At 45.6% G+C, this 141,528-nt stretch overlaps 15 protein-coding genes and 7 pseudogenes across 16 annotated transcripts in view; 17 read left to right on the forward strand and 5 right to left on the reverse strand.

Annotated features, from left to right (window-relative positions):
• The first annotated feature begins 2,622 nt into the window (after positions 1-2,622).
• LOC136653626 (olfactory receptor 6E1-like) lies at positions 2,623-3,567 on the forward strand. Its single transcript, XM_066630518.1, has one exon. The coding sequence runs from the start codon at positions 2,623-2,625 to the stop codon at positions 3,565-3,567; it is 945 nt and encodes a 314-aa protein (XP_066486615.1).
• Positions 3,568-7,301: 3,734 nt separating this feature from the next.
• Positions 7,302-8,252, forward strand: LOC136653627 (olfactory receptor 6E1-like). Its single transcript, XM_066630519.1, has one exon. The coding sequence runs from the start codon at positions 7,302-7,304 to the stop codon at positions 8,250-8,252; it is 951 nt and encodes a 316-aa protein (XP_066486616.1).
• Positions 8,253-9,121: 869 nt separating this feature from the next.
• On the reverse strand, positions 9,122-9,241 carry LOC136655066 (5S ribosomal RNA; annotated as a pseudogene).
• A 4,516-nt stretch (positions 9,242-13,757) lies between these two features.
• Positions 13,758-13,877, forward strand: LOC136654786 (5S ribosomal RNA; annotated as a pseudogene).
• A 2,081-nt stretch (positions 13,878-15,958) lies between these two features.
• On the forward strand, positions 15,959-16,897 carry LOC136653629 (olfactory receptor 6E1-like). Its single transcript, XM_066630520.1, has one exon. The coding sequence runs from the start codon at positions 15,959-15,961 to the stop codon at positions 16,895-16,897; it is 939 nt and encodes a 312-aa protein (XP_066486617.1).
• Positions 16,898-22,615: 5,718 nt separating this feature from the next.
• LOC136653630 (olfactory receptor 6E1-like) lies at positions 22,616-31,168 on the forward strand. The gene is made up of 2 exons (XM_066630521.1): positions 22,616-22,983; positions 30,583-31,168. The coding sequence occupies exons 1-2, from the start codon at positions 22,616-22,618 to the stop codon at positions 31,166-31,168; spliced, it is 954 nt and encodes a 317-aa protein (XP_066486618.1).
• A 7,036-nt stretch (positions 31,169-38,204) lies between these two features.
• Positions 38,205-39,146, forward strand: LOC136653631 (olfactory receptor 6E1-like). Its single transcript, XM_066630522.1, has one exon. It carries the CDS (start codon positions 38,205-38,207, stop codon positions 39,144-39,146), a length of 942 nt encoding a protein of 313 aa, XP_066486619.1.
• A 6,717-nt stretch (positions 39,147-45,863) lies between these two features.
• Positions 45,864-46,808, forward strand: LOC136653632 (olfactory receptor 6E1-like). The gene has a single exon (XM_066630524.1). The coding sequence runs from the start codon at positions 45,864-45,866 to the stop codon at positions 46,806-46,808; it is 945 nt and encodes a 314-aa protein (XP_066486621.1).
• A 10,842-nt stretch (positions 46,809-57,650) lies between these two features.
• Positions 57,651-58,595, forward strand: LOC136653633 (olfactory receptor 6E1-like). The gene has a single exon (XM_066630525.1). The coding sequence runs from the start codon at positions 57,651-57,653 to the stop codon at positions 58,593-58,595; it is 945 nt and encodes a 314-aa protein (XP_066486622.1).
• A 3,737-nt stretch (positions 58,596-62,332) lies between these two features.
• On the forward strand, positions 62,333-63,283 carry LOC136653634 (olfactory receptor 6E1-like). The gene has a single exon (XM_066630526.1). It carries the CDS (start codon positions 62,333-62,335, stop codon positions 63,281-63,283), a length of 951 nt encoding a protein of 316 aa, XP_066486623.1.
• Positions 63,284-64,159: 876 nt separating this feature from the next.
• On the reverse strand, positions 64,160-64,279 carry LOC136655078 (5S ribosomal RNA; annotated as a pseudogene).
• A 3,922-nt stretch (positions 64,280-68,201) lies between these two features.
• On the forward strand, positions 68,202-68,321 carry LOC136654930 (5S ribosomal RNA; annotated as a pseudogene).
• Positions 68,322-70,400: 2,079 nt separating this feature from the next.
• On the forward strand, positions 70,401-71,339 carry LOC136653635 (olfactory receptor 6E1-like). The gene has a single exon (XM_066630527.1). The coding sequence runs from the start codon at positions 70,401-70,403 to the stop codon at positions 71,337-71,339; it is 939 nt and encodes a 312-aa protein (XP_066486624.1).
• Positions 71,340-78,126: 6,787 nt separating this feature from the next.
• LOC136653636 (olfactory receptor 6E1-like) lies at positions 78,127-79,071 on the forward strand. The gene has a single exon (XM_066630528.1). The coding sequence runs from the start codon at positions 78,127-78,129 to the stop codon at positions 79,069-79,071; it is 945 nt and encodes a 314-aa protein (XP_066486625.1).
• A 3,635-nt stretch (positions 79,072-82,706) lies between these two features.
• LOC136653637 (olfactory receptor 6E1-like) lies at positions 82,707-83,651 on the forward strand. Its single transcript, XM_066630529.1, has one exon. The coding sequence runs from the start codon at positions 82,707-82,709 to the stop codon at positions 83,649-83,651; it is 945 nt and encodes a 314-aa protein (XP_066486626.1).
• Positions 83,652-86,906: 3,255 nt separating this feature from the next.
• Positions 86,907-87,853, forward strand: LOC136653638 (olfactory receptor 6E1-like; annotated as a pseudogene).
• A 6,162-nt stretch (positions 87,854-94,015) lies between these two features.
• LOC136653640 (olfactory receptor 6J1-like) lies at positions 94,016-94,984 on the reverse strand. The gene has a single exon (XM_066630530.1). The coding sequence runs from the start codon at positions 94,982-94,984 to the stop codon at positions 94,016-94,018; it is 969 nt and encodes a 322-aa protein (XP_066486627.1).
• An 8,786-nt stretch (positions 94,985-103,770) lies between these two features.
• On the reverse strand, positions 103,771-104,748 carry LOC136653641 (olfactory receptor 6M1-like). Its single transcript, XM_066630531.1, has one exon. It carries the CDS (start codon positions 104,746-104,748, stop codon positions 103,771-103,773), a length of 978 nt encoding a protein of 325 aa, XP_066486628.1.
• A 5,804-nt stretch (positions 104,749-110,552) lies between these two features.
• LOC136654561 (5S ribosomal RNA) lies at positions 110,553-110,671 on the forward strand (annotated as a pseudogene).
• An 8,075-nt stretch (positions 110,672-118,746) lies between these two features.
• Positions 118,747-118,859, forward strand: LOC136654794 (5S ribosomal RNA; annotated as a pseudogene).
• A 7,259-nt stretch (positions 118,860-126,118) lies between these two features.
• Positions 126,119-136,673, reverse strand: ABHD4 (abhydrolase domain containing 4, N-acyl phospholipase B). Of its 2 annotated transcripts, none has more exons than XM_066627478.1 (7): positions 136,507-136,673; positions 133,023-133,111; positions 131,474-131,849; positions 130,721-130,875; positions 129,078-129,189; positions 127,923-128,109; positions 126,119-127,334 (listed from the first exon to the last, which is right to left on the reverse strand). In XM_066627478.1, the coding sequence occupies exons 2-7, from the start codon at positions 133,060-133,062 to the stop codon at positions 127,245-127,247; spliced, it is 960 nt and encodes a 319-aa protein (XP_066483575.1). In that variant the 5' UTR covers positions 133,063-133,111; positions 136,507-136,673; the 3' UTR covers positions 126,119-127,244. The 2 variants fall into 2 exon arrangements, with proteins under 2 accessions (XP_066483575.1, XP_066483573.1); XM_066627476.1 differs by lacking the exon at positions 136,507-136,673 and adding an exon at positions 135,442-135,645.
• Positions 136,674-136,966: 293 nt separating this feature from the next.
• DAD1 (defender against cell death 1) overlaps positions 136,967-141,528 on the forward strand; it is a 4,582-nt gene continuing 20 nt past the window's right edge. Inside the window, exons 1-3 of the mRNA XM_066628827.1 lie at positions 136,967-137,266; positions 139,154-139,289; positions 141,376-141,528. The exon at positions 141,376-141,528 is cut by the window's right edge and continues 20 nt beyond it. Coding sequence (XP_066484924.1) covers positions 137,023-137,266; positions 139,154-139,284 — 375 coding nt within the window. The 5' untranslated portion in view covers positions 136,967-137,022 and the 3' untranslated portion in view covers positions 139,285-139,289; positions 141,376-141,528. The remainder of the gene's footprint in view (positions 137,267-139,153; positions 139,290-141,375) is intronic.

Here is a 141,528-nt window from a genome sequence, read left to right on the forward strand (position 1 = left end):
CCATTTCCATAACCTTTACTGGCATTAAAACAGTAAATAACAATAACAGTAGCCAGCACAATAGCTATGTTGCCGATAGAAAAAGCGCAACAGAGAGCTGGTAAGGGAAAAAGGGGGGGAAGCAATGGAAGGAGTAAAATCAGGGTGGGGGTTTTAGCTTGGCAACAGCGGCAAGAAATTCTGCTACTGCGTTGGTAGTGGCTACAGAATTATCACTCAGGAAGACAAGTAAAGGATCGGTAGAAGTGCCCAAGAAAAGAGACAGCAGGGGTTTCAAATGAATGTCTCAAAGAGATTGGTGAGCCGGGCAACAGAGTAAAATGTGGTCCACTGTGTCCGGTTCTAGGGAGCAAAAAGGACATAATCTGCGGTTGTGCAGAATATTGGAAAATCTGCCAGAATGAACAGCTGAAGGGAAGATGTTGAATCTCGCGAGCATAAAGGCTCTCCTCTTGGTAGGATTAATCAGCTTACTGAAGTAGTTACCAGGGCGACCAAGTGAAGGGAGAAGGCCAAAAAACTGGGGAGAACAGGTGGGGTTGAGATTGGAGGAGAGTTGGTTGAATTCAGCTTCCCAAAGTTTAGATTTAATAATAATTGAGTGGGCCCTGTGGAGGTCAATGTCAACAAGGGATTCAGGAGATAGGTCTAATGAAAGAAGCTTGGAATCAATAAATTGGAACCACTTGGGAGGATAAGAATCCAGACAGTTACCCTAGAAACAGAGTCACAAAAGTTTTCTGGATGAGTTTTCCAGAAGCAAGAAGTGACATCACTAAAGGAGAAGACAGTGCAGAAGACCATAGAGGGCAGTGTGCCATGAGAAGAGCTGAAAATCGCTGAGCTGACCTCAGAGTGCATACCAATACCTGCTCTTAAACTCCTATCTGCACAGTGCCTTCCAGCTGCAACCCACCTAGGAAGAGCCCCCAAGCCCCCAACAATTCCAATGGAGCAGTAAAACTTGCAGTGGACAACTGAAGGATCCAGTTACAACTCTGTTTGGAATCCAGAATGATAGCCTCACAGGATCCAGATCGACAATCTATGGCACTTTGAGACAGTTTGCTTGTGGCATAGACCTATTTCATCACATGCACCTAAGTTCTCCGCTCCTCCGGGAAGCAGAGTTAATGTCTCTTGTGTACTATGATAACGATAGCTGCCTAGTACTATACGCTCAGGGTCAAAACATGCCTATGCACAATATATCAGAGGTTGCTTCTGTGTTCTCTTCTGCAGCTAAGAAACGTATGCAAGGAAGTTTGCGGCTGTGTGTGTGTCAAGATACTCCAGAATCTTCCAGAAAGCATGGACAGTGTTACAGACTTGCAAAATGAGCTCAGAGAATGAAGCATTTACAGTCTTTCTCTTTGCTTGGACAGCAGGAGAGGACCAGCCTCCATCACAGCTGATTCTTTAGCCTCAATACGTTATTCACTATGGGTTGGATGTTCTAAGTGCTTGTTTTTATTTACAGAGAAGACTGTGAACCCAACATTATCCAAGACCAGGAAAGCACTACAAGGGCCCAATCCTGTTCAACTTTCCAGCACCGGTACAGCTGCAATGCATCCCCAAGGTAAGGGAACAAATGTTTCCATATTTTGAGGAGGCCTCTGTGACTGCCTCCCCAAGACAGTGCATACACCATTGCCACAGCAGCACCAGCACTGGAAAATTGGATAGGATTGGGCCCTGAATGTCCCCCTGTCTTCATGAATTGTAAGGATAAGCATTTTGCTAAGAGTTCATTTTTTTTTTTTGGGGGGGGGGGTGACAAATAGGATAACATGCAGCATAATCTTATGTATGCTCACTTCCTAGGTTCTGAGAAGCATACACTGATAAACTACATTAGACTTTGAAACTGGAAAAAAAATGTGTAAATGTATATTTATTAATTTATTTGATTGTCATCATAATATAATATATAGTAAAATATTTTAAAGCATATGTTTAAAATGTTTAAATAACATTTTAAAATACCCGGTCCTGGATTTATTTTTAGCACTGATGTGGTGTGAAGATACTGCTCAGCGTCGGTTGAATTGGGCCACTGGTCCTGCCGAAAAGGAACCGGCCAGGATAGCCACATGGAAGGGAGCTTTGAGTGTGGCCTTCAGGGTCCACTCACAAGGCTTCTGGGAGCACTGGTGCATACGTGAAGTGGTGCACTGCTGAGTCCAACATGGGACACTGGCAAAGAGCCAAAACAGGAGGGGAATAAGGAAGGAAAGCCACAAACAGGGAAGGTGGGAGGATAGATTAGCAAACTGGATAGGAGGCAGAGGGTGGCAATTGATGCTGTGCCATCAATTGGGTCTCAGAGAGCCCCAGGACTTCAAGGAGCACACCTTGTGTGTAATAGTACTATGTATTTAATGCTTGGATACTGAACACTCCAAAATGTTGGACAATATGGCTATTGGCCGCAAGCTAGCTGGATATTTAAGATCACCCACAGTTTCCCTCAAAATTGCATCACACATATATGGCTGGTCATGTCTCAAGTGCTCAAAATCATGGATCACTTCTCTGAAATGTGTTCATGTTTTGCTTTGTTTCCTCTTCCAATGTCGTCGCTGCAATCCCAACAAATTGTTTTGGAAGGTGCAAAAAATGAGGAATAGAACGACGGTGAAGGAGTTCATTCTCTTAGGCTTTGCCGGCTCCCGCGCCTTTCAAATCTCACTTTGTCTCCTGCTCTTCAGCTCTTACCTTCTGACCATAATAGGGAATGTAGTCATTATTGCAATCACACTTCTGAATCGCCAGCTCTATACTCCTATGTATTTCTTCCTCCGGCATGTTGCAGTCGTGGAGATTGGATACACCAGCGTGGTGATTCCCAAAACGTTGGCCAATATGGCAACGGGTTATAAGACAATATCATTCTCTGGTTGCTTCACACAGTCCTTTCTGTACTTTGTGCTGGGAACCACTGAGTTTTTTCTGCTGGCAGTAATGTCTATTGACAGATATGTGGCCATCTGCAACCCTCTGCACTACTCAACCATAATGAACAGTCAAATATGCTCTTTGCTGGTGCTCTGTTCTTGGGTGGGGGGCTTCCTGCTAATTATGGGTCCTGCAATTCAGTTATTTCAGATGCCGTTTTGCGGACTAAACATCATTGACCATTTTTTCTGTGACAGTGGACCACTGCTCAAACTTGCCTGTGCTGACACAAGTCTGCTGGAACTCGCTGACTTCCTCATTGCTACACTTTCTCTCCTTGGGACTTTGGCCGTTAACCTTGTGTCTTATGTCAAAATTACTACCACGGTCATGCGCGTCCCATCAGCCGCAGGGAGAAAGAAGGCCTTCTCCACTTGCGTTTCTCACATCATTGTGGTCTCCATCACTTACGGCAGTTGCATTTTCATGTACCTTAAGCCAAAAGGAATTACTGAATTAGATTTCAGCAAGGTGGTGGCTATCCTGAACACCATTGTGGCTCCTCTTTTGATCCCATTCATATACTGCTTGAGGAACAAACAGGTTCAAGATGCCTTGAGAGCTGTTTTTAGAAAATTTGTTGGGTTCTGTAAGAATTCAAGATGATTGGCAAGAAGACCGACATCCACACAAAATATTAAACACAAACTTTGGTGTTATTCACCTCCTTGGGAAAATAGCAGTTACAAAGACACTGTTTTCTATTTCCTCCTTGATTTCTTATAACAATTGAACACCAATTACTGTCGTAAATTGCCACTGAATTGCCACTTCAGTGCCAAGAATTTTCCTGGGAGGTAAACACCATTTTCTTTAGTGGGATTTAAATCTAAGAAGCAAGTTCATTCTGTGGATGTAAACTTTGCACTGATGTGGTGCTGAGCCCAAAGTTCTCAGGGAAGAAGCTTTGACTCATGCGTTGGGGGGTGAGGTGCGGTGAGTCAGTGCTTGAAAGGGGGCCATTGGTTTACATGTTTCTCCTATCCACCAATTTTACTGAAGATGTTCTCATGTCACCTATCTGCTTGGAGCCTCCATTCCCCCCCCCCCCCAATGCTCTCTGGATATGAGAGAGAATCTATGGTAAGGCCATACCTGGAGTATTGTGTCCAGTTCTGGTCGCCGCATCTCAAAAAAGACATAGTGGAAATGGAAAAGGTGCAAAAGAGAGCGACTAAGATGATTACGGGGTTGGGGCACCTTCCTTATGAGGAAAGGCTACGGCGTTTGGGCCTCTTCAGCCTAGAAAAGAGACGCCTGAGGGGGGACATGATTGAGACATACAAAATTATGCAGGGGATGGACAGAGTGGATAGGGAGATGCTCTTTACACTCTCACATAACACCAGAACTAGGGGACATCCACTAAAATTGAGTGTTGGGAGAGTTAGAACAGACAAAAGAAAATATTTCTTTACTCAGCGTGTGGTTGGTCTGTGGAACTCTTTGCCACAGGATGTGGTGATGGCGACTGGCCTGGATGCCTTTAAAAGGGGATTGGACAAGTTTCTGGAGGAAAAATCCATTACGGGGTACAAGCCATGATGTGTATGTGCAACCTCCTGATTTTAGAAATGGGCTATGTCAGAATGCCAATGCAAGGGAGGGCACCAGGATGAGGTCTCTTGTTGTCTGGTGTGCTCCCTAGGGCATTTGGTGGGCTGCTGTGAGATACAGGAAACTGGACTAGATGGGCCTATGGCCTGATCCAGCGGGGCTGTTCTTATGTTCTTATGCTGCCCTATCATTGTAGTGCCATTCTCAGGGGACATTCTGGGATGACATTTTGGCTGATCATCACTAGTTAGCTCCCCATTGAAACATTTGTTCTGCCAGCCCCAAAATTTACCTGGGGGCAAATATTCAAATGCAAGGAGTTCTATAGCCCTCTTTTATTTGTTGCCATGAGGATTGCAAAAACAGGGAAGTTGTCAAGCAACTGACAGACTTTGATCCATGGCTGGTGGCTTGTGTTTTGTTTAGAGGCACTGGCGTCACTAGAGTTCGTGTCACCCGGTGCGGGATGCCAGCGCGTCACCCCCCATGCAGTGGGCGGGGCAACACCCCAGGTGGTGGGCGTGGTAATGTATCATCACTCCGCCCCCACTGGTTTTTGGGCTGTACCATTTGATAGAACAAAGATAGAACGTATTCTGCATGATATTACGCATTGATTGATATATAACATGATCGTATTATTCTTCCAAATTACGATTTTAGTGATTTTGGTCACTAGTGATGTCACACACACCCCAGGGTGTCAACTTACTAACACCTTATTGCAGCAGTTCTAAAACTTTAAGCACTGGGACCCACTTTTTAGAATGACAATCTGTCCAAGACCCACCAGAAGTCATGTCATGGTGGAAGTGACATCATCAGGCAAATCAAAATAAATAAGTATAAATAATTAAAGTAAAACAAATAATTAAATAAGCAGAAGCCAGCCCTGTTCCACCAAGTGAATTTGCTCTGTAGCCTGCCTGCTACAAAAATCATAAGGTTTTCAGCCCTACCCAGTGCCAAGTTCAATTTAACAACTCTGTTTAAACCAGATCACAGTCAGGATCCACCTGGCTTTGCAAGTCTCAAAAAGGTTCACCTTATCAGTTGAAGCCTCTGTTTTGATCCTTTTTAGTGGAGGGGGGAGGCTGCCTTCTGGAGCACTTGTTTAACTGCAGGTGCATAGGATCAGGACCTTTCTGGTAGCCTTGCACGCTCCTTCACCTGATCTTCCACACCAGCCAAGGCACATTTGCTTACCCACAAGTAAACTCAACCGTGAGGCTTAGTTTCACTCAATACATTCATCTGCTTGAAGGGAGGGACTTACTTCTCTGGTGTTTTTTTCGGCTGCATTCATTGGATCAGGACCATTCTGGTGTCACTGGATTCCACTCAGCCTGCCCGTTCCAACAGACTAATGCAAGTTCGCCTACTCACGAGTAAATGCATGATATGGCTCACTTTCACTTTCCATAGGGATCCATGCATTTTTTGTTCTTCATTTTTTTTGGCCATAACTTGTGATAGAAAGGAGATATTTCACTCTGGTATACTGCATTGCCTTCTGCTCGAAATTCCACATCGAACGGTATATAATATGATGGGGTTACTCCGAACCACTGCGATTTTAGCGCATCACCCCCTGTGTGCATCACCCGATGCGGTTTGCACCCCCTGCACCCCCTAGCGACGCTACTGCTTAGAGGATCTTAAGATGTGAAGATCTACCCTACAGTAAGGTCTTCAGAAACAAAACTGAGATGAAGGTACTGCAAAAACTGCTTGTTAAACAACGTGCTAGATTATTTTAGAAATTAAACCAGTATATCAGGTATTTATTGATTTTTGAATAATTTAATAGCAATTCTTAGTTTAACAGTAAATCTTAGTTTAGTTTTAAAGTTTTATTTTGCTGAAATATAGAGCTAATTTTTTATTTAAGGTGGCCTCTGAGGTTGGTCATGCTATAGTTGTAAGCTTGTATTGCTATGTTATGCTATGTTTGTGAACCTGTATTGTTACTTTTATGTTGGTCTGAGACCCTTAAATAAAATATTACTACTACTACTACTACTACTACTACTACTACTACTACTAAACAACATGTGCATCAAAGCACTACTCATGCTCAACCATCAATGGTTTATTTTTCAAGCAAATAAAACTAGTTGAACAAAGCATTCCAATTTCTGGTAATAGATCAACAAATGCTCTACCACCAGAGCACCCTTATCTTCAGGGAATTTATGGTCTATCAACAAATTACCCACAGTGGGAATGGCTGCAGTAGCAAAGAAGGGAAAGCCTTAAAATGGCATTATTACTGAAAAAAGGTAGGTGAGAGATTTATAAATACTTGACACCCTTTTGAAAGATTCCTCTCTCCCTTTCTTATTTTTTTCCTGTATTATTTCTTTTTCTGTGCTACAGTGCATGGGACCGATCTAAGTGCATTGCATGTTTCCTTTAGAAACATTTAATGTTTCTCTTTTTTATTTTTTATTTTCATTTTTTTTATTTTTGTTAAATTGCTTTATTGTTTGTAGCCCAGATCCCACTACTTCCTACAGAAGTCAACCGACAATGCTTGTTAAATCCTGTTACAAAAGCTGAACCCATCACAGGTTCTTCCCAGTGGGGAAGGGACATCTTCCTAGAAGAGAAGGGATTCTTAAGAACGTAAGAACAACCCCGCTGGAACAGGCCCAAGACCCATCTAGTCCAGCTTCCTGTATATCACAGCAGCGCACCAAATGCCCCAGGGAGCACACCAGAGCACCACCAGGAAAAGCACTACTTCTTCCTGGTAGATGATTCACAAAAGAAGACTTACAATGGAAAACAAGACTGACACAGTAGTTCGGTTTATCCTTGTAGGCTTCACCAATATTCGATGGCTTCAGAGTCTACTCTTCTTTCTGCTTTTCATCACCTATCTCTTCACAGTGGTGGGGAACGTTCTGATCATCTTCATTACCCTGTCTGACCATCGACTCCAGACCCCCGTGTATTTCTTCCTCAGAAACTTCTCTGTCCTGGAAATTGGCTTCATCTCATCTTCAACTCCCAAGGTCTTATACAACCTGGCCTCTGGAACCTATACAATTTCTGTGGCTGGCTGTTTTGCCCAAGCCTTTTTCTATTTCGTAGTAGGAACCACGGAGTTCTTTCTCCTGGCCACCATGTCCTTTGACAGGTACGTTGCCATCTGCAATCCCTTGCGCTACACAACCATCATGAACAGACAGTTCTGCATTCAGTTAGTTCTGGGTTCCTGGATATTCAGTTTCCTGTACCTCATCGTCCCTCTCATCTTGCTGTTTCGTCTCCCTTTCTGTGGTCCAAATGTCATTAATCACTTCTTTTGCGACAATATACCCTTGATAAAGCTTGCCTGCACCGACACTCAAACCCTAGAACTGCTAGATTTTCTCCTCGCCACATTTAGTGTCCTGGGAACCCTCACTGTGACTATAGTATCCTACATTAAAATAATTTCTACCATCATGCGCATGCCCTCTGCAGCTGGCAGGCAAAAAGCCTTCTCCACTTGTGCTTCTCATCTCACTGAGGTCTTCATCACCTATGGAAGCTGTATTTTCATGTATGTCAAGCCTAGTCAGAGTTGGGGGCTGGACCTCAGCAAGACGGTGGGTGTTCTGAACAATGTGATCTCTCCTCTACTCAACCCCTTCATTTACAGCTTGAGGAACAAGCAGGTCAAAGAGGCCCTGAAGGACATTGCTGGTCAGAGAACTCTATTTGCTGTAATCCCCAGATGCTAGTGTCTGAAATAAGAGTGTAGATGGATCTTACCTCTTTGCTATTCCCTGTCAAACCATTCAGTTATATACTTGTGGTATTGTCTACCCCTCCCCAAAAAGGTTGTTTTGCCAAAATTATCACACTGTTGTTCTTCCTAGTAAGCAGTGCATTATTCTTCACTAGTGCATGCCATTATACTCCATTATAATCAGACAGACAGACAGACCTTTATTAAGTTGGTAGAGTTGGTATTGTGGGATTCTCCAGCTGGGATGCAGGAACTCAGTGCAGGAGGATAAGGAATGACTTGCCTAAGTGCAGGGCCTCTGAGAAGAATTTTATCAGGGGGTACAAAGTTTCTTTTGGGCCTCTTCCCAAAGTGGGAGGGGGTGAAACAGACTGGGGATGGTGGCAATGGAGGTGGGCAGAATGGGGGCAAAACAGGCAGGGGGAAAGTGGCAACAGCCAGAATAGTCTTTGGAGCCCAGGTCTACCAGTTTTCCCCATGCAGAGCTCAGATCTACCTACCTGCCTGGCACTGGCAGCTAGATACAGCATCCTGCGTAGGCAGTGAGCCTGGTTGAGACTGGAAAATGGAAAATCCAGGAACTTTCTGTGCCCCCTCCTTTGGCTCCTGGGCCCCCTTTCTGACCCTGGGCCCGGGTACAAATTACCCCCTTTACCCCCCTCTCCTAGGCCCTGCCTAAGTGTAGACATTCCTGAATAATGTCACAGTGCAATGATCTTCTTGCCTGTTTGCTTGATTGGTTGGCAACCTTCAGTCTCGAAAGACTATGGTATAAGCCTACAGCACCCGGTATTCCCAGGCGGTCTCCCATCCAAGTACTAACCAGGCCTGACCCTGCTTAGCTTCCGAGGTCATGGTAGAAGCCTACAGCACCCGGTATTCCCAGGCGGTCTCCCATCCAAGTACTAACCAGGCCTGACCCTGCTTAGCTTCCGAGATCAGATGAGATCAGGCATGTGCAGGGTAACAGTTGCTGCTTGCTTGATTGACTCTCCTCTCAATGTGTAAATCTCTATAGATTCAGGATATGTATTCAATGTCATTAACTATAATATTCTGAATTGGAATGCCGCTAGTCCGCTGAGGCCGGTCCCAACCTCCTCCTGGGCCACGTCCGCCCACCAATCGGTGGGGCAGGTCCAAGTAGACCCATTGAGGCGACTGCCATGTGACACGGGGTAAAGGGAAATCAATGCCACCTCCTACCCTGCTCTGGATACAGTGCAGGTCAGTTGGCCCGCCTGTTCCAGCGCAGGATAGGATTGGGTTGTGTGAGAGAAGAAGGTGAGAAGCTGCTGGAATATCCCTGCAGGGTTAAATTTGGGAGCAGAAAAGCACTCGCACATAGTGGGGCCACACTGGACTGGGGCCACAGCCTGTCTGCCAATGATTGTTACACCCACAGATACTTTTCACTTTCATAATTATTTCTGAGCAGAGGAAGGGGGGGGGAATCCTATTTATCCAGGATAATTATCAAACACTGTCACTTGTAAAGGGGATCATTTGTACCCAGGCCCTTAGTCAAAAAGGTGGCCTGGGAACCAAAGAAGAGGACCTAGAAAATTTATGGGATCTTATGTTTTCTGATCTCACCTGGACTCGCTGCTAGGTGCACAGCTGCTGCTGTATGTGCCATATGTGCTGGGCCAAGGAATGCCTATATGGCACTCCTTACCATAGTGTCAAATCTGGGAGGAAACTGGCCTGCTGCAGTAGCTCTTTGGTGTGTAGATCCACTTGCCATGAAGGAGTGGATAGGAGCTCAGGGACACAGCTGTGGGGCTACAGCAGCTGCAGTTGTATGTTTTGGTGCAAACAGAAAACGTTCCATTCTAGTGTGAGCCTAAATACAACGACGCTCATTTTCCGCAATGATTTTCTATATTTAAAAGATTTTAGAGATACTCAAGAGTGTGTTGGTTTTCCATTTTATTGTGTCTAGCTGCCAATGCTGCATGGGCAGGTAGACCTGGGCTCTGCATTGGGAAAGCCCAGTAAACCTGGGCTCCAAAGATTTTGCTGGCTGTAGCCACCCTTCTCTGCCCTGTTTAGCCCCTCCCCCACCCCTTTTCTGCCCATCCTTGTCACCACCATCCCCCACTCGGTTTCATCCCCTCCCCTCCCCATCTGGGGAGGGGCCCAAAAGAAACTTTGTACCCCCTGATAAAACTCTTCTCAAAGGCCCTGTTTAGATCTGATAACTTGATGTCTAGTACCAGCGGTGTTGCTGGGGGCTGTGGGGGTTGTGAACCATACTGGGTGACACATTTGGGGGTGTGTGTGTGTGACACAACTATTGTCCAAAACTGTGAAAATCTAGGTATTTTTGAATAATACCAACAGTTATATATCATTTGATGTGTAATTTAATGCAGAATGCAATGAAACACATACATACATACATACATACATACATACATACATACATACATACATACATACATACATACATACATGGTTGCTGGCAACCTTCAGTCTCAAAAGACTCTGGTATCGCGCTCTGGATGGTGGTTCTGGCACAGCGTCTAGTGTGGCTGAAAAGGCCGATTCGGGAGTGACAATCCCTTCCACGCCGGGAGCAAGTGCAGTCTGTCCCTGGTCTGTCTCCCTGGCTATGGGCCTTCCTTCTTTGCCTCTTAGCCTCAGACCATTGGCCAAGTGTCTCTTCAAACTGGGAAAGGCCATGCTGCACAGCCTGCCTCCAAGCGGGCCACTCAGATACACACACACACACACACACACACACACACATACATGGTTGTTGGCAACCTTCAGTCTCGGAAGACTATGGTATGTATGGTATACATACATACATACATACATACATACATACATACATACATACATACATACATACATAAGACCTTTATTAGCATAGATAAAGGAGAACAAATAGAAAATAAAATAAAATAACCATAATCCTCCATTACCCCATCCCCATTCACTATTGAAACAAACCATGTTGAAATTTCTGTATTCTATCAAAAGTTATGTCCAAATAACCAGAAAAGGAGAACCCAACTGCCTTATGTAACAAAAATTAATTTCTTTAAATCAAAACTGACCAATGAGACCATTTGTTCCAAGAGCCAATGAGGTGTTGTTATGACACAGCGGGGAACCAATAAAATGTTAGCATGAGTCACTTCTCATTTCCATGCATCAGAGCTGATACTCTGATTCACCCCTATGGGCGTGAAAAGGGGTAAATGTGTTTTCATGGATTCGTCAATATGGGGCAGGGGTGGGGGGTGGGATGAATTCTGTGTCAGGCCTGATGGCAAAAGAGCCAGCACAGACTTGAGAAATTGTTTGTTTGCTTGCTTGCTTGCTTGCTTGCTTGCTTTAAATTCTTTGTTAAGAGGCATCAAAAATGTAGGACTTGATAAAATAAAAGCTAAAAACACTCGTTTATTGATTTCATGTGGTTAATTGAAACATTAAATTATCATTAAATTTTAAGCTATATTGCATATAATTTATTTATTACAAGAAGGTTACATTGAGACATACAAAATTATGCAGGGGATGGACAGAGTGGATAGGGAGATGCTCTTTACACTCTCACATAATACCAGAACCAGGGGACATCCACTAAAATTGAGTGTTGGGCGGGTTAAGACAGACAAAAGAAAATATTTCTTTACTCAGCATGTGGTCGGTCTTTGGAACTCCTTGCCACAGGATGTGGTGCTGGTGTCTAGCCTAGATGCCTTTCAAAGGGGATTGGACAAGTTTCTGGAGAAAAAACCATTATGGGGTACAAGCCATGATGTGTATGCGCAACCTCCTGATTTTAGAAATGGGTTATGTCAGAAGGCCAGATGCAAGGGAGGGCACCAGGATGAGGTCTCTTGTTATCTGGTGTGCTCCTTGGGGCATTTGGTGGGCCGCTGTGAGATACAGGAAGCTGGACTAGATGGGCCTATGGCCTGATCCAGTGGGGCTGTTCTTATGTTCTTATGTTCTTATGCTGCCTACAGGGGCCTGATCAAAGAGAAAATGCGGATGCTTAAGTTTTTTTCCAGGACATGAGGCTATAAAAGAGGACATGTCCTGGAAAAAGAGGATGTCTTGTCACCCTATGCAGGAGATCAGCTCCTTGCAAACTCCAGGAGGTGTGTTCTTTACAGGGTAATTGGCAGGTATTTGATTTTTGAATAGCCTCAGGGCTCAAGGCAATTAGAGCCCAATCCTAGGCATGTCTACTCAGAAGTAAGTCCCATTATAGGCAATGGGGCTTGCTCCTAAATAAGTGTGGATAGGATTGGACCCTTGCTTATCTGATCTTGCCATTACCTGCATTTACCTACGGAGGTTCTGCCCAGCCCTTCAGGACCCACCAAAAATCAGGTTCTGAACCACTGATGTAAGTAAAGTTCCATGAATTCCTGATGTGCTGAACAATGTCAAGATAGCACATTGTTTGTATGTCATATGCCACTGTATTAGGGGCTGGCAAGGGTACTGTGATTGCCTCCATCAGCGGAGCAGATAAACATAAGAACATAAGAAGAGCCCCACTGGATCAGGCCAAAGGCCCATCTAGTCCAGCTTCCTGTATCTCACAGCAGCCCACCAAATGCCCCAGGGAGCACACCAGACAACAAGAGACCTGCAAGGCTTCCTGGGAATTGTAGTTTAAGAACATAAGAACAGCCCCACTGGATCAGGCCAGAGGCCCATCTAGTCCAGCTTCCTGTTTCTCACAGCGGCCCACCAAATGCCCCAGGGAGCACACCAGACAACAAGAGACCTGCAAGGCTTCCTGGGAATTGTAGTTTAAGAACATAAGAACAGCCCCACTGGATCAGGCCAGAGGCCCATCTAGTCCAGCTTCCTGTTTCTCACAGCGGCCCACCAAATGCCCCAGGGAGCACACCAGACAACAAGAGACCTGCAAGGCTTCCTGGGAATTGTAGTTTAAGAACATAAGAACAGCCCCACTGGATCAGGCCAGAGGCCCATCTAGTCCAGCTTCCTGTATCTCACAGTGGCCCACCAAATGCTTCAGAGAGCACGCAAGACACAACCTACATCCTGGTGCCCTCCCCTGCATCTGGCACTCTGATACAGCCTACCTCTCAAATCAGGAGCTTGCACATACCTATCATGACTTGATGGACCTTTCCTCCAGAAATATGCCTAATCACATTGCCTTAAATCAATTGCCTTAAAGGCATCTAGGCCAGATGCCATCACCACTTCCTGTGGCAAGGAGTACCACAGGCCAATTATACACTGGATGAAGAAATAAAGGGAACGCTAAACAGCAAATGCTGCATGTACCACAAAGCTCTGTAGAAGCAGCCCCTCCCTCTTACCATTAGAAACATTCCAGGCAGCAATGGCAATACTCAGAAGACACTGTTCTGTGTGATGAATGCCTGCACATTGCCGTCGCTGACCATAATGACTTTGACAGTGAGTGGGAGAGGCCATTTACATGGTGTGTTGGGCTGCAACTCTTACTGTTTTGCCTTCTTCTAGCTATGATAGCAGCAATTGTTACCCTGCACATGCCCGATCTTGTCTGATCTTGGAAGCTAAGCAGGGTCAGGCCTGGTTAGTACTTGGATGGGAGACCGCCTGGGAATACCAGGTGCTGTAGGCTTATACCACCATCTTTCGAGACTGAAGGTTGCCAACCATATCTATGATACTGGCCTCCATGTCCTGCATAAGGACTCCTTGGGGCATTTCCTCAGCCATGGTGGCAGACAGCCCTATGAACAGAATCTCAGATCTTCCTACATTCCTACTCTCTAGACCATCTGGGCACACAGTCAGTGAGGAGACAACAGAGGCGTCACAAGGGTTTGCTTCACCCAGTGTGGGAGGCCAGAGTGTCACCCCTATGATGGACCTCTTCCCAAGCAGTGGGCAGGGCAACAGCCCAGGCAATGGACATGGTGATGTACCATTTCCCTGTCCCCACTGGCTTTTTTGCTATAACTTTTGATAGAATAGAGATATTTCAACCCAGTTTGTTCTATTGCATTCTGCATGAAATTACACATCGATTGATATATAACATGATGGCACGATTTGAAAATACCAAGTTTTTAAAAATTTTGGTCAGTAGTAGTGTCTCACACACACACACACACACACCCGTGCAAATCACCTGGTGCGGCCCACACCCAGCTAGTGGTGTCACTGGGAGAAAACTTGCCAGCATGCATTTCCTGATCACATTGTCCCCTATGGAGCTACAGGAGGGAGCTATGAAGGAAAACATCTGGAGAAATGGTCTATGAGATTTTCCCATGACACAGCACTTGTAAAAACCTCATTGAAAAAATGAGTTGGTGTTCAGCCTGCCTATGTAAACTGCCTTGAGTTTATAGGTAAGGTGGTACACAAATATTGTAAGGTTTGTTTTAATGCCAGTTGAAAATGATACCTTTGAATGGCAATTTCCTGGCCAATGAGGATGTTCACCAATCCAAACCACCACAACTACTGGCAACACAATTTTAATCCAAAGACAAAATTCATAGAAGAGAATTATGGGGAGCAAAATGATAACCGTTTGACTGGAACAGTAGCCACACACATAGGTTACCCTTGGTGCTTAGAGACTGAGGGCCCAATCCTATCCAATGTTCCAGCACTGGTGCAGCTGCAGCGCAACCCCGACATAAAGGAACACATGTTCCCATACCTTGATGAGGCCTCTGTGACTACCTCCCCACCACAGAACATAGTGTACTTCCCATTGGCACAGCTGCACCAGCATTGGAAAATTGGATAGGATTGGGCCCTGACTGGTTGAGGGAAGAGCCTATTTCATCACTTATACAATAACTTTTTGACTTCTCAGAGAAGCAAAGTTCATGTCTCTTGTGTATACGAATAAGGAAGGATCTGATATATCTTATGCTGTGGGCTGAAGGACATAATAGGAACATGCACAGTGACTAACCAAGGTTGCTTCCATGTTCTCGCCTGAAACAGAGGAATGCCTGAATTACACTGAAAAAAATACTACTTTTGAGCAATGAAAGCAAAGAATCTGCTAAAATAGAATTAACCGTCTAGTTGCCATTCACGGAGTGAATCTTTTTAAGTCTTTATATTTGCTTGGAACAGAAGATAAACATCATACCTGCTTCTTTAATCGTGTTGGATGTAATCTAGATCCTTAGGAGCTTGCTGAAAAATAGACCCATGAATGGAAATGAATGTTGTTCTGTCGATGCAGACTGTAGGTGGTAAGTAAATGACTCGCTCATGATTGCACAGCGCATAAAGGAGACAAAATATATTATGCACTTGAAATGGACAGTAGTGTACTGGATTCCCATGCTCAGCAAAATTTATGAGTGGTACACTTGTGTTTGCAGGACAACTTTCATTTGCAAAGCAGACATGCGGGACTGGGAACCATGACAGAAGCACAAAATGGTATTTGGGAGATATGTGAACATTTTCCCCAGTGTTCTTAAGTACTAAGTAACAGCGCGGGTGGCTGCAACAGGGAGTAGCAGAAGGCAGGGACTGTGCAGTGAGTGGGCTTTTGTTGAAGTATTGTTGAAGACATTGTGCTGGACTGGAAGGTCTCAGACAATCAGTTATGACCCACTTTAGCCATGATCACACTGATTCAACTGCAGAGACTCAGAGTAGGACAACTTCATTTAAAAGGCAAATGCATATATAGTCAGAGAAATGGATTAGTCGTCAGTTAACATGACGCCCCAAGTAAGGAATTGCACCACAGAGGACAACTTCATTCTTCTGGGTTTTACGAACAATCACCAACTTGAAATCGTACTTTTCCCCCTACTCATAGGCACATACCTGTTAACCATCTTTGGGAACATGGTCATTATTGTCATCACACTGGTGGATCCCCAGCTGGACACCCCCATGTATTTTTTCCTGCGCCATTTTGCTGTCGTAGAGATTGGATTCACCACCACAATCATCCCCAAAACACTGGCCAACATGGCAACAGGCCATAACACTATAACATTCTTTGATTGCTTCACACAGGGCTTTCTGTACTTTGCGCTGGCAACAACAGAGTTTTTCCTGCTGGCAGTAATGTCTGTTGACAGATACGTGGCCATCTGCAACCCTTTGCGCTACTCAGCCATAATGAACGGTCAAATCTGCACGTTGCTGGTGCTTTGCTCTTGGGTATGGGGTTTCTTCCTCATAATGGGTCCTACAGTTGCATTATTTCAGATGCCATATTGTGGTCCTAACATCATCAACCATTTTTTCTGTGACAATGGACCAGTGATCAAACTTGCTTCTGCTGACACAAGACTGCTGGAACTCATTGATTTTCTGATTGCTACACTCTCCGTCCTTGGGACTTTGGCTGTAAACGTGGTCTCCTACATCAATATCGTTACCACCATCATGCGCATGCCGTCAGCTACAGGGAGAAAGAAGGCCTTCTCCACTTGTGCCTTCCACATCTTTGTGGTCTCCATCACTTACGGCAGCTGCATTTTCTTGTACATAAAACCAAATGGTACCAGCCACTTAGACTTCCGTAAGCCTGTGGCTATTCTTAACACTATTGTGTCTCCCCTTCTCAATCCATTCATCTACTGCTTGAGGAACAAACAAGTTCACGTTGCATTGAGAACTGTATTAAGAAAGCTTTCGGTGTGAAGACTTTAGATATAGGCTGATGGGTTCTGAGCTGTCTGTGACAGATCAGGAGAGAGATCTTGGGGTGGTGGTGGACAGGTCGATGAAAGTGTCGACCCAATGTGCGGCGGCAGTGAAGAAGGCTAATTCTATGCTTGGGATCATTAGGAAAGGTATTGAGAACAAAACGGCTAATATTATAATGCCGTTGTACAAATCTATGGTAAGGCCACACCTGGAGTACTGTGTCCAATTCTGGTCGCTGCATCTCAAAAAAGGCATAGTGCGAATGGAAAAGGTGCAAAAGAGAGCGACTAAGATGATTACGGGGCTGGGGCACCTTCCTTATGAGGAAAGGCTATGGCATTTGGGCCTCTTCAGCCTAGAAAAGAGGCGCCTAAGGGGGGACATGACTGAGACATACAAAATTATGCAGGGGATGGACAGAGTGGATAGGGAGATGCTCTTTACACTCTCACATAACACCAGAACCAGGGGACATCCACTCAAATTGAGTGTTGGGAGAGTTAGAACAGACAAAAGAAAATATTTCTTTACTCAGCGTGTGGTTGGTCTGTGGAACTCTTTGCCACAGGATGTGGTGATGGCGACTGGCCTGGATGCCTTTAAAAGGGGATTGGACAAGTTTCTGGAGGAAAAATCCATTACGGGGTACAAGCCATGATGTGTATGCGCAACCTCCTGATTTTAGAAATGGGTTATGTCAGAATGCCAGATGCAAGGGAGGGCACCAGGATGAGGTCTCTTGTTATCTGGTGTGCTCCTTGGGACATTTGGTGGGCTGCTGTGAGATACAGGAAACTGGACTAGAGGGGCCTATGGCCTGATCCAGTGGGGCTATTCTTATGTTCTTATGATATAGGCTGCCATCACCATGAAATTAAATATTGAACATACAGCCTGGTATAGTATTTATGATGAAATTTTTGTTACCTCCCAGTAAAATTATTTCCCTCCCCCAAGACTGAATGTCATTGCTAACAATTGTTTAATAGTAAATACCATTTGATACTTATAAAAATAATATTTGTATATTGATTATAATTAATTGTATCTTGTGTTTCTCATATAAGGTTTTTCCAGTGATATTCCATTGATATTAAAATAATGACAAATAAAGGAGGTAACTATAAAACGATTCATACTAAAACAAATCAGCTTGGTTGAGATGACCTGCCTTTATCATGTAACATGAGCTGATTCACTGCAATTATTTGACACCATAAATGTATGGCAGTGGTGGTAGTGGTGGAAATGGTGGACAACAGTTAAGAAAAGGAGTAAGATGAGAAGAGCAGTTGTTATAGAATGGTTTAGTATGCACTTGCTCCCAGTGTGGAAGGGATTGTCACTCCCAAATTGGCCTTTTCAGCCACACTAGATGCTGTTCCAGAACCAGCTTTCAGAGCATGATACCAGTCTTTCGAGACTGAAGGTTGCCAACAATGGGTATGGAGCAGGAGTGGCCAACCTTTCAACTTTAGGACTGCAACAATGGTGGCGTGGAGGGAATTTCAGCAGGCGCATCTGTGAGAGGAGAAGTGGCACCTGCTGAAATTCCCTCCTCTCCACAATTGTTAAAGATCCAGGAACCCTAAAGTTGAAAGGTTGGCCACCCTGGTATTGTGACTCAGGCACCAAGCTGTGAGTCCAGGAGAGCCCAGTTCAAGGATGACTGGATATTATGTAAGTGAAGCTATCTGAACTCCAGAAATGTGCTACACAATGTCAAGACTGAATAGAAAGCACATAGTTTTTATGTTATAACCCACTGTATTGGGGGAGGGAGTCTTGTGGTTGCCTCCATCCAGTGTTTTTGTTTTTTTTTTGTAAAAAAAAAAAAGTGCAGGAACTCACAACTTGTTAATCTTTTATTTATTTATTTTTAAACCATTTTTTATTGGAGGAATAAGTAATAATCATGTGTTGTCTAGTAGTATCTTAACACATACAGAGAGGATAACGAAAAGGCATTCAACACTATTGAGACATATAGCTCATACTAAAACAAAATACAAGGTGCGTATTCATAATATTAATACACTAAATATATAAAAAGACACATATTAACTGAATGCATAAGAACACAATTAGCATAACGATGTGCTATACAACTTCTTTGCGTGTATCCGGAGCCAAATAAAAAATCTGTTAACGTCTGTTCAAGGGAAAAGAAAGCATAACATATCATAGCCAATCATATCATGGACGCAGCCGCCTCCTAACCAGGATCTGAAACCTTTTAGGAGCCTTTGTCCTTATAGAAAGGTCCTTTGAAGGCAGCGGTGCTAAGTGACACTAGAAAGAAGCCTCCCCCACTTACTTATGAGTAAAAGTTGCTTGGGATCAGGCTCCGTCTCCTGTGTTGTTGGACACTACTTTATGCAAGACATTTAGGCTGCAATCCTATCCACACTTTCCTGGGAGTAAGCCCCATTGACTATAAAGGGAGTTACTTCTGAGCAGACATGCATAGGGTTAGGCTGCAATCCTGTTCACACTTTCCCCCACTGAACACAGTAGGACTTACTTCTGAGTAGACAGGCATAGGAGCAAGTTCTTTCAGTCCAGCACTCCACCTTCAGCCAGGCTGCACCAAAACCCAATTCACTGCACAATCTCTCTTTTTCCTCTAGTTTTGCAGCTCTCAGGCTGCAGTCCTCACCACACTTTCCTGGGTGTAAGCCCCACTGGCTCTAATGGGACTTACTTCCGAGTAGACAGGCATAGGTTTCAGCTGTTAGCCTGCAATCCTATTCACACTTTCCCCCATTGAACACAAAAGGTCTTATTTCTGAGTAGACATGTAGAGACTTGAGCAGAGTAAAAAAAAAAAAAAACTCTGGAGTAAAGTTGTAGTACAGCCCAGTGGCGCCTTACGCTACTGGGGGGGAAATACAAACTTAGCTAATACGAAGAAGAAGTCCTCGTAACAAACTAGTTCGAGGATCGCCCAGGGGGACTGCGGGTTGAGTCACCACAACCGTTTCTATTGGAGCCATAAGTTGCTGCTTCACGCACTTACTCACACACTCACTCCTCACTCCCAGTGATACTCCATACTTTTCTTTGAAGTATGGCAGCACTTGACTTTCCAGGGCGTGCCAGGACTTCTCGAAACGGGGTCACTGACAGCAGGAGGGTCAGGCAACTCCTGCAGGAAAAACTCCCTCCGAGCTACCCTGCCTGGAATCCTCCACCCCCCTCGCCGCCCAAGGATCTGGGAAGGGAGGGAGCGCATCCAAACCAGGAAGTTTGCAGTTCTGAAACATGGAGGAAGCCCCGCTGAACTCATCGACTTGGAGCCCAATCCCATGCATGGGACTCAGAAGGAAGTCCCACCAGAGTCAGTGGGGCTTGCTCCCAGGAAAGTGGGGATAGGATTCTAGCCTTACTCCCGAGTAAACGAGTTTGGGATTGGACACCAAGCCTTTTCTTTCTTGCTTTACAGCCCCCTCCCCCTCAGTTCAGGCTGCAACCCTACCCACGCTTACCTGGGAGTAAGCCCCATTGACTCTAATGAACATAAGAACAGCCCCACTGGATCAGGCCATAGGCCCATCTAGTCCAGCTTCCTGTATCTCACAGCAGCCCACCAAATGCCCCAGGGAGCACACCAGATAACAAGAGACCTCATCCTGGTGCCCTCCCTTACATCCGGCATTCTGACATAACCCATTTCTAAAATCAGGAGGTTGCGCATACACATCATGGCTTGTACCCGTAATGGATTTTTCCTCCAGAAACTTTTAAAGGCGTCAGCACCACATCCTGTGGCAAGGAGTTCCACAGACCGACCACACGCTGAGTAAAGACATATTTTCTTGTCTGTCCTAACCCGCCCAACACTCAGTTTTAGTGGATGTCCCCTGGTTCTGGTGTTATGTGAGAGTGTAAAGAGCATCTCCCTATCCACTCTGTCCACCCCAAAGTTAGTCCTGAAGGAATTTGCAGATATCATCCATGAAAGAAAGGGCTTGTGCCATGCCTAAATCCCCTTTGGAGTTCCAATACATTTTTAAATATAATTGTTTATTTGAAAATATAAAATTGGAGGTATTTAAAATGACAGCATTTTGAGATTGCTTTAATTCTGACAAGCAACAACGGGGGAGCTTTGTGAGCTGTATGGCCTATCAATATTTCCCAAAAGCAAATTGTATCCATGCAGAGTGTAGTAACTACGCATAGTAACATGAACTTGGTGAACTTGGCAATACAGGCAAATCTACTTCTGCTTTCAGAGCACACTCTGAGCTGACCTTGTTCACTGCCTGGTACCTAGTAAACAGGGTGGGAGACAGTGTTTTGGAGACGCGTCCTTATCTCAGGAATGTGTTGTTGCCAGTTAGTTGCCAGCTAGCGTCATCTCTAACCGAAAGTAACCCCAGCTTGCTCTGTACTGCTTGAGGAGTGAATAAAAAGGCTGGGAGGAGGCTGGTCCAGTAGCTTCTTCCCTGCATCTACCTTTGAAACCTGCCTGCCTTCTCTTCATTGCTTCTGCTCCTGCACTACATCCAGCAGCTGGACTCTTGAGTCCTGCTTGCTCCCAACATCATTGCTGCACAGAGAAATGGGGGGGGGAGCATCAGGGTAGTTATCAAACACTGTCACTTCTTGTCAAATATCAAATATTCTGCTCTGAAAATCGAATGTCAAGTACAGTAATGGATCGGTGAGTGAAGGCTGGAAAATACTCAGAAAATATCCCAGAAAGTATTCAGACACAACACTCATGGAAGAGAATTGTGGGCAGCAAATTGGGGTCAGTTCCATTGGAATTTTAGAGCTACACACATACATGACCTGTGGTGGAAAGAGACTAATCAAGGCACGAGTTTATTTCATTGATTGTACAATAAGTTTTCAACTTCCTTGGGAAACAAAATTCATGTCTCTTGTGTATACTAATAAGGAAGGACCTAATATACTTTTGCTGTGTGTTCAGGGACATAATAAGAATCTGCACAATTACTACCTGAGCCTGCTTCCATGGCCTCTCTTGGAGCACAGAGCGAAATGCCAGCATCTCACCCAAGAGATGGCTTGCATGTGAGCCATGAAAGCAAAGAAGCTGCTAGAAGGTATTGACCACCTAGTTACCATTTCAGAAAATGCACAGGGTGAATGAAACTTGTTAAGTCTCCGTGCTTGCTTAGAAAGAGAAGATCAACATCCTACCTGCTTGTTTACCTGTATTGGATGTACTTTAGAGATATTTGAGGAGCTGGCTCAACAAAGTAAATGTCATTCTGTCGAGGTCGATTGTAAGTGGTAAGTAAACTAATTGCCACTCACCTTTGCACTGTGCATTAAAAATTTTGCACTTGGAAATGAATGGCAGAGTACTAGATGCACAGATTTAGCAGAATTTATGAGTGGTACACATGGAGTTGCATTCAGACTTTCGCTAGCAAAGGGCACATGAGGACTGGACACATAACTGAAAAGAAAAGTTGGCATTTAGGAGATATGTGAACATTCGCCTGATATTCTCTGATACTAGACATCAGCAGCTGCAACAAAGAGAGGGAATGCCCAGTGAATTTGCTTTTAGTGCACCATGGTTGAAGACGGAGTGCTAGACTGAAGAAACTCAGTCAGTTTTGAATGACATTAGCAGTGACTACCCTGAATAAATTGCAGAGAATCAGCGTTGGGCAATTTAATTTAAAAGGCAAACGCAAATATAGCCATAAGCAACGGATTAGATACGTGATGCCCAAAATAAAGAACTGCACCACAGAGGGGGACTTCACACTTCTGGGCTTTACAAACAATCAACAACTTGAAATCATATTATTCACTCTACTCATATGCACATATCCGTTGACCATCATAGGGAACATGGTCATTATTGTCATCACACTGGTGGATCCCCAGCTGGACACCCCCATGTATTATTTCCTGCGCCATTTTGCCTTCTTGGAGATTGGGTTCACCACCACAATCATCCCCAAAACATTGGCTAATATGGCAACGGGCCATAAGACTATATCGGTACCTGGTTGTTTTGCCCAGTCCTTCCTGTATTTTGTTCTGGGAACCACAGAATTTTTTCTGCTGGCTGTAATGTCCTTTGACAGGTATGTGGCCATCTGCAACCCTCTTCGCTACTCAGCCATAATGAACGGTCAAATCTGCACAATGCTCGTGTTTTACTCTTGGATGTGGGGGTTATTGTTCATGACTGGTCCTGCAGTTGTACTATTTCAGATGCCATTTTGTGGCCCTAACGTCATCAACCATTTTTTCTGTGACAGTGGACCATTGATCAAACTTGCTTCTGCTGACACAAGACTGCTGGAACTCATTGATTTTCTCATTGCTACACTCTCCCTCCTTGGGACTTTGGCTGTAAACGTTGTGTCCTACATCAACATCATTTCCACCATCATAAAGATCCCATCAGCCACAGGGAGACAGAAGGCCTTCTCCACTTGTGCATCGCATATCATTGTGGTCTCCATCACTTATGGCAGTTGCATTTTCATGTACATAAAACCAAGTGGTACCAGTCACTTAGATTTCAGTAAGCCTGTGTCTATTCTTAACACCATTGTGTCCCCTTTTCTCAATCCATTCATCTACTGCTTGAGGAACAAACAGGTTCATGATGCTTTCAGATCTGCATTTAGAAAGCTTCCTGTAAGAAATTAAGAAGGTTGGGATGTAGGCTGTCATCTGCAAGAGAATGTTCGATATCAAATATGGTATTAGATAGATAGATAGATAGATAGATAGATAGATAGATAGATAGATAGATAGATAGATAAGACCTTTATTGGCATACATAACAAACACAAACACAACAACACAACAAAGAGAACAGTAGTGAGTACAAGCCTATGATATATAATACATAACAACTGAATAAATCAGGTATATTTGTCCCATATAAAACATAGTGGCCTAACATAAAAAAATATGGTATTTATGATGAGTTTTCTGTTACCTTCCAGTAAGATTGTTTATTTTTTGTCTAGCACTGGAAGTCATTGCTGAAAATGGTTCAATAGTGAATATCAGTGATTTAATATTGATTTATTTCCAATAATATATATTTATATATTTATTTTAATAAAATTACTGTATCCAGTCTTTCTCAAATGAAAGGTTTTCCTATGATATTTTGTTGATACTAAAATGCAAATAATGAAAGCAACTAAAAAGCAAATCATACCAAACCAAAACAGCTTGGATAAGTTGTCTACCCCTCTCACCTAAACTGAGCTGATTCATCAGAATTATTTGATACCTAAAATGGAGGTGGAGGAAATGGGGGAGAAAGGTTGAAAAGACAGTTGAGGAAAGGAAAAAGCTGACAATAGCAGTTGTTAGGGTTTGGTGTAGTATAGAGAGTCAAACACCAAACTGTGAGTAGAGGTGAGCCGATTCCAAATCTTCCCCAGCTAGGAACTCAGTGGATGGGTGCAGGAAAGTCATTATTCAGTTTCATCTTCCTTTGTCCTGACTACTGTGATAAAGGCATAATAATACTGATTACACAGGCCTACAAAATTGAGGGTCAGAAAAGTTTTTCCCAAACTTTAGGGTGGTTTGATATGAATTTGGGATGCCAATTCCAAAAACGGCATCCGTTTTGCCCTATCACGTCTAGTTTTGGAGATATAGTATAGCCTTCTTAGTGAATGGTTCAAGCAGCTTCCTCATGAGGCTAAAGAGGCTCTGCCGTGTCTCCAAAACTAGTTGTGATAGGTCAAAACAGATGCCGTTTTTGGAATCGGCACCCCAAATATACCCAGGAATTGGTGTAACATTTAAGGAAGTACAATGTTTGTTGGCCTGTATTATTGGAGTTCATGCGAAAGAATTTCTTCAAACTCCTGAAATGTGATGCAAAATGTCAAGACTAGAAGGCCATCCTTTGAATGTTATATACCCCCCAAAGAGGGGGATGAGTGGTTGTCTCCATGTCCTGCTTGAGGGCTTTGTGGGTCATTTCCCCAGCCACTGTGGTAGACAGCCCTATGGACTGGATGGACATCTCAGCTCTTCTCATATTCCTGCTTGCTGGAGCATCTGAACACATGGTAGATGTGGAGACAACTTGCCTGCATGGGTTTCCAGATCACAATGACCCCTACAGAGCTACAGCTCACTGGCATGCCAAATGTTTAAGGGAGGGCCTTGATTCTACCATCTCTGGTGGGAAGGGCTAGTTCTAAGTTTTGCCTATCTGTGCTGAAATTTGGACTAACCCTGTCCCCTCCTGTGGTTTCTGTGCTGTCACGCAGCCCATTCCTGAACTGCCTGGTGCCCAGAGGAGCAGCGACACCAAAATGGCTATGGCTGTATCCTAAGCGCACAGCAGCCACTGGTATCTCCTTTGGGGAAGTGGACATTTATCCTGTCAGGTCAGCAGGGGAGGATAGCCCTTGCTTTTCCGATAGCAGAACGGCACAGGAGTGTAGGGAGATAGCAAAAGAAGCAGGCGATCCCAAACAGAGCCAGAGAAGCAGACACAGGCTTGTTTGTTGCAGAAGCAGGTATTGGTAAAAGGAGCAGGCAGAAGAGTAGTCAGTCAAATGGTCCAGAAGTCAGGGATACAGCAGGTCACAGTCACGAGAAGGCAGTCCAAAATCAGTACACAAACCAGCAGCAGAAACTCCATCACAACAACCCACACCCAGGAGTCTGTGCTTGCCCCACATATACTGGGGCCAGCCAGTCAGAGTAGGGTGACCTCATAGTCACAAGACAGTCTTGTGACCCACTCTGATTGGCTGTCCAGTGGTGCACTGCACCATTCCTCCATAGCCTACGTGACTCAGTGCTCATCTCTCCCCAAGTCACGTGACCCCCACCTGCAGCAGGCGCAGTTGATTGCATCAGCTGTGCTGCCTTGCTGGTGGCTTCACACCAGGCCCAGATATCAGGACCTCCTGCCACATCCTGGCTAATAACAATCTCTAGCCTGGGATGCCAAAAACCTGACACATCCTATTCCTCTGGGTAAGAGCGCTGGCTCTGCAGTGGAGCTACTCAAGTCTATGCCGGCAAAACAGAGTTGAGAGTCCCCATGTCGGGTCAGAAGGCCCAACACAGGTTCAGGTTTCAGGGCCCCAGTTCCTCCCCCCTTCCCACCCAATGGCTGGGCAAAGGAACATTTCTAGAGCTCATGTTGATATTCCCTCTGTCTCCTTACGGCGTTCCTTTTTCCTCTGTTTGCCTCCACCCCGTACCCTGTTTGGCAACCCCTTTTTTTGAGCTGTTACTTCTTGACATGCCATGAAAGCTGCCCCTTCCACTCACCTTCAGAGTCATTCTGGGCATTGACGGCAATGTGCAGGCACTCACTGTGTCTCCTGTGCATTGCCATTGTTACCTACTTACCTGTCTTGGTCCCCTTCTTTCCTCCCAAAGTAACCTGTAACAACCATCAATACAGGACAGAGGGAGGGGGTGCAGAACGAAGACAGGCAAAGTATGAACTTAAGGGGAAAAGCTCCAGACTTACTGCCTTGCTAATTTTGCTCCAGACTTGCTGCCTTGCAAATTTTATAATTAACAAACCCCTGCTGCTGACAAGCTAACAAAACCGCAGACAATATGCATCATTATAGCTGGAAATAGAAATAACTTGTTCAACAGGCAAACCGAAACCAGACTACTTCCCTTTAAGAAGGTGGGGGCAAGTGCATGAGGAGGGCATTAGAGAGGGGTGGGAGGCGAGTGCATGAGAAGGTCAGCAGAAAGTTACCAGGGAAGGTTAATGGGGAACATCCCCTTTTGAAAGACTATGCCTTGAATTACAACTGAAATGTCTAAAAGGGATCCCACCCTTTTGAAAGATGCCTCTGGATTTGAGAGTCTGTCTCCCAGAGGTCACGGACATGTCTTGTTGAAACAATAAAAACCTTCAAAGCCTTCCACCTTTCAGTGTCTTGCTCATTCGGTCTCAGCGGCACTGGATAGAATTTACACCTGTCAACCAACTGGCTCTGCTCTTCGGGGCAGGGGTACGACACTATCACTGCCCGGAATGGTTCTGATGTCAAGTGGTAGAGGCAGCTTACACAGCACATTGCAGTGCCTGGGATACCATTTTGCCCCCCCTCTAGCTATGCTACTGCTGCTGGAGGCTGAGGAGTCAGCTTGACACCAACGAACTGTGCTTTCGAGCCAAACGGCACTAATATCATTGCTGAACAGCTCCATGTTCAGAAGCTCTGCATGAGCGCTGGGCCAGCAGAATCCACTCAGAGCCACCGCGGCCTGTGGATCTCTAGATCCCTTTTGGGGCATTTCTTCCCTGACTCAAAACACAGGATCGCCTGATGGCAATCCAGGCTCTCACACTACCCCCTGCTCAACAAGGGGGTGGGGGTGTGGTCAAGAAAACGGAGTTGCATAGCCAGCTCCAAGTTGCATGTACTTCAGGGATGAACCTGCAATTCATGCTCCAGCATCCTAAACCACAAAAACCTCTGGGATTGCCCTTGGGTCCTCCTCAACCAATCAGCTAACCCAATGACTTTCAATCATTGTGCCACGGCACATTAGTGTGCCATGAAAGGTCCACAGGTGTGCCATGGGAGTTTGGAGCACAGTGATTGAAACCTCTGAAAACGTCTTTCAGGTTCTGTGGATCTGCTTTTTGGGCAACTGTCTGAAGTAACACATTGCCTGTCCCTCTTCCTCAGCTGACTCTACGGACAGTTACTCCATTCCATTTCCATAACCTTTATTGGCATTAAAACAGTAAATAACAATAACAGTAGCCAGCACAATAGCTATGTTGCCGATAGAAAAAGCGCAACAGAGAGCTGGTAAGGGAAAAAGGGGGGGAAGCAATGGAAGGAGTAAAATCAGGGTGGGGGTTTTAGCTTGGCAACAGCGGCAAGAAATTCTGCTACTGCGTTGGTAGTGGCTACAGAATTATCACTCAGGAAGACAAGTAAAGGATCGGTAGAAGTGCCCAAGAAAAGAGACAGCAGGGGTTTCAAATGAATGTCTCGAAGAGATTGGTGAGCCGGGCAACAGAGTAAAATGTGGTCCACTGTGTCCGGTTCTAGGGAGCAAAAAGGACATAATCTGCGGTTGTGCAGAATATTGGAAAATCTGCCAGAATGAACAGCTGAAGGGAAGATGTTGAATCTCGCGAGCATAAAGGCTCTCCTCTTGGTAGGATTAATCAGCTTACTGAAGTAGTTACCAGGGCGACCAAGTGAAGGGAGAAGGCCAAAAAACTGGGGAGAACAGGTGGGGTTGAGATTGGAGGAGAGTTGGTTGAATTCAGCTTCCCAAAGTTTAGATTTAATAATAATTGAGTGGGCCCTGTGGAGGTCAATGTCAGCAAGGGATTCAGGAGATAGGTCTAATGAAAGAAGCTTGGAATCAATAAATTGGAACCACTTGGGAGGATAAGAATCCAGACAGTTACCCTAGAAACAGAGTCACAAAAGTTTTCTGGATGAGTTTTCCAGAAGCAAGAAGTGACATCACTAAAGGAGAAGACAGTGCAGAAGACCATAGAGGGCAGTGTGCCATGAGAAGAGCTGAAAATCGCTGAGCTGACCTCAGAGTGCATACCAATACCTGCTCTTAAACTCCTATCTGCACAGTGCCTTCCAGCTGCAACCCACCTAGGAAGAGCCCCCAAGCCCCCAACAATTCCAATGGAGCAGTAAAACTTGCAGTGGACAACTGAAGGATCCAGTTACAACTCTGTTTGGAATCCAGAATGATAGCCTCACAGGATCCAGATCGACAATCTATGGCACTTTGAGACAGTTTGCTTGTGGCATAGACCTATTTCATCACATGCACCTAAGTTCTCCGCTCCTCCGGGAAGCAGAGTTAATGTCTCTTGTGTACTATGATAACGATAGCTGCCTAGTACTATACGCTCAGGGTCAAAACATGCCTATGCACAATATATCAGAGGTTGCTTCTGTGTTCTCTTCTGCAGCTAAGAAACGTATACAAGGAAGTTTGCGGCTGTGTGTGTGTCAAGATACTCCAGAATCTTCCAGAAAGCATGGACAGTGTTACAGACTTGCAAAATGAGCTCAGAGAATGAAGCATTTACAGTCTTTCTCTTTGCTTGGACAGCAGGAGAGGACCAGCCTCCATCACAGCTGATTCTTTAGCCTCAATACGTTATTCACTATGGGTTGGATGTTCTAAGTGCTTGTTTTTATTTACAGAGAAGACTGTGAACCCAACATTATCCAAGACCAGGAAAGCACTACAAGGGCCCAATCCTGTTCAACTTTCCAGCACCGGTACAGCTGCAATGCATCCCCAAGGTAAGGGAACAAATGTTTCCATATTTTGAGGAGGCCTCTGTGACTGCCTCCCCAAGACAGTGCATACACCATTGCCACAGCAGCACCAGCACTGGAAAATTGGATAGGATTGGGCCCTGAATGTCCCCCTGTCTTCATGAATTGTAAGGATAAGCATTTTGCTAAGAGTTCATTTTTTATTTTTTATTTTTTTTTTTGGGGGGGGTGACAAATAGGATAACATGCAGCATAATCTTATGTATGCTCACTTCCTAGGTTCTGAGAAGCATACACTGATAAACTACATTAGACTTTGAAACTGGAAAAAAAATGTGTAAATGTATATTTATTAATTTATTTGATTGTCATCATAATATAATATATAGTAAAATATTTTAAAGCATATGTTTAAAATGTTTAAATAACATTTTAAAATACCCGGTCCTGGGTTTATTTTTAGCACTGATGTGGTGTGAAGATACTGCTCAGCGTCAGTTGAGTTGGGCCACTGGTCCTGCCGAAAAGGAACCGGCCAGCCACATGGAAGGGAGCTTTGAGTGTGGCCTTCAGGATCCACTCACAAGGCTTCTAGGAGCACTGCTGCATACGTGAAGTGGTGCACTTCTGAGCCCAACATGGGACACGGGCAAAGAGCCAAAACAGGAGGGGAATAAGGAAGGAAAGCCACAAACAGGGAAGGTGGGAGGATAGATTAGCAAACTGGGTAGGAGGCAGAGGGTGATTGATGCTGTGCCAGTGGAGACCCTGAACGAGTCTCAGAGAGCCCCAGGGCTTCAAGAAGCACACATTGTGTGTAATACTACTATGTATTTAATACTTGGATACTGAATATTCCAAAATGCAGGACAATATGGCTATTGGCCGCAAGCTAGCTGGATATTTAAGATCACCCACAGTTTCCCTCAAAATTGCATCACACATATATGGCTGGTCATGTCTCCAGTGCTCAAAATCATGGATCAGTTCTCTGAAATGTGTTCATGTTTTGCTTTGTTTCCTCTTCCAATGTCGTCGCTGCAGTCCCAACAAACTGTTTCGGAAGGTGCGAAAAATGAGGAATAGAACGACGGTGAAGGAGTTCATTCTCTTAGGCTTTGCCGGCTCCCGCGCCTTTCAAATCTCACTTTGTCTCCTGCTCTTCAGCGCTTACCTTCTGACCATAATAGGGAATGTAGTCATTATTGTGATCACACTTCTGAATCGCCAGCTCTATACTCCTATGTATTTCTTCCTCCGGCATGTTGCAGTCGTGGAGATTGGATACACCAGCGTGGTGATTCCCAAAACGTTGGCCAATATGGCAACGGGTTATAAGACAATATCATTCTCTGGTTGCTTCACACAGTCCTTTCTGTACTTTGTGCTGGGAACCACTGAGTTTTTTCTGCTGGCAGTAATGTCTATTGACAGATATGTGGCCATCTGCAACCCTCTGCACTACTCAACCATAATGAACAGTCAAATATGCTCTTTGCTGGTGCTCTGTTCTTGGGTGGGGGGCTTCCTGCTAATTATGGGTCCTCCAATTCAGTTATTTCAGATGCCGTTTTGCGGACTAAACATCATTGACCATTTTTTCTGTGACAGTGGACCACTGCTCAAACTTGCCTGTGCTGACACAAGTCTGCTGGAACTCGCTGACTTCCTCATTGCTACACTTTCTCTCCTTGGGACTTTGGCCATTAACCTTGTGTCTTATGTCAAAATTACTACCACGGTCATGCGCATCCCATCAGCCGCAGGGAGAAAGAAGGCCTTCTCCACTTGCGTTTCTCACATCATTGTGGTCTCCATCACTTACGGCAGTTGCATTTTCATGTACCTTAAGCCAAAAGGAATTACTGAATTAGATTTCAGCAAGGTGGTGGCTATCCTGAACACCGTTGTGGCTCCTCTTTTGATCCCATTCATATACTGCTTGCGGAACAAACAGGTTCAAGATGCCTTGAGAGCTGTTTTTAGAAAATTTGTTGGGTTCTGTAAGAATTCAAGATGATTGGCAAGAAGACCGACATCCACACAAAATATTAAACACAAACTTTGGTGTTATTCACCTCCTTGGGAAAATAGCAGTTACAAAGACACTGTTTTCTATTTCCTCCTTGATTTCTTATAACAATTGAACACCAATTACTGTCGTAAATTGCCACTGAATTGCCACTTCAGTGCCAAGAATTTTCCTGGGAGGTAAACACCATTTTCTTTAGTGGGATTTAAATCTAAGAAGCAAGTTCATTCTGTGGATGTAAACTTTGCACTGATGTGGTGCTGAGCCCAAAGTTCTCAGGGAAGAAGCTTTGACTCATGCGTTGGGGGGTGAGGTGCGGTGAGTCAATGCTTGAAAGGGGGCCATTGGTTTACATGTTTCTCCTATCCACCAATTTTACTGAAGATGTTCTCATGTCACCTATCTGCTTGGAGCCTCCATTCCCCCCCCCCCCCGAATGCTCTCTGGATATGAGAGAGAATCTATGGTAAGGCCATACCTGGAGTATTGTGTCCAGTTCTGGTCGCCGCATCTCAAAAAAGACATAGTGGAAATGGAAAAGGTGCAAAAGAGAGCAACTAAGATGATTACGGGGCTGGGGCACCTTCCTTATGAGGAAAGGCTACGGCGTTTGGGCCTCTTCAGCCTAGAAAAGAGACGCCTGAGGGGGGACATGATTGAGACATACAAAATTATGCAGGGGATGGACAGAGTGGATAGGGAGATGCTCTTTACACTCTCACATAACACCAGAACAAGGGACATCCACTAAAATTGAGTGTTGGGAGAGTTAGAACCGACAAAAGAAAATATTTCTTTACTCAGCGTGTGGTTGGTCTGTGGAACTCTTTGCCACAGGATGTGGTGATGGCGACTGGCCTGGATGCCTTTAAAAGGGGATTGGACAAGTTTCTGGAGGAAAAATCCATTACGGGGTACAAGCCATGATGGGTATGCGCAACCTCCTGATTTTAGAAATGGGTTATGTCAGAATGCCAGATGCAAGGGAGGGCACCAGGATGAGGTCTCTTGTTATCTGGTGTGCTCCTTGGGGCATTTGGTGGGCTGCTGTGAGATACAGGAAGCTGGACTAGATGGACCTATGGCCTGATCCAGTGGGGCTGTTCTTATGTTCTTATGATATAGACTGCCATCACCATGAAATTAAATATTGAACATACAGCCTGGTATAGTATTTATGATGAAATTTTTGTTACCTCCCAGTAAGATTATTTCCCCCCCTCCAAGACTGAATGTCACTGCTGACAATTGTTTAATAGTAAATACCATTTGATACTTATAAAAATAATATTTGTATATTGATTATAATTAATTGTATCTTGTGTTTCTCATATAAGGTTTTTCCAGTGATATTCCATTGATATTAAAATAATGACGAATAAAGGAGGTAACTATAAAACAATTCATACTAAAACAAATCAGCTTGGTTGAGATGACCTGCCTTTATCATGTAACATGAGCTGATTCACTGCAATTATTTGACACCATAAATGTATGGCAGTGGTGGTAGTGGTGGAAATGGTGGACAAAAATTAAGAAAAGGAGTAAGATGAGAAGAGCAGTTGTTATAGAATGGTTTAGTATGCACTTGCTCCCAGTGTGGAAGGGATTGTCACTCCCGAATTGGCCTTTTCAGCCACACTAGATGCTGTTCCAGAACCAGCTTTCAGAGCATGATACCAGTCTTTCGAGACTGAAGGTTGCCAACAATGGGTATGGAGCAGGAGTGGCCAACCTTTCAACTTTAGGACTGCAACAATGGTGGCGTGGAGGGAATTTCAGCAGGCGCATCTGTGAGAGGAGAAGTGGCACCTGCTGAAATTCCCTCCTCTCCACAATTGTTAAAGATCCAGGAACCCTAAAGTTGAAAGGTTGGCCACCCTGGTATTGTGACTCAGGCACCAAGCTGTGAGTCCAGGAGAGCCCAGTTCAAGGATGACTGGATATTATGTAAGTGAAGCTATCTGAACTCTGGAAATGTGCTACACAATGTCAAGACTGAATAGAAAGCACATAGTTTTTATGTTATAACCCACTGTATTGGGGGAGGGAGTCTTGTGGTTGCCTCCATCCAGTGTATTTTTTTTTTTTTTGGAAAAAAAAAAGGTGCAGGAACTCACAATTTGTTAATCTTTTATTTATTTATTTTTAAACCATTTTTTATTGGAGGAATAAGTAATAATCATGTGTTGCCTAGTAGTATCTTAACACATACAGAGAGGATAACAAAAAGGCATTCAACACTATTGAGACATATAGCTCATACAAAAACAAAATACAAGGTGCGTAGTCATAATATTAATACACTATATATAAAAAGACACATATTAACTGAATGCATAAGAACACAATTAGCATAACGATGTGCTATAAAACTTCTTTGCGTGTATCCGGAGCCAAATAAAAAATCTGTTAACGTCTGTTCAAGGGAAAAGAAAGCATAACATATCATAGCCAATCATATCATGGACGCAGCCGCCTCCTAACCAGGATCTGAAACCTTTTAGGAGCCTTTGTCCTTATAGAAAGGTCCTTTGAAGGCAGCGGTGCTAAGTGACACTAGAAAGAAGCCTCCCCCCACTTACTTATGAGTAAAAGTTGCTTGGGATCAGGCTCCATCTCCTGTGTTGTTGGACACTACTTTATGCAAGACATTTAGGCTGCAATCCTATCCACACTTTCCTGGGAGTAAGCCCCATTGACTATAAAGGGAGTTACTTCTGAGCAGACATGCATAGGGTTAGGGTTAGGGTTAGGGTTAGGGTTAGGGTTAGGGTAAGGGTTAGGGTTAGGGTTTCTGAGTAGACATGTAAGGGTAAGGGTTAGGGTTACATGTAGGGTTACATGTAGGGTAAGGGTTAGGGTTAGGGTTTCTGAGTAGACATGTAGAGACTTGAGCAGAGTAAAAAAAACAAAACTCTGGAGTAAAGTTGTAGTACAGCCCAGTGGCGCCTTACGCTACTGGGGGGGAAATACAAACTTAGCTAATACGAAGAAGAAGTCCTCGTAACAAACTAGTTCGAGGATCGCCCAGGGGGACTGCGGGTTGAGTCACCACAACCGTTTCTATTGGAGCCATAAGTTGCTGCTTCACGCACTTACTCACACACTCACTCCTCACTCCCAGTGATACTCCATACTTTTCTTTGAAGTATGGCAGCACTTGACTTTCCAGGGCGTGCCAGGACTTCTCGAAACGGGGTCACTGACAGCAGGAGGGTCAGGCAACTCCTGCAGGAAAAACTCCCTCCGAGCTACCCTGCCTGGAATCCTCCACCCCCCTCGCCGCCCAAGGATCTGGGAAGGGAGGGAGCGCATCCAGACCAGGTAGTTTGCAGTTCTGAAACATGGAGGAAGCCCCGCTGAACTCATCGACTTGGAGCCCAATCCCATGCATGGGACTCAGAAGGAAGTCCCACCAGAGTCAGTGGGGCTTGCTCCCAGGAAAGTGGGGATAGGATTCTAGCCTTACTCCCGAGTAAACGAGTTTGGGATTGGACCCCAAGCCTTTTCTTTCTTGCTTTACAGCCCCCTCCCCCTCGGTTCAGGCTGCAACCCTACCCACGCTTACCTGGGAGTAAGCCCCATTGACTCTAATGAACATAAGAACAGCCCCACTGGATCAGGCCATAGGCCCATCTAGTCCAGCTTCCTGTATCTCACAGCAGCCCACCAAATGCCCCAGGGAGCACACCAGATAACAACAGACCTCATCCTGGTGCCCTCCCTTACATCCGGCATTCTGACATAACCCATTTCTAAAATCAGGAGGTTGCGCATACACATCATGGCTTGTACCCGTAATGGATTTTTCCTCCAGAAACTTTTAAAGGCGTCAGCACCACATCCTGTGGCAAGGAGTTCCACAGACCGACCACACGCTGAGTAAAGACATATTTTCTTGTCTGTCCTAACCCGCCCAACACTCAATTTTAGTGGATGTCCCCTGGTTCTGGTGTTATGTGAGAGTGTAAAGAGCATCTCCCTATCCACTCTGTCCACCCCAAAGTTAGTCCTGAAGGAATTTGCAGATATCATCCATGAAAGAAAGGGCTTGTGCCATGCCTAAATCCCCTTTGGAGTTCCAATACATTTTTAAATATAATTGTTTATTTGAAAATATAAAATTGGAGGTATTTAAAATGACAGCATTTTGAGATTGCTTTAATTCTGACAAGCAACAACGGGGGAGCTTTGTGAGCTGTATGGCCTATCAATATTTCCCAAAAGCAAATTGTATCCATGCAGAGTGTAGTAACTACGCATAGTAACATGAACTTGGTGAACTTGGCAATACAGGCAAATCTACTTCTGCTTTCAGAGCACACTCTGAGCTGACCTTGTTCACTGCCTGGTACCTAGTAAACAGGGTGGGAGACAGTGTTTTGGAGACACGTCCTTATCTCAGGAATGTGTTGTTGCCAGTTAGTTGCCAGCTAGCGTCATCTCTAACCGAAAGTAACCCCAGCTTGCTCTGTACTGCTTGAGGAGTGAATAAAAAGGCTGGGAGGAGGCTGGTCCAGTAGCTTCTTCCCTGCATCTACCTTTGAAACCTGCCTGCCTTCTCTTCATTGCTTCTGCTCCTGCACTACATCCAGCAGCTGGACTCTTGAGTCCTGCTTGCTCCCAATATCATTGCTACACAGAGAAATGGGAGGGGGGAGCATCAGGGTAGTTATCAAACACTGTCACTTCTTGTCAAATATCAGATATTCTGCTCTGAAAATCGAATGTCAAGTACAGTAATGGATTGGTGAGTGAAGGCTGGAAAATACTCAGAAAATATCCCAGAAAGTATTCAGACACAACACTCATGGAAGAGAATTGTGGGCAGCAAATTGGGGTCAGTTCCATTGGAATTTTAGAGCTACACACATACATGACCTGTGGTGGAAAGAGACTAATCAAGGCACGAGTTTATTTCATTGATTGTACAATAAGTTTTCAACTTCCTTGGGAAACAAAATTCATGTCTCTTGTGTATACTAATAAGGAAGGACCTAATATACTTTTGCTGTGTGTTCAGGGACATAATAAGAATCTGCACAATTACTACCTGAGCCTGCTTCCATGGCCTCTCTTGGAGCACAGAGCGAAATGCCAGCATCTCACCCAAGAGATGGCTTGCATGTGAGCCATGAAAGCAAAGAAGCTGCTAGAAGGTATTGACCACCTAGTTACCATTTCAGAAAATGCACAGGGTGAATGAAACTTGTTAAGTCTCCGTGCTTGCTTAGAAAGAGAAGATCAACATCCTACCTGCTTGTTTACCTGTATTGGATGTACTTTAGAGATATTTGAGGAGCTGGCTCAACAAAGTAAATGTCATTCTGTCGAGGTCGATTGTAAGTGGTAAGTAAACTAATTGCCAATTGCCAAACTAATTGCCAAACTCAATCTCCTGGATTGAGAACTGGTTGGAGGCCAGGAAGCAGAGAGTGGGTGTCAATGGGCAATTTTCACAATGGAGAGAGGTGAAAAGCGGTGTGCCCCAAGGATCTGTCCTGGGACCGGTGCTTTTCAACCTCTTCATAAATGACCTGGAGACAGGGTTGAGCAGTGAAGTGGCTAAGTTTGCAGATGACACCAAACTTTTCCGAGTGGTAAAGACCAGAAGTGATTGTGAGGAGCTCCAGAAGGATCTCTCCAGACTGGCAGAATGGGCAGCAAAATGGCAGATGCGCTTCAATGTCAGTAAGTGTAAAGTCATGCACATTGGGGCAAAAAAATCAAAACTTTAGATATAGGCTGATGGGTTCTGAGCTGTCTGTGACAGATCAGGAGAGAGATCTTGGGGTGGTGGTGGACAGGTCGATGAAAGTGTCGACCCAATGTGCGGCGGCAGTGAAGAAGGCCAATTCTATGCTTGGGATCATTAGGAAGGGTATTGAGAACAAAACGGTTAGTATTATAATGCCGTTGTACAAATCTATGGTAAGGCCACACCTGGAGTATTGTGTCCAGTTCTGGTCGCCGCATCTCAAAAAAGACATAGTGGAAATGGAAAAGGTGCAAAAGAGAGCGACTAAGATGATTACGGGGCTGGGGCACCTTCCTTATGAGGAAAGGCTACGGCGTTTGGGCCTCTTCAGCCTAGAAAAGAGACGCTTGAGGGGGGACATGATTGAGACATACAAAATTTTGCAGGGGATGGACAGAGTGGATAGGGAGATGCTCTTTACACTCTCACATAATACCAGAACCAGGGGACATCCACTAAAATTGAGTGTTGGGCGGGTTAGGACAGACAAGAGAAAATATTTCTTTACTCAGCGCGTGGTCGGTCTGTGGAACTCCTTGCCACAGGATGTGGTGCTGGCGTCTAGCCTAGACGCCTTTAAAAGGGGATTGGACGAGTTTCTGGAGGAAAAATCCATTATGGGGTACAAGCCATGATGTGTATGCGCAACCTCCTGATTTTAGGAATGGGTTAAGTCAGAATGCCAGATGTAGGGGAGAGCACCAGGATGAGGTCTCTTGTTATCTGGTGTGCTCCCTGGGGCATTTGGTGGGCCGCTGTGAGATACAGGAAGCTGGACTAGATGGGCCTATGGCCTGATCCAGTGGGGCTGTTCTTATGTTCTTATGTTTTATGTTCACTCACCTTTGCACTGTGCATTAAAAATTTTGCACTTGGAAATGAATGGCAGAGTACTAGATGCACAGATTTAGCAGAATTTATGAGTGGTACACATGGAGTTGCATTCAGACTTTCGCTAGCAAAGGGCACATGAGGACTGGACACATAACTGAAAAGAAAAGTTGGCATTTAGGAGATATGTGAACATTCGCCTGATATTCTCTGATACTAGACATCAGCAGCTGCAACAAAGAGAGGGAATGCCCAGTGAATTTGCTTTTAGTGCACCATGGTTGAAGACGGAGTGCTAGACTGAAGAAACTCAGTCAGTTTTGAATGACATTAGCAGTGACTACCCTGAATAAATTGCAGAGAATCTGCGTTGGGCAATTTAATTTAAAAGGCAAACGCAAATATAGCCATAAGCAACGGATTAGATACGTGATGCCCAAAATAAAGAACTGCACCACAGAGGGGGACTTCACACTTCTGGGCTTTACAAACAATCAACAACTTGAAATCATATTATTCACTCTACTCATATGCACATATCCGTTGACCATCATAGGGAACATGGTCATTATTGTCATCACACTGGTGGATCCCCAGCTGGACACCCCCATGTATTATTTCCTGCGCCATTTTGCCTTCTTGGAGATTGTGTTCACCACCACAATCATCCCCAAAACATTGGCTAATATGGCAACGGGCCATAAGACTATATCGGTACCTGGTTGTTTTGCCCAGTCCTTCCTGTATTTTGTTCTGGGAACCACAGAATTTTTTCTGCTGGCTGTAATGTCCTTTGACAGGTATGTGGCCATCTGCAACCCTCTTCGCTACTCAGCCATAATGAACGGTCAAATCTGCACAATGCTCGTGTTTTACTCTTGGATGTGGGGGTTATTGTTCATGACTGGTCCTGCAGTTGTACTATTTCAGATGCCATTTTGTGGCCCTAACGTCATCAACCATTTTTTCTGTGACAGTGGACCATTGATCAAACTTGCTTCTGCTGACACAAGACTGCTGGAACTCATTGATTTTCTCATTGCTACACTCTCCCTCCTTGGGACTTTGGCTGTAAACGTTGTGTCCTACATCAACATCATTTCCACCATCATAAAGATCCCGTCAGCCACAGGGAGACAGAAGGCCTTCTCCACTTGTGCATCGCATATCATTGTGGTCTCCATCACTTATGGCAGTTGCATTTTCATGTACATAAAACCAAGTGGTACCAGTCACTTAGATTTCAGTAAGCCTGTGTCTATTCTTAACACCATTGTGTCCCCTTTTCTCAATCCATTCATCTACTGCTTGAGGAACAAACAGGTTCATGATGCTTTCAGATCTGCATTTAGAAAGCTTCCTGTAAGAAATTAAGAAGATTGGGATGTAGGCTGTCATCTGCAAGAGAATGTTCAATATCAAATATGGTATTAGATAGATAGATAGATAGATAGATAGATAGATAGATAGATAGATAGATAGATAGATAGATAGATAGATAGATAGATAGGTAGATAGATAGATAGATAGATAGATAAGACCTTTATTGGCATACATAACAAACACAAACACAACAACACAACAAAGAGAACAGTAGTGAGTACAAGCCTATGATATATAATACATAACAACTGAATAAATCAGTTATATTTGTCCCATATAAAACATAGCGGCCTAACATAAAAAAAATATGGTATTTATGATGAGTTTTCTGTTACCTTCCAGTAAGATGGTTTATTTTTTGTCTAGCACTGGAAGTCATTGCTGAAAATGGTTCAATAGTGAATATCAGTGATTTAATATTGATTTATTTCCAATAATATATATTTATATATTTATTTTAATAAAATTACTGTATCCAGTCTTTCTCAAATGAAAGGTTTTCCTATGATATTTTGTTGATACTAAAATGCAAATAATGAAAGCAACTAAAAAGCAAATCATACCAAACCAAAACAGCTTGGATAAGTTGTCTACCCCTCTCACCTAAACTGAGCTGATTCATCAGAATTATTTGATACCTAAAATGGAGGTGGAGGAAATGGGGGAGAAAGGTTGAAAAGACAGTTGAGGAAAGGAAAAAGCTGACAATAGCAGTTGTTAGGGTTTGGTGTAGTATAGAGAGTCAAACACCAAACTGTGAGTAGAGGTGAGCCGATTCCAAATCTTCCCCAGCTAGGAACTCAGTGGATGGGTGCAGGAAAGTCATTATTCAGTTTCATCTTCCTTTGTCCTGACTACTGTGATAAAGGCATAATAATACTGATTACACAGGCCTACAAAATTGAGGGTCAGAAAAGTTTTTCCCAAACTTTAGGGTGGTTTGATATGAATTTGGGATGCCAATTCCAAAAACGGCATCCGTTTTGCCCTATCACGTCTAGTTTTGGAGATATAGTATAGCCTTCTTAGTGAATGGTTCAAGCAGCTTCCTCATGAGGCTAAAGAGGCTCTGCCGTGTCTCCAAAACTAGTTGTGATAGGTCAAAACAGATGCCGTTTTTGGAATCGGCACCCCAAATATACCCAGGAATTGGTGTAACATTTAAGGAAGTACAATGTTTGTTGGCCTGTATTATTGGAGTTCATGCGAAAGAATTTCTTCAAACTCCTGAAATGTGATGCAAAATGTCAAGACTAGAAGGCCATCCTTTGAATGTTATATACCCCCCAAAGAGGGGGATGAGTGGTTGTCTCCATGTCCTGCTTGAGGGCTTTGTGGGTCATTTCCCCAGCCACTGTGGTAGACAGCCCTATGGACTGGATGGACATCTCAGCTCTTCTCATATTCCTGCTTGCTGGAGCATCTGAACACATGGTAGATGTGGAGACAACTTGCCTGCATGGGTTTCCAGATCACAATGACCCCTACAGAGCTACAGCTCACTGGCATGCCAAATGTTTAAGGGAGGGCCTTGATTCTACCATCTCTGGTGGGAAGGGCTAGTTCTAAGTTTTGCCTATCTGTGCTGAAATTTGGACTAACCCTGCCCCCTCCTGTGGTTTCTGTGCTGTCTCACAGCCCATTCCTGAACTGCCTGGTGCCCAGAGGAGCAGCGACACCAAAATGGCTATGGCTGTATCCTAAGCGCACAGCAGCCACTGGTATCTCCTTTGGGGAAGTGGACATTTATCCTGTCAGGTCAGCAGGGGAGGATAGCCCTTGCTTTTCCGATAGCAGAACGGCACGGGAGTGTAGGGAGATAGCAAAAGAAGCAGGCGATCCCAAACAGAGCCAGAGAAGCAGACACAGGCTTGTTTGTTGCAGAAGCAGGTATTGGTAAAAGGAGCAGGCAGAAGAGTAGTCAGTCAAATGGTCCAGAAGTCAGGGATACAGCAGGTCACAGTCACGAGAAGGCAGTCCAAAATCAGTACACAAACCAGCAGCAGAAACTCCATCACAACAACCCACACCCAGGAGTCTGTGCTTGCCCCACATATACTGGGGCCAGCCAGTCAGAGTAGGGTGACCTCATAGTCACAAGACAGTCTTGTGACCCACTCTGATTGGCTGTCCAGTGGTGCACTGCACCATTCCTCCATAGCCTACGTGACTCAGTGCTCATCTCTCCCCAAGTCACGTGACCCCCACCTGCAGCAGGCGCAGTTGATTGCATCAGCTGTGCTGCCTTGCTGGTGGCTTCACACCAGGCCCAGATATCAGGACCTCCTGCCACATCCTGGCTAATAACAATCTCTAGCCTGGGATGCCAAAAACCTGACACATCCTATTCCTCTGGGTAAGAGCGCTGGCTCTGCAGTGGAGCTACTCAAGTCTATGCCGGCAAAACAGAGTTGAGAGTCCCCATGTCGGGTCAGAAGGCCCAACACAGGTTCAGGTTTCAGGGCCCCAGTTCCTCCCCCCTTCCCACCCAATGGCTGGGCAAAGGAACATTTCTAGAGCTCATGTTGATATTCCCTCTGTCTCCTTACGGCGTTCCTTTTTCCTCTGTTTGCCTCCACCCCGTACCCTGTTTGGCAACCCCTTTTTTTGAGCTGTTACTTCTTGACATGCCATGAAAGCTGCCCCTTCCACTCACCTTCAGAGTCATTCTGGGCATTGACGGCAATGTGCAGGCACTCACTGTGTCTCCTGTGCATTGCCATTGTTACCTACTTACCTGTCTTGGTCCCCTTCTTTCCTCCCAAAGTAACCTGTAACAACCATCAATACAGGACAGAGGGAGGGGGTGCAGAACGAAGACAGGCAAAGTATGAACTTAAGGGGAAAAGCTCCAGACTTACTGCCTTGCTAATTTTGCTCCAGACTTGCTGCCTTGCAAATTTTATAATTAACAAACCCCTGCTGCTGACAAGCTAACAAAACCGCAGACAATATGCATCACTATAGCTGGAAATAGAAATAACTTGTTCAACAGGCAAACCGAAACCAGACTACTTCCCTTTAAGAAGGTGGGGGCAAGTGCATGAGGAGGGCATTAGAGAGGGGTGGGAGGCGAGTGCATGAGAAGGTCAGCAGAAAGTTACCAGGGAAGGTTAATGGGGAACATCCCCTTTTGAAAGACTATGCCTTGAATTACAACTGAAATGTCTAAAAGGGATCCCACCCTTTTGAAAGATGCCTCTGGATTTGAGAGTCTGTCTCCCAGAGGTCACGGACATGTCTTGTTGAAACAATAAAAACCTTCAAAGCCTTCCACCTTTCAGTGTCTTGCTCATTCGGTCTCAGCGGCACTGGATAGAATTTGCACCTGTCAACCAACTGGCTCTGCTCTTCGGGGGAGGGGTACGACACTATCACTGCCCGGAATGGTTCTGATGTCAAGTGGTAGAGGCAGCTTACACAGCACATTGCAGTGCCTGGGATACCATTTTGCCCCCCCTCTAGCTATGCTACTGCTGCTGGAGGCTGAGGAGTCAGCTTGACACCAACGAACTGTGCTTTCGAGCCAAACGGCACTAATATCATTGCTGAACACCTCCATGTTCAGAAGCTCTGCATGAGCGCTGGGCAAGCAGAATCCACTAAGAGCCACCGCGGCCTGTGGATCTCTAGATCCCTTTTGGGGCATTTCTTCCCTGACTCAAAACACAGGATCGCCTGATGGCAATCCAGGCTCTCACACTACCCCCTGCTCAACAAGGGGTGGGGGGTGTGGTCAAGGAAACGGAATTGCATAGCCAGCTCCAAGTTGCATGTACTTCAGGGATGAACCTGCAATTCATGCTCCAGCATCCTAAACCACAAAAACCTCTGGGATTGCCCTTGGGTCCTCCTCAACCAATCAGCTAACCCAATGACTTTCAATCATTGTGCCACGGCACATTAGTGTGCCATGAAAGGTCCACAGGTGTGCCATGGGAGTTTGGAGCACAGTGATTGAAACCCCTGAAAACGTCTTTCAGGTTCTGTGGATCTGCTTTTTGGGCAACTGTCTGAAGTAACACATTGCCTGTCCCTCTTCCTCAGCTGACTCTACGGACAGTTACTCCATTCCATTTCCATAACCTTTATTGGCATTAAAACAGTAAATAACAATAACAGTAGCCAGCACAATAGCTATGTTGCCGATAGAAAAAGCGCAACAGAGAGCTGGTAAGGGAAAAAGGGGGGGAAGCAATGGAAGGAGTAAAATCAGGGTGGGGGTTTTAGCTTGGCAACAGCGGCAAGAAATTCTGCTACTGCGTTGGTAGTGGCTACAGAATTATCACTCAGGAAGACAAGTAAAGGATCGGTAGAAGTGCCCAAGAAAAGAGACAGCAGGGGTTTCAAATGAATGTCTCGAAGAGATTGGTGAGCCGGGCAACAGAGTAAAATGTGGTCCACTGTGTCCGGTTCTAGGGAGCAAAAAGGACATAATCTGCGGTTGTGCAGAATATTGGAAAATCTGCCAGAATGAACAGCTGAAGGGAAGATGTTGAATCTCGCGAGCATAAAGGCTCTCCTCTTGGTAGGATTAATCAGCTTACTGAAGTAGTTACCAGGGCGACCAAGTGAAGGGAGAAGGCCAAAAAACTGGGGAGAACAGGTGGGGTTGAGATTGGAGGAGAGTTGGTTGAATTCAGCTTCCCAAAGTTTAGATTTAATAATAATTGAGTGGGCCCTGTGGAGGTCAATGTCAGCAAGGGATTCAGGAGATAGGTCTAATGAAAGAAGCTTGGAATCAATAAATTGGAACCACTTGGGAGGATAAGAATCCAGACAGTTACCCTAGAAACAGAGTCACAAAAGTTTTCTGGATGAGTTTTCCAGAAGCAAGAAGTGACATCACTAAAGGAGAAGACAGTGCAGAAGACCATAGAGGGCAGTGTTCCATGAGAAGAGCTGAAAATCGCTGAGCTGACCTCAGAGTGCATACCAATACCTGCTCTTAAACTCCTATCTGCACAGTGCCTTCCAGCTGCAACCCACCTAGGAAGAGCCCCCAAGCCCCCAACAATTCCAATGGAGCAGTAAAACTTGCAGTGGACAACTGAAGGATCCAGTTACAACTCTGTTTGGAATCCAGAATGATAGCCTCACAGGATCCAGACCGACAATCTATGGCACTTTGAGACAGTTTGCTTGTGGCATAGACCTATTTCATCACATGCACCTAAGTTCTCCGCTCCTCCGGGAAGCAGAGTTAATGTCTCTTGTGTACTATGATAACGATAGCTGCCTAGTACTATACGCTCAGGGTCAAAACATGCCTATGCACAATATATCAGAGGTTGCTTCTGTGTTCTCTTCTGCAGCTAAGAAACGTATGCAAGGAAGTTTGCGGCTGTGTGTGTGTCAAGATACTCCAGAATCTTCCAGAAAGCATGGACAGTGTTACAGACTTGCAAAATGAGCTCAGAGAATGAAGCATTTACAGTCTTTCTCTTTGCTTGGACAGCAGGAGAGGACCAGCCTCCATCACAGCTGATTCTTTAGCCTCAATACGTTATTCACTATGGGTTGGATGTTCTAAGTGCTTGTTTTTATTTACAGAGAAGACTGTGAACCCAACATTATCCAAGACCAGGAAAGCACTACAAGGGCCCAATCCTGTTCAACTTTCCAGCACCGGTACAGCTGCAATGCATCCCCAAGGTAAGGGAACAAATGTTTCCATATTTTGAGGAGGCCTCTGTGACTGCCTCCCCAAGACAGTGCATACACCATTGCCACAGCAGCACCAGCACTGGAAAATTGGATAGGATTGGGCCCTGAATGTCCCCCTGTCTTCATGAATTGTAAGGATAAGCATTTTGCTAAGAGTTCATTTTTTATTTTTTATTTTTTTTTTTGGGGGGGGGGTGACAAATAGGATAACATGCAGCATAATCTTATGTATGCTCACTTCCTAGGTTCTGAGAAGCATACACTGATAAACTACATTAGACTTTGAAACTGGAAAAAAAATGTGTAAATGTATATTTATTAATTTATTTGATTGTCATCATAATATAATATATAGTAAAATATTTTAAAGCATATGTTTAAAATGTTTAAATAACATTTTAAAATACCCGGTCCTGGGTTTATTTTTAGCACTGATGTGGTGTGAAGATACTGCTCAGCGTCGGTTGAGTTGGGCCACTGGTCCTGCCGAAAAGGAACCGGCCAGCCACATGGAAGGGAGCTTTGAGTGTGGCCTTCAGGATCCACTCACAAGGCTTCTAGGAGCACTGCTGCATACGTGAAGTGGTGCACTTCTGAGCCCAACATGGGACACGGGCAAAGAGCCAAAACAGGAGGGGAATAAGGAAGGAAAGCCACAAACAGGGAAGGTGGGAGGATAGATTAGCAAACTGGGTAGGAGGCAGAGGGTGATTGATGCTGTGCCAGTGGAGACCCTGAACGAGTCTCAGAGAGCCCCAGGGCTTCAAGAAGCACACCTTGTGTGTAATACTACTATGTATTTAATACTTGGATACTGAATATTCCAAAATGCAGGACAATATGGCTATTGGCCGCAAGCTAGCTGGATATTTAAGATCACCCACAGTTTCCCTCAAAATTGCATCACACATATATGGCTGGTCATGTCTCCAGTGCTCAAAATCATGGATCAGTTCTCTGAAATGTGTTCATGTTTTGCTTTGTTTCCTCTTCCAATGTCGTCGCTGCAGTCCCAACAAACTGTTTCGGAAGGTGCGAAAAATGAGGAATAGAACGACGGTGAAGGAGTTCATTCTCTTAGGCTTTGCCGGCTCCCGCGCCTTTCAAATCTCACTTTGTCTCCTGCTCTTCAGCGCTTACCTTCTGACCATAATAGGGAATGTAGTCATTATTGTGATCACACTTCTGAATCGCCAGCTCTATACTCCTATGTATTTCTTCCTCCGGCATGTTGCAGTCGTGGAGATTGGATACACCAGCGTGGTGATTCCCAAAACGTTGGCCAATATGGCAACGGGCTATAAGACAATATCATTCTCTGGTTGCTTCACACAGTCCTTTCTGTACTTTGTGCTGGGAACCACTGAGTTTTTTCTGCTGGCAGTAATGTCTATTGACAGATATGTGGCCATCTGCAACCCTCTGCACTACTCAACCATAATGAACAGTCAAATATGCTCTTTGCTGGTGCTCTGTTCTTGGGTGGGGGGCTTCCTGCTAATTATGGGTCCTCCAATTCAGTTATTTCAGATGCCGTTTTGCGGACTAAACATCATTGACCATTTTTTCTGTGACAGTGGACCACTGCTCAAACTTGCCTGTGCTGACACAAGTCTGCTGGAACTCGCTGACTTCCTCATTGCTACACTTTCTCTCCTTGGGACTTTGGCCATTAACCTTGTGTCTTATGTCAAAATTACTACCACGGTCATGCGCATCCCATCAGCCGCAGGGAGAAAGAAGGCCTTCTCCACTTGCGTTTCTCACATCATTGTGGTCTCCATCACTTACGGCAGTTGCATTTTCATGTACCTTAAGCCAAAAGGAATTACTGAATTAGATTTCAGCAAGGTGGTGGCTATCCTGAACACCGTTGTGGCTCCTCTTTTGATCCCATTCATATACTGCTTGCGGAACAAACAGGTTCAAGATGCCTTGAGAGCTGTTTTTAGAAAATTTGTTGGGTTCTGTAAGAATTCAAGATGATTGGCAAGAAGACCGACATCCACACAAAATATTAAACACAAACTTTGGTGTTATTCACCTCCTTGGGAAAATAGCAGTTACAAAGACACTGTTTTCTATTTCCTCCTTGATTTCTTATAACAATTGAACACCAATTACTGTCGTAAATTGCCACTGAATTGCCACTTCAGTGCCAAGAATTTTCCTGGGAGGTAAACACCATTTTCTTTAGTGGGATTTAAATCTAAGAAGCAAGTTCATTCTGTGGATGTAAACTTTGCACTGATGTGGTGCTGAGCCCAAAGTTCTCAGGGAAGAAGCTTTGACTCATGCGTTGGGGGGTGAGGTGCGGTGAGTCAATGCTTGAAAGGGGGCCATTGGTTTACATGTTTCTCCTATCCACCAATTTTACTGAAGATGTTCTCATGTCACCTATCTGCTTGGAGCCTCCATTCCCCCCCCCCCCAATGCTCTCTGGATATGAGAGAGAATCTATGGTAAGGCCATACCTGGAGTATTGTGTCCAGTTCTGGTCGCCGCATCTCAAAAAAGACATAGTGGAAATGGAAAAGGTGCAAAAGAGAGCAACTAAGATGATTACGGGGCTGGGGCACCTTCCTTATGAGGAAAGGCTACGGCGTTTGGGCCTCTTCAGCCTAGAAAAGAGACGCCTGAGGGGGGACATGATTGAGACATACAAAATTATGCAGGGGATGGACAGAGTGGATAGGGAGATGCTCTTTACACTCTCACATAACACCAGAACAAGGGACATCCACTAAAATTGAGTGTTGGGAGAGTTAGAACCGACAAAAGAAAATATTTCTTTACTCAGCGTGTGGTTGGTCTGTGGAACTCTTTGCCACAGGATGTGGTGATGGCGACTGGCCTGGATGCCTTTAAAAGGGGATTGGACAAGTTTCTGGAGGAAAAATCCATTACGGGGTACAAGCCATGATGGGTATGCACAACCTCCTGATTTTAGAAATGGGTTATGTCAGAATGCCAGATGCAAGGGAGGGCACCAGGATGAGGTCTCTTGTTATCTGGTGTGCTCCTTGGGGCATTTGGTGGGCTGCCGTGAGATACAGGAAGCTGGACTAGATGGACCTATGGCCTGATCCAGTGGGGCTGTTCTTATGTTCTTATGATATAGACTGCCATCACCATGAAATTAAATATTGAACATACAGCCTGGTATAGTATTTATGATGAAATTTTTGTTACCTCCCAGTAAGATTATTTCCCCCCCTCCAAGACTGAATGTCACTGCTGACAATTGTTTAATAGTAAATACCATTTGATACTTATAAAAATAATATTTGTATATTGATTATAATTAATTGTATCTTGTGTTTCTCATATAAGGTTTTTCCAGTGATATTCCATTGATATTAAAATAATGACGAATAAAGGAGGTAACTATAAAACAATTCATACTAAAACAAATCAGCTTGGTTGAGATGACCTGCCTTTATCATGTAACATGAGCTGATTCACTGCAATTATTTGACACCATAAATGTATGGCAGTGGTGGTAGTGGTGGAAATGGTGGACAAAAATTAAGAAAAGGAGTAAGATGAGAAGAGCAGTTGTTATAGAATGGTTTAGTATGCACTTGCTCCCAGTGTGGAAGGGATTGTCACTCCCGAATTGGCCTTTTCAGCCACACTAGATGCTGTTCCAGAACCAGCTTTCAGAGCATGATACCAGTCTTTCGAGACTGAAGGTTGCCAACAATGGGTATGGAGCAGGAGTGGCCAACCTTTCAACTTTAGGACTGCAACAATGGTGGCGTGGAGGGAATTTCAGCAGGCGCATCTGTGAGAGGAGAAGTGGCACCTGCTGAAATTCCCTCCTCTCCACAATTGTTAAAGATCCAGGAACCCTAAGGTTGAAAGGTTGGCCACCCTGGTATTGTGACTCAGGCACCAAGCTGTGAGTCCAGGAGAGCCCAGTTCAAGGATGACTGGATATTATGTAAGTGAAGCTATCTGAACTCCAGAAATGTGCTACACAATGTCAAGACTGAATAGAAAGCACATAGTTTTTATGTTATAACCCACTGTATTGGGGGAGGGAGTCTTGTGGTTGCCTCCATCCAGTGTGTTGTTTTTTTTTTGGAAAAAAAAAGGTGCAGGAACTCACAATTTGTTAATCTTTTATTTATTTATTTTTAAACCATTTTTTATTGGAGGAATAAGTAATAATCATGTGTTGTCTAGTAGTATCTTAACACATACAGAGAGGATAACAAAAAGGCATTCAACACTATTGAGACATATAGCTCATACAAAAACAAAATACAAGGTGCGTAGTCATAATATTAATACACTATATATAAAAAGACACATATTAACTGAATGCATAAGAACACAATTAGCATAACGATGTGCTATAAAACTTCTTTGCGTGTATCCGGAGCCAAATAAAAAATCTGTTAACGTCTGTTCAAGGGAAAAGAAAGCATAACATATCATAGCCAATCATATCATGGACGCAGCCGCCTCCTAACCAGGATCTGAAACCTTTTAGGAGCCTTTGTCCTTATAGAAAGGTCCTTTGAAGGCAGCGCTGCTAAGTGACACTAGAAAGAAGCCTCCCCCCACTTACTTATGAGTAAAAGTTGCTTGGGATCAGGCTCCGTCTCCTGTGTTGTTGGACACTACTTTATGCAAGACATTTAGGCTGCAATCCTATCCACACTTTCCTGGGAGTAAGCCCCATTGACTATAAAGGGAGTTACTTCTGAGCAGACATGCATAGGGTTAGGCTGCAATCCTGTTCACACTTTCCCCCACTGAACACAGTAGGACTTACTTCTGAGTAGACAGGCATAGGAGCAAGTTCTTTCAGTCCAGCACTCCACCTTCAGCCAGGCTGCACCAAAACCCAATTCACTGCACAATCTCTCTTTTTCCTCTAGTTTTGCAGCTCTCAGGCTGCAGTCCTCACCACACTTTCCTGGGTGTAAGCCCCACTGGCTCTAATGGGACTTACTTCCGAGTAGACAGGCATAGGTTTCAGCTGTTAGCCTGCAATCCTATTCACACTTTCCCCCATTGAACACAAAAGGTCTTATTTCTGAGTAGACATGTAGAGACTTGAGCAGAGTAAAAAAAACAAAACTCTGGAGTAAAGTTGTAGTACAGCCCAGTGGCGCCTTACGCTACTGGGGGGGGGGGATACAAACTTAGCTAATACGAAGAAGAAGTCCTCGTAACAAACTAGTTCGAGGATCGCCCAGGGGGACTGCGGGTTGAGTCACCACAACCGTTTCTATTGGAGCCATAAGTTGCTGCTTCACGCACTTACTCACACACTCACTCCTCACTCCCAGTGATACTCCATACTTTTCTTTGAAGTATGGCAGCACTTGACTTTCCAGGGCGTGCCAGGACTTCTCGAAACGGGGTCACTGACAGCAGGAGGGTCAGGCAACTCCTGCAGGAAAAACTCCCCCCGAGCTACCCTGCCTGGAATCCTCCACCCCCCTCGCCGCCCAAGGATCTGGGAAGGGAGGGAGCGCATCCAAACCAGGAAGTCTGCAGTTCTGAAACATGGAGGAAGCCCCGCTGAACTCATCGACTTGGAGCCCAATCCCATGCATGGGACTCAGAAGGAAGTCCCTCCAGAGTCAGTGGGGCTTGCTCCCAGGAAAGTGGGGATAGGATTCTAGCCTTACTCCCGAGTAAACGAGTTTGGGATTGGACACCAAGCCTTTTCTTTCTTGCTTTACAGCCCCCTCCCCCTCAGTTCAGGCTGCAACCCTACCCACGCTTACCTGGGAGTAAGCCCCATTGACTCTAATGAACATAAGAACAGCCCCACTGGATCAGGCCATAGGCCCATCTAGTCCAGCTTCCTGTATCTCACAGCAGCCCACCAAATGCCCCAGGGAGCACACCAGATAACAACAGACCTCATCCTGGTGCCCTCCCTTACATCCGGCATTCTGACATAACCCATTTCTAAAATCAGGAGGTTGCGCATACACATCATGGCTTGTACCCATAATGGATTTTTCCTCCAGAAACTTTTAAAGGCGTCAGCACCACATCCTGTGGCAAGGAGTTCCACAGACCGACCACACGCTGAGTAAAGACATATTTTCTTGTCTGTCCTAACCCGCCCAACACTCAGTTTTAGTGGATGTCCCCTGGTTCTGGTGTTATGTGAGAGTGTAAAGAGCATCTCCCTATCCACTCTGTCCACCCCAAAGTTAGTCCTGAAGGAATTTGCAGATATCATCCATGAAAGAAAGGGCTTGTGCCATGCCTAAATCCCCTTTGGAGTTCCAATACATTTTTAAATATAATTGTTTATTTGAAAATATAAAATTGGAGGTATTTAAAATGACAGCATTTTGAGATTGCTTTAATTCTGACAAGCAACAACGGGGGAGCTTCGTGAGCTGTATGGCCTATCAATATTTCCCAAAAGCAAATTGTATCCATGCAGAGTGTAGTAACAACGCATAGTAACATGAACTTGGTGAACTTGGCAATACAGGCAAATCTACTTCTGCTTTCAGAGCACACTCTGAGCTGACCTTGTTCACTGCCTGGTACCTAGTAAACAGGGTGGGAGACAGTGTTTTGGAGACGCGTCCTTATCTCAGGAATGTGTTGTTGCCAGTTAGTTGCCAGCTAGCGTCATCTCTAACCGAAAGTAACCCCAGCTTGCTCTGTACTGCTTGAGGAGTGAATAAAAAGGCTGGGAGGAGGCTGGTCCAGTAGCTTCTTCCCTGCATCTACCTTTGAAACCTGCCTGCCTTCTCTTCATTGCTTCTGCTCCTGCACTACATCCAGCAGCTGGACTCTTGAGTCCTGCTTGCTCCCAACATCATTGCTGCACAGAGAAATTGCAGTTGTTAGGGTTTGGTGTAGTATAGAGAGTCAAACACCAAACTGTGAGTAGAGGTGAGCCGATTCCAAATCTTCCCCAGCTAGGAACTCAGTGGATGGGTGCAGGAAAGTCATTATTCAGTTTCATCTTCCTTTGTCCTGACTACTGTGATAAAGGCATAATAATACTGATTACACAGGCCTACAAAATTGAGGGTCAGAAAAGTTTTTCCCAAACTTTAGGGTGGTTTGATATGAATTTGGGATGCCAATTCCAAAAACGGCATCCGTTTTGCCCTATCACGTCTAGTTTTGGAGATATAATATAGCCTTCTTAGTGAATGGTTCAAGCAGCTTCCTCATGAGGCTAAAGAGGCTCTGCCGTGTCTCCAAAACTAGTTGTGATAGGTCAAAACAGATGCCGTTTTTGGAATCGGCACCCCAAATATACCCAGGAATTGGTGTAACATTTAAGGAAGTACAATGTTTGTTGGCCTGTATTATTGGAGTTCATGCGAAAGAATTTCTTCAAACTCCTGAAATGTGATGCAAAATGTCAAGACTAGAAGGCCATCCTTTGAATGTTATATACCCCCCAAAGAGGGGGATGAGTGGTTGTCTCCATGTCCTGCTTGAGGGCTTTGTGGGTCATTTCCCCAGCCACTGTGGTAGACAGCCCTATGGACTGGATGGACATCTCAGCTCTTCTCATATTCCTGCTTGCTGGAGCATCTGAACACATGGTAGATGTGGAGACAACTTGCCTGCATGGGTTTCCAGATCACAATGACCCCTACAGAGCTACAGCTCACTGGCATGCCAAATGTTTAAGGGAGGGCCTTGATTCTACCATCTCTGGTGGGAAGGGCTAGTTCTAAGTTTTGCCTATCTGTGCTGAAATTTGGACTAACCCTGCCCCCTCCTGTGGTTTCTGTGCTGTCACGCAGCCCATTCCTAAACTGCCTGGTGCCCAGAGGAGCAGCGACACCAAAATGGCTATGGCTGTATCCTAAGCGCACAGCAGCCACTGGTATCTCCTTGGGGGAAGTGGACATTTATCCTGTCAGGTCAGCAGGGGAGGATAGCCCTTGCTTTTCCGATAGCAGAACGGCACAGGAGTGTAGGGAGATAGCAAAAGAAGCAGGCGATCCCAAACAGAGCCAGAGAAGCAGACACAGGCTTGTTTGTTGCAGAAGCAGGTATTGGTAAAAGGAGCAGGCAGAAGAGTAGTCAGTCAAATGGTCCAGAAGTCAGGGATACAGCAGGTCACAGTCACGAGAAGGCAGTCCAAAATCAGTACACAAACCAGCAGCAGAAACTCCATCACAACAACCCACACCCAGGAGTCTGTGCTTGCCCCACATATACTGGGGCCAGCCAGTCAGAGTAGGGTGACCTCATAGTCACAAGACAGTCTTGTGACCCACTCTGATTGGCTGTCCAGTGGTGCACTGCACCATTCCTCCATAGCCTACGTGACTCAGTGCTCATCTCTCCCCAAGTCACGTGACCCCCACCTGCAGCAGGCGCAGTTGATTGCATCAGCTGTGCTGCCTTGCTGGTGGCTTCACACCAGGCCCAGATATCAGGACCTCCTGCCACATCCTGGCTAATAACAATCTCTAGCCTGGGATGCCAAAAACCTGACACATCCTATTCCTCTGGGTAAGAGCGCTGGCTCTGCAGTGGGGCTACTCAAGTCTATGCCGGCAAAACAGAGTTGAGAGTCCCCATGTCGGGTCAGAAGGCCCAACACAGGTTCAGGTTTCAGGGCCCCAGTTCCTCCCCCCTTCCCACCCAATGGCTGGGCAAAGGAACATTTCTAGAGCTCATGTTGATATTCCCTCTGTCTCCTTACGGCGTTCCTTTTTCCTCTGTTTGCCTCCACCCCGTACCCTGTTTGGCAACCCCTTTTTTTGAGCTGTTACTTCTTGACATGCCATGAAAGCTGCCCCTTCCACTCACCTTCAGAGTCATTCTGGGCATTGACGGCAATGTGCAGGCACTCACTGTGTCTCCTGTGCATTGCCATTGTTACCTACTTACCTGTCTTGGTCCCCTTCTTTCCTCCCAAAGTAACCTGTAACAACCATCAATACAGGACAGAGGGAGGGGGTGCAGAACGAAGACAGGCAAAGTATGAACTTAAGGGGAAAAGCTCCAGACTTACTGCCTTGCTAATTTTGCTCCAGACTTGCTGCCTTGCAAATTTTATAATTAACAAACCCCTGCTGCTGACAAGCTAACAAAACCGCAGACAATATGCATCATTATAGCTGGAAATAGAAATAACTTGTTCAACAGGCAAACCGAAACCAGACTACTTCCCTTTAAGAAGGTGGGGGCAAGTGCATGAGGAGGGCATTAGAGAGGGGTGGGAGGCGAGTGCATGAGAAGGTCAGCAGAAAGTTACCAGGGAAGGTTAATGGGGAACATCCCCTTTTGAAAGACTATGCCTTGAATTACAACTGAAATGTCTAAAAGGGATCCCACCCTTTTGAAAGATGCCTCTGGATTTGAGAGTCTGTCTCCCAGAGGTCACGGACATGTCTTGTTGAAACAATAAAAACCTTCAAAGCCTTCCACCTTTCAGTGTCTTGCTCATTCGGTCTCAGCGGCACTGGATAGAATTTGCACCTGTCAACCAACTGGCTCTGCTCTTCGGGGGAGGGGTACGACACTATCACTGCCCGGAATGGTTCTGATGTCAAGTGGTAGAGGCAGCTTACACAGCACATTGCAGTGCCTGGGATACCATTTTGCCCCCCCTCTAGCTATGCTACTGCTGCTGGAGGCTGAGGAGTCAGCTTGACACCAACGAACTGTGCTTTCGAGCCAAACGGCACTAATATCATTGCTGAACACCTCCATGTTCAGAAGCTCTGCATGAGCGCTGGGCAAGCAGAATCCACTCAGAGCCACCGCGGCCTGTGGATCTCTAGATCCCTTTTGGGGCATTTCTTCCCTGACTCAAAACACAGGATCGCCTGATGGCAATCCAGGCTCTCACACTACCCCCTGCTCAACAAGGGGTGGGGGGTGTGGTCAAGGAAACGGAATTGCATAGCCAGCTCCAAGTTGCATGTACTTCAGGGATGAACCTGCAATTCATGCTCCAGCATCCTAAACCACAAAAACCTCTGGGATTGCCCTTGGGTCCTCCTCAACCAATCAGCTAACCCAATGACTTTCAATCATTGTGCCACGGCACATTAGTGTGCCATGAAAGGTCCACAGGTGTGCCATGGGAGTTTGGAGCACAGTGATTGAAACCCCTGAAAACGTCTTTCAGGTTCTGTGGATCTGCTTTTTGGGCAACTGTCTGAAGTAACACATTGCCTGTCCCTCTTCCTCAGCTGACTCTACGGACAGTTACTCCATTCCATTTCCATAACCTTTATTGGCATTAAAACAGTAAATAACAATAACAGTAGCCAGCACAATAGCTATGTTGCCGATAGAAAAAGCGCAACAGAGAGCTGGTAAGGGAAAAAGGGGGGGAAGCAATGGAAGGAGTAAAATCAGGGTGGGGGTTTTAGCTTGGCAACAGCGGCAAGAAATTCTGCTACTGCGTTGGTAGTGGCTACAGAATTATCACTCAGGAAGACAAGTAAAGGATCGGTAGAAGTGCCCAAGAAAAGAGACAGCAGGGGTTTCAAATGAATGTCTCGAGGAGATTGGTGAGCCGGGCAACAGAGTAAAATGTGGTCCACTGTGTCCGGTTCTAGGGAGCAAAAAGGACATAATCTGCGGTTGTGCAGAATATTGGAAAATCTGCCAGAATGAACAGCTGAAGGGAAGATGTTGAATCTCGCGAGCATAAACGCTCTCCTCTTGGTAGGATTAATCAGCTTACTGAAGTAGTTACCAGGGCGACCAAGTGAAGGGAGAAAGCCAAAAAACTGGGGAGAACAGGTGGGGTTGAGATTGGAGGAGAGTTGGTTGAATTCAGCTTCCCAAAGTTTAGATTTAATAATAATTGAGTGGGCCCTGTGGAGTCAATGTCAGCAAGGGATTCAGGAGATAGGTCTAATGAAAGAAGCTTGGAATCAATAAATTGGAACCACTTGGGAGGATAAGAATCCAGACAGTTACCCTAGAAACAGAGTCACAAAAGTTTTCTGGATGAGTTTTCCAGAAGCAAGAAGTGACATCACTAAAGGAGAAGACAGTATAGAAGACTATAGAGGGCAGTGTGCCATGAGAAGAGCTGAAAATCGCTGAGCTGACCAGCAGAGTGCATACCAATACCTGCTCTTAAACTCCTATCTGCGCAATGCCTGCCAGCTGCAACCCACCTAGGAAGAGCCCCCAAGCCCCCAACAATTCCAATGGAGCAGTAAAACTTGCAGTGGACAACTGAAGGATCCAGTTACAACTCTGTTTGGAATCCAGAATGATAGCCTCACAGGATCCAGATCGACAATCTATGGCACTTTGAGACAGTTTGCTTGTGGCATAGACCTATTTCATCACATGCACCTAAGTTCTCCGCTCCTCCGGGAAGCAGAGTTAATGTCTCTTGTGTACTATGATAACGATAGCTGCCTAGTACTATACGCTCAGGGTCAAAACATGCCTATGCACAATATATCAGAGGTTGCTTCTGTGTTCTCTTCTGCAGCTAAGAAACGTATGCAAGGAAGTTTGCGGCTGTGTGTGTGTCAAGATACTCCAGAATCTTCCAGAAAGCATGGACAGTGTTACAGACTTGCAAAATGAGCTCAGAGAATGAAGCATTTACAGTCTTTCTCTTTGCTTGGACAGCAGGAGAGGACCAGCCTCCATCACAGCTGATTCTTTAGCCTCAATACGTTATTCACTATGGGTTGGATGTTCTAAGTGCTTGTTTTTATTTACAGAGAAGACTGTGAACCCAACATTATCCAAGACCAGGAAAGCACTACAAGGGCCCAATCCTGTTCAACTTTCCAGCACCGGTACAGCTGCAATGCATCCCCAAGGTAAGGGAACAAATGTTTCCATATTTTGAGGAGGCCTCTGTGACTGCCTCCCCAAGACAGTGCATACACCATTGCCACAGCAGCACCAGCACTGGAAAATTGGATAGGATTGGGCCCTGAATGTCCCCCTGTCTTCATGAATTGTAAGGATAAGCATTTTGCTAAGAGTTCATTTTTTATTTTTTATTTTTTTTTGGGGGGGGGGGTGACAAATAGGATAACATGCAGCATAATCTTATGTATGCTCACTTCCTAGGTTCTGAGAAGCATACACTGATAAACTACATTAGACTTTGAAACTGGAAAAAAAATGTGTAAATGTATATTTATTAATTTATTTGATTGTCATCATAATATAATATATAGTAAAATATTTTAAAGCATATGTTTAAAATGTTTAAATAACATTTTAAAATACCCGGTCCTGGATTTATTTTTAGCACTGATGTGGTGTGAAGATACTGCTCAGCGTCGGTTGAATTGGGCCACTGGTCCTGCCGAAAAGGAACCGGCCAGGATAGCCACATGGAAGGGAGCTTTGAGTGTGGCCTTCAGGGTCCACTCACAAGGCTTCTGGGAGCACTGGTGCATACGTGAAGTGGTGCACTGCTGAGTCCAACATGGGACACTGGCAAAGAGCCAAAACAGGAGGGGAATAAGGAAGGAAAGCCACAAACAGGGAAGGTGGGAGGATAGATTAGCAAACTGGATAGGAGGCAGAGGGTGGCAATTGATGCTGTGCCATCAATTGGGTCTCAGAGAGCCCCAGGACTTCAAGGAGCACACCTTGTGTGTAATAGTACTATGTATTTAATGCTTGGATACTGAACACTCCAAAATGTTGGACAATATGGCTATTGGCCGCAAGCTAGCTGGATATTTAAGATCACCAACAGTTTCCCTCAAAATTGCATCACACATATATGGCTGGTCATGTCTCAAGTGCTCAAAATCATGGATCACTTCTCTGAAATGTGTTCATGTTTTGCTTTGTTTCCTCTTCCAATGTCGTCGCTGCAATCCCAACAAATTGTTTTGGAAGGTGCAAAAAATGAGGAATAGAACGACGGTGAAGGAGTTCATTCTCTTAGGCTTTGCCGGCTCCCGCGCCTTTCAAATCTCACTTTGTCTCCTGCTCTTCAGCGCTTACCTTCTGACCATAATAGGGAATGTAGTCATTATTGCGATCACACTTCTGAATCGCCAGCTCTATACTCCTATGTATTTCTTCCTCCGGCATGTTGCAGTCGTGGTGATTGGATACACCAGCGTGGTGATTCCCAAAACGTTGGCCAATATGGCAACGGGCTATAAGACAATATCATTCTCTGGTTGCTTCACACAGTCCTTTCTGTACTTTGTGCTGGGAACCACTGGGTTTTTTCTGCTGGCAGTAATGTCTATTGACAGATATGTGGCCATCTGCAACCCTCTGCACTACTCAACCATAATGAACAGTCAAATATGCTCTTTGCTGGTGCTCTGTTCTTGGGTGGGGGGCTTCCTGCTAATTATGGGTCCTGCAATTCAGTTATTTCAGATGCCGTTTTGCGGACTAAACATCATTGACCATTTTTTCTGTGACAGTGGACCACTGCTCAAACTTGCCTGTGCTGACACAAGTCTGCTGGAACTCGCTGACTTCCTCATTGCTACACTTTCTCTCCTTGGGACTTTGGCCATTAACCTTGTGTCTTATGTCAAAATTACTACCACGGTCATGCGCGTCCCATCAGCCGCAGGGAGAAAGAAGGCCTTCTCCACTTGCGTTTCTCACATCATTGTGGTCTCCATCACTTACGGCAGTTGCATTTTCATGTACCTTAAGCCAAAAGGAATTACTGAATTAGATTTCAGCAAGGTGGTGGCTATCCTGAACACCGTTGTGGCTCCTCTTTTGATCCCATTCATATACTGCTTGAGGAACAAACAGGTTCAAGATGCCTTGAGAGCTGTTTTTAGAAAATTTGTTGGGTTCTGTAAGAATTCAAGATGATTGGCAAGAAGACCGACATCCACACAAAATATTAAACACAAACTTTGGTGTTATTCACCTCCTTGGGAAAATAGCAGTTACAAAGACACTGTTTTCTATTTCCTCCTTGATTTCTTATAACAATTGAACACCAATTACTGTCGTAAATTGCCACTGAATTGCCACTTCAGTGCCAAGAATTTTCCTGGGAGGTAAACACCATTTTCTTTAGTGGGATTTAAATCTAAGAAGCAAGTTCATTCTGTGGATGTAAACTTTGCACTGATGTGGTGCTGAGCCCAAAGTTCTCAGGGAAGAAGCTTTGACTCATGCGTTGGGGGGTGAGGTGCGGTGAGTCAATGCTTGAAAGGGGGCCATTGGTTTACATGTTTCTCCTATCCACCAATTTTACTGAAGATGTTCTCATGTCACCTATCTGCTTGGAGCCTCCATTCCCCCCCCCCCCCCCGAATGCTCTCTGGATATGAGAGAGAATCTATGGTAAGGCCATACCTGGAGTATTGTGTCCAGTTCTGGTCGCCGCATCTCAAAAAAGACATAGTGGAAATGGAAAAGGTGCAGAAGAGAGCAACTAAGATGATTACGGGGCTGGGGCACCTTCCTTATGAGGAAAGGCTACGGCGTTTGGGCCTCTTCAGCCTAGAAAAGAGACGCCTGAGGGGGGACATGATTGAGACATACAAAATTATGCAGGGGATGGACAGAGTGGATAGGGAGATGCTCTTTACGCTCTCACATAACACCAGAACTAGGGGACATCCACTAAAATTGAGTGTTGGGAGAGTTAGAACAGACAAAAGAAAATATTTCTTTACTCAGCGTGTGGTTGGTCTGTGGAACTCTTTGCCACAGGATGTGGTGATGGCGACTGGCCTGGATGCCTTTAAAAGGGGATTGGACAAGTTTCTGGAGGAAAAATCCATTACGGGGTACAAGCCATGATGGGTATGTGGAACCTCCTGATTTTAGAAATGGGCTATGTCAGAATGCCAATGCAAGGGAGGGCACCAGGATGAGGTCTCTTGTTGTCTGGTGTGCTCCCTAGGGCATTTGGTGGGCTGCTGTGAGATACAGGAAACTGGACTAGATGGGCCTATGGCCTGATCCAGCGGGGCTGTTCTTATGTTCTTATGCTGCCCTATCATTGTAGTGCCATTCTCAGGGGACATTCTGGGATGACATTTTGGCTGATCATCACTAGTTAGCTCCCCATTGAAACATTTGTTCTGCCAGCCCCAAAATTTACCTGGGGGCAAATATTCAAATGCAAGGAGTTCTATAGCCCTCTTTTATTTGTTGCCATGAGGATTGCAAAAACAGGGAAGTTGTCAAGCAACTGACAGACTTTGATCCATGGCTGGTGGCTTGTGTTTTGTTTAGAGGCACTGGCGTCACTAGAGTTCGTGTCACCCGGTGCGGGATGCCAGCGCGTCACCCCCCATGCAGTGGGCGGGGCAACACCCCAGGTGGTGGGCGTGGTAATGTATCATCACTCCGCCCCCACTGGTTTTTGGGCTGTACCATTTGATAGAACAAAGATAGAACGTATTCTGCATGATATTACGCATTGATTGATATATAACATGATCGTATTATTCTTCCAAATTACGATTTTAGTGATTTTGGTCACTAGTGATGTCACACACACCCCAGGGTGTCAACTTACTAACACCTTATTGCAGCAGTTCTAAAACTTTAAGCACTGGGACCCACTTTTTAGAATGACAATCTGTCCAAGACCCACCAGAAGTCATGTCATGGTGGAAGTGACATCATCAGGCAAATCAAAATAAATAAGTATAAATAATTAAAGTAAAACAAATAATTAAATAAGCAGAAGCCAGCCCTGTTCCACCAAGTGAATTTGCTCTGTAGCCTGCCTGCTACAAAAATCATAAGGTTTTCAGCCCTACCCAGTGCCAAGTTCAATTTAACAACTCTGTTTAAACCAGATCACAGTCAGGATCCACCTGGCTTTGCAAGTCTCAAAAAGGTTCACCTTATCAGTTGAAGCCTCTGTTTTGATCCTTTTTAGTGGAGGGGGGAGGCTGCCTTCTGGAGCACTTGTTTAACTGCAGGTGCATAGGATCAGGACCTTTCTGGTAGCCTTGCACGCTCCTTCACCTGATCTTCCACACCAGCCAAGGCACATTTGCTTACCCACAAGTAAACTCAACCGTGAGGCTTAGTTTCACTCAATACATTCATCTGCTTGAAGGGAGGGACTTACTTCTCTGGTGTTTTTTTCGGCTGCATTCATTGGATCAGGACCATTCTGGTGTCACTGGATTCCACTCAGCCTGCCCGTTCCAACAGACTAATGCAAGTTCGCCTACTCACGAGTAAATGCATGATATGGCTCACTTTCACTTTCCATAGGGATCCATGCATTTTTTGTTCTTCATTTTTTTTGGCCATAACTTGTGATAGAAAGGAGATATTTCACTCTGGTATACTGCATTGCCTTCTGCTCGAAATTCCACATCGAACGGTATATAATATGATGGGGTTACTCCGAACCACTGCGATTTTAGCGCATCACCCCCTGTGTGCATCACCCGATGCGGTTTGCACCCCCTGCACCCCCTAGCGACGCTACTGCTTAGAGGATCTTAAGATGTGAAGATCTACCCTACAGTAAGGTCTTCAGAAACAAAACTGAGATGAAGGTACTGCAAAAACTGCTTGTTAAACAACGTGCTAGATTATTTTAGAAATTAAACCAGTATATCAGGTATTTATTGATTTTTGAATAATTTAATAGCAATTCTTAGTTTAACAGTAAATCTTAGTTTAGTTTTAAAGTTTTATTTTGCTGAAATATAGAGCTAATTTTTTATTTAAGGTGGCCTCTGAGGTTGGTCATGCTATAGTTGTAAGCTTGTATTGCTATGTTATGCTATGTTTGTGAACCTGTATTGTTACTTTTATGTTGGTCTGAGACCCTTAAATAAAATATTACTACTACTACTACTACTACTACTACTACTACTACTACTAAACAACATGTGCATCAAAGCACTACTCATGCTCAACCATCAATGGTTTATTTTTCAAGCAAATAAAACTAGTTGAACAAAGCATTCCAATTTCTGGTAATAGATCAACAAATGCTCTACCACCAGAGCACCCTTATCTTCAGGGAATTTATGGTCTATCAACAAATTACCCACAGTGGGAATGGCTGCAGTAGCAAAGAAGGGAAAGCCTTAAAATGGCATTATTACTGAAAAAAGGTAGGTGAGAGATTTATAAATACTTGACACCCTTTTGAAAGATTCCTCTCTCCCTTTCTTATTTTTTTCCTGTATTATTTCTTTTTCTGTGCTACAGTGCATGGGACCGATCTAAGTGCATTGCATGTTTCCTTTAGAAACATTTAATGTTTCTCTTTTTTATTTTTTATTTTCATTTTTTTTATTTTTGTTAAATTGCTTTATTGTTTGTAGCCCAGATCCCACTACTTCCTACAGAAGTCAACCGACAATGCTTGTTAAATCCTGTTACAAAAGCTGAACCCATCACAGGTTCTTCCCAGTGGGGAAGGGACATCTTCCTAGAAGAGAAGGGATTCTTAAGAACGTAAGAACAACCCCGCTGGAACAGGCCCAAGACCCATCTAGTCCAGCTTCCTGTATATCACAGCAGCGCACCAAATGCCCCAGGGAGCACACCAGAGCACCACCAGGAAAAGCACTACTTCTTCCTGGTAGATGATTCACAAAAGAAGACTTACAATGGAAAACAAGACTGACACAGTAGTTCGGTTTATCCTTGTAGGCTTCACCAATATTCGATGGCTTCAGAGTCTACTCTTCTTTCTGCTTTTCATCACCTATCTCTTCACAGTGGTGGGGAACGTTCTGATCATCTTCATTACCCTGTCTGACCATCGACTCCAGACCCCCGTGTATTTCTTCCTCAGAAACTTCTCTGTCCTGGAAATTGGCTTCATCTCATCTTCAACTCCCAAGGTCTTATACAACCTGGCCTCTGGAACCTATACAATTTCTGTGGCTGGCTGTTTTGCCCAAGCCTTTTTCTATTTCGTAGTAGGAACCACGGAGTTCTTTCTCCTGGCCACCATGTCCTTTGACAGGTACGTTGCCATCTGCAATCCCTTGCGCTACACAACCATCATGAACAGACAGTTCTGCATTCAGTTAGTTCTGGGTTCCTGGATATTCAGTTTCCTGTACCTCATCGTCCCTCTCATCTTGCTGTTTCGTCTCCCTTTCTGTGGTCCAAATGTCATTAATCACTTCTTTTGCGACAATATACCCTTGATAAAGCTTGCCTGCACCGACACTCAAACCCTAGAACTGCTAGATTTTCTCCTCGCCACATTTAGTGTCCTGGGAACCCTCACTGTGACTATAGTATCCTACATTAAAATAATTTCTACCATCATGCGCATGCCCTCTGCAGCTGGCAGGCAAAAAGCCTTCTCCACTTGTGCTTCTCATCTCACTGAGGTCTTCATCACCTATGGAAGCTGTATTTTCATGTATGTCAAGCCTAGTCAGAGTTGGGGGCTGGACCTCAGCAAGACGGTGGGTGTTCTGAACAATGTGATCTCTCCTCTACTCAACCCCTTCATTTACAGCTTGAGGAACAAGCAGGTCAAAGAGGCCCTGAAGGACATTGCTGGTCAGAGAACTCTATTTGCTGTAATCCCCAGATGCTAGTGTCTGAAATAAGAGTGTAGATGGATCTTACCTTTTGCTATTCCCTGTCAAACCATTCAGTTATATACTTGTGGTATTGTCTACCCCTCCCCAAAAAGGTTGTTTTGCCAAAATTATCACACTGTTGTTCTTCCTAGTAAGCAGTGCATTATTCTTCACTAGTGCATGCCATTATACTCCATTATAATCAGACAGACAGACAGACAGACAGACCTTTATTAAGTTGGTAGAGTTGGTATTGTGGGATTCTCCAGCTGGGATGCAGGAACTCAGTGCAGGAGGATAAGGAATGACTTGCCTAAGTGCAGGGCCTCTGAGAAGAATTTTATCAGGGGGTACAAAGTTTCTTTTGGGCCTCTTCCCAAAGTGGGAGGGGGTGAAACAGACTGGGGATGGTGGCAATGGAGGTGGGCAGAATGGGGGCAAAACAGGCAGGGGGAAAGTGGCAACAGCCAGAATAGTCTTTGGAGCCCAGGTCTACCAGTTTTCCCCATGCAGAGCTCAGATCTACCTACCTGCCTGGCACTGGCAGCTAGATACAGCATCCTGCGTAGGCAGTGAGCCTGGTTGAGACTGGAAAATGGAAAATCCAGGAACTTTCTGTGCCCCCTCCTTTGGCTCCTGGGCCCCCTTTCTGACCCTGGGCCCGGGTACAAATTACCCCCTTTACCCCCCTCTCCTAGGCCCTGCCTAAGTGTAGACATTCCTGAATAATGTCACAGTGCAATGATCTTCTTGCCTGTTTGCTTGATTGGTTGGCAACCTTCAGTCTCGAAAGACTATGGTATAAGCCTACAGCACCCGGTATTCCCAGGCGGTCTCCCATCCAAGTACTAACCAGGCCTGACCCTGCTTAGCTTCCGAGGTCATGGTAGAAGCCTACAGCACCCGGTATTCCCAGGCGGTCTCCCATCCAAGTACTAACCAGGCCTGACCCTGCTTAGCTTCCGAGATCAGATGAGATCAGGCATGTGCAGGGTAACAGTTGCTGCTTGCTTGATTGACTCTCCTCTCAATGTGTAAATCTCTATAGATTCAGGATATGTATTCAATGTCATTAACTATAATATTCTGAATTGGAATGCCGCTAGTCCGCTGAGGCCGGTCCCAACCTCCTCCTGGGCCACGTCCGCCCACCAATCGGTGGGGCAGGTCCAAGTAGACCCATTGAGGCGACTGCCATGTGACACGGGGTAAAGGGAAATCAATGCCACCTCCTACCCTGCTCTGGATACAGTGCAGGTCAGTTGGCCCGCCTGTTCCAGCGCAGGATAGGATTGGGTTGTGTGAGAGAAGAAGGTGAGAAGCTGCTGGAATATCCCTGCAGGGTTAAATTTGGGAGCAGAAAAGCACTCGCACATAGTGGGGCCACACTGGACTGGGGCCACAGCCTGTCTGCCAATGATTGTTACACCCACAGATACTTTTCACTTTCATAATTATTTCTGAGCAGAGGAAGGGGGGGGGAATCCTATTTATCCAGGATAATTATCAAACACTGTCACTTGTAAAGGGGATCATTTGTACCCAGGCCCTTAGTCAAAAAGGTGGCCTGGGAACCAAAGAAGAGGACCTAGAAAATTTATGGGATCTTATGTTTTCTGATCTCACCTGGACTCGCTGCTAGGTGCACAGCTGCTGCTGTATGTGCCATATGTGCTGGGCCAAGGAATGCCTATATGGCACTCCTTACCATAGTGTCAAATCTGGGAGGAAACTGGCCTGCTGCAGTAGCTCTTTGGTGTGTAGATCCACTTGCCATGAAGGAGTGGATAGGAGCTCAGGGACACAGCTGTGGGGCTACAGCAGCTGCAGTTGTATGTTTTGGTGCAAACAGAAAACGTTCCATTCTAGTGTGAGCCTAAATACAACGACGCTCATTTTCCGCAATGATTTTCTATATTTAAAAGATTTTAGAGATACTCAAGAGTGTGTTGGTTTTCCATTTTATTGTGTCTAGCTGCCAATGCTGCATGGGCAGGTAGACCTGGGCTCTGCATTGGGAAAGCCCAGTAAACCTGGGCTCCAAAGATTTTGCTGGCTGTAGCCACCCTTCTCTGCCCTGTTTAGCCCCTCCCCCACCCCTTTTCTGCCCATCCTTGTCACCACCATCCCCCACTCGGTTTCATCCCCTCCCCTCCCCATCTGGGGAGGGGCCCAAAAGAAACTTTGTACCCCCTGATAAAACTCTTCTCAAAGGCCCTGTTTAGATCTGATAACTTGATGTCTAGTACCAGTGGTGCTGCTGGGGGCTGTGGGGGTTGTGAACCATACTGGGTGACACATTTGGGGGTGGGTGTGTGTGTGACACAACTATTGTCCAAAACTGTGAAAATCTAGGTGTTTTTGAATAATACCAACAGTTATATATCATTTGATGTGTAATTTAATGCAGAATGCAATGAAACACATACATACATACATACATACATACATACATACATACATACATACATACATACATGGTTGTTGGCAACCTTCAGTCTCAAAAGACTCTGGTATTGCGCTCTGGATGGTGGTTCTGGCACAGCGTCTAGTGTGGCTGAAAAGGCCGATTCGGGAGTGACAATCCCTTCCACACCGGGAGCAAGTGCAGTCTGTCCCTGGTCTGTCTCCCTGGCTATGGGCCTTCCTTCTTTGCCTCTTAGCCTCAGACCGTTGGCCAAGTGTCTCTTCAAACTGGGAAAGGCCATGCTGCACAGCCTGCCTCCAAGCGGGCCGCTCAGATACACACACACACACACACACACACACACACATACATGGTTGTTGGCAACCTTCAGTCTCTGGTATGTATGGTATACATACATACATGTAAGGTAAGACTACATACATACATACTCTGGTAAGACTATGGTATGTATGGTATACATACATACATACATACATACATACATACATACATACATAAGATCTTTATTAGCATAGATAAAGGAGAACAAATAGAAAATAAAATAAAATAACCATAATCATCCATTACCCCATCCCCATTCACTATTGAAACAAACCATGTTGAAATTTCTGTATTCTATCAAAAGTTATGTCCAAATAACCAGAAAAGGAAACCCAACTGCCTTATGTAACAAAAATTAATTTCTTTAAATCAAAACTGACCAATGAGACCATTTGTTCCAAGAGCCAATGAGGCGTTGTTATGACACAGCGGGGAACCAATAAAATGTTAGCATGAGTCACTTCTCATTTCCATGCATCAGAGCTGATACTCTGATTCACCCCTATGGGGGTGAAAAGGGGTAAATGTGTTTTCATGGATTCGTCAATATGGGGCAGGGGTGGGGGATGGGATGAATTCTGTGTCAGGCCTGATGGCAAAAGAGCCAGCACAGACTTGAGAAATTGTTTGTTTGCTTGCTTGCTTTAAATTCTTTGTTAAGAGGCATCAAAAATGTAGGACTTGATAAAATAAAAGCTAAAAACGCTCGTTTATTGATTTCATGTGGTTAATTGAAACATTAAATTATCATTAAATTTTAAGCTATATTGCATATAATTTATTAATTACAAGAAGGTTACGTGCTGCCTACAGAGGCCTGATCACAGAGAAAAATGCGGATGCTTAAGTTTTTTTCCAGGACATGAGGCTATAAAAGAGGACATGTCCTGGAAAAAGAGGATGTCGTGTCACCCTATGCAGGAGATCAGCTCCTTGCAAACTCCAGGAGGTGTGCTCTTTACAGGGTAATTAGCAGGTATTTGATTTTTGAATAGCCTCAGGGCTCAAGGCAATTAGAGCCCAATCCTAGGCATGTCTACTCAGAAGTAAGTCCCATTATAGGCAATGGGGCTTGCTCCTAAATAAGTGTGGATAGGATTGGACCCTTGCTTATCTGATCTTGCCATTACCTGCATTTACCTACGGAGGTTCTGCCCAGCCCTTCAGGACCCACCAAAAATCAGGTTCTGAACCACTGATGTAAGTAAAGTTCCATGAATTCCTGATGTGCTGAACAATGTCAAGATAGCACATTGTTTGTATGTCATATGCCACTGTATTAGGGGCTGGCAAGGGTACTGTGATTGCCTCCATCAGTGGAGCAGATAAACATAAGAACATAAGAACAGCCCCACTGGATCAGGCCATAGGCCCATCTCGTCCAGCTTCCTGTATCTCACAGCAGCCCACCAAATGCCCCAGGGAGCACACCAGACAACAAGAGACCTGCAAGGCTTCCTGGGAATTGTAGTTTAAGAACATAAGAACAGCCCCACTGGATCAGGCCAGAGGCCCATCTAGTCCAGCTTCCTGTTTCTCACAGCGGCCCACCAAATGCCCCAGGGAGCACACCAGACAACAAGAGACCTGCAAGGCTTCCTGGGAATTGTAGTTTAAGAACATAAGAACAGCCCCACTGGATCAGGCCAGAGGCCCATCTAGTCCAGCTTCCTGTATCTCACAATGGCCCACCAAATGCTTCAGAGAGCACGCAAGACACAACCTACATCCTGGTGGCCTCCCCTGCATCTGGCACTCTGATACAGCCTACCTCTCAAATCAGGAGCTTGCACATACCTATCATGACTTGATGGACCTTTCCTCCAGAAATTTGCCTAATCACATTGCCTTAAATCAATTGCCTTAAAGGCATCTAGGCCAGATGCCATCACCACTTCCTGTGGCAAGGAATACCACAGGTCAATTATACACTGGATGAAGAAATAAAGGGGATGCTAAACAGCAAATGCTGCATGTACCACAAAGCTCTGTAGAAGCAGCCCCTCCCTCTTACCATTAGAAACATTCCAGGCAGCAATGGCAATACTCAGAAGACACTGTTCTGTGTGATGAATGCCTGCACATTGCCGTCGCTGACCATAATGACTTTGACAGTGAGTGGGAGAGGCCATTTACATGGTGTGTTGGGCTGCAACTCTTACTGTTTTTCCTTCTTCTAGCTATGATAGCAGCAATTGTTACCCTGCACATGCCCAATCTTGTCTGATCTCGGAAGCTAAGCAGGGTCAGGCCTGGTTAGTACTTGGATGGGAGACCGCCTGGGAATACCAGGTGCTGTAGGCTTATACCACCATCTTTCGAGACTGAAGGTTGCCAACCATATCTATGATACTGGCCTCCATGTCCTGCATAAGGACTCCTTGGGGCATTTCCTCAGCCATGGTGGCAGACAGCCCTATGAACAGAATCTCAGATCTTCCTACATTCCTACTCTCTAAACCATCTGGGCACACAGTCAGTGAGGAGACAACAGAGGCGTCACAAGGGTTTGCTGCACCCAGTGTGGGAGGCCAGAGTGTCACCCCTATGATGGACCTCTTCCCAAGCAGTGGGCAGGGCAACAGCCCAGGCAATGGACATGGTGATGTACCATTTCCCTGTCCCCACTGGCTTTTTTGCTATAACTTTTGCTAGAATAGAGATATTTCAACCCAGTTTGTTCTATTGCATTCTGCATGAAATTACACATCGATTGATATATAACATGATGGCACGATTTGAAAATACCAAGTTTTTAAAAATTTTGGTCAGTAGTAGTGTCTCACACACACACACACACACCCGTGCACATCACCTGGTGCGGCCCACACCCAGCTAGTGGTGTCACTGGGAGAAAACTTGCCAGCATGCATTTCCTGATCACATTGTCCCCTATGGAGCTACAGGAGGGAGCTATGAAGGAAAACATCTGGAGAAATGGTCTATGAGATTTTCCCATGACACAGCACTTGTAAAAACCTCATTGAAAAAATGAGTTGGTGTTCAGCCTGCCTATGTAAACTGCCTTGAGTTTATAGGTAAGGTGGTACACAAATATTGTAAGGTTTTTTTTAATGCCTGTTGAAAATGATACCTTTGAATGGCAATTTCCTTGCCAATGAGGATGTTCACCAAACCAAACCACCACAACTACTGGCAACACAATTTTAATCCAAAGACAAAATTCATAGAAGAGAATTATGGGGAGCAAAATGATAACCGTTTGACTGGAACAGTAGCCACACACATAGGTTACCCTTGGTGCTTAGAGACTGAGGGCCCAATCCTATCCAATGTTCCAGCACTGGTGCAGCTGCAGTGCAACCCCGACATAAAGGAACACATGTTCCCATACCTTGATGAGGCCTCTGTGACTACCTCCCCACCACAGAACATAGTGTACTTCCCATTGGCACAGCTGCACCAGCATTGGAAAATTGGATAGGATTGGGCCCTGATTGGTTGAGGGAAGAGCCTATTTCATCACTTATACAATAACTTTTTGACTTCTCAGAGAAGCAAAGTTCATGTCTCTTGTGTATACGAATAAGGAAGGATCTGATATATCTTATGCTGTGGGCTGAAGGACATAATAGGAACATGCACAGTGACTAACCAAGGTTGCTTCCATGTTCTCGCCTGAAACAGAGGAATGCCTGAATTACACTGAAAAAAATACTACTTTTGAGCAATGAAAGCAAAGAATCTGCTAAAATAGAATTAACCGTCTAGTTGCCATTCACGGAGTGAATCTTTTTAAGTCTTTATATTTGCTTGGAACAGAAGATAAACATCATACCTGCTTCTTTAATCGTGTTGGATGTAATCTAGATCCTTAGGAGCTTGCTGAAAAATAGACCCATGAATGGAAATGAATGTTGTTCTGTCGATGCAGACTGTAGGTGGTAAGTAAATGACTCGCTCATGATTGCACAGCGCATAAAGGAGACAAAATATATTATGCACTTGAAATGGACAGTAGTGTACTGGATTCCCATGCTCAGCAAAATTTATGAGTGGTACACTTGTGTTTGCAGGACAACTTTCATTTGCAAAGCAGACATGCGGGACTGGGAACCATGACAGAAGCACAAAATGGTATTTGGGAGATATGTGAACATTTTCCCCAGTGTTCTTAAGTACTAAGTAACAGCACGGGTGGCTGCAACAGGGAGTAGCAGAAGGCAGGGACTGTGCAGTGAGTGGGCTTTTGTTGAAGTATTGTTGAAGACATTGAGCTGGACTGGAAGGTCTCAGACAATCAGTTATGACCCACTTTAGCCATGATCACACTGATTCAACTGCAGAGACTCAGAGTAGGACAACTTCATTTAAAAGGCAAATGCATATATAGTCAGAGAAATGGATTAGTCGTCAGTTAACATGACGCCCCAAGTAAGGAATTGCACCACAGAGGACAACTTCATTCTTCTGGGTTTTACGAACAATCACCAACTTGAAATCGTACTTTTCCCCCTACTCATAGGCACATACCTGTTAACCATCTTTGGGAACATGGTCATTATTGTCATCACACTGGTGGATCCCCAGCTGGACACCCCCATGTATTTTTTCCTGCGCCATTTTGCTGTCGTAGAGATTGGATTCACCACCACAATCATCCCCAAAACACTGGCCAACATGGCAACAGGCCATAACACTATAACATTCTTTGATTGCTTCACACAGGGCTTTCTGTACTTTGCGCTGGCAACAACAGAGTTTTTCCTGCTGGCAGTAATGTCTGTTGACAGATACGTGGCCATCTGCAACCCTTTGCGCTACTCAGCCATAATGAACGGTCAAATCTGCACGTTGCTGGTGCTTTGCTCTTGGGTATGGGGTTTCTTCCTCATAATGGGTCCTACAGTTGCATTATTTCAGATGCCATATTGTGGTCCTAACATCATCAACCATTTTTTCTGTGACAATGGACCAGTGATCAAACTTGCTTCTGCTGACACAAGACTGCTGGAACTCATTGATTTTCTGATTGCTACACTCTCCGTCCTTGGGACTTTGGCTGTAAACGTGGTCTCCTACATCAATATCGTTACCACCATCATGCGCATCCCGTCAGCCACAGGGAGAAAGAAGGCCTTCTCCACTTGTGCCTTCCACATCTTTGTGGTCTCCATCACTTACGGCAGCTGCATTTTCTTGTACATAAAACCAAATGGTACCAGCCACTTAGACTTCAGTAAGCCTGTGGCTATTCTTAACACTATTGTGTCTCCCCTTCTCAATCCATTCATCTACTGCTTGAGGAACAAACAAGTTCATGATGCATTGAGAACTGTATTCAGAAAGCTTTCGGTGTGAAGACTGTAGATATAGGCTGATGGGTTCTGAGCTGTCTGCGACAGATCAGGAGAGAGATCTTGGGGTAGTGGTGGACAGGTCGATGAAAGTGTCGACCCAATGTGCGGCGGCAGTGAAGAAGGCTAATTCTATGCTTGGGATCATTAGGAAAGGTATTGAGAACAAAACGGCTAATATTATAATGCCGTTGTACAAATCTATGGTAAGGCCACACCTGGAGTATTGTGTCCAGTTCTGGTTGCCGCATCTCAAAAAAGACATAGTGGAAATGGAAAAGGTGCAAAAGAGAGCGATAAGGTGATTACTGGGCTGGGGCACCTTGCTTGTGAGGAAAGACTACAGCGTTTGGGCCTCTTCAGCCTAGAAAAGAGGCGCCTGAGGGGGGACATGATTGAGACATACAAAATTATGCAGGGGATGGACAGAGTGGATAGGGAGATGCTCTTTACACTCTCACATAACACCAGAACCAGGGGACATCCGCTAAAATTGAGTGTTGGGAGAGTTAGAACAGACAAAAGAAAATATTTCTTTACTCAGCGTGTGGTTGGTCTGTGGAACTCTTTGCCACAGGATGTGGTGATGGCGACTGGCCTGGATGCCTTTAAAAGGGGATTGGACAAGTTTCTGGAGGAAAAATCCATTACGGGGTACAAGCCATGATGTGTATGCGCAACCTCCTGATTTTAGAAATGGGTTATGTCAGAATGCCAGATGCAAGGGAGGGCACCAGGATGAGGTCTCTTGTTATCTGGTGTGCTCCTTGGGGCATTTGGTGGGCTGCTGTGAGATACAGGAAGCTGGACTAGATGGGCCTATGGCCTGATCCAGTGGGGCTGTTCTTATGTTCTTATGATATAGACTGCCATCACCATGAAATTAAATATTGAACATACAGCCTGGTATAGTATTTATGATGAAATTTTTGTTACCTCCCAGTAAGATTATTTCCCCCCCTCCAAGACTGAATGTCACTGCTGACAATTGTTTAATAGTAAATACCATTTGATACTTATAAAAATAATATTTGTATATTGATTATAATTAATTGTATCTTGTGTTTCTCATATAAGGTTTTTCCAGTGATATTCCATTGATATTAAAATAATGACGAATAAAGGAGGTAACTATAAAACAATTCATACTAAAACAAATCAGCTTGGTTGAGATGACCTGCCTTTATCATGTAACATGAGCTGATTCACTGCAATTATTTGACACCATAAATGTATGGCAGTGGTGGTAGTGGTGGAAATGGTGGACAACAATTAAGAAAAGGAGTAAGATGAGAAGAGCAGTTGTTATAGAATGGTTTAGTATGCACTTGCTCCCAGTGTGGAAGGGATTGTCACTCCCGAATTGGCCTTTTCAGCCACACTAGATGCTGTTCCAGAACCAGCTTTCAGAGCATGATACCAGTCTTTCGAGACTGAAGGTTGCCAACAATGGGTATGGAGCAGGAGTGGCCAACCTTTCAACTTTAGGACTGCAACAATGGTGGCGTGGAGGGAATTTCAGCAGGCGCATCTGTGAGAGGAGAAGTGGCACCTGCTGAAATTCCCTCCTCTCCACAATTGTTAAAGATCCAGGAACCCTAAAGTTGAAAGGTTGGCCACCCTGGTATTGTGACTCAGGCACCAAGCTGTGAGTCCAGGAGAGCCCAGTTCAAGGATGACTGGATATTATGTAAGTGAAGCTATCTGAACTCCGGAAATGTGCTACACAATGTCAAGACTGAATAGAAAGCACATAGTTTTTATGTTATAACCCACTGTATTGGGGGAGGGAGTCTTGTGGTTGCCTCCATCCAGTGTGTTGTTTTTTTTTTGGAAAAAAAAAAGGTGCAGGAACTCACAATTTGTTAATCTTTTATTTATTTATTTTTAAACCATTTTTTATTGGAGGAATAAGTAATAATCATGTGTTGCCTAGTAGTATCTTAACACATACAGAGAGGATAACAAAAAGGCATTCAACACTATTGAGACATATAGCTCATACAAAAACAAAATACAAGGTGCGTAGTCATAATATTAATACACTATATATAAAAAGACACATATTAACTGAATGCATAAGAACACAATTAGCATAACGATGTGCTATAAAACTTCTTTGCGTGTATCCGGAGCCAAATAAAAAATCTGTTAACGTCTGTTCAAGGGAAAAGAAAGCATAACATATCATAGCCAATCATATCATGGACGCAGCCGCCTCCTAACCAGGATCTGAAACCTTTTAGGAGCCTTTGTCCTTATAGAAAGGTCCTTTGAAGGCAGCGGTGCTAAGTGACACTAGAAAGAAGCCTCCCCCCACTTACTTATGAGTAAAAGTTGCTTGGGATCAGGCTCCGTCTCCTGTGTTGTTGGACACTACTTTATGCAAGACATTTAGGCTGCAATCCTATCCACACTTTCCTGGGAGTAAGCCCCATTGACTATAAAGGGAGTTACTTCTGAGCAGACATGCATAGGGTTAGGCTGCAATCCTGTTCACACTTTCCCCCACTGAACACAGTAGGACTTACTTCTGAGTAGACAGGCATAGGAGCAAGTTCTTTCAGTCCAGCACTCCACCTTCAGCCAGGCTGCACCAAAACCCAATTCACTGCACAATCTCTCTTTTTCCTCTAGTTTTGCAGCTCTCAGGCTGCAGTCCTCACCACACTTTCCTGGGTGTAAGCCCCACTGGCTCTAATGGGACTTACTTCCGAGTAGACAGGCATAGGTTTCGGCTGTTAGCCTGCAATCCTATTCACACTTTCCCCCATTGAACACAAAAGGTCTTATTTCTGAGTAGACATGTAGAGACTTGAGCAGAGTAAAAAAAACAACAAACTCTGGAGTAAAGTTGTAGTACAGCCCAGTGGCGCCTTACGCTACTGGGGGGGAAATACAAACTTAGCTAATACGAAGAAGAAGTCCTCGTAACAAACTAGTTCGAGGATCGCCCAGGGGGACTGCGGGTTGAGTCACCACAACTGTTTCTATTGGAGCCATAAGTTGCTGCTTCACGCACTTACTAACACACTCACTCCTCACTCCCAGTGATACTCCATACTTTTTTTTGAAGTATGGCAGCACTTGACTTTCCAGGGCGTGCCAGGACTTCTCGAAACGGGGTCACTGACAGCAGGAGGGTCAGGCAACTCCTGCAGGAAAAACTCCCTCCGAGCTACCCTGCCTGGAATCCTCCACCCCCCTCGCCGCCCAAGGATCTGGGAAGGGAGGGAGCGCATCCAAACCAGGAAGTTTGCAGTTCTGAAACATGGAGGAAGCCCTGCTGAACTCATCGACTTGGAGCCCAATCCCATGCATGGGACTCAGAAGGAAGTCCCACCAGAGTCAGTGGGGCTTGCTCCCAGGAAAGTGTGGATAGGATTCTAGCCTTACTCCCGAGTAAACGAGTTTGGGATTGGACACCAAGCCTTTTCTTTCTTGCTTTACAGCCCCCTCCCCCTCAGTTCAGGCTGCAACCCTACCCACGCTTACCTGGGAGTAAGCCCCATTGACTCTAATGAACATAAGAACAGCCCCACTGGATCAGGCCATAGGCCCATCTAGTCCAGCTTCCTGTATCTCACAGCAGCCCACCAAATGACCCAGGGAGCACACCAGATAACAAGAGACCTCATCCTGGTGCCCTCCCTTACATCCGGCATTCTGACATAACCCATTTCTAAAATCAGGAGGTTGCGCATACACATCATGGCTTGTACCCGTAATGAATTTTTCCTCCAGAAACTTTTAAAGGCGTCAGCACCACATCCTGTGGCAAGGAGTTCCACAGACCGACCACACGCTGAGTAAAGACATATTTTCTTGTCTGTCCTAACCCGCCCAACACTCAATTTTAGTGGATGTCCCCTGGTTCTGGTGTTATGTGAGAGTGTAAAGAGCATCTCCCTATCCACTCTGTCCATCCCCTGCATAATTTTGTATGTCTCAATCATGTCCCCCCTCAGGCGCCTCTTTTCTAGGCTGAAGAGGCCCAAACGCTGTAGCCTTTCCGCATAAGGAAGGTGCCCCAGCCCCGTAATCATCTTAGTCGCTCTCTTTTGCACCTTTTCCATTTCCACTATGTCTTTTTTGAGATGTGTCGACCAGAACTGGACACAATACTCCAGGTGTGGCCTTACCATAGATTTGTACAACGGCATTATAATATTAGCCGTTTATGTATAATATAATGGGATTTACTTCTGAGTAGACAGGCAGAGGCTTGGGCTCTAAGGCTGCAACCCTACCCACGCTTACCTGGGAGTAAGCCCCATTGACTCTAATGGGATTTACTTCTGAGTAGACAGGCAGAGGCTTGGGCTCTCACTCCCAACAGGCACTGCGGAAACCCTAGGAAAAGACCCCAAAGGACAGAGGAACTTTCTGAGATTTGTGAAACAGAACTAATGGTATCCTACTTGGAAGGAGTTAACCTGCAAGTGGGAACGAGGAGACTTGCAGCGTCACTTAAGCTGGCACCATTCAGGAGTGTGAGCGCTTCCATCCCCTTGGAGTGCCGCCTGTGCCAGAGACTAGAGCACTGCAGGGGCAGCAGACAGCCCCCTTTCCAGTCCCCCCACCTTAAAAGGTGCCGGAACACCGTTCCGGTGCATTCTATTAGAAAAAAAGCCCTGCCTCCATCTCTAGTGCAGTAGAGGGGATGCAAAACAGTAAGTTCTGGATGTGCCTCAATGCACCATGTTCACGTCCCCTCCCACTTGCCATCAGAGCCATTCCAGGCAGCGAAGCAACATGCAGGAGATGCCATTTGGTATGACAAGTGCCTGTGCAATGTTGTCAATGCCCATAATGACTTTGACAGAGAGTGGAAGGGGCCACTTACATGGCGTGTTGTAGATTCTGCAGTAGTTACTCTTTTGCCCCCCCCCAGCTATGCTAGTGGCCTCCATGTCCTACTTGAGGACTTTTGGGGGCATTTCTCCAGCCACTGTGGCAGACAGCCCTGTAGACAGAATGAACACCTAAGCTCTTCTTACATTGCTACTTGCTGGACCATCTAGGCAGAGTCAGTGGGGAGGCAACTTGGTTGCATGTGACAGAGCAGGAGTGTGTCCCCAGTCTCATTTGTTCATTCATCAGGGTCATTGAACAAAAAAGGTTGAAGACCACTGTTCTGCTGCATTTTTTTTTCTTTTGAATAAAATTGGCATCAGGGACACAAACCCTATGTGACCCAGAATTGTGTTTCTTTCCTGTGTTGTTCTTAAGTGAGAAACAGCCATGTAAGGTTGAATTTGGGAGCAGAAAAAAAAAAAAAAACAATAGGAATGGGGGCACGTAGCCCACCTGTTGTGGGACCATAGTCTATCTACTGAAAGGTATTCCTCTGTAGGTGCTTTTCACTTCCATTATTATTTCTTAGCAGAGGGAAGGGGGGAGAAGCATATTTTATTCATGCAGGGTAGCTATTGTCAACTGACGAGTATCAGCTATTCAGATCTGATAAATGGATGCCAAATACAGTTATGGACCCGTCAGTGGAGGTTTGGCAAAGATTCAGAGAATGCCCCAGAAGGTATTCAAAGACAAGGCTCATAGAAGAGAATTGTGGGTAGCAAAATGGTGTCAGTCCCACTGGAATGTTAGAACAGCAGCTACGCACATCGATGACACTTGGCGCTTAGAGACTAATTGGTTGAGAGTTGAGCCTATTTCATCAACTGGACAAAATGTGTCTGACTTCCCTGGGAAGCAAAGTCCATGTCTCTTCTGTATGCGAATAAGGAAGGATCTAATACATCTTAAGCTATTTGCTCAGGGACGTCATAAGAATATTCAAAATTACTATCCAAGGTTGCTTGCATGTTCTCTCCTGGAGCAAACAGAGAACTACTGCATCTGTGTCACACCACAAAGGTGGCTCACTTCTGAGCCATGAAAGCAAAGCCATTTCGGAAAACCCAGAAAAATAAACTTTTGACGCCTTCATGTTTCCTTGGAACAGAGGGGAAGATCAACATCATACTTGCTGGTTCATCTCATTGGATATAAAGTAGATTTTTTAGGACAGCTATTTTCAACCAGTGTGCCGTGGCACATTGGTGTGCCACAGGAGTTTGGGGGTGGGTCATTTCTAACTACGGCTATTAGGGGATGAGAGCCCTGCACCAGCAGAGCAGTGTGCTTTGTCAATTGTCAAAAGATTGATGGTGTGCCTTGAGAATTTTAGCACCTTGTCTGTGGGCTGTGAGAGGTTAAATATCACTGTTTGAGGAGTTTGTTGAGAAAATAGCACCATAAATGGAAAGGAAGTGAATGTCATTCCATCGGTGTCGATTGTAGGTGGTAAGTAAACTACTCACCACTCATGTTTGCACAATGCATAAAGAGGACAAATATATTATGTACTTAGAAATAAATTGCAGTATATTAGATGCTCAAGCTCGGAGGAATTCATGCGTGCGACACAAGTGTTTGCTTAGCATCTTTCGCTGGCAAAGCACACTGGAGGACTGGGCACATCACAGACCACACAAGATGATATTTGGGAGATACGTGAATATTCTCTCAGTGTCCTTAAGTACTAAATAATAGAACTGGTAGCTGCAAAACTAGAGGAAAAGGAGGGATTTTGCGGTGAATTGGATTTTGGTGCAGCCTGGTTGAAGATGGAGTGCTGGACTGAAAGAACTTGCTTCTATTCAGCTAGTTATGAACTACATTAGCCATGATCTCGCTGTTTAAATTGTAGAGAATCAGAGAGGGATAACTTAATGTAAAAGGCAAATGCATATATAGTCAGAGAAATGGATTAGTCGTCAGTTAACATGACGCCCAAAATAAGGAATTGCACCACAGAGGATGACTTCATTCTTCTGGGCTTTACGAACAATCACCAACTTGAAATCATACTTTTCCCCCTACTCATAGGCACATACCTATTAACCATCTTTGGGAACATAGTCATTATTGTCATCACACTGGTGGATCCCCAGCTGGACACCCCCATGTATTTTTTCCTGCGCCATTTTGCCATCTTGGAGATTGGGTTCACCACCACGATCATCCCCAAAACATTGGCCAATATGGCAATGTGCCAAAAGACTATATCTTTACCTGGTTGCTTCACACAATTCTTTTTGTACTTTGTATTGGGAACCACAGAGTTTTTTCTGCTGGCTGTAATGTCCTTTGACAGATATGTGGCCATCTGCAACCCTCTGCGCTACTCAACCATAATGAACAATCAGATATGCTCTTTGCTGGTGCTCTGTTCTTGGGTGGGGGGCTTCCTGCTAATTATGGGTCCTGCAATTCAGTTATTTCAGATGCCGTTTTGTGGACTAAACATCATTGATCATTTTTTCTGTGACAATGGACCACTGCTCAAACTTGCTTCTGCTGACACAAGCCTCATGGAGGTCATTGATTTTCTCATTGCTACACTCTCGCTTCTTGGGACTTTGGCTGTAAATGTGGTCTCCTACATCAGCATTGTTTCCACCATCATGCACATCCCATCAGCCACAGGGAGAAAGAAGGCCTTCTCCACTTGTGCCTCTCACATCATTGTGGTCTCCATCACTTATGGCAGTTGTATTTTCGTATACATAAAACCAAACGGTTCCAGTCACTTAGACTTTAGCAAGTCTGTGGCTATTCTTAACACCATTGTGTCCCCTCTTCTGAATCCATTTGTATATTGCTTGAGGAACAAACAGGTTCATGATGCCTTGGGAACTGCATTTAGGAAGTTTTCTGTAAGAACTTAAGAAGATTGGAATGCAGACTGCCAACAGCAAGAAATTGAGCACTGAATACAAGGCATTGTATGGTATTTATGATGAACTTTCTGTTGCTGCTCAGTCATATTGGTTTTTAATGCCCAGCACAATCCTGGACACAGCAGCACCCAAAGTTCCAGTCACCCCAAAATGGGGACAGCCAGATCTTGTGTGCACTGCTGCTACTGCAGGGGTCTCTCGGGGGAAGGAAGCATTTGCTGCCTTCTTCCAGGCAGACAGCATGTGGCTGCAATGGATCTCTTAGGCTCTGTGCCTGTGTTTGAATGGGCACAGAGTCCGGGAAGCCCGTGTCGGGACAGCAGGCTTGTAGGAGGATTCAGGGTTTGGCAGTAGATGTTGCTGCTATCTCCACCCCCCTCATGGGCCTGATCCTCCCCACCCTTCCCTTGCCCTGGAAACCTTCCACCCCCCTTCCCATAGCCCCCTGCCCACTGACGCTTACCTTTTTGCCGCCGGCAGCTGGAGCTCCAGAAGCAGCATCAACAGGGCGGCCCATGCCGCCTCATCAGTGCTGCTTACTCTCTGGGTGCTGCAAACATGCCTTATGGCATGTTTGCAACACCCAGCTTTGGTGCTAGAACTCAGTGCAGGCGCTATGGCCCTCTAAGTTTGGGCCCTAAATGTCTATCCTAGCCATTGTTCAATAGTGTATATGAATGACTTGGTCTTTATTTATTTATTTGCAAAAAAAATAGAATTCGTGTATTGATAGTAATAAATAATTGTATCCTGTCTTTCTCATGTAAACATTTTTCCAGTGATATTAAGATGAGAATAAGGGAGGCAACCAAAACTCAAGTCAAAGTTAGACAAAAGAGCGTGGATGAGATTACCTCCTTCTCCAGCAGAACTTGGAATGATTTGTCACAATAATTTTAAACCTTAAATGGGTGCTTGTGGTGGAAATGGGGGACAGGGATTGAAAAGACAGTGGAGAAAAGGAAAAAGCTGAGAAGAGTAGTCATATAACAGAATGATGTACATAGTATAGTGTCCGTTGTGCAAACCCCCGATGGACAACTCAACCCTTTTCACTGCCCTACTCACTGGGCCACACTTCTACTCACAGTCCTTTTCACTGGATCATCTGGGCACATGGTAGGGGTGGAGACAGCTTGTTTGTATGGGTTGCCAGATCACGATAACCCCTACAGAGCTACAAGGGTATTGGCAATCAAGGGTCGTAATTCTACCATCTAAGGTGGGAAGCGGCAGCCGACCTACCATGAAGCGAATGGGGCAAATGCCCCGGGCACACGTCTCTAGGACCACACAAGAAGCCTTCTGAGGCTCCTGAGATGGTCGGAAGTTGAACCGAAAGTGCAGTTTAAGACCATGGGGAAGCCTCAGAAGGATTCCCCGGTCAGTTCTGGAGCCACGTGAGGCTCCATTATGCTGCAAGTGAGTGGAGGAGACGACTTCGCGCAGGGGTGGTGGTGCCATTGCAAACCTTTGCCCCGGGTGCCTCGAGGGCAGGTCTGCTACTGGAGGGAAGGGGGTTCCCATGATGAAATGATTTTCTACAAGCTGAATTTGCTGCACACAAAAAAGGAAGATATCAGAATAGGAAGAGTCTATCCTATCCTTGTCATTGACATGCTAGTGCTTTCGTTTTTAGAATATTTCCCCTCCCATGGGAGAAAGGTGCATCATCTGAGCCCCCACTTGGTGTCTGGATTTGGGACAGCTCACTTGACCAATCCAGTGAGTTGCATTCAGTCGACAAGTTGACCTACTGGTGGGAACCATCTAGGGGGCCATCTAGGGACAACGAGGTCAAAGACTATGTTGAATATGGGGTTCGTGACTAGCATTCAGCACCAACATGACCGCCATTCCAGAATATGTGGAAAGCAACTCTTCCAGCCCTGCTGAGCAACTGTATGCAACTGCGTGGTAAAAATGCTAGTTCTCTCTTAATTTTTGCTCTTTTTGGTTCTAGCGGACCAGAATGCCTCCGGAGGGGAGGGGGAGGGGCTGCTTGCCAGGCACAGTGAGCCACCGGCAAAACTTAGTGCTTTGCACCCGCTATAGCTATGCCACTGATTCAGATCTAATTGAATTGGATGTCAAATACATTTCTGGATCAGTTAGAGAATGTTTGGCGGTGGTGTTACAAACTCAGTTGTGGCAATTGATGGGGATAAAAAAGGTGAAAGACCACTGGACTATATTACCACCAGGTCAAAGAGAAGGCATCTGGTATCCCCATTCAGGTGTTCAGAGATTGTGTCCCAGACCTGCTCAGCTTCTTAGCAATTGTGCTAAAATAGCTTTCACTAGTGCCAGCCTTCACAGTAACTTTTCTGCTCTCTCGATCAAGCTACAATGAATAGGGCTGGGAGGATATAATGGGGTAGTGAGTGGGCAGATAGGATCCAGGGAGGGCAGATGGAGCAGTGGTAGATCCCCAGCCTCATGAAATAAAGTATGAGACTGGGGACCCACCATTGCTCTGGCCTCCCTCCCTGGGTCCTATCTGCCAATAAGTAAATACTTATTGGGGTTGTAACACAAAAAAGATTGAAGACCACTGAACTATACACAAAGTTTCTGGCTTCTGTGAGAAGCAAAGTCAGTGTCTCTTGTGTATACTACTAAGGAAGGATCCAATATATCTTATGCTATGTGCTCAGGGACATAATACAAATGAGCACACTTCCTATCTGAGGTAGCTTCCATGTCCTCTCCTGGAGCACACAGAGAAATGCCTGCATCACACCAAAGAGTTGGCTTGTTGGTTAACCATGAAAGCAAAGGATCTGTCAGAAGGCATCAACAGCCTAGTTCCCTTTTCAGGAAATACAGAAAATGAATGAAACTTTTAAATCTTCATGTTTCCTTGGTAAAGAGGAAAAGATCAACATTGCTGGTTTATCTCACTGGATAGAGTCTAGATACTTTAGGAGCTTGCTGAGAAAATAGCACCATGAATGGCAACGAAGTGAATGTTGTTTTGGCAATGCTGATTGAAGGTGGTAAGTAAACTACTCACCATTCACATGAATAAAGGAGACATAATATATCATATATATGTTGGAAATGAAATGCAGGCTATGAGATACACATGCTCAGAGGAGTTTATGGGTGGTACATAAGTTTTTGCATAGCCTCAGTCACTGACAAAACGCACAGGAGAACTGAGCTCAAAACAGAACCACAAGAAGGTATTTGGGAGATGTGTGAACATGCTCCCCATGTTCTGAAATACTAAATAACAGCATTGGTGGCCGCGTCAGGGAGCAGAAGGCAGGGAATGTGCTATGAACTGGCTTTAGTTGGAGCAATGATGAAGACAGAGTGCTGGACTGAAAGGACTAGGTTGGATTCAACCAGTAGGTCATGAACTACATTAGCCATGATCACACTGATGGTTGCAGAAGAGTTGGATAACTTAATTTAAAAGGCAAATGCAGAGTGAATTTGCATTTGGTGCAGCCTGGTTGAAGATGGAGTGATGGACTGAACAAACTCAGCCAATCACTTTTGAACTATATTAGCAGTGACCACCCAAAATAAATTGCAGAGAATCACCATTGGACAATTTAATTTAAAAGGCAAATGCAAATATAACCACAAGCAATGGATTAGTCATCGGTTATATGATGCCCAAAATAAAGAACTGCACCACGGAGGGGAACTTCATACTTCTGGGCTTTACAAACAATCACCAACTTAAAATCATACTTTTTCTCTTACTCTTTTGCACCTATCTGTTGACCATCATGGGGAACATGGTCATTATTATCATCACACTGGTGGATCCTCATTTGGACACCCCCATGTACTTTTTTCTGCGCCATTTCGCCTTCTTGGAGATTGGGTTCACCAACACAATCATCCCCAAAACATTGGCCAACATGGCCTTGGGCCAAAAGACTATATCTTTACCCGGTTGCTTCACACAGGCCTTTCTGTACTTTGTGCTGGCAACCACTGAATTTTTTCTGCTGGCGGTTATGTCTTTTGATAGATATGTGGCCATCTGCAACCCTCTGCGCTACTCCACCATAATGAATGGTCAAATCTGCTCCTTGCTGGTGCTTTGCTCTTGGGTGTGGGGGTTATTGCTCATCGTGGGTCCTGCAGTTGCATTATTTCAGATGCCATTTTGTGGTCCTAATATCATCAACCATTTTTTCTGTGACAGTGGACCATTGATCAAACTTGCTTCTGCTGACACCAGTCTGCTGGAACTCATTGATTTTCCCATTGCTACGTTCTCTGTTCTTGGGACTTTGGCTGTAAACGTGGTCTCCTACATCAATATCGTTACCACCATCATGCGCATCCCGTCAGCCACAGGGAGAAAGAAGGCCTTCTCCACTTGTGCCTTCCACATCATTGTGGTCTCCATCACTTATGGCAGTTGCATTTTCTTGTACATAAAACCACTTGGTACCAGTCACTTAGACTTCAGGAAGCCTGTAGCAGTTCTTAACACTATTGTGTCTCCACTTCTCAATCCATTCATCTACTGCTTGAGGAATAAACAGGTTCATGATGCCTTGAGAACTTTGTTTAGAAAACCTTCTGTAAAACCTTAAGATTGTGGATTGCCATTAGCATGAAAATAAATATTGAATGTAAGTCTTGGTATAGTATTTATGATGAGTTTTCTGTTACCTCCTAGTAAGATTTTTTTTTTGTCATTGCTGACACTTGTTCAATAGAAAATACCAACCATTTGATATTAATTTACTTATTTATAAAAAAAAATTATGTATTGATAGTTATTAAATAATCTTATCTTGTATGTCTCATATAAAATATTATCCAGTGGTATTCTGTTGATATTCAAACAAAAAAGAATAATGAAGGCAACTGGAAAGCAAGTCATACTAAAACAAAACCGCTTGGATGAGATTACCTACCTCTGTTACACAAAATGCACAGATTCACCACAAATGTCCGCCACAGATTCAACCACTGATTCGACCTAAGTGGGTGGTAGTGATAGTGGGGGGCAACTAGTGAGAAGATAGTTGAGAAAACAGAGAATCAGAGAAGGGCAGCTGAGTTACAGTATGGTATTGTATAGTGACTGAGACACCAAGCTGTGATAGCCTAGTTCAAGGGATAGCCTAGTTCAAGGATTACTGAATATCGTGTAAGTCTATGTTGCTCAAGTAGTGGTGCGGGTACTACCTGTGGTACTTGAGATGGTGTCTGGTGGTACTTGCAGGACACTGGACACCTCCAGCCCAGCAGCGAGACCAAGAATGTGACACAACGAACAGTCTGGGGGGAGGAGGCTCAGCTCAGCAAACAGAGCTCCAAAGCATACTTTCCTGTGCTTGAAAAAGCCCTCCCCTTCACCCTGATCCTCTTGCTGGTGTTTGTTGCGTCGCATCTGGCCTCCAAACCTAGGATAAACTAGCAATTATGTCATCACCAGATACTTCTGATAGTACATTGAATAGTTTAACCATGTGAAGTGGTACGGCAGAGAACAAACCTTGAGAAACATTGCAGTTATCTGAAAGTGCATTGCTTGTATGTCATATGCCATTGTACTGGGGGAGGGGAAGAGTGCTGCGGTTGCCTCCATCAGTAGCATAGCTAGAGGGGAGTCAGTACTGTGGGTGCTGCAATGCCCAGTGTAAGTGGCCCCTCCCAAACACCATCAGAGCCATTCCAAGCAGCAATGCGCAGGGGGTGCCATTTTGTTCGGCGAGTGCCTGTGCTTTGCCATCACTGCTCAGGATAGCTCTGACAGTGAGTAGGAGCGGCCATTTACGCAGCATGTTGCGGCATCTGTAGTCCTTACTCTTTTCATTCTCCTCTATCTACACTACTGGCCTCAGCGCATTTCCCCAGGAACAGTGGCAGATGGCCCTATGGACAGGATAGACATCTCAGCTCTCCTTATGTTCCTATCAGCTGGACCATCTGGGTATATTAGTCTGTGTGGAGACAACTTGCCTGCCTGGGTTTCCAGGTCACAATGGCCCCTATGAAGCTACAGACCAGAGCTATGAAGGGAAACATCTGGAGAAATGGAGGGGTCTATGATATTTTCTCATGGGCCTATACTTGTAGAAACCTCATTGAGAAATGAGGTATATGTTCGACCTGCCTATGCAAACTGCCTTGAGTCTACAACCAAAGCAGTGTACAAAGGCTATAATTTTTTTAATGACTATCCAAAATGATTCCTATGAATGGCAATTTCCTTACCAATGAGAATGTTCACCAAACAAAACCACCACAACTATTGCCAACACAATTTTTTAAAACTCTTCAGCTTTCCAAAGGGTTTCTCAAGTGCTTACTTATTCCAGTTATTCTCCCTGAAAGGACATTCATTCATTCATTCATTCTGCTGCATTTTTTATTTCGGTTGAATATTATCCTTTGTCCCAGAGGCACAATCTCTATGTGACACAGAATTGTGTGTCCTTCCTGTATGTTTCTAGAGTGAACAACAGCCATTTAAGCTTGAATTTGGGAGCAGAAAAGATATAGGAATGAAGCAAGATAGCCCAACTGGATTGGGGCCAAAGATCCCAATCCTATACGCACGTGCCTGGGAGTAAGCCCTATGGAACATACTTCTGGGTAGACATGCATCAGACTATGCCCAAAGTCAGTGTTCCAAGTGTTGTTCCGCCCCACAGATGTTTTGTCTTCACATCCATGCTTATTTCTTAGCTGGGGGAAGGGGTTAAAAAAAAATCCTATTATTGCAGGGTAGTTATCAAACACTTGTGGTTGACTGACAAATATCAAATATTCAGTTCTGAGAACTGGATGTCCAATGCAATGGATCTTTCAGGGGAAGTTTTGCAAAGATTCAAAGAATGCTCCAGAAGGTATTCAAAGACAAAACTCATAGAAGAGAACTGAGCATTATGGTGTTAGTTCCTATGAAATCTTACAACAGTAGATATACATACAGATGACCTGTGGAGCTTACGGACTAATTGGTTGAGGCACGAGCCTATTTCATCAACTGTGCGGCAACTTTTTGACTTCCATGAGAAGCCAAGTTAAAGTCTCTTGAGGATACAAATAAAGATGGATCTAATATATCTTATGCTAGGGACATAATAGGAATATGCACAGTCAATATTTTTGTCCTCACCTGGAGCATGCAGGGAAATGCCGGCATCACACAGCAAAAACTGCTTGCTTCAGACTTGAAAGCAAAGATTTTCCAACCACTTGCCATTTCAGACAATACAGAGAATGAAAGATTTTGCATTTTCCTGTTTGCATGGAACGGAAGATCACCGTCATATCTGCCTGTTTGCCTGTACTGGATGTAGTCTAGCTATTTTAGAAGGCTTCTGAGAAAACAGCACCATGAATGGAAATGAAGTGGATGTTGTTCTGTTGATGTAAATTGTCTGTGATAAGTAAACTACTCACTACTCACGTCTGCACCGTGAATACATGAGACAAAATATAACATATGGACATTCTGCCCATGCTCAGCAGAATTTATGAGTGGTATATAATGTTTGAATTACATCTTTTACTGGTAAAAGCACACGTGAGGGCAGGGCACATAATAGAAAACACAAGATGATGTTTGGAAGATATGTGAACATTTTCCCAGTGTTCTTAGGTACTAAGTAACAGCACTGGCAGCTGTGACAGGGAGCAGTAGAAGAGAGGGAATGTGCAGTGAATTGGGTTTTGTTGGATCACTGTTGAAGACGAAGGCTGGAAGGACTTGGTTGGATTCAGCCAGTCAGTTATGAACTACGTTAGCAGTTATCATGATGATGAAACTGTACAAAACCCAAGTTGCAAAATGCAAATATAGCCTTAACGATTGATGAGTCAGCAGCTAAATGATTCCCAAAGTAAGGAATTGCACCAAGGATGAGGGCTTCATTCTTCTGGGCTTTACTAACAATCACCAACTTGAAATCATACTTTTCCCCCTACTCGTTTGCATCTATCCATTGACCATCATGGGGAACATGGTCATTATTGTCATCACACTGGTGGATCCCCAGCTGGACACCCCCATGTATTATTTCCTGTGCCATTTTGCCATCTTGGAGATTGGGTTCACCACCACGATCATTCCCAAAACATTGGCTAATATGGCTATGGGACTTAAGGCTATATCGTTACCTGGTTGCATCACACAGTTCTTTCTATACTTTGTGCTGGCCACCACAGAGTTTTTTCTGCTGGCTGTAATGTCCTTTGACAGATATGTGGCCATCTGCAACCCTCTTCGCTATTCAGTCATAATGAACAGTCGAATCTGCTCATTGCTGGTGCTCTGCTCTTGGGTGTTGGGGGGTTATTGCTTATAACGGGTCCGACAATTGCATTATTTCAGATGCCATTTTGTGGCCCTAATATCATCGACCATTTTTTCTGTGACAATGGACCATTGATGAAACTTGCTTCTGCTGACACCAGTCTGCTGGAACTCATTGATTTTTTGATTGCTATACTGTCTCTTCTTGGGACTTTGGCTGTAAATGTTGTGTGCTACATTAATATTACTTCTACCATCATGCGCATCTCATCAGCCACTGGGAGAAAGAAGGCCTTCTCCACTTGTGCCTTCCATATCATTGTGGTCTCCATCACTTATGGCAGTTGCATTTTCGTGTACATAAAACCAAATGGTACCAGTCAATTAGACTACAGTAAATCCATGGCTATTCTTAACACAATTGTTTCCCCTCTTCTCAATCCATACATCTACTGCTTGAGGAACAAACAGGTTCATGATGCCTTGAGAACTTTGCTGAGAAAGCTTTCTGTAAGTAGTTAAGAAATTTGGAACTGTGTTTAGAAAGCTTGCTGTAAGGACTTAAGAAATTTCATGTCATTGGCATGAAAATGAATATTCAGTATAAAGCACAGTATGGTAATTATGATGTGTTTTCTGTTACCCCACAACAAGTTGTTTGTTTGTTTGTTTGTTTGTTTGTTTGTTTGTTTGTTTGTTTGTTTGTTTGTTTGTTTGTTTTTGGTCAAGGTCTGAATTTTATAGCTCACAATTGTTGAATAGGGAACAATACCAACAATTTAATATTTATTTACCCAAAAAGTTGTGTATTTATTGTAATAAAATAATTATGTCCTTCTTTCTCATATACAATATTTTTCCTATGATATTTTGTTGATATTAAAATGAGAACAATGAAGGCAACAGAAAAGCAAGTCCTACTAAAACACACTGTTGAATGAGATTCCCTATCTCTCTCACCTAACATGAAGTGATTTGTCACAATAATCTTAAATGGGTGGTGGTGGTGAAATGGGGGACAATGCTGGAAAAGATGTCTAACAAAAAGAAAAAAGCTAACAGCAGCCACCACGTAACAGAATGGTGTAGTATAGTGGCCACTGGGGAAGAAAGCCATATGGACCAGATGGCCATCTCAACTCTTCTTACATTCCTACTCACTGGACCATCTGGGCATATGGTAGGTGTGGAAATTGCTTACCTGTATGGTTTGATCCCTACGGAACTACTGTTATTGGCATGCCAAATGCTTAAGTGAGGGTTTTGATTCTGTCTTCTTTGGTGGGAAGGGATTCTGAATTCAGATAGCTCAGTTGTCCAATGAGTTCAATTCTGTTGAAAAGTTGACCAACCCAGTAAGACTGAGGCACAGACTTCACTGTATATGGCCAGGGTGGCTCGGGAACCACAGGTATCTCTTTGACATTTAATGTATGGCTCTCCAAAACATGAGCTCCTGGCTGAGCACCTTTTTGCATCGCAATGAATATAAAAGGTAGGCAATAAATTTTCAAGTTTTATAACTAATTACACAGGCCTACAAAACTGAGGGTCGGAAAAGTTTTTCCCAAACTTCATGATGGTTTGATATGAATTCGGGGGTGCCGATTCCAAAAACGGCATCCATTTTGCCCTATCACGTCTAGTTTTGGAGATATAGTATAGCCTCACTAGTGAATGGTTCAAGCAACTTCCTCATGAGGAAGCTGCTTGAACTATTCACTAATGAGGCTATACTATATCTCCAAAAGTAGATGTGATAGGGCAAAAATGCCATTTTTGGAATCGGCACCCCAAATAGACCCAGGAATTGGTGTAATGTTTAAAGAAGCACAATGTGTGTTGGCCTGTGTTATCAGGCATAAACTGAGAGTCCACTGGATTAAAACATAAGTTTAATGTTCATGGTGGATACATATATTTAAGAATTTAAATGCTTCTTAAGCCATAGCTGCCCAACGTTGCATATATGCAACATGAATCAAATGTGTACACCTGTGGGCTGGACAGAAATGGGTTCAATATTGGGGCTCTCAAGCATCTTGATTATATGTGGCTGTTATGTTAAGCAAGTCTGGTCAGCCCGGTATATAGGGTTGGTGACTGGATTTCAACATTGCTGTCCTCCCAAAATATGTGGGAAGCCACTCTTCCAACTGGAATTACCTCCAACCCATTTTTTAAAAGATGTTCTGCAGCTTTTCAAAGGGTTTCTCAAGTGCTTAACTACTCCTAAAATCAACCCAGTCATTATGCCTGGAAATATGCATTTGTTTGTTCCTTCATCCTATTGCATATTCTACTTTGTCCCAGGGACACAAACTTTCTCTGACATAGAACTGTGTGTCTTTTCTGTGTGCTTTTTTGGGTGAGAACAGCCATGCAAGGTTGAATTTGGGAATAGAAAAACAAAAGGAGTGGGACCACATAGCCCGACCAGATTGGGACCACAGGCCACTAAAAGTTGTTCCCCTCCAGAGATGCTTTTCACTTCCATAACACAGGCCCACACACATTTTGCTTCTTAAACGTTACACCAATTCCTGAGTATATTTGGGGTGCCGATTCCAAAAATGGCATCCGTTTTGCCCTATCAAGTCTAGTTTTGGAGACACGGCATAGCCTCTTTAGTGAATGGTTCAAGCAGCTTCCTCATGAGGAAGCCATGGTGTAGGCTTCCTCATGAGGAAGCTGCTTGAACCATTCACTAAAGAGGCTACACTATATCTCCAAAACTAGATGTGATAAGGCAAAACGGATGCCATTTTGGGAATCGGCACCCAAATTCATATCAAACCAGCATAAAGTTTGGGAGAAACTTTTCTCACCTTCAATTTTATAGGCCTGTGTAATTATTTCTTAGCAGAAGAAAGAGCTGGGGCGAGAGCTAAGCACACATGCCCTTGCTGTTACTTGACTCCCAACCGCACTCAGACACACTAGGGGAAAGAGAAAGCAGCTTTCCTATCACAGCAAATTTGATCCCAGTGATCTCTCATCTTGATTTCAAGCATAGATTATGTCCACACCTTCTTAGATTTATGCTACATCAATGCCTGGCCAGCCCATTCACGATACAACTGATGCAGCTTGCAACAAGAGGATGGTTGTGGGGAGGCAGCAAACAGACACAGGGTGCCTTTCATCCATGTCTGCCATCAAATCTCTCCAGCCCAATGTGGAGCCATTCTTATCAGCTTTCCATTCAGTAAAAGTGAGTGGGAAACAGATTGGAAGGTGGCTATCCAGGTCCCTTGTTTGTTTGTCATGTTGCTGCTTCCTTTCTCATTCCCTTTAAACGAGACAAGAAGTGCAGGACACACTGGAGCATCTTCTGCACTTCCTGGTCTAAGAGACCACACGAGGAAGGAGCCACGTAGAGAAGAGGGGTGGATCTCTGCCTACCATATGGTTTTTGGGAAGCATCACGTCTAGTTTTGGAGACACGGCATAGTCTCTTTAGTGAATGGCTCAAGCAGCTTCCTCATGAGGAAGCTTACACCATGGCTGCTTGAACCATTCACTAATGAGGCTATGCTAAACTAGACGTGATAGGGCAAAACGGATGCCATTTTTTGGAATTAGCACCCCAAATTCATATCAAACCACCATAAATTTTGGGAGAAACTTTTCTGACCCTCAGTTTTGTAGTCCTGTGTAATACTAACCCAAGCCTTTGCTCTGGTTCCACCCACATCCCCCCCCCCAATACATGTTACTTGACACCAATGGGAACTGTTTCGTTTAGCAAACAGCACATGCAGGAAAGCGTGGCTTGGATCAGGGATGTGACAGATGGACATGGTTAATGATGTACCACCCATCATTGTAGGCTCAATCAGATGCATGCGCACATTTGTGATTTGGCTGAAGATTACCAAGGAAAAGAAAGCATGTTGGGGGCAGACTTCATGTCATATGATATTTGGTCCTGTGTGACTCTGGAAATTTGTTAAATGTGTAGTGGACAGAACCTCCTTGTGCCTTATCCAGTGTATTTCCCCCACTCAAAATCCTTGAGCCTCCAAGCTTCTCAAGAAGGAAATCAGTTTGAATAGTTCCCCCTGCCAAAGGTTAAAGTTGCCCCTGGAATTGCATGGCACAAAACATATGAATTCCAAGAAAGATTTAGCTGACACGAAGGAAGTCATGCTATCCCTTAACACAGATGTTTTCAAGTGATGTGCCATGAAAGGTCCTTAGGTGTGCTGCGGGAATCTGGAGAACAGAAGATGAAAATGACTGAAAAACTCATCTGAGTTCTGCAGCTTGTGTTAGAGCCGGTGGAGGAAGAGGAACGAACAATTCATTACTACAGATAGTTGCCCTAAAAGCACAGCCGCAGAACCCAGAACAGTCTCCAGGAAGTTGGAACTGACATCACCAGAGGCAGAAACCATAGAGAAGACCAGGGTGCCCAAACCCCGGCCCTGGGGCCACTTGCTGCCCTCGAGGCCTCTCAATACGGTCCTCAGGGAGCCCCCAGTCTCCAATGAGCCTCTGACCCTCCAGAGATTTGTGGAAGCCCGCACTGGCCCAACACAACTTCTCTCAGCGTGAGGGCAACTGTTTGACCTCTCGCGTGAGCTGTGGGATGAGGGCTCCCTCCACTGCTTGCTGTTTCACGTCTGTGATGCAGTAGCAGCAGCAAAGGAAAGGCCAACCTTGCTTTGTGCAAGGCCTTTTACAGGCCTTGAGTTATTGCAAGACCTTCATTCGTTCATATAAGTTCATCTTTAGTATATTAATTTATGTAAACTTATGTAAATGTATTCAAATTTTAAATGTAAATTAATTCTTGTTTTCCCCCAGCCCCTGACACAGTGTCAGAGAGCTGATGTGGCTCTCCTGCCAAAAACTTTGGACACGCCTGGAGAAGACCATAGAGGTCAGTGTGCTATGGGAAGAAAAATGTTGAAAATTACTGCCTTAATGGGAAAAATAAAGGAAGCACAAAAACTGCTTTTCTTTGTGATTCTTGAAGATTGTCTGGAAGATCAGGGCTGATCTTCCTTAGCTTGCAAAATTAGGCGGCAACATGTTTTAACTGAAGATATTTATTCATATTGATTTGTAAAACTGGATATGCTGATGTACATAATTACTAGATCAATCAATCAACTAATTCATTTCTGTGCTGCCTTTGGGCCCATTGGCTCTACAAGGAGACTTATCAGTCAATTTGTTAAAATCCCCCCAAATGTTGTATTAAAACAATTATCACCCACAATAATCGAATCTTCTGGAGGAAAAGTCCATCATGGGTTACAAGTCATAGTAGATATGTGCAAGCTCCTGGTTTTCAAGGTAGAGTGTCTCAGATTGCCAGATGCAGGGGAGGGTACCGGGACGCAGATTGTGTCTGTTGTCTTGTGTGCTCCCTGAAGCATTTGGTGGGCCACTGTGAGATACAGGAAGCTGGACCAATGGGCCTTTGGCCTGATCCGGCAGGGCTTTTCCTCTGTTCTTATGTTGCAGGAATTTTGCATCAGCCTTTGAAAATTTTTTTCCCGAAAAGATCTAAGTGGAGAGGAAGCACAAGGCTCAGATGAGGCAAACTAAGATAACAGGGCACATGTTGGTCTAAGCCAGGGGTGCTCACACTTTTTTGGCTCGAGAGCTACTTTGAAACCCAGCAAGGCCCGGAGATTTACCAGAGTTTTTTTTACAATGTTTGCACCATCATAACATATAACATTTATGTGTACAATGTATGTTGGTGTACCTTGAGCCCCACTGAGTATAACAGGACTTACTCCTGAGTAGACATGCCTAGGATTAGGCTGTGAGGCTGCAATCCTAGTCACACTTACCTGGGAGTAAGCCCCCATTGAGTACAATGGGCCTTACTCCCGGCGTTTCCTCCCAGAGGCACCTGAAGGGGGGGTCAGCACTCCGCGATCTACTCATTTTGCCTCGCGATCCACCTATTGAGCACCCCTGGTCTAAGCTATCATCTTTCTCAAGTGTTGCCTGATGGACAGTGTGTAGCTCAAGTTACATTAACAGTACAATCCAATTAATATTTACCTAGCATTCACCTAGCACCTGTATTTTTGTTATTATCATTCAGTCCCACAGAACACTATGGTACTTCTGAGCACCTGTGCATAGGCTAGCACATTAATAGACATTTTATTTTTAACTGAGGTATTATTTAATTTCATCTTCTCAATTGGTATGCATTTGTTTTAAACTATCGCTACCATGGCCAGAATTCATTTATTGCTGTATTTTGTGTGAGTGTGTGGGGATAAATAATACTAACCCTTGAGAATCTTTCTTATAGATTCAAGGCGGTTTATCTAGGCAGACTGATCTTATGCCCCATTTTTCAGTGGGAGTTTTAACAAATATAGTTCCATGAGAGAGACTCATAGAAGCCCCATTTGGTCCAGATGTTTCCCATTCATAGTCTTATCCTGGCTTGCCAGCCTTGCACTTCCAGTCAGCCTCTGACTGATTCTTAAGATGTTATTGAGATGTCCTTTCCAGCTCACTCCTCCACATCCCTTCACACTTCTCCACAGAGATACATCACTAGCCTTCAGTCTCTGTCAATCTCTCAGTCCCCCATCCAAGGCAGCAAATCCTGATTAGCTTCTTCAGGCAGGGTGGCAGCTCAGTCTAGACTACTTCTGCCTGTGATCAATATATCCAAGATCCCCATTCAAAAAAAAAAAATTAAGGATGACTCACTAATAGATTCTTCATCCTTTGAGCCACAAATGCCTTGCTGTGGCTACAGACTGCTCCAAGGATTCCCTTAACCAAATTATTTCTCAGGGTGTAAACAAAAGGACTCAGAAATGGGTTAACTACACTGCTGAGCAATCCTGGGATTTTGCGGGCCCCTAAGGTGGATTTCTCCGATGGTATGACATACAGTAAGATGGAGATACTGGTGGCCATGAGGAACAAGGTGAGATGAGAGGCGCATGTGTTGAAAGCCTTCTTCCGGCCCATGTCTGTGGGCATGCGCAAGATGGCAGAGACAATGTAACTATAGGAGATGACTGTCAGGACTGAGGAGCAGAGAATGACAACTGATGAAAGCAAAAAACTGATGATCTGCACCAGGTGTGTATCAGAACAGGACAGCTTCAGCAGAGGCTCACTGTCACAGAAAAAGTGGTCAATGATGTTGGACTTGCAATAAGAGAACCCTGTGATCAGGATGGTCGGGTAGAGGACTGAGACAAACCCACCCAACCAGCAAGCAAACACCATTTGGACACAAAGACGTCCGTTCATGATTGCATGGTAATGCAGGGGGCTGCATATGGCAACATACCGGTCATAGGACATGGAGGTTAAGAGGAAGTACTCCACGGTGCCCAGGAAAAAGTAGAAGTACGATTGGGTCATGCAGCCTGCAAAAGAGATAGCCTTGACTCCAGAGAGGAGGTTCCTCAGCAAACTGGGAACAGTCACTGTGGAAAAAGCAAGGTCCAGCACAGAGAGATTGCCAAGGAAGAAGTACATGGGAGTGTGCAGGCGGCTGCTGGTGAAGATGATGATCAAGATGGTCGCGTTCCCAACCAGAGTCAAGAGGTACACGATGATGAGGACTATGGCCAGCAGCATCTCTGCTTCGTGCCCAAGCAGAAAGCCCAAGAGGATGAAGTCTTCAAAGGTGGTGTGATTTTCCATCCCTAAGTTCATCAAAGACCATCAAAAGAAGTTTTTTTCCCCAGAAAGGAACAAACTCTACCGAAGACGCCATTGTGTTGAAAACCCATAATTCACAGTTAGAGTTAGAGTTGTATTAGAAACAGGGAGCAGATGTTAAGCTATCTCCCGTATGATTCAATGAGTGATTTTGTAGAAACTTTTGAAAGATTCCAGGAGGGCTTAGCCATGGACTAGCTCTGGTTGTGCAACCATTCTCACCATACGTACGATACCTTCTCTGATGTTCTTCCCTTTGGTGAAAATGTCCAGATGTTCTCCGTCTTCTTCTGTGTTCTTCTAGTCATAAGTGAGCATTTAACTCTTTTTTCTGTTTTCTAACACAACCATCTTTTCTCATAAGTTACTCCCACAGAGTTCAACAAGGTTTGTTTCTTAGAAAGTGTACTTCAGATCGCAGGAGACATTTGAAACTTCTTGCAGAAATATCCAAGGGCTAAATGCATCTGGAACATGGACAAACAGCAGGACGAATCGTGAGGTCAAGCTGTAGCCCGTTAGAGTCTGATTGATCAAGGGAGTGTTCACTGAGTGGGAGTGAGTGCAATGGTGGTGATGATATGAATCAGTCTTGCTTTCCAGGCTGCCCAAGGAGAAATTAGCATCTGTATGGAGAGTAGCTCATCGCAACTTCTGTCCACTGAGAAAAATGGTGATTGTGAGTTCACAATCACAAAGATTGTGAGGAGAATCAGAGTCAGACAGGAAAGAGGAGTAAGAGGGACCAAGTGACTAAAAAAAGGAACAGAAAACATAAAGTGTGTATCCCTTAAAACATGAAATATGGAGCAGGGATAGTGACAGACGGAAGGACCTTATAGCACCTTATAGCAAAATTCAGCCTTTGGTAGTTCTTCTTCAAAGTGCATGCCGTAAAGAAATCTCACTTGTCTATTCCCAAGGAAATATACTTAAGAGAGCTTGATCTGCCTCTTCACACAATGAATTCACCTCCTTAAAATGACTCTGTCCAATTCTCATGAGAACTATGCACCAGGGTGAGTCTTAATTGTTAGGAGGAAGCCAGAGAATTATACCTTATATTATCCTAGAAGGTAATTGTTGTGCTTATGGTTTGACTCTGAGAGCCCAATCCTATCCCTAACCATGGTTTAGCATGGGACCATGCAAAAATGTCATGCTCTGCATGCTATGGTGGGATGGAGGGGCGGCCTGAAGTCAAATGGGAGATAAATTAAAAAGTATTTTTACTTAGATCAATGTAAACCTTCAGGCTGCCTATGGGTGTCCTCCAATATGCACCAACAAAATTGAGAAAAAAGGAGCAGAGAGGTTTTGAAAAGAGGTGATAAAAGTCCAGCGTGCATGACTACTATAAGGTCTACCCCCTCCCTCACCCTCCCTACCCACAGGTTCCTCACCTCCAAATTCCACATTCCTCCTCCTCCCCATCCATGGCCCGTCCCTGCTACTAACTTAATAGCGCCACATGATCTTGGGGGGGGGGGGCACTGATGCTCAGCTGGCATCACTCATCATTTCCGGAAATGGCTGAGTTACCTTAAGGCAGTGGTTCCCAAACTCTCCGGGAGAGTTTGGGCCACTGTAAGTCCTTGCGGGGAAGGGCAGGGAGTGGTGCAGGTACTTCTGTAACTGGGCCAGCACTGGGGACATCAGGGCTAATTTTAGACTTACCAAGGCCTGCTGGTGCACTTCAGAAGGTGGGGGAAACCTGCGGGGCCTTGGCAAACCTGCCTACACCTTAGAATTGCTCAAAAATGCTTGTGCAATCCACTTCCAATTTTGTGACCAAAAAAACACAACTGGGGGGCTACTGCAGGCCTTGTCGAATCTAAAGTTAGCCCCTATGTCCTCAGTGCCAGCACGATTACAGGAGCGCTGGTGCAGCTGTCAAGGTCGCTCCATCCCTTATGGGTATAGGGTTCAGAGTTTCTCCAACTGGGGTGTCGCGATGCCCCTGTTTGAGAACCTCTGCCCTAAGTTCTTCTGATGCCTAAGGAAGAGTGTCCAATGCTCCCCCTTTAGCTGGTGATGTTTTCTACCCGTTCCGGGACTGGGAAAGGAAAATGGGGATAGAGTGGAAATCTGGAGGAGAAGAGAGTGGTGGTCTAGAGTAGGGGTGTCCAAAGTTTATGGCAGGAGGGCCACATCGTCTCTCTGATACTGTGTCGGGGGCCGGGGAAAAAAGAATTAATTTACATTTAAAATTTGAATAAATTTACGTAAGTTTACTTAAATGAATATATTAAAGATGAACTTATATGAATGAATGAAGGTCTTGCAATAGCTCAAGGCCTATAAAAGGCTTTGCACAAAGCAAGGCTGGCCTTTCCTTTGCTGGTGCTACTGCATCACAGACGTGAAACAGCAAGCAGTGGAAGGAGCTCTCATCCCACAGCTCTTGCGAGAGGTCAAACGGTCGCCCTCAAGCTGAGAGCAGTTGCGTTGGGCCAGTGTGGGCTCAAACAAATCTCCAGAGGGCCAGAGTCTCATTGGAGACTGTGGGCTCCCTGAGGGCCGCATTGAGAGGCCTCGAGGGCCTCAAGTGGCCCCAGGGCCGTTGTTCGGGCACCCCTGATCTACAGCAGTGTTTCTCAAACTGTTATCATTTGTAGAAGAAGTATTCCTCATTGTCACATTTAAAAAAAAAAAAATTCCTTGAAATGTTCCTATATGAACAGGACGAATACATACGATGACATGCATCCATCATAAAATTTAACAAGTGTCATATGCAACATTTTCATCTTCACACTATAGACATTATGCATCTCTGGACTCCCTCCATCCCTCCATTCTCACTCTGGGAACTGCAAACTCACACACCAGAGTGTGTTTGCAAGGTGTGTTTGCAAGAGTAGCTAATTGGCACTCAGCCGCCATACTTTGATGCCTTGACTGCATGATGACATGAGTGAAAAATAAACACACCGAGCAACAAATGGTTGTCTTTGCCCAGTGCATAAACCTCTTTCTGTATATAAAAGAGAACATGGTAAACTCAGGCCCAGAGTACAGAGTGACCCAGGAAGTTGTACGGGAGTGAGATCCCATCATGAGCAGGGATACAGTTAGGAATGAAAAATAACTTAGGAAACAAACGCCCCAGTTTGAAAATCCCCAATTTCTCATTAAAAAAAAAAAAATCAGCCTGCTCCCTTTGAATTTTAACTTGGCCCTAATGGCAGATTCAACATTTGCCAAATAAGTTCAAGCTGGGCTTCGTGCCCCCACAGGTCTCTGCCTTTTTAGTATTTGCTCAATAGCAGAACTCAGTGATTCCCAACCTTTTTCTCTTGCGTACCTCTTGGCAGTCCATTTTCATAATTGTACCCCTTAAGAACATAAGAAGAGCCCCACCGGATCAGGTCAAAGACCCATCTAGTCCAGCTTCCTGTATCTCACAGTGGCCCACCAAATGCCCCAGGGAGCACACAGGACAACAGACACAACCTGTGTCCCGGTGCCCTCCCCTGCATGTGGCAATCAGAGGCAGCCTACCTCTACCTTGCACATGCCTACTGTGACTTGTAACCTGTGATGAACTTTTCCTCCAGAAATTTGTCCAATTCCCTCTTAAAGGCATCTAGGCAAGATGCCATAACTACTTCCTGTGGCAAGGAGTTCCACAGACTAATTATACACTGGGTAAAGAAATATTTTCTTTTGTCTGTTCTAACTCTCCCACAGGGTGCCCTCACATGTTTCTGAGTAGGAATAAGGGGCAGGAGAAGAAAACCCTCTAATGAAGAACTTCTGTCCAGTGGACAAATGGTGATTGTGGGAATCACCCTCAACTGAGGGTAGTTGCAAAGCTGGAATGAAAAGTGGAATGACCAAGTGACTGGGGAAAAAATGGAACAGGAAAAATTAGAATATGTATCCTTTAAAAACGTGAAATATAAAATGGGGAATAGGGATCACGACAGACCAAAGGGGTCAAGCTGCACCTTATAGCAAAATTTAGCCTTCACTAAAATGCATGCCACAAAGAAATCTCACTTATTTATTCCCATGTAAATATACATCTGATCTGCCTCTTAACTAAATGAATTCACTTCCTTAAAATGACTGTCCAATTCTCATGAGAATTGTGCACCAGGCAGAGACTTAATTGTTAGCTCGGAAGCCCGAGAATTACACTGTATATTATCCTAGAAGGTAATCACTGTGCTTATGGCTATGGCTTGATTCTGAGAGCCCAATCCTATCCCTCACCATGATGTGGCATGTGTACATGCCAAAAAGTCATGCACAGCAAGCTACGGTGGGACGAAGGGGCAGCCTGAAGGCAAATGGGAGGTAAATAGAAAATATTTTTACTTAGATTCTTGTATACCCTCAGTCTGCCTCAGATTTATGCCAATGAAGAGAGAAAACGGGCAGGAGGTCTTGCAAAAAAGAGTTGTTTCTGCGTGCATGACTGACACCAGTTTCATCCTGTCCCTCATCCTTCCCACCCCCAGGTCCCCCACCCCAAAATTCTCCATTCCTCCCGCCTTCCCACTTATGGCTTGTCCTGTCACTAACCCAAAAGCACCAGGGGGGCACTGCCACACAACATGTGAAACATGTACCTCATCTGACCACAGACACATCAGCCCAACTAGAAACTGGAGTTGCAAATGAGATTTGGGACTGCAATCCTAACACACCTTCCTGGAGTAAGCTCCACTGAACACAGTGGGACTTACTTTGGATTAGACATGCATAGGATTGCACTGTTAGTGGCATAAACTCAGTTGTGGGAGCATTCCAAACCTCTCAAAACCCAAACCCGTAACCAGGACATCCAAATTCAGTCATAAATATTCCACAAAATCAGCCACATCTGCTTAATTTTTATCCAACATACTAGCTTGATTTTATTTTGCACAATTTCCTTCCATTGATCCATAGCTCAGAGAAGCTTGGATTTATTTGGTAAGGAAATAGAAGCCAGGGATTAAAGGGAACTTATGTATATGAATATTGTTTTAGACATTTCTACACATCCTGAGGGTTAGGAACCCTACTCGCTTGTCCAACAATAGTTAAGGACCACATATCTTCCTTGCTTCATATGGACCATCTTATCTTTTACCAGCTATTGACAGTGCATATATAAATGCCATGCTTTGTGATGGTTCTGTAAGACGTATCAACATCTCCACATTATACTTACAACTTAGCAGAGCTTTCTGTTTTGATCATAGTGGCTGGCTCACATGGGCTTTGCAAAATGGGTTTGATGAAGAAGAGCTTGAGAATTCAAAGGGATACATCCTGTGCGGGATGAGAACTTACCAAAGAATCAGGAGCTTCTGAGGTGATGTCAGAATAAAACAGAATCTGCTCATAAGTGCCTGGAAAGCACCTCTGAGAGAGTTCACATTTTTTGCTCTCCAAGGGACACAGAAGTAGATTTATCACTGAGAGAAAATGTCAGGAGGCAGTCAAGATTCTGATGATGGGATATGCGTGAACATGGATTTCTTTTCGTCCCCTGACTAGTGGAGAAACACTGGCTGTCATTTTGGAAGGCTCTATGCAGGCGGGGCCTCTTTATCCGCAAAGATGGGGCAGCCGCGGATTTGTCTCAGCGCAAGTGCCAGACCAGCGCTGGAGGCCCTCACCTGACCTCCTGGATGTGAACAAAAGCGCCTTCCAGTCGCATCTGGAGGTTTATTAGTATCTGTCACTGTATACTTGCACCTCCCCCCCCTTTGTAGGATCCTGTTCAGTGCCATCCCTTTTAAATTCCTGTTTAAGACCTGGATCTCTAACTCTTTTGACCCTCTATCTCTCCCTCCGTGTGGTGGTGCATGGAGCACAGATTCTACTGCATCCTACAGGGGAGTTTGGGCTGCTGGAGTTCTCCTTGGGGTAAGGAGACAATTATCCCCTTGCCCAGAGGAAGCTCCAGCAGCCACTATAAGTCAACTCAACCTGCTCCAGCTGAATAGCTGGCTGAAGTCCACATTGACCCAGGAAGGCGGATCAGGCCTGGGAAGGGGGTTGGAATTCAGTGTCTGCCACCTCTGTGCTCTGGCTTTCCTGCTGGCGCTCTGGCAGCGCATGCTTTACAGCTCTGCCAGTCCCAGAGGAACATGCACTGTGCCAATGAGGCAGCCCTTTAGGAATGGGCTGCCAGGGTTGTGAAAGCACATAGATAGGATCAGGTCCCAGGATCCACTTTACCCCTGGCAATCTTTTCTTGTTAACTGAGAAGTGAAACCTTGTGCAGTGTGGCAGCTAAGAGGATCTCCCTGGCTCACTTCTTGGCTCTGCCCTGAGCCCAGCCTGTGGTCTTAGGCCAGCCACTCCCGCACAGCCTCAGTCTTCTCCATCTGCAGTATGGGGTTAATGAAATGTGAGCAAATTGAAGCACGACGACAAAGAAAGACACAATATTTATTGAGAACCACAGCGGGCTGTAGCAGCGGTTGGATAAGGGATTTGAAAGAGCATGGGACGAAACTATCTGGTTGATTTCCCCACCCTTAACCATAGTGGCGCATCTGGAAGCCTGCTCAGGTTCCCAGGCCAGAGATGCAGAAGTGCCTGGAGCACATCCAAGTACAGATGTTTCCCAGTCTTCAGCAGCCACTGAATAAGGAAATGTTTGACTGCCCACAGTGAACAGCAGTGGCAGAGTGGTACATTTTGAGACTCAGAAGCTTGTCATGACACACACCCCTCATAGTCACACCACACTAAGACACTAAGAAACGCCTGCGTTGGCTCGGTCATGTCGTGAGAATGGATGATGGCCGGATCCCAAAGGATCTCCTCTATGGAGAACTCGTGCAAGGAAAGCGCCCTACAGGTAGACCACAGCTGCGATACAAGGACATCTGCAAGAGGGATCTGAAGGCCTTAGGAGTGGACCTCAACAGGTGGGAAACCCTGGCCTCTGAGCAGCCCGCTTGGAGGCAGGCTGTGCAGCATGGCCTTTCCCAGTTTGAAGAGACACTTGGCCAACAGACTGAGGCTAAGAGGCAAAGAAGGAAGGCCCATAGCCAGGGAGACAGACCAGGGACAGACTGCACTTGCTCCCAGTGTGGAAGGGATTGTCACTCCCGCATTGGCCTTTTCAGCCACACTAGACGCTGTTCCAAAACCACCTTTCAGAGCGTGATACCAGAGTCTTTCGAGACTGAAGGTTGCCAACACACTAAGACTACACAGAACAATAAAGACATCAACTTCATGTTTCTTCATTGGAGAGTTTCTTCTCTTACTACATCTTATTCTATTGAAACTTCCAGCCCAATCCTTCCCCCCTCCCTCATGCAGGCTGAATCCAGTGAGGCTTCGGCACAGAAAGGGGATTTAAATCCCCTTCACAAGCCTCCTCTCAGCAATGCACTACCAAAGTGGTTCTCAAATCCTTAGCATTGGGACCCACTTTTTAGAATGAAAATCTGTCAGGACCCACCAGAAGGGATGTCGTGACCAGAAGTGACATCATCAAGCAGGAAAGTTTTTAACAATCCTAGACTGCAGTCTTACCCAGGAGTAAATCCCATTTACTATCATTGTCAAAAGCATATGCACAGTAACCCGTTAAAAGTACAGGTGTGTAACATTTCCCCAAATGCAGTCACATACCATGGGAGCATCAAGTCGAATAGATTAAAAATAAAATATTGAAATGAATGGGGACCCACCGGAGACTGGTTCGTGACCCACTTAGTGGGTCCTGACCCACAGTTTAAGAAACTGCACTAGCAATTTTACTAGCACGAGGCCCAGGAGAGAAAGGGGACAGGGAGCCCGCTGCTTGAGGGGATAGGATCCTGCACATACCATCACCGCTGGATTCACCCCCCATAGCCCCCCACTCCTCCATGCTGTTTCACGTCTCCTCGCCCTGTTACACCCCTCTCCTGTTAGCTTACCTGCTCCGGCTGGTGGGGGGGAGCCAATTATGCACACAGGAAGGTTCTGGCCTTCCCGCTGGCATCTCAGGAGCTTGCTGCCAGAAAGCACTTTAACGGCACTTTTGCAGCAGTTGTCATCAGCGGAACTTGTGTTCCACCCATAGGATTTGGTCATGACTCTATGTTGTTTCAAAGTCTAGCTCATTTCATCTAGCACAGTGTTTCTCAAGGTTTGTCCTCTGCTGTACCACTTCACGTGGTCCACCTGTTTGAAGTACCACTGGAAATAACTGACGATGACATCATTGCCAGTTACTTCTGGGTTGGGAGGCCAGATGTGACACAATCCACACCAGTAAGAGTCTCAAGGTAAATGGGAAGGCTTTTTCAAGCACGCTTTGGAGCTGAGCCTCCTACCACTGTTCATTGCATTTCATTCCTGGTCTCGCTGCTGGATGGCAGGGGTCCTATGAACACCACCAGACACCACCTCAAGGACCACTGGAGGAACCTGTACCACTGGTTGAGAAACACTGATCTAGCACAATTCATTTACAATTGTCTAAAACAAATTATAAAAATTGAGAAAGGGATTCAAAAATATCCCAGATCAATATGAAAGGTAGAGTGCTAGCCCCTGTGTAGAAGTATGCATACCAGAAGTAAGTCCTACTGCAATCAGTAAGACTAAATCCCAGGTAAATTGACTTAGGATTGTAGACAGACAGCCCAGTCCTAACCAACTTTCCAGCACTGCGGCAACTGCAGTGCAGCCCCGGGCTAAGGGAACAAATACTGCCTTACCTTAAGGAGGCCTCTGTGACATGGCCTCCTCTCTGGTGGCATGGTTGCATCAGTGCTGGAAAGTTAGTTAAGATTGGGTTGTTAATGTAGCATGAGCTACATAGTATGAAAGTCCTTCTTGTTTCCCTTTAGTTCTTCATTACAGAATAATCCTCTCTTCCGCGCGGCATCTCGGAGGGCTTCCTTGACCTTCTCATTGCGTAGAGTGTAGATGAAGGGGTTGAGCGATGGGGCCACCACACTAGTCATGAGTGCGACCACTTTGTCCACCCTCTCCGTGTAGGTATGGGTGGTGCGGACATGCATGAAGATGTGGCTACCGTAGACGATGGTGACCACCACCATGTGAGAGGCACAGGTGGAGAAAGCTTTGTGCCGACCTTGCCTGGAAGGAATCCTCAAGACAGCGGCAGTGATCAAGCCATAGGAGATGACAGTCAGCACCAAGGATCCCAGGATCAGCACTCCAGCCAGCACTAGGTTCATGTTCTCTACCCACTCTATATTTGTACAAGCCAAGTTCACCAGTGGAGTGCGGTCGCAGAAGAAATGGTTGATGACGTTGGGGCCACAATAAGGAAGGTTGGTGACAATAATGAGCGGCCCGAGGATGTTGAAGAAAGCTGCCACCCATGCCCCACACACCAGCTTAAGGCAGAACTTCCCGGTCATCAGCGCCGGGTAGCGGAGTGGGTTACACACGGCTTGGTAGCGGTCAAAGGACATGACACCCAAAAGTATGAACTCGGTTGCCCCAAAGAGGAAGTAAAAATAACACTGAGCCATGCAACCAGCAAAGGTGATGCTGTGGCTGCCCAAGAGGAAGCCAGCCAGGAGTTTGGGTACCGTGACGGTGGTGAACCAAATCTCGACAAAGGAGAAGTTGCGGAGGAAGAAATACATGGGACTCTGCAAGCGATGGTCCGAGAGGGTGATGAAGATGATGACGGAGTTCCCACTGAGAGTGATGAGGTAGTTGGCCAGAATCAGGAAGAAGAGGAGCAACTGGGTGGAAGGGTCCGAGGGAAAACCCACCAGGAAGAACTCCTGCACTGATAAATTGGTGTTAGACATGGAGGGGGAAGTCTGGTCTTTTCTGCAACAAGAAATAAATTAGTATAACGAACTGCATGAGTCTCAGCATTAAGAACATAAGAACATCAGAAGGTCCCCGCTGGATCAGGCCAAAGGCCTCTGTAGTCCAGTCTAGTCTAGGCCTCTCTAGTCCTCTCTAGTCCAGTCTAGTCTGCTCACAGTGGACTGCATTGCATTTGATCACCTTATTATTTTTATTTCAAAATGGCTATCCTGCCTTTTTCTTCCATGGCAGGAGACACACCAAGAAGGCTCACGAGTGACTTTAAAAAAACTAACTGGGAAACATCAATGACTTAAAAAAAATTAAAAAAAAATTAAAAAGAAATAAAGATAACTGACCTAAAAAGAAGACAAGATTTCAGTTGCTCTCACGGCCTCAGGCGTGCAGGACCAAAATAATCTTCAGATGTCTAAACGTCATCCAACAGGGGGATAGGTGAGCCTCCCAGCGTACCACGGACTGGGGGCCACAACTAAGAAGGACCTCCCACCACCTTTGGATGTGGAGCAGGGCCTCCCTCAATGAAGCAGAATCATGTGGGGATTAACAGTCTGTTAATTCTCCTAATCCTAAACCAAGCACAAAGCAAGAACCACCACTTTGAATCTGAAAGAAGCTGGGAGTAGGATCCTAAAGTCACTGAGCCCTAGAGGATGTCCGCCTGGGTTTGCTTGTTCCTCTGCCATACACAGAAATTTGTGTCAGGTGCTGTTGAGGGGGAGCCATCATGGGGGGGGGGAATTCCCTGGTGGAATTTTCACCTGCGATGAAGCTATTGAATTGCATGTGTGGGAGGGGGAATCTCTTCTGGCCCCTGACCACGTTCCCAATCACATTGCCAACTGAGCAGAAAAAGAATTCAAAACAGGCTGACCAGCTCTTTTGCTCCTTAGCAATCAGCTGCTGGAGCTTTTTGTGGCATGGAGCTAAAACCGACCATCAGGCAAGCTGATTGCAGCAGAGCAAACTAGGTTGCTTAGAAGGACAAGTTCAAAGCTGGCAACTCAGTCCACGGCTGGAACCTGGTATTGAAGTGGGTTTGGGAACTGAAGCTACTCTGATGAAGTGGAACTTAGGAGACCTGCTCAGTTTGTGTTTGCAGCAGTATTAAAGCAGGCTTAACACACTCGCTCCTCACTCTAGAATTGCATAGAACTGAACATTAAAGAGTGGAGGGTTGTGTTGAATAAATGTGTGCTCCCTGAAGCTTTTGGTGGGCCACTGTGAGATACAGGAAGCCGGTCTAGATGGGCCTTTGGCCTGATCCAGCGGGGCTCTTATGTTCTTACAGTACTTATTTCTTTTCAGTATGTGTATTCCGACCTGCCATCAATTCATTCACGAGGCTGTTTGCAATCCAAATCAAAGAAAGTAGCCTGAAATAAGGTCATCTATGACATGATATTCTGGGTTGAATCTAATGGAAGAGAAGCCTGACTGAGCAATTCTGAAATCAATGAAACAAATAAATGTGACTAACTTCAATCCCATTACTTTAAATGAAAAAGTCAAGATTAAAGTTAAGATACACTTTTGGGGGGGGGGGTGGAATAAAACACACTGAATAGCAAGCTTTGTTATTTGTTCAATTGCCTGCAAGACACTGAAACACAATAATTCTGCTACAAAATTAAGATGGATCTGATGCGATTAAAATAAGGATATGCGGACATAAGTAGATCAGACACGCACAGACTTAAACTCTGATGTAGTTTGAGTCCTGTTAATGAGGACCATTGTTAATCCTGTTAATTGAGTCCATGTTAATACCACCCTGACAACCTGACCCTAAACACACATCCACAGAAATGTATTCTTTTTAAAGCTACAGGATTTAACTTTCAGTCCTTCCCTGTTCCAGCTGATGAAATGAGGAGTAAAGCAACAAAAAGTCCAGCAGAGGGTGCTGTTGCTAAAATGCAACACTAAACACTAAACACTAAAATGCAACACTGCACAACACATGAATTGTTTGGGTGTGTTCTGTGGATGCTCATGGGCTCTCCATTGTTTAAGGTTTTCAAGCACAGGTTGGATGGCTGCCTGTCAGGGATGCGGCAGTAGATGTCTGCAGTGAGCAGGGGGTTGGACTAGATGACCTTCAAGATGCCTTCTTACTCAAATGTACTATTATTCTACAGAAGAAATGAACTGTGGGTGTGTTAGTCTTTCCACTGGCTTATGAATAGAATGTGTGTGTGTGTGTGTGTGTGTGTGTGTGTGTGTGTGTGTGTGTCTTTACACTAGTGTACACTACAAGATGTACACTACAAGATGTACACAGATGTAAGCATGCTGTTGTAAAGGGACAGTCTGTTTACGTATATGCCATACATACCTAAAACTGTGAAGTCTGCTTCACCGTAGGAGTGTCAAAATATTGCAGTGCCGACCCATAATGAAAGAGTTCTCTTGCCCTATTGTGGAAGGTGGTTGGATGCTGCTTACAAGATTCCCCACAAATTTCAGGGCTGCTCACCTGGCAGGATGACCAAATATAACCAAAGTAAGGCCAAGATGGCCAGTCACTGATGGTGTTCTCTCTCTTCAGTGATGAGGTGTCCTCGGTCAACCAAAGAGACAGGGATGAAGAATGGCATGAGCCCACAAATAAGGCATTTGCTTCTAGGCACTTCAGCAAAGATAGCTTCCTTGATTGCAGAATATTCTTAAAAGGTGCAGTCCCCTTAGGGAACAAATGTCTATGGACTCCTTACAGGAACATGGTAACAAAAAAAAATATGAACCATAAAAGCTAGCCCAGGAATTACAAGCTGAGATCAGGACAACAGGATTCTTGAACATGCTCAGTCAATTCTTGGATACCCTAATTCTTGGATACCCTAAATTTAAGTGTTACTCATTCTTGGATACCCTGAATTTAAGTGTTACTCAACCTTACATTTCTGGTTCTCCTGCATGTCTCTACACCACCACCTTGTGAGGTAAGGTAGGCTGAGTGAGAGAGACTACTAGCCCAAGATCAACCAATGAGCTTCATGGCTCAAAGGAAATTTGGACCCAAGATGTCCTCTGTCCAACAATCTAACCACTACACCACACTGACTCGCACTGAAAGCAAAATGGATACCCACATTCCAGGGCATGACATCTCTATAACACAGACAATTACTGATTCCTCTCGATTCTGTGACATCAAAGACAAAGGATAGAAGAAGACATACAAGACAAAGACAAAGGATGAAGACATAGAAGACAAAGGATGTTGCTCATTCTGAAAGACCATGTCCAATGAGAAATGCCTCTTATTTCAGAACAATCTGACATATTGGAATGAGGTTTTGTTGTCTTTTGAAGCCTATCAGGGTTTTTTGGGCAATGTTTGAACTTGCAGTACATTGTCCTTAGTATTCAATAATGTCACACCCTGAGCACAATCCATGTACCGGTCAAATAAGTGGAGCTTGATTTCACTTTATGAACATAAAGTTGCCTCCTTGCTTCCACCTTAGTTGAAATTTTGGGGTCTTTCTGACCCCAAAACCAGCTTCAGTGGTTGAAAAGCATCACCTTAAGCCACAACCTGAAGCATGCCCACCAAAAAAAAAGTTCAGCAGGGCTGATTTCAAAGTAGATAATTAGGACTTTGTGATCAGACTTGGCCATAACTTCACTGAGTCCCTCAAGACATCCCTCACCCTTTGCTGCCCAATTACCTTTTGTGATGCTCTGAAATAAAGTTATGGGAGCTACCAACCCCAAAGGCCAATTAAAAGCAAGCTATGCCTCTTCCGTGTCAAGAAATCCCAGAGCAGGTATTCCTCTCCTTAATTAGAATTTTAGAACCTCTTCACTGATCTTGGAAAAAGAAGAGTGTGATAATCAGGGAGTGTTTCTTTTAATGTCCCCAAGCTGCCCATTGCCTAGGTCCTGGGCTACACATACTGCATACAGATGGGCTGGACATCTGCAAGAGGGATCTGAAGGCCTTAGGAGTGGACCTCAACAAGTGGGAAACCCTGGCCTCTGAGCGGCCCGCTTGGAGGCAGGCTGTGCAGCATGGCCTTTCCCAGTTTGAAGAGACACTTGGCCAACAGTCTGAGGCTAAGAGGCAAAGAAGGAAGGCCCATAGCCAGGGAGACAGACCAGGGACAGACTGCACTTGCTCCCAGTGTGGAAGGGATTGTCACTCCCGAATCGGCCTTTTCAGCCACACTAGACAATGTTCCAAAACCACCTTTCAGAGTGCGATACCAGAGTCTCTCGAGACTGAAGGTTGCCAACATGGGCTACACATGCACAGAATGAGGTGAACATGAGAGCCCTGATTAAAGATCCATCAAGTCTCAGGATCTGATCCTGTTTCTCTCAGAATTGGACTGGGAACCCAGCAGAGAAGCCCACATGCATGGCATGGAACAAATTTTCTTCGCTGTTGGCCCCTAACAACTAGTATTCAGAGATATCAGGTTGTCCTCCTTATCTGTGAGTTTGGGACCCACAGATTGACATGCCACTAGTCCCAACCCATGCCTGGATGGCCTCACCAAACCTCCTGGACGTGACCAGAGGTGCCTTCCAGTCATGCCTGGGGGGTGTTCTAAGGCACTGAGGGGCTGCATGCACCTCCCCACACCTCAGAGAGGCTTCTGAGAGGCCGCTTGCAAGCCACGGTGAGGCTCCCTGCAAAACTTAGTGCTTTGCATTCCCTTTAGCAACAACCCTGCATGGAAGACAGATCTTTGCATGGAAAGGAACTTCTAATCTTATCTAATTAGAAAGCCTGGCAAAGTTCTGTGACTGGAGAAGGGCATTTTGATGCCAAGACAGCCTCAGTTTAGGATGTGACACTGTCCAGGTGGAAGTTCTCTTGGATAAGTCTTATCTTTACACAGGGGAGCTTCCCTTGGATTGTGCTCCATGAGTCAGATCTGCCTGATTCCCACTCTGCCAACCTTAATGGCATCCCAAATCTACCATCAACATATAAGGGGAGGGGGGGAAGGTTAATGTCATAGCACTGCTAATCGCTGAGTGAATAAGGGGACACCAGGTCAGTCCTCGGCCTTGCATTGCCGGATGTTTGATTTTATTCTGCCCTCTGCAAGCCATGGTCAAGGGTGAGGTGGGGCACGGAATGCCCTTCTGCCATGATCATGCCGTCAGCCAGATATCGAAGTGGGGGAGCAGGTGGGGGGCCCACGGCTTGGTCCCTTGGAACCTCGTACCAGGTAGGAGGAGGCAAGTCATCTTCCGACACCGAAGACGACACGAGGTTCCCCATCAGGCGATGATAGCGGTAGTTCTCTTCCCGCTCACCCCCATCTCCAGCCACCCACATGGTCAGCGAGGAGAGAGGAGGGCAAGATCTCTGAGCGGCCCTGCGAAGTCTCGCACCTCTCCGTCCCCAGGAAGAGAGCATCGTCTTTGGAATGGGGTCCAGTTCCTGGTAGATTTTCTCACTGGGAATGTCTGACATTTCTCTGGGCTGAAACAAAAAGTTAGAGGTCAAATACACTCTGCTCAGTGTCTGAGGGGCAGGTCCTGAGGTGACTGAAGTTGATTGATACCTGTTCTGTACAAGAACATTCTCTTGAGTAATAGCTATTTGAAACACACTGGGAACGTCAATAACCTATCAGTTTCGATAGCTGTCCTTTCCTTTATGTATTTATTTTTCACATTTTTTATCTCCCCTTCCTCCAGTGAGCTCAGGGTTGTATACATAGTTCCTTCCCTCTTTTTGTACTCACAACAGCCCTGTGAGGTAGGTGAGGCTGAGAGTGTCTGGCCCAAGGTCATCCAGGGAGCTTCATGGCTGAGCAGGGATTTGAACCTGGACATGCCCAATCTCATCTGATCTTGGCAGCTAAGCAGGGTCAGGCCTGGTTAGTACTTAGATGGGAGACCGCCTGGGAATACCGGGTGCTGTAGACTTACACCATAGTCTTTCGAGGCTGAAGGTTGCCAACCAAGCCCCACTCCCAAAATACTACACCAGCGGTTCTCAAACTTTTTAGAGAACTGAAGCTGCTGCCTGATTTAGATATGCCAAGGGGTGTGGCTGTAATGGTGATGGGGCAGCAGTGCTCCCCCCCCCGTAGCAGCTTATGTAACCCTTTATGCACATAGCCTAATGCAGTGGTTCCCACACATTTAGCACCAGGACCCACTTTTTAGAATGAGAATCTGTTAAAACCCACTGGAAGTGATGTCATGACCGGAAGTGACATCATCGAGCAGGAAAATTTTTCACCATCCTAGGCTGCAATCCTACCCACACTTACCCAGGAGTAAGTCCCATTCTCATTGTTAAAAGCCTATACATAGAAGCCTGTTCAAAGTACAGATCTGTAATGTTTCCCCAAATGCATCAGCATCATGGTAGCATCAAGTCTAATATAGTAAAAATAAAATATTGAAATGAATGGGGACCCACCTGAAATTGGCTCGCGACCCCTTAGTGGGTCCCGACCCACAGTTTGTGAAACACTGGCCTAATGTATTCTGTCAGTTTCACGAACCAACAAAACACTCCCACTGGTGGGTCCCCACCCCACAGTTTGGGAACCACTGCACTGTATCATCCTGACTCTCTTTATGTGCATATTTGCCCACTGATGGCCAGGTGGCCTCTGGAGGGCTAAATACAGGGCTTTTTTTCTAATGGAACGCGGGGGGACGGAGTTCCGGCACCTTTTTGCAGGGGCCCCTCCCCTTCGGAGGCATTCCAGGAGGGGGGAGCAAAACAGAGGCAGAGTAGACAGGCACAGGATTGGACTCTAAGGCTGCCATCCTATCCACAGTAAGCCCCATTCACTAAAGTGGACTTTTGAGTAGACATGCAGAGGATTGGGCTCTTAGGCTGCAATCCTAGGCACTTTCCAGGAAGTAAGCTCCATTCACTAGAACGAGACTTACTTCAGAGTAGACATACCTAGGATTGGGCTCTGAATCCTGGCAGAGATATATATCTGCACCCGTTTTCACATGCTAAGGGCAGGTGAAAAGGGATTCTACGTGTGTACAACATGCTGTCCAGCCTTGCCAGAGATCTTCCTTGTCCTTCCCCCACAAGCATGCCCTCCGCCAGCCAACGTTTGCAGCTCCTCTCCAGCAATGCACAGCAGCTGCTCAGGGCAGCAGAGAACATACAATTGCATGCCAAGCGCCTTCCCAAAGATACAGAGTATTCTGATACCTGAATTAAACCATATTTAATCGCTTGTTTGCAAAAGTAGCTGTTTCTATGTGCACCTAAGGACCCCTCTCGTGTAAGAATTCCTTTTTTGTTCTTACTCCCACAGTTACTTAGAGTAATTTTACTACATGGAACTCATGTAAGCCATTTTTCGGAATCCATTCACTGCTTCCTCTCTTCAAAGTAGTGCCACACTACATGCTACAAGTGCACCTGTACAGTATTTTTCCCCATGTGTAGAAAAAATAGCTAGGGGGAAGGGGATGTGGAGATTGACAGCCCAATCCTATGCATGTCTACTCAGAAGTAAGTTCATCTTTAGGGGGGAAGCACATAAAAAAATTTTTATTTCTCCAATAAAAAATGGTTTAAAAATAAATAAATAAATAAAAGATTAACAAGTTGTGAGTTCCTGCACCTTTTTTTCCACAAAAAAAGCACTGGCTAAATATAAAATATTTTTAGCTTCCTCTCCCAGGTCATAAAGTTGGCCTCACCACCACCAGAGCATGCAATACGCTCTCCATAGACTGTGTAGCATGAGATGGTTTACCAGGGATAACACTGGATTGTCAGTCAGATCTCGATGCTGCTTGCCACTCTGAGCTCCCCAGTTGGACAAGCATGTATTTTAATGTTCTCTTTAATTATATGTTTGTGATTCCATTTTCTAGCATGAAACTTCAGCGCCCAGAGATCAAAGGCCAATTCTGAGACACAGAGATGACCAGGTCCACCCAGAACAGACCAGTGTGGCTCTAAGAGAAATGAAGTCCTTACTGAGTCTCCCTTCCAAATTTGATGTAAACTTCCAATCATACATTCTCCCACTTTTTAGCATTTACAAGTCCTCTGTTATGGGTGCAGTTAGACTTGCATGGAGCTGGTTAGTGCATGGCATTATAGTTGTGGTTAAATAATGATTTAATACTGAAACTCTAATATTAATATGAAAGAATATTGCTAGCATCAACCTTTTGTGAAGAAGACTGAAGTGTAAACATTAAGTGTCCCTCAAACGTTTGTGGTCAAACTGGGGAAATACTTGGTCCTTTAAGGCCTCTTCAGATGTTCCAGAGTTTGTCTTCAGGGTCCATGAATGCACAGGTTGGATGGCAGCACTGTAACAGCAGAAGCCACTCCCACTCAGTGCATTTTCTTACATGCATCCAGGCAAGAGAACATGCATAGACTAGGAAATGGAGCCCACTGAACATAAGAACATAAGAACATAAGAACAGCCCCACTGGATCAGGCCATAGGCCCATCTAGTCCAGCTTCCTGTATCTCACAGCGGCCCACCAAATGCCCCAGAGAGCACACCAGATAACAAGAGACCTCATCCTGGTGCCCTCCCCTGCATCTGGCATTCTGACATAACCCATTTCTAAAATCAGGAGGTTGCGCATACACATCATGGCTTGTACCCCATAATGGATTTTTCCTCCAGAAACTTGTCCAATCCCCTTTTAAAGGCGTCTAGGCTAGACGCCAGCACCACATCCTGTGGCAAGGAGTTCCACAGACCGACCACACGCTGAGTAAAGAAATATTTTCTTTTGTCTGTCCTAACCCGCCCAACACTCAATTTTACTGGATGTCCCCTGGTTCTGGTATTATGTGAGAGTGTAAAGAGCATCTCCCTATCCACTCTGTCCATTCCCTGCATAATTTTGTATGTCTCAATCATGTCCCCCCTCAAGCGTCTCTTTTCTAGGCTGAAGAGGCCCAAACGCTGTAGCCTTTCCTCATAAGGAAGGTGCCCCAGCCCCGTAATCATCTTAGTCGCTCTCTTTTGCACCTTTTCCATTTCCACTATGTCTTTTTTGAGATGTGGCGACCAGAACTGGACACAATACTCCAGGTGTGGCCTTACCATAGATTTGTACAACGGCATTATAATACTAGCCGTTTTGTTCTCAATACCCTTCCTAATGATCCCAAGCATAGAATTGGCCTTCTTCACTGCCGCCACACATTGGGTCGACACTTTCATCGACCTGTCCACCACCACCCCAAGATCTCTCTCCTGATCTGTCACAGACAGCTCAGAACCCATCAGCCTATATCTAAAGTTTTGATTTTTTGCCCAAATGTGCATGACTTTACACTTACTGACATTGAAGCGCATCTGCCATTTTGCTGCCCATTCTGCCAGTCTGGAGCGATCCTTCTGGAGCTCCTCACAATCACTTCTGGTCTTTACCACTCAGAAAAGTTTGGTGTCCTCTGCAAACTTAGCCACTTCACTGCTCAACCCTGTCTCCAGGTCATTTATGAAGAGGTTGAAAAGCACCGGTCCCAGGACAGATCCTTGGGGCACACCGCTTTTCACCTCTCTCCATTGTGAAAATTGCCCATTGACACCCACTCTCTGCTTCCTGGCCTCCAACCAGTTCTCAATCCACGAGAGGACCTGTCCTCTAATTCCCTGACTGTGGAGTTTTTTCAGTAGCCTTTGGTGAGGGACCGTGTCAAACGCCTTCTGAAAGTCCAGATATATAATGTCCACGGGTTCTCCCGCATCCACATGCCTGTTGACCTTTTCAAAGAATTCTATAAGGTTGGTGAGGCAAGACTTACCCTTACAGAAGCCATGCTGACTCTCCCTCAGCAAGGCCTGTTCGTCTATGTGTTTTGAGATCCTATCTTTGATGAGGCATTCCACCATCTTACCCGGTATAGATGTTAGGCTGACCGGCCTATAGTTTCCCGGGTCCCCCCTCTTTCCCTTTTTAAAAATAGGCGTGACATTTGCTATCCTCCAATCTTCTGGTACCGTGGCCGTTTTGAGGGACAAGTTGCATACCTTAGTCAAGATAATAATAATAATAATAATAATAATAATAATAATAATAATAATAATATACAGTATTTATATACCGCCTTTCTTGGTCTTTATTCAAGACTTTATTCAAGGCGGTTTACACAGGCAGGCTTATTAAATCCACGCAGGGATTTTTACAAATTGAAAGAAGGTTCTCTCTTTCAAGAACCACCACATTCAAGATGTTACACTTCGATCTGGTTTTAACATTCTGGCCTCCATCCTCCCACACTCCGAGCAGATGGAACAGCTCAGCTGCAGCTTGCCGGCTGCTTCAAGGTCGCACGGTGCCGGTGGCCTCGAACTGGCGACCTTGTGGATGTTAATCTTCAGGCAAATGGAGGCTCTACCCTCTAGACCAGACCTCCTGCTCAAGAGATCTGCAACTTCATTCTTCAATTCCTTAATAACCCTTGGGTGGATCCCATCAGGGCCCGGTGACTTATTGATCTTTAATTTATCAATGAGGTCTGAAACATCTTCTCTTTTAACCTCTATCTGACTTAACTCCTCGGTCAGGAGGGGCCGTTCGGGCAGCAGTATCTGCCCAAGGTCTTCTGCCGTGAAGACAGATGCAAAGAACTCATTTAATTTCTCTGCCATCTCCAAGTCTCCTTTTATCTCCCCTTTCCCTCCCTCACCATCCAGAGGGCCAACCGCTTCTCTGGCAGGTTTCCTGCTTCTAACATATTTGAAGAAGTTTTTATTATTCCCCTTAATGTTGCCGGCCATGCGTTCCTCATAGTCTCGCTTGGCCTCCAGTATCACCTTCTTACAATTCTTTTGCCACAGTTTATGTTCCTTTTTATTCTCCTCATTAGGGCAAGACTTCCATTTACGGAAGGAAGCTTCCTTGCCCTTCACAGCCTCTCTAACTTGGCTGGTTAGCCATGCGGGCACCCTCCTGGATTTAGTGGAACCCTTCTTTCTTTGCGGTATACACCTCTGCTGGGCCTCTATTACTGTTGTTTTAAGCAGCCTCCATGCACTCTGGAGAGATTGGACTCTTTTTACCCTCCCTTTCAACCTCCTTCTAACCAGCCCCCTCATTTGAGGGAAGTCCGCCCGTCGGAAGTCAAGGGTTCCTGTACACATTCAGCCTCCAACCCCCAAACATAAACCCCCTGACGGCTTTAACCAATTTCCAACATGAGCTTCACCAAGTCACCAGAGGTGCAGACCATGAGACAGCGCGGGAGAAGCCTGGAAGTTCAGAGGTAGCATTGGTAAAAAAAGATGGCACCTTTGAAGTGGGGTGGAGGCTAGAAGGGTAGATGAGGGGTCAGTCAAGGGAAGAGTCTGGCTATCTGTGTCTAGTTCCTCACAGGTAAAGGAACCTTGTGGATAAGGCAGTGATTTTCAATCTTTTTCATCTCATGACACACTGGTTGGCAACCTTCAGTCTCGAAAGACTATGGTATAGGCCTACAGCACCCGGTATTTCCAGGCGGTCTCCCATCCAAGTAATAACCAGGCCTGACCCTGCTTAGCTTCCAAGATCAGACAAGATTGGGCATGTGCAGGGACACACTGATAAGGTGCCAAAATTGTCAAGGCACACCATCAGTTTTTTGACAACTGACACCATACTGCTTCAAATAAATGACCTTCCCCCTAAACTCTCACGGCACACCTAAGGATCATTCATGGCACACCAATGTGCTTCAACCCACTGGTTGAAAACTGCTGGGGTAAAGAGATGAAGCTATGATGAGCTCTCAAGCCAAGGAGAAAATCACCTCCCTCCTTTGACTCTGGTTGCTCCTTCTAGGAATCGATTCTACCCTCTGGAGACCCTGAGAAGATTAAGATCCTAAAACTTTGAGATCTGGAAGCACTTCTTCATGAGACATACCCCACAACCACACCTTTGTACTCACAGTCCATTGGCCTCGCCGAAGGAACTTCAACACCCCCGGGCCTTGGTTTCCTTGGGCTGGTTCAGACTCAGGTTGCTCATTCCCAGCTGCCTCCAGCTTTCTTCCAGAAGTCCAGTTCCCCATTCCATGGGGCTCACCCCCTCCTCCTGGGAGATGCCCTCCTCCCCTTGACCCACTTCCCCTGTGCTGGTGCCTCCCCAGGCTGTGGTGGGCTGGGACGGTGCCATTATGACCTAGGAGGCTACTGTCAAGGAGATGTGGGGCCTCATGACTTTTTCTTCAACCAGTTCAGTAGTTACTCAGGAGTTTGAGCTTGATTTCAAAGAATCCATTCCCCAGTTTCTCCCTATGTTCACTAATGCCATGAAGGTGATTCCCAGAGCTCCAAGCCCTGTCCACTCTTCCAAAGGTGTATTTAGTGAAGTCATATCAGTGGGGGACAGTGTGAACATAAGAACATAAGAACAGCCCCACCGGATCAGGCCATCGGCCCATCTAGTCCAGCTTCCTGTATCTCACAGCGGCCCACCAAATGCCCCAAGGAGCACACCAGATAACAAGAGACCTCATCCTGGTACCCTCCCTTGCATCTGGCATTCTGACATAACCCATTTCTAAAATCAGGAGGTTGCACATACACATCATGGCTTGTAACCCATAATGGATTTTTCCTCCAGAAACTTGTCCAATCCCCTTTTAAAGGCGTCCAGGCCAGTCGCCATCACCACATCCTGTGGCAAAGAGTTCCACAGACCAACCACACGCTGAGTAAAGAAATATTTTCTTTTGTCTGTTCTAACTCTCCCAACACTCAATTTTAGTGGATGTCCCCTGGTTCTGGTGTTATGTGAGAGTGTAAAGAGCATCTCCCTATCCACTCTGAGGCAAAGAGGCAAAGAAGGAAGGCCCACAGCCAGGGAGACAGACCAGGGACAGACTGCACTTGCTCCCGGTGCGGAAGGGATTGTCACTCCCGAATTGGCCTTTTCAGCCACACTAGACGCTATTCCAGAACCACCATTCAGAGCGCGATACCAGAGTCTTTCGAGACTGAATGTTGCCAACATGTATTTGTTCAGTCACGATTCCCCCACATATTCCTGTGCACATGGAGGGTGAAGAGTCATGTTCTGCATTTGCCACTGCAGCTAAACACTCATTATAGATGCTCCCTGCTGCATCTGGTGGGCCGCTGTGAGATACAGGATGCTGGACTAGATGGGATGCTGGACTTTGACCTGATCCAGTGGGTCTCTTCTTATGTGCAGGGAAGGTGGAATTAGCAAGAGCTCATGGTGATGGGATTTGCCAGCATACTCTCACTCCCCTCCCATACATGAACATAAGAACAGCCCCACTGGATCAGGCCATAGGCCCATCTAGTCCAGCTTCCTATATCTCATAGCGGCCCACCAAACGCCCCAGGGAGCACACCAGATAACAAGAGACCTCATCCTGGTGCCCTCCCTTGCATCTGACATAGGCCATTTCTAAAATCAGGAGGTTGCACATATACATCACGTAACCCATAATGGATTTTTCCTCCAGAAACTTGTCCAATCCCCTTTTCAAGGCGTCCAGGCCAGCTGCCATCACCACATCCTGTGGCAAGGAGTTCCACAGACAACATAGGCTCTAAAGTGCACAAGATGTGAGCTTCCTAGCATTGGAGGCTGTGCCAAGTTCACTGAAGTTGCAGGCACATTAAGGGACTGTTGAGTGTGCAAAGAAGCTTAAGTCTCTTGCAAGAAATTTTTTTTTTTTTCATCCAGCAAACTCCTTTCATCAAAAATGTTGAGATTAATTGTCAGCCCTGCTTGGCAGAAGAAGCTTTCACCAAGATATGAAATGGCCAGGAGGAAGCGCGGCCAGGCCACAAAGTTGGAGAAAGGGAGATCCAGTTTAATGCTGGCTTTATGTTAGTTCATATTATGGATTCCAACCTTCTTGGGAAGTGGAGCCTGAAATGTGTCAGTGATCCACATCTCCATCCACAGCTTAGACCAGCTTCTGTGTGCAGCACACAGATTCTTGCCTCATTTGAGTTCTTCGAATGGGCTGTAGGGTTGGGTTGGTGGGGGTTTACCCTTTTGTAGATATTCCAGGCTGCATTACCCTGCACATGCCCAATCTCGTCTGATCTTGGAAGCTAAGCAGGGTCAGGCCTGGTTAGTACTTGGATGGGAGACCGCCTGGGAATACCGGGTGCTGTAGGCTTATACCATAGTCTTTCAAGACTGAAGGTTGCCAACCATCTCTGACAATTCACATAATGGCATAGTTAGAGGGGGTGCAAAGCACCAAGTACTCTTCTGTTTTGCTTCCCCCTGCCCGGAATGGCTCCAAAGGAGAGGGGGATGGGCAACTTGTATGCTGCAGTGAGGCTCCCCGCAAAACTTTGTACCCCCTCTAGCTATGCCACTGAACCTATGCATGTTTAGTCAGAAGTGAGTCCACTATTGTTCAATGAAACTTACTCTCAGGTAAGTGTGGGCCCTGATTGTCAGGGATGGGGGGACAGAACTTAACAACACCCTCACTGGAGACCTCCATTTTTCCCATAATGCACCTTGAAATGATGAAACATCATGATATAGCGTTGATCCAACGTTGGGGGTGGGGAATGATGGCCATCAACCAGAAAGAATGCCAATGAGTTTTGCTCCCACCTCTGGCTCTGGGTCTGCCTTTCAAATAGACAATATAATCAAAAGGTCCTGCAGCAAAGTTTTACCACTCAGCTCTTTATTATCCAGCACAAAAAGCACAATTTACATCCCCCCCCCAACTTCCCCCACCTCCAAGACCAGGTCAGTTCATCCTCAGACGTTTTCTGCTGTGCTGGTTCTCAAAGATGCCTTGATCAGGGTTCATGGCTTCCTGGAGCCAAAGCTGAAACTTCTCCCATTCGCAGCAATCCTGGAAGTCCTGGCACGTCAGCTCCAAGAGAGCGTTTTCCAGTCTGCGGAGCTCAGCAGCCGAAAGGAGGAGGTTCCGGTAGCGGAAATTCTCCTTCCAGCCTCTCCTGTGTTGACTGCACTTTGGGGCTAACAAGTCCAAATTCTGGTCGGTGTCACTCGGGAGTAGGGTTGGTGTCTGAAACAGGACAAAAAGGGGGCTGCATGACCATAGAGTGGCTTTAGAATTCTTATGCTGTAGCCTACCACTCTGCTGTTAATTGCCCTTTCTCTTCCACTCTACCCCTTTAGTCCTATGCCATTCTGTGCCTGGGGCAACCTCATCAGTTGGCCTCATGGAAGGGCCGACTCTGAAAGGACTATCTGAGCTATCAAGTGTGTTCGCAACAACACTATAGATATCTGTGTTGTGACATTTATTTATTTATTTATTTATTTACAAGATTTTTACCCCACTTTCTCTCCAAGCTGGGCACTCAAAGCTGCTGCCGGGCACTCAAAGACATGCCAACTGCATGCTTTCACTGAAACCTTTCATATGAAACTTTTCATTTCATAGCCTAAGTACGATATCTGAAAATGGCAGGAAGGTTTCAGCAGGCCTGTAGTCCCACCCTCATTCCAACAAACATACCCCCATTTCTCATCGGTTCGTGACTCCTAATTTAACTTTCACAGCTTGGAACCAAAATTTCAATCAGGTAAATTTCAAGGAAAATTGCAAGGTACCTCCTGAGCAGAAATACCTGAGAGTATTCAGCTGAGGTTAGATGAGTCTCTACAAGACAAGGGACATTCTCAGGGGGCTTCTATACATCCCCTACAGCAGTGTTTCTCAAACCGTGGGTCAGGACCCACTAGGTGGGTTGCGAGCCCAATTTCAGATGGGTCCCCATTCATTTCAATATTTAGCTCTAATATATCAGACTTGACGCAACCAGGGTATGTGACTGCATTTGAGAAAATGTCACAGATCTGTACTTTTAACAGGCTTCTGTTTATATGCTTTTAACAACGATAGTAAATGGGGTTTACTCCTGGGTAAGTGTGGGTAGAATTGCAGCCTAGGATTGTTAAAAATGTTCCTACTTGATGATGACGCTTCCAGTCATGACATTGCTTCTGGTGGGTCCTGACAGACTCTCTTTCTAAAAGGTGGGTCCCGGTGCTAAAACCAATGCCCTAGAGCGAGGGAACCATTGACTCTGAGCTAAGTTTGGCTTGGAAGCAAAGAACACAGTGTCTTTAAAAAACGAACACCGGTATTACTTCCTGCTTTGAGATCCTGTGACCATGAGTTCCACAGATTATTCTGAAGGTTGTCACCTTGAGCAATTCACCCACCAAATGTCATCCTCTCCAACACCCAGACCACCATTCCCCCATCTCTCTTTCATTCCTGGTTCCCTCCCCAGCACTCACAACACAACAGTTCCTTGACTGCACACAGCAGCCGAAGCTCCTCTGCTGTTTCTCTGGTGTTCTTGAGCTGCAGAATGGTGCCGGGTTGGACTCTGCACGGGACAAACTACTCCCCATCAGCCCCCAGGTGCTATGGGGCTGAGGCTCCCTACTGCGCTGCCCTGAGGAAGGAAACTGCCCAGCCCCATGGCTTTTCAGTTGACACCCAGCAGCAAGGCCACTGACCTCACAAGGCCAGAGTGACAACACAGAGTTGACCTGCCTACACGGCTCTCCAGTCCCAGCCTGGCAGTCATCCCAGATCTCACAGGCCCTACTCAAGTCTGTGATCATATTTTATTTGTGCATTTATCGTATCCATATACACCACTTTTCAAGATTGGCTCCCAAAACAATTAAATTACAATTAAAATCCAGGCAAAGGTTTGGGGGAGGGCCATTTTCCAAGCTCCGGGCCCTTCTCTTTAGAGGGAGGGGAAAGAAAGAGCCACAGATGGACCTGGGACAAGCTCATGACAAAGATGCCATTTGCCAGAAGCAGCCAGTCTGCAGTGTTACCCGTCCTCCAGGACTTGATGGCATTGAATTGAGGGTCCAGGAAGCAAAGGGGGCTGGCAAAACTGCCCTTGGCTCATTTCATTTTTCTTCCCCTAACTGTCTTGGCATGCATGTGTTTCAGCTTCATTGAACTTACACTGAGTGCTGGGAAAATTAGAACAAAAGAAAATATTTCTTTACCTAGACTGTAATTGATCTGTGGAACTGCTGGCCACAGGATGTGAGGATGGCACCTGGCCTTGATGCCTTGAAAAGGGGTTTGGACAGATTTACGGAGGAAATGTCCATCCCAGGTTACCAACTGTGATGGGTATATGCAACCTCCTGGCTTTAGAACCAGGTTTTAGAATCAGTCTTTAGAACCAGGTTTTAGAATCAGTTTTTTGAGACTGAAGGTTGCCAACTGGGCAGGAGGTCTGGTCTAGAGGGTAGAGCCTCCATTTGCCTGAAGATTAACATCCACAAGGTCGCCAGTTCGAGGCCACCGGCACTGTGCGACCTTGAAGCAGCTGGCAAGCTGCAGCTGAGCTGTTCCATCTGCTCGGAGCGTGGGAGGATGGAGGCCAGAATGTTAAACCAGATCGGAGTGTAACACCTTGAATGTAGTGGTTCTTGAAAGAAAGAACCTTCTTTCAATTTGTAAAAATCCCTGCGTGGATTTAATAAGCCTGCCTATGTAAACCGCCTTGAATAAAGTCTTGAATAAAGACCAAGAAAGGCGGTATATAAATACTGTATATTATTATTATATTATTATTATTAACTGCTGGTTTTAGAAGTAGGCTACCTCAGAATGCTTGCTGCAAGGGAGTGGCACCAGGATGCAGGTTTCTTGGGCTCCCTTAGCATCTGGTAGGCCACTGTGAGATACAGGAAGCTGGACTAGATGGGCCCTTGGACTAATCCAGCATGGGTCTTCTGAAATTCTAATTTAGCATAAATTACAGCACCCCAGTTCTCAAACTAAGAATCTCTGCTGAAACAATGGTACTTCCACAGGGCTGTCGCTGGGTGGCAGCAGATGATCAAGAATGGATCAAAACCTAACACAAGCAAGACAATACAATAAAGGCAGAACCACCAGCTTTTAGGTCCCAGCTGTCTCTGCCAGCTGATCATCTGGAATTGTGGGTGGAGGTGGTGGTGGGAAGATAGCATTTCCCCTCCACGTCATGTACAAGCTGTTGCCAAGGCCAACCGGCTTTCTATTGCTTCTCATTACCTGAAATAGGGATCTGTGGCAGAATTTCTGACGCCACTGTCACAGTCTGATCTCAAGCACCCTTTGAATTCAGCTGCTCTCAAAGGAAGTGAGAATGGGGAGATGCTCTTTCAGGCATAGCTTGGATAGAAGATCCCATGCCCAGCTCCTGATCTCAGTTTTTTTTTGGTCCTTCTTCCCTCCAAGTCCAGATCACAGGGCCAAATACTATCCCCTTATCTAGCGATCTGCCAACCTCTGTACCTCCCACAGAGAGTCCAGATCACTAGCTGCTTACTGTCAGCAAGGTTGTTTGATCAGGTGCCTTCAGGTAACAGCCCTAGGCTATTTGATCTCATCAGGAAAGGCAGTCTTCTAGAATTTATTGGGTGACCCCAGCCCTGTCTAAAGGCTTACCTTTAGATCTGACCATGCTGGGAAAGGAAGACCACTGTAGGCCATGAAAGTTAGCTTGCAGGAAATTCATGTATTAATATTGGCATACTCCTGGGGGCTGGGGATAAGAATAGGCCCTCAGTTTGGCCGTACTTGTCGTAAGAGGCTACTAAACAGCCACCAGGTAGATGGGACTCGATAGCCTGGGAAGGCAGCTCAGCTGAGAGAAGGAAAACTCTGATCCCAAACCTCCACTGCCTTGTGGCTACATCCAGTTATGGAAAAGGCTTCAGGATTCAACCTTGAGGCAAAATCCAGAGCTGGAGACCCTGAGGCAGTTCATGGCTGAACACAGTCACGTTCTGGCAACTCCTGCGACACCGCTGGAACCAACCGTATTGGCTTCTGCCTTTCCATTGGACCATTTCAGCGACGTGGAGAGGGGGGATTTGCTGCATGGGTAACAGCCTATCCTCCATACCTACTTTACCCAGGCTTCGCACACTGGATAGGACACTTTGTTCCAGAACCACCATTCAGAGCGTGACACCATAGTCTTCCAAGACTGAAGGATGCCAACAACAACAATCCTTTCCCAGAAAAGGCAGCTCACAGAACAGTTTACATAGTAAAATAAATGCTTTGAACACTACTTGTTCCCAACAGGGGCAAAACTTCCACTTATTCTAGGTTTCTCTCTCATTCTGCTATAGGATAAACCTACTCAAGGAAAAGGAGGTAGCTGTAAGATCCTTCTCCAGAGTATATTCCCAGAGCTTTGATTCTCTTTAGAGAGCAGATTTGTGCTTACACAGGCTCTCCAACAAGTCTCAACATGCTGGCAGCCAAACATGTCTGGCCAGATTTGTGTTACCCTGTTACCTGAAGCTTAGAGTTTGATAGGGATGGATCCTGGTGAAAGGGGTGAGCAGGTTAATAGCAAAATATGGCCCCTAGGAGGCAAGATGAAGAACATGCCTGCAATTGGTGCTTCAGAGTAGAAGCCTGATGGACCACTATCTAGTGAACAGGAGCTCACAAAACAGCCTGGTGCCCCCTGGTTTTGCTCATTTTGGTACATGGGTGCATTACTACTTCTGCTAGAGACCAGGACTGACTCCAGGTTTCAGGGTCCCTCCAGGTCAGGGTGACCAGATGTCTGCTTTTTCTAGGACATGTCTTTTTTTTTATCCTCATATCCTGGAAAGAACTTAAATGTCCTCCTTTTCCCTGTGAGCAGGCCCCTGCAGGCAGCACATAGCCTTGTATATTAATTATGTGTAATAAATTATGAAGATAGTTTTTAATTTTATATTAAATATAGTGCTTATAACCTCATGAAATCAATATGAGTGATTTTAGCTTTTATTTAGTCATGCCCTACTACATTTTCTTGGACGGACCACATTTTAGGCTGCCTTGTCCTCTTTTGCGGTTATCACATCTTGTCACCCTGCTCCAGGTTTGCAGTAGGGAATATGAGGAAGGGCTATAGTGTTTGGGGCTCTTCAGTCTAGGGAAAAAAAAAGCACCCGGGTGGGTGGGTGGGGTGTGTGTGTGTGTGTGACATACATTATGCAGGGGATTGTGATGCTCCTTTCCCTCACACAACCCCAGAACCAGGGGATAGCCATTAAAATTGAGTGTAGGGAGAATTAGAACAAAATATTTATTTACTCAGTTGGTAATTAGTCTGTGGGACTCCTTTCCACAGGATGTGGTGGTGGTGCCTGGTCTAGATGCCTTGAAAAGGGGATTGGACAGATTTCTGTCCATCACAAGTTCCAAACTATGATGGACACATGCAACTTCCTGGTTTTAGAATTAGGCTGTCTCCAAATGTCAGGTGCAAGAGAGTGGCACCAGGATGCAGGTATCTTATTGTGTGCTCCCCAAGGCATCTGGTGGGCCAATAAGTGACACTGGAAGCTAGACTACATGGGCCATTGGCCTGATCCAGCAGGGTTCTTAATAGAGGCAATGATAGAGTGACTCTGTTGCCCAAAGGAGTTATGCCAATATGGCCACCTGAAGGCTATGGACTCAGAGGTGGTTCCTGTTCCCTCAGCAGCTATGCAAAAATGCCTCCATCGCCATCAACCCTCCTAGAAACCAGGACAGGACAAAACCCCCCAAATTTCAGGTAAGACTCTGGACACTGACATATCTAGTTCTATGTTGTCAAAGAAAATTCAGTTCTCAGAAGTGAGGCGTCAACAGCAGAGGCATCAACACAGCAGAGAAAGATAAGCAGAAAATACGAAAATGCAGAGACAGTGGCTCAGTTTTGCTTTTAAATAACTGTTCTCTTTATTAAACATACAAAATTTAGTACAAATCAAGGCAAATTCTATTCAAAGCACCACACAGGAATGGACTTAGCCAGGATCAAACAGCCTCCCGCATCCTATGTTAGAGTATTAAAATGGCACCGTTAAGCAGATACACACATGAAAACTCAAGGCCACAGCTCCCAGGAGGCCCAAGGAGAAAAAGGAGATCTGTCAATCATACCTCCACCCACCTCAGCCAAGGCCTCATGCAGCAGGGGAGTGAGATCCAGGGGCCCAATGAAAATTAACCTCTTCGCTTAGCAAAGAAAGAAAACAATGAAAACAGGGCTTTCCCCTTCTTAAGTGGTAGGATGTGCGCATGAACATGTGAGATTTTAGCAACCACTAGATGGCGTTAGCAAGTGAGAAGAGTGGAACCTTCTCAGTCCCTATGCCCCGATAGGAAGAGCAGTTGCTAGCAAGTTCAGATTCTGCAGGAATTGAACCACCTCCCCCTTCTGGGGTAAAAGTATGTGAGCTTAAACCAAGATGACTTAACTGACTGCAGTTAATGATAACACAATTATCCTTAGCTTCCTTTTTTGGAAAGTGAAATTCCCACCAGCAGGGCCAGCTGAGATGCCACACAGGACTATCTTTCATCATTACAACATTGAAGCTGTGCTTGGGAACTGAGCTGTTAGCAGCTCTGCTTGGTGAAGGATGTCAGCCAGGCTACTTTCCTGATCCATAGCTGAGAGGGTCAGGAGGACCATCTCTTACTGAGAAGCTATGAATTCCCTAGTTTGGAGCGTTTTCTGAGCCTTCACCCAGTGAGGAAGAATGTGACTGCCCAGCATGTGAATGTGTGATCACACCAGAGCCACTACAACCCCTTCTACTTTTTAGACCCCCAGTAAAACTGGGGGTCAGAATTTCCATTCAGTCCCAACCACCAAAGCCCTACATGAGCCACTGATTTGGGGCTTCCGTTACCAGCTGGTTAACTGCACATCATTTGACACCAAGAGATCATAAACAGATTTCCCATGGTGTCATACAGCAACATGCAATGGCCAAGATTTTTTGCCCAATGGTGTTCATGCTCTCCCAGTGGCAAGCAAACATAACATACCCCACTTCCTCAGTTCACTGCATGCTCAAAATGTGCACACCCTTAAAGGAGAAGATTCCACATGCCCCCTCAAAGGCTGCCTCTTGATTTAGGCAGAGATTCTGTTTCTCCATGAAGGAGAGGCCGTTGCACGTCATCAACCAGATAGTCTCAGACAGTTGGATCACTGATAGCACTTCATATAAAGAAGAAAATAAATCCTACAGCAAACTGGCAACTGCAACAGATCGGACATCATTCCAGCATGGTAGCAATGCGAGTTATAGGGGCGCTTTCTGGAATACAAATACCACAAGATGGTATAGCAAGGGCACAACTGATGGGAGCCAAGGTCAAAGGAGAGTGAGGAAGGGGAGAGTTGCTGGGCATGGGAGAGACGAGGACCAGAATGAGGAATTACAAAGGGAGGTCACATGAAGCAAACCAGGACCCAAAGGAAATTAGGACAAAATAAAATGATTAGAGTTTGGATTAACCCAACGCAGGCGGCCTGCAACCTTTAAGTAGAGGGAAGATTCAGGGGCAAGTCAAGGGAGGGAAGCAGGGAGAGAATCCTCCAAGACCGACTTCCGACCAACTCGAGAGGAGTTGGCGTCTTCACTCCTTGGGGGGGCACACAACAGAGGGCCTTGTGCATGTCCCAGCAGCTGGGAGGGAGGTCTGAAGAAAAATGATGTTTCTTTCCTTCTCTGGCTCACATCAGTCCACAGAGTCACAGATCTCTTCCACAGCGGCGTTAAAGGCATGGGGCTGGTCGGCGTAGACGTGGTGGGAGGCACCCGGAATCGCCTGCGGAAAGACAGACAGGGATCGGGTTCAGCTGCAGATCACATTGGACCACTTTAGTTCCAGCTCATAGCATGACTTCATCCTGTTTTCTACTTTTTACACTATCTTTCCAATAGTGTAAAACAGTGCTCCTCTTTGAAAGAGAAGGAAGGGGGGCAAGCCTCCAGCATCTCCTCCATAACTAGGACGGAGCTCGAGGGACAATCATATGCCCCCCTTAGTGTAGCACAGGGGGCATGTCCCTCTTAGGCTCCGCCCTAGTTATGTCTCTGACTCAGGCTAGACACATGATGAAACAAAGCCATCTTCACTCTGCGTATGAAAACTGGGACCAGAGAGGCTGGGACAAGAGACGACAAAATTGCTCCCATCCAGAATTGTCCCTGTCATCGTACCCCAAGTGGTAGTGGGATACGGAGCAAAGCTCCCACTCGACTAACTCATCCAAGCTGTTTTATCAAGCAAGAACTGGCATATTAACTGCTCATTTTGCATGAACAGATTTCAAATTAATTCTGCACTAGAAGAGGAATGAAAAAAACAATCACGACCATGCCCGACTCTGCCCCATCAAGTCAGAGCTCTTACCATGTCGCGGACGTAGCACCCTGGGCGCAAGAGCTTGACCTTCTCCCCCGTACTGGTATCAATCCACGAATTGGCACCATAGATGAGGGTGATCGGCAAGTCTCTCCGCACAAGGTGGATGCGTTCCAACATGGGGCGCCGGGCCCAGCCAAATGACTCCGTCATGGCCTTGAACCCTGCCTCGCCACTGCAGGGAGGAAAAGAAGCAGAGTTAGGGGCTGTGACAAATTGGTTAAAATCAGGGGCTTAGCTCAGGCTCCATTTTGTAAGCCAGCAGTCATTCTGCAGCAATTGTGGAAATTCAGCTAACTGGAAGCTCCTTATTGTGAGTTTTGCTTTCCCTGGGAAAAGCCCCACACCCCACAATGGGGCTTCTTAAGCCTGTGTCAGCTGTTTTACCTGCTCAGACTTGAGAGACTCCGTGCTGGGCCTTCCAGCCTGACACAGAATTCATGATATGGCAGGGCAGAGCTCAACTGATCCTACCTCCTCTTCCCCCACCCCACCCCTACTCCCACCTCCCCCAAAGGCTGCACTGCTGCCCCCAAATGCCTTACCCCCAGCAGTGCTGCATCCTTCTGCCAGCTCTGAGTCCAGTACCCAACTGGCACAGGCCCAGTGCTTGTGCTCTCTATTCTGAGGGTGCCATCAACGTGTTTTACTGCAGGGTCAGTTTAGGACTGGGCCCACAGGACTTCAACACTTCCTTGGCTGAAGGACTTGCTGAGATATCAAAGTAAGAGGTGCAAAGAACCCTTAAGCATAAAGTCCCACTTTACAGCTGGGGAAACGGAGAGGTTTAGAGATATACAACTTGCCCCACAATGCAGGCAAGTAACCATGCATAGATAGCAGCCATTCGTTAAGTCAGCAACCTTTACTGGTTTTCTTCAAGTCCCCTTGAGTGGACCAGTCAACCTTCCACTTGCCTTAGAAGACACCTAGCTCTCCAGCAAATACACAGTATGGGGGGAAAGGCACAGTGACACGCAAGCTGTTTTTCAGAAAGGCCGTCTACTATGATCAAGCTTCTCAGTGAGCAACTCCCGATAAGCTTCCAAAGAACACTTCCCCAGGACACACCCTGAAGATAACCTGAAGATTGTGGTGCCCACATTACCTCTTGGGGTCAAAAAGGAGGAGACGTGCCCTCACCTGGGTGTCTGGGCGTTGCAATGGTAGATGTACTCTGAGATGGTATCATCGTCAAAGAAGTCAGCAAACTTCTTCTTGAAATCTGGACGGAAGCGCTGCACCAGCCCAGGACCTAGAGGGAAGGCCAGACACAGAGGATGGGCTCATGCCGTTGACTTCATGCTCATGCTCATGACTTCAAAGTCATTTACGGCCCTCTCACAGTAAGAGATGGATAAGAAACTCTCTCCTGAGATGTGTTTTTAAATCTACCCCAATCCAAAGGGTCTTTAGCAGCTTTTCTTTCAGCTATGAAGCCCAACTTCTCCCACATGTCAATGGAACTCACTTTTAAGGAAGCGAAGAATAGGTCCCCACCCTTAGAGTTGCATCACACATGATGCAGTTTCGATGTGCTAATCTCCCTCTCCTCCACTGAAAAAAAACAGAGGTAGCAAACTTCTCATTTATGATGCCGCCTTACACTGAACTGGATCATCAGTTCCTCTTCTAGGCTCCAACGTCTGACCAAAAATGCTCTCCATTTCCTTCCTCTAGTCCTACTGCTTGTAATTCTTCCAACCGGAGATGCTGGGACTGAGCCGGGGATCTTAGCATACAAAAATATTTGCTCTGCCAGATCACTGGCCCATCTTACCCAGCACTGTGTCCTTCAATGGCCCGTGGCTCTCCAGTATCTTGGGCAGACAACCTTTCCTAGCTCTGCCACGATTAAAGTCATTCAACTGGAGGAGTCAGGGGTCAAACTTTGTATTTCCCACATGTAAAGCAGACGATTTTCCACGAATGCTGCGTCCCCCACCCCCAGGCAGCAGCTCATCTTTAGCAGAGCTCCACGTGGGGCTGCCCCCGAAGACGGTTCAGAAACTGCAGCTGGTTCTGAATGCGGCAGCTCGTGTGGTTTCTGCAGATCAGTGGTTTGATTCTGTCAGGCCACTGCTCCAGCAGCTGAACCAGCTGCCGGACCCAATTCAAGGTACTTGTTTTGACCTACAAAGCCCTGTATGACCTGGGATCAGGCTACCTTCAGAATCGCCTACCCCCATACAGCCCAGCTTATATCAGCTGAGAGGGCCCTGCTAAGAGATCCACCACCATCTGAGGTAAAGGGGATGGAGCGAGAAACAGGGCCTTCTCTGTTGTGGCACTGCACCATTGAAAAATGCTTCCAAAGGGTCTTGACCTCTGTGGCAGTTCTGGCAAGGCTTAAAAACATTCCTGAGTCACCTAGCTTTTGAGGAGGGAGAGCAAAGGTTTTGTCATGCTTATTTTTGTATCTTATTGAGATATATAAATATGCTTAATACAAACACACATATCATAGTGAGCCACCTTGGGTGCCTTTGGGGCAGAAAGGCAGGATATAAATTGATAAATATTTAAGCTTCTGTTATGTTGTAAAACAACATACAGAGCTGATGCTATAAATGAGTCACTTACATGTGGAGACTTGCCTAAAACCTACATGCAAATCATCACACGCAAGTCACACTAGGCCTCAGGGACAGGGAAGAGGTCCCTATAAATTGTTAATGTCCGCACAGTAAATTTAACCAATTCTACAATCCCCAATTCCTGCACCTTCTCCAGCTTATTCCTCACTGCTTCCAACTCCACTTAACCATCTTGCAGACTCCACTCACCCCACGGCCCGGCAGCTCGGAGCACAGCCAGAGGGTTGGACCGTCCCAGCACCATTGCTACAGCCTTGATCCAGGTTGGAGGGGTTCGGATCTGATCCGGATCCTTTGGCCGCATGGGGAAGCCCCAAGGGTCTACCAGGATCAGATGTTTCACCCTGATTTAAGAGATAAGTGAAAAGCAGCTGAAATGGTAGTAGACCAGTAGGAAAAATACAGCCAATGATTTTTGATGCTTCTTTATTGAAAACCAAAGGAACGCACATTTAAGAAAACTAGCACATCAGAGAACCAAGCATCTCCCAGTATCTCTGCTTTTTATGCAAAGGGAGCCTTGCTATTTTTGTTGTGGGGATACATTCAAACACGTATTGATTTACCTAACATCACTTATACCCTATCCTTATGAATGAATACTCTAGAGGTAGTTAATCAAAATGGGGAAACATTTAATGAAACAGCACAATTAAAATTAGAGGAGCAGATAAGCTCTGGCTTCAGGAAGCAGTGAAAAAGTCCTTGGCTGCTGGCAAAAAGAAATGAATTCTCACCAAATGAACCTCCCTGGGGAGGAAAAATAAAGGAAACCATTCTGCTGTTTGCATGGCTTTGTTTTAAGAGGAAATCTCTCCGTTCTCAGACAAGTGCATGACAAGGTCTAGGACTGGGCCATCAGTCACCACGGGAAGGGACCGTGTCTGGAACTACCATGACGACATTCATGAAGCAAAAGGTACACTTTGGGCATAGGCTCACCTATCTGGATACTGCAAGCTGTAGGAGGCTGCCAGGAAGCCTCCCAGGCTGTGGCCCAGCAAGATCATGTTAGGGATTCCCATCTCCTGGCGCCAGGCCTCAATGGAGCTCACAAACTCCTCCTCAGCCCCTTGGGCATCCTGGGGGAAGTGAGGTCGAGAGCTGCGTCCAAAGCCTAGGAGGTCAAAGGCGTGGAGAGGGCGACGGGCACTCAGCTGGTCCAGGTTGAGGATCCAGAGCCCCACGCCTCCGCCAAAGCCATGCACCATCACCAGGGGGGTGCGTTCCTTGCCCCGTTCTGGAGACAGTGACACGGTCCAGATCTTGGCCTGGCTCGGGAGGGATATATACCGGGCCACAAATCGGTTCTGGAGGCCTGGAAAAGAAGGGGGAAAGGAAAGATTATGCAAAGCATAAGTAAGTGCTTTCTTACCAAGAAGGGATAGACACACACACCCTATTTGCTTGGGTGGCTTTCAAAGAAGATTGGACCAATTCGTGGAAGAGGGGTCTATCATTGACTACAAGGCATAACAGTTTGGTGCTCTTTCCAGGTTCGGTGGCAGTTTGCCTCCTTAATGCCATTTGCTGAGGACCAGTAGTGGGAAAGAAGTGCGCTTCCTCTCCTGCTTGGTGGACTTCTCAGAGGCAAGTACTGTGGGAAACAGGATACCAGACTAGACGGGCCTTTCTACCATGCTTAAGTTTGTTTTGTCCATATGCAAAGATTTATTTACTTATATTTCTACCCCACCTCTCTCCTCCTAAAAAGGACCCAAGTTGGATTTAAACAACCTATTAAAACTCACAAGGTTAATCAGTTATGACAATTTTAAGGACATGACTAGGTAACAGCCATGAAAACTAGAAAGGACATTTCAGGTCCAGAGGTGGCATGCCTCTAAAACATTTGATGTGGAAGACAAACAACTGGAAAGGGCTCACTCCACACAGCTTTGCTTGTGAACCTCTCCATTAACATCTGCTAGTATTTTGGCAATTGTTGTAGTCTTATGACCCAAGAAGCAAGCCAAGGCACATACTAGAGATGGCAGAAATAAGGAATAAAACCCTTTCCCCTGGGGGGAATTCTTTTAGAGCCCAAGCCTATCCAACTTGCCAGCACTGACACAGCCATGCCAACAGGGTGTGAACTGCATCCTGTGGTGGAGAGGCAATCATGGAGGCATCTTCGAGATAAAGGAATATTTGTTCCCTTACTCCCAGGTTGCACTGCAGCTGAATTGGTGCTGGAAAGTTGGACAGGATTGGGTCCTTAGTCCCTAAAAGTGTTGATGAGTTACAAATTAGTTTGGGAAGCAACAATCACTAAAAGTAGTCCAAAGTAAGTATTACCGAGAAAACAGGGGACCCCGCACCCCCCAAAAAAGAAAACATAGTATGGTTTGCATGTTCTTGAATTATGTCCTGAAATATGTTGACTGCTCCAAGTGAAAGAAGCAAAATAATATCTTAAAGCTCCTGTAGGGAGACTCATTTAGAAAGATAAAGAGCCCCCCTCCCCACCAAACATGCACACAACCCTTACACTGCAAGATCCGAGCTTCCACATTCTTGAGGTGGGACATGGAGGTGGGACGCCAGGCAGGTAGCCAGTTACCCAACCAGCCTTGGGCCCTATGAGAGGAAGACAAACATAAAGAAATGTGGATCAATATACAGCCTGAAGTGTTGGCGAAAGGGGAAAAATGAACCTGCAGTGCTGGTCAACTGAATGAGAAAAAGCCATATTCCACAGTAAGAGGTACTGCCATATTGGCCAACCTTACAGGTTGGAAGGTTTACTCTACTAATGTGTGAAGCACAATTTGAACTCTCTGAAACAGGGGTTAGAAGATAGACTGAGATCCGCAAAGAGATCTTTGAGGGTTTCTAAAACCAACTGCTTAACATCAGTTGCAGCAACACGAAGGCTACCCCACCCCATGCAAATGAGGCAGTTAAAATCCCTGACCCATAGTAACTCAGATATAGATTTCAGTCAGCTCACCCACAGGTATACTCGCAGTATATGGGCCACAGAATGCAGTAGGAAATTGGCTTCATTCTACCCCAAACAACCAGTTTGCACCTTTCTCCACCTCTGAGCCACTATTTTGCACCCAGATCCTGTGCAAGGACTTTGGTGCTCTCCCTTTTCTGAAGTTTGTTTGTTTATTTAGAACATTTGTATACCACATTCCCCCAGGTTAGAAACTTGATGCTCAAGGTGTCAGAGGGAATTCTACATTTGGGGAGCCACAACCAAGAAGGTTCTTCCTCTCAGCACTGACCGGCCCCAAGTTGAACAAAGGAACTTAATAAGCAGCTATTACTAGCACACAGCACCAGATTCAGCCATGTCCTAACTTGTCAGATATGCCAGGGTAGCCTATCAATATCGAAAATGGTTGCATCAGAAAGATTGCAAACGTTAACCCCACCCCCTGAACAAAGGAGAACTTAGCAAAACAAGGCAGCCCTGTATGATCTTTGGACAGGCAGAGAGTCTGCTGAGTCACTCTTCTCCCCCATCTCTGCTGAGTCACTTCTGACCCAGCCCACCTGCTGCCCTGAAACAGGGACAATGTAGACACCACTGACACCAATCATGAGCTTGACTGAAAGAACAGGTAACCCAAAACCCATTCCAGACACCTTCTCCTACTCCACACAAGTCCACAGACCTAGCTTCTTCTATCCAACAACTCACAACTTTGATTGGGCATAATCTTCAATTATTATATTTCATAATTCTTGCCTTAAGGCAGCCTGCTCACTTTCAAGTGCACATCCTAGACACATGCCCAGCACAGAAAACAACTCACATAGTAGAGCTAGCTGAAACCGAGTTTCAATTACAAGGCTGCAGACACCCAGGCCTTAAGTTCCCCCTTGCAAGCCTCCCTTTCGTGTGCTTCCTGTTTTTAAATAAACTCCTTTAACTACCTGCCCAATTTCATTACCACCTCCTCTCCCAACACACCTTCATCCCCCATCTTGCCTGCCTCAGTAAGTTTCAACCAACTTTGTGTATTTATTTTCTAGTCCATCAGGGTTTCCAAATCCAGCTGAAAAATCTCCCTCCAGATGGTTTTCCCCAGTGTGATGTAATGTAATGTAAATTCCTGAAGGTCTTGTTAAAATCTCCAGGATTGCATGCAGCAATGACCTGGAGAGTCATGCTGATTCCTGGAGATGTGAGGGCTATCCTGAACAGTTAGCAACCCTGCTACCAGCCCTGGCTTTTTCTCAGTGCTCAAAAGCAGCTTTGCAGCACTTCTATATATACTTTGAAGTTCTATAGGGTTCAGTGGCACTTATTTTCAGGTCAGCATGCATACAACTGAAACCTTAATCCCAATCTCAGACTGTCAGATGCAAGGGGAGGGCACCAGAACACAGGTCTCCTGTTGTGTGCACCCCGAAGCATCTGGTGGGCCACTGTGAGATACCAGAGGCTGGACTAGATGGGCTTTTGGTTTGAGCCAGCCAGGCTTTTCTTATGCTCAGTCTTGCTGGAATGATGCATTTCCATTACCCTCCCCAAACAGCCCTGTTAAACCCACTCAGCCTCCTAGGCTTTTCCCCCCAAGCCCTGTAAAACCCACCCAGCCTCCTAGGCTTTCCCCCCCAAGGTTAGCACCCCCCTAGACATAGTCTAGCACCTGTGCAATAAAACCAGGGTAAACTACCAGTTCAGGACTCCTTAAAACTCATTTCTGCCCAGCACTTGTATGCATTTGATCCCTGTTGCATTTATGTAACGTTGGGCAGAAATGGCTTAACTTCCAGTGCATAATTAAGAGAAAAATAATCAACCCCAAAATGCAAGATGAAAATAGCACCTGTTGGGGCAAGTTCACAGTTACTCCCACTGATGCAACACTTTCCCCATGCCCCTCCCCCCCGCACACTGTGCTTCCACGGCAGATCAGGCCAGGCGCACAGCGCTGTAGCCAACTCACGAGTGCTCAAGGTCTTCCTCCATGGCTCCCCAAGAAGGAATACATCACAACAGCTGGTGAGGAAGAAGGCGTGTGTGAATGGAGGAAGGGGTGGAGCTAGCGCGTGGGGGCGTGGCCACGCAGCTGAAAGGGGCGTGGTTTACATTTTATGAATGGAGGGGGAAGAGAAGGGGAAAGGCCGGTTGTATAACCTCCCTGGTGGGTTATGTAAGGGAAGGGGGGGTCAGAGGAGGAGCCTCCGGAGGAGAGCGCAGCAGCCTCCTCTCGCTGGCTGGCTGACTGGGGAGAAAGGAGGGAGGAGAGGGAGGGTTCTCTGCCTTCCTGATGAGGAGGCAGCATCATAAAGGGGGGAGGAGTCGCTGGCGGGGGGTGGGGACTAGGATGATTGACAGCTCTGGGGAGGCGGGCTTTGTTGCAAAAAGGAAGCCAGTGGGACCTTCTATGCTTGAAACATGTGAAGCGCTGGAGCAGGATCAGCAGCTGCGATTGGGGCTTTTATTTGGAAGGTCAGCACCCTCCCCCAGCTTCGTAATCAGAGAAGAACTGGGAGGAAAGTGTTTCTGAGCATGTGCAGAGTATCCTTCCCTCCCTCCATGGCTGGCTGCTCTCAGCGCTGCGAATCTCAGTGCTTTTAGTGCAATTAATGTTTAGTGCAATTAGTGCTCAGCAGGTGGGCCATTCATCTCTCTACAGATCCAAGTTGGGAGGAGAGTGTTTCTGAGCATGTGCAGAGTGTCCTTCCCTCCCCCCCCATGACTGGCTGCTCTCAGGACCACGAATCTGAGTGCCAATAGTGCTCAGTCAATGCAGTTAGTGGGCATAAAGCACACTTATGTTAGTGGGCATCCTAGGCACACTTTCCTGGGAGTAAGCCCAACTCCAACAATGGGGCTTACTTCTGAGTAGACATGCATAGGATTGTGCTGTAAGGTAGGTTAGGCCCTGGGCTGAGGTTGAGGCGCGCACACATCAAGGAATATGGTAGGGGGGTCGCAGAAGGGGGTATATGTTTTGCATGCCCTTCTATTAGAGTATTTAAGCCAAGCCTTCATCCACGCCTGTTACCTGCAAATGGGTTCCTCTCAGTGCGCATGCGCACATGTCCCCACGCTTACCCTCTGGCCAGTAGAGAGTCAAGGGCTTGGATGAAGTCGCGCATGCGCACCGGGTCACCTCGCCATTCAGCAGTTCGCGCATGCGCACGGATCGCTTCCATTCCGTAGGAAACTTGAAACGCGAAGTTAATTTAAAAATATTAACTCCCTAAAGAAGCGTAGCCTGGGCAATGTAGTATTTCTAGCTCAGTGTAGGGTGGGTGAGTGATGACGTATGCTACGCATGCGCACAACGCTGCCCATACCACGCATGGCACCTTTGGCCTCAGAATAGGCTTGTGCGCATGCGCCTGAGTAGATTCGGCGCATGCGCAGAAACACAACTATGACTATGGAACGGCTTTGGGGTCAAAAAAATGAAAGCTCGCGCGCGCTAGAGCGGGGCACGGCCTTCTGCGCATGCGCCGCCGGAAGAGAGCCAGCGCTTCCGGCCAGCTCAGTGCTGAGGACCTGCGTGTGCGCGGCGATGTCAGGCGCGGCTGGGGGCTCGGCGGGCGGCGGGGCGAGCTCGGTGGGCTCGGTGGTGCGCCGCTTCCTGGCCGAGTACGGCAGCGGGACGCCGAGCCGCCTGAAGGTGCTGGACGCCTACCTGCTCTACGTCATGCTGACGGGGGCGCTGCAGTTCGGCTACTGCCTCGGCGTGGGCACCTTCCCCTTCAACTCCTTCCTCTCGGGCTTCATCTCCGCCGTGGGCAGCTTCATCCTGGGCGGTGAGGGCCGCCGTCGCCATGGCGACCGCTCGCGGGACCGTTGAAAGCGTTGGAGGGGGCGTGGCTCTGCGGTGGTCCAGCTCTCGTGCGGGGAGGGGGCAGTCATCCGAACCCGAGTGTCACCCATGGCAACCGCTTCAGGAGGAGAATGCTGGCTGCTGCTGTGACAAGGAGCATCACCATTGCAAGGGAGGAAGAGAGCTAGAGGGCTGCTGTTGCTCTTCCCTGGGATGCTCTCCTCCCCCCCCCCAATACCAGACCCAGGAGGCAGCCACTGAAAGGGAGTGTCTGTGGAACTCCTTGCCACAGGATATGGTGATGGACAGAGGGATGCTCTTTTTTCCTCTCTCGCCACACCAGACCCAGGGGGCAGCCACTGAAAGGGCATTGGAGGAGTTAGGACGCGCTAAAGAAATAGTTCCTCGCCCAGCATGTCCTGAGTCTGGAACTCCTTGCCACAGGTTGTGGGGATGGCATCTGGCCCAGATGACATCTCAAAAAGGTTACAGTGGAACTGGAGAAGGTGCAGGGGAGAGCAACCGAGATGGTCAGTGGTGGTGAGGCTCCTGTGTTTGGGGCTCTTCAGCCTAGAAAAGAGGTGCCTGAGGGGGGACATGATTGAGGCATACAAAAGGATGCAGAGGGTGGATAGAATGGATAGAGAGACGCTCTTTTCCCTCTTACACAACACCAGAACCAGGGAACAGCCACTAAACTGAGTGTCAGGACAGTTAGTGCAGAGAAAATAATTCTTTACCCAACGTGTAATGAGTCTGTGGAACTCCTTGCCACAGAGTGTGGAGATGGCATCCAGCCTAGATGCCTTTAAAAGTGAATTGGACAAATTGCTGGGGGAAAAGTCCATCATGGGTTACAAGCCACAGTAGGTATGTACAACCTCCTGGTTTTAGAGGTAAGCTACCTCAAAAGCCAGATTTGGGGGGAGGGGCACCAGAATGTAGGTGTCTTGTTGTCTTGAGTGCTCCCTGAGGCATCTGGTTGGCCACTGTGAGATGCAGGAAGCTGAACTAGATGGGCCTTTGGCCTGATCCAGCAGGGCTCTTATGTTCTTATGACAACCATGGGTCTTCTCAAGCCTGGCATCACTTTCTAGTACCAGGGCACAGCCTTGATCAACTGTAAAGCATGTGCCAGGTGGGTGACCTGATTGGGTGTCCATGGTGTCAGGACAGCATCTTGGTAGTCCAGGTTCAAGTCTCTGCAAGCCATATAGCTTCCTGGAAGATCTTGGACCACTCTCACTCTATCTCAGCCTCACCCATCTCACAGGGTTGTTGTGAGAACAGGAGAAGGGGAGGAACTATGTTCAGCACCAGTTATTCTTCCTTCCTTAAGTGGACAGCGTGGCCAGGGTGTTGATGGTGCCATGGAGTTTCAGAGGCTCATCAAAATCTTTTGACTCCAAAATAGCTGTGGTTTCTGTCCCGCTTGCAGGGAGAGGAGAAGTTCTGTTTAATGTCACTCAACTCTGAAAAATTCCCTATCATTCTCCAATTTGGGGGGCGGAAGTGGTGGATTTGGCAGAATAGTGACAATTTTAAAAGTGTTAATTGAGTGGCAACCTTGTGATAATACATTTGTAGAACTAAAATTGCATTGCTCAGATACAAGGTTCTGGCCAACCTGCACCTGAGAATGCAGGACATGGTTTCTTATAAGATAGGTGTAGCAGTCAGGAGGCAACTGGAGTAGTTTCTTTATAATGTTTACCATATGACAAGCCTTCCATCCACCCTGTTTGAAATGCGTATTTGCAAGTCTGAACTTAGTTCTTTATCTTTTAATTATACTTTTTCCTCATTGTGCATCCTATGGTATTTTCACAGGCAAACCTTTATAATGTGCATTTTTTTTTTCTGTTTCTAGTTTGCTTGAGGATCCAAATCAATCCACAAAACAAGGGAGAATTTCAAGGCATTTCACCAGAACGGGCTTTCGCTGACTTTCTGTTTGCCAGCACCATCCTCCATCTTGTTGTCATCAACTTTGTGGGCTGATAGAGGTACAGGTGCTAATCAGGAGTTGTGTTTTATAGAAGAACATTGGGTGATTAATTGCAGTGTAAATCTTCAAATATCAGTTAGTTTAGGGTCATATTGGCATAGCGTGACAAAAGTGCATGTGGCTACACCTTGAGTATCGTCTAATTGACCAACTAGTGGCCCAGTTCTATCTCGCACTGGAGCAGCGGGCTAAACAGCCATCACTGGATCCAAGCAGGCCAGAGGTCTCCTCAGAGTAAGGAGACATTCATCCCCATACCCTGAGTAAGCCCCAGCCAACTCAGTGGGGTTCCCGTGAGTCTGCCAACTCTTTTACTGGCACAGGCTTGAGAAGCCGCATGTCAGGCTTCCAAGCCCTACATGGGAGATAGAAGCAGGAGGCCCCTGCCGGTCCCATCTCCCCACTTGGTTCTTACCTGAGTTCTGCTGGTGGCCTGGGCTCCCACTGCAGCATTGATGAGGCAGTGTAGGCCTCCCCGCCAGCAGTGCTTGTTCTCTGGGTGGTGCAAATGTGTCAGTGCAGAGATCCTGAAGGATTGGGCTGCCTGTCTCTGCAGACATCACAATTTGTTATGTTTTCTCTGTCTTGACTTCTCCCTGCCTTACCATTCTCATACAGTTGAAGCTAGAGAGTAGTTTTGGTCATCACACAGTGCTTTGGGAAGCTGAAGAGAGGAGGGAGACCTGAAGGTCACAATAAGGTTGGGGTTATGAAAATAATTATCTTTACCAAGGGGTGATGTTGCCAATTAGTACCTCAGAGTGCTGTATGCCATTCTGGAATGTAGCTACAGTGTAAGTTTATAGTCTTTGTCAGTGCTTTTTTTGTGGAAAAAAAAAGGCGCAGGAACTCACAACTTGTTAATCTTTTATTTATTTATTTATTTATTTTTATTGGAGAAATAAAATATTTTTTATGTGCTTCCCCCCTAAAGATGAACTTACTTCTGAGTAGACATGCATAGGATTGGGCTGTCCATTTCCACATCCCCTTCCCCCTAGCTACTTTTTCTACACATGGGGAAAAATACTGTACAGGTGCACTTGTAGCATGTAGTATGTAGTGTGGCACTACTTCAAGGAGAGGAAGCAGTGAATGGATTCAAAAAAATGGCTTACATGAGTTCCATGTAGTAAAATTACTCTAAGCAACTGTGGGAGTAAGAACAAAAAAGGAATTCTTACATGAAAGGGGTCCTTAGGTGCACATAGAAACAGCTATTTTTGCAAACAAGTGATTAAATATGGTTTAATTCAGGTATCAGAATACTCTGTGTCTTTGGGAAGGCGCTTGGCATGCAATTGTATGTTCTCTGCTGCCCTGAGCAGCTGCTGTGCATTGCTGGAGAGGAACTGCAAATGCTGGCTGGCAGAGGGCATGCTTGTGGGGGAAGGATGAGGAGGATCTCTGGCAAGGCTGGGCAGCAAGTTGTACACACATAGAATCCCTTTTCACCTGCCCTTAGCATGTGAAAACGGGTGCAGATATATATTTCTGCCAGGATTAAGAGCCCAATCCTAGGTATGTCTACTCTGAAATAAGTCTCGTTCTAGTCAATGGAGCTTACTCCCAGGAAAGTGCCTAGGATTGCAGCCTAAGAGCCCAATCCTATGCATGTCTACTCAGAAGTCCACTTTAGTGAATGGGGCTTACTGTGGATAGGATGGCAGCCTTAGAGTCCAATCCTGTGCCTGTCTACTCTGCCTCTGTTTTGCTCCCCCCTCCTGGAATGCCTCCAAAGGGGAGGGGCCCCTGCAAAAAGGTGCCGGAACTCCATCCCCCCGCGTTCCATTAGAAAAAAAGCCCTGGTCTTTGTTGTGAATATGGATGGAAGAGACGAATTGAGCACTGGGTGGAATTACCAGCCAAGAAGGTTTAATTCCTGGGTCAGTAACCTTGCTGCCTTGTCAGTCACTCAAAGCTCTGGTTAGCCTTTGCAGCATGAATAGTCTGAAAAGCTTACATGTGAGCTTTTAGTATGGAAGACCCTTTTGGGATAATAAATCCATCATTTTTCCCTATTTTCAAACATAATTTAAATGTTTATTTATTTATTTATTTATTTATTTATTTGCTTCTTACAGGTTCTGAGCTCTTGTTTTCAGAAGACCCTTTGCCTCACTGAAAAGGCACTCTGTGCATCATGGACACTTAATTTGTTCCCTGGTGGGAAGAGGACAGAGATTGGAATGAGTCTGTGAACTTGAGGGCCATTGCCTTTCACTTCCATGATCGTC

Source organism: Tiliqua scincoides, chromosome 5 (assembly GCF_035046505.1).
Source record: "Tiliqua scincoides isolate rTilSci1 chromosome 5, rTilSci1.hap2, whole genome shotgun sequence".
Taxonomy (NCBI): domain Eukaryota; kingdom Metazoa; phylum Chordata; class Lepidosauria; order Squamata; family Scincidae; genus Tiliqua; species Tiliqua scincoides.

What these genes read in the sequence shown, in the direction of transcription:
- LOC136653626 (XM_066630518.1), top strand. Translation starts at nt 2,623, where the DNA reads ATGAGGAATAGAACGACGGTGAAGGAGTTCATTCTCTTAGGCTTTGCC.
- LOC136653627 (XM_066630519.1), top strand. Translation starts at nt 7,302, where the DNA reads ATGGAAAACAAGACTGACACAGTAGTTCGGTTTATCCTTGTAGGCTTC.
- LOC136653629 (XM_066630520.1), top strand. Translation starts at nt 15,959, where the DNA reads ATGACGCCCCAAGTAAGGAATTGCACCACAGAGGACAACTTCATTCTT.
- LOC136653630 (XM_066630521.1), top strand. Translation starts at nt 22,616, where the DNA reads ATGCCCAAAATAAAGAACTGCACCACAGAGGGGGACTTCACACTTCTG. An exon ending in GCTGTAATGTCCTTTGACAG is followed by an intron (nt 22,984 to 30,582) that starts GTATGTGGCCAT and finishes GTCTATTGACAG; the next exon opens with ATATGTGGCCATCTGCAACC.
- LOC136653631 (XM_066630522.1), top strand. Translation starts at nt 38,205, where the DNA reads ATGCCCAAAATAAAGAACTGCACCACAGAGGGGGACTTCACACTTCTG.
- LOC136653632 (XM_066630524.1), top strand. Translation starts at nt 45,864, where the DNA reads ATGAGGAATAGAACGACGGTGAAGGAGTTCATTCTCTTAGGCTTTGCC.
- LOC136653633 (XM_066630525.1), top strand. Translation starts at nt 57,651, where the DNA reads ATGAGGAATAGAACGACGGTGAAGGAGTTCATTCTCTTAGGCTTTGCC.
- LOC136653634 (XM_066630526.1), top strand. Translation starts at nt 62,333, where the DNA reads ATGGAAAACAAGACTGACACAGTAGTTCGGTTTATCCTTGTAGGCTTC.
- LOC136653635 (XM_066630527.1), top strand. Translation starts at nt 70,401, where the DNA reads ATGACGCCCCAAGTAAGGAATTGCACCACAGAGGACAACTTCATTCTT.
- LOC136653636 (XM_066630528.1), top strand. Translation starts at nt 78,127, where the DNA reads ATGACGCCCAAAATAAGGAATTGCACCACAGAGGATGACTTCATTCTT.
- LOC136653637 (XM_066630529.1), top strand. Translation starts at nt 82,707, where the DNA reads ATGATGCCCAAAATAAAGAACTGCACCACGGAGGGGAACTTCATACTT.
- LOC136653640 (XM_066630530.1), bottom strand. Translation starts at nt 94,984, where the DNA reads ATGGAAAATCACACCACCTTTGAAGACTTCATCCTCTTGGGCTTTCTG.
- LOC136653641 (XM_066630531.1), bottom strand. Translation starts at nt 104,748, where the DNA reads ATGTCTAACACCAATTTATCAGTGCAGGAGTTCTTCCTGGTGGGTTTT.
- ABHD4 (XM_066627476.1), bottom strand. Translation starts at nt 135,464, where the DNA reads ATGGAGGAAGACCTTGAGCACTC. An exon ending in GGAAGCTCGGATCTTGCAGT is followed by an intron (nt 131,850 to 133,022) that starts GTAAGGGTTGTG and finishes CTTCTTTTCCAG; the next exon opens with GCCTCCAGAACCGATTTGTG. An exon ending in CCGAGCTGCCGGGCCGTGGG is followed by an intron (nt 129,190 to 130,720) that starts GTGAGTGGAGTC and finishes CCTTCCCTCTAG; the next exon opens with GTCCTGGGCTGGTGCAGCGC.